This window comes from Vipera berus, assembly GCF_964194415.1.
Source record: "Vipera berus genome assembly, chromosome: 9".
Lineage (NCBI taxonomy): Eukaryota > Metazoa > Chordata > Lepidosauria > Squamata > Viperidae > Vipera > Vipera berus.
The window spans coordinates 10,706,601-10,850,779 of record NC_138212.1 but is presented as its reverse complement, the minus strand read 5'-3'; the positions used below and the strand labels follow the sequence as shown (position 1 = coordinate 10,850,779).

Here is a 144,179-nt window from a genome sequence, read left to right as displayed (position 1 = left end):
AGATAGATAGATAGATAGATAGATAGATAGATGATAGATAGATAGATAGATAGATAGATAGATAGATAGATAGATAGATAGATAGATAGATAGATAGATAGATAGATAGATAGATAGATAGATAGATAGATGGATGGATGGATGGATGGATGGATGGATGGATGGATGGATGGATGGATGGATAGATAGATAGATAGACAGACAGACAGACAGACAGACAGACAGACAGACAGACAGACAGACAGACAGATACAGATAGCCTTTCATGGATTTTTTTTTACTCTGAGCACACTGGCACACATTAAAAATGAAATTTTGTTGCCCACTCTCAAAAAAATAATAATTCCAACTACAGAAAAGGTGGTAAGAATTTGGTTACCTTCAGGGGATACGTAAAAAGGGAGACAAAACCAGACACTTATATTACAGGGTAGGAATCCATACCAGGATTAACAGAGAAACAGCAACACAGGGATGTTGTTGGGAAAATATCTTCCCAAACATGATTGCCATATGCCTGGTCTCTCCATAAAGACAGTTGGACAGGGGGTCTTACCTCTGAATGCTAAAAAGATTTGGGGGAAAGCATTTTTTTCTCATCCCATGGAATTAGGATAGTTTATTTGCTTGATATTGCTCTGATGCATGACATGGATCTTCTTTCATATTGGGGTTTTTTATCTTCTTTATTATTCAAACCATGTTTACCTTGTTTTGCAGTCCCAACGGCTCTAAAAGTGGTGTATGAATATTGCAGATCTAAAAGACATGATATTGTCTGGTGCAAACAATCAGGACCACCAGTTAGGCTGCAGCATAGATTTAGTCAAGCCTCTAGACAAAAATCTGATCAACTGAAACTTCAACACTAAACTGGAGCCCAATAAGGGTCAATGGACTTCAGGAGGGATTGGACTGAGAGCGCTTGTGGGAATGCAATGACTCTTAAGCTGATGGTGCGTTTAACTCCACTCGCGCACTTGTGCCTGCTCCTCTCCTTCCGATATGCAGAGAAAAGGTATGAGAAAGAAGAAAGGAATAATTGTATCCCTACAACTTCTGCCTGAGTTAGCAGGCAGTTGGAAATTAGCAGGAAATCCTCAGGCTGGATGCTAATAGAAGGACATGTTTTCCCTAAACAGAAAAAGATTATTTCTCAGCACTAACCAATTAAACTTCAGGGTATATATCTTTGCCTAAGTACAAGTAAAATCCTTGCAATGTTATACAATATGATCGCATTGTTCTGGGTTTTTGCCAAAGATTTCCTTAAAATCACCAATGGGTGCCACTTATCTTTCCCTAGATTGCAGGATATATTAAAGCTGCAAAGACTGTACATAAAAGCCTGATTTTCAATCTGTAAATAGCTTGTAATTTGGGATAAAGCATGTTATTACCTACATCAAAGCTTCTGCTTAGTTGCCCGCTTGAGATATCAATTAAGGAAAATGTCTGGTGGAGGCACATGAAACAAATAGAAACTAAACTCATAACTCAGATCACCTGTAGTTTTCACAGACACCATCAATGAAACTATAATATGCTACTACATCTCCCACCATACCCCATGATCTCTGTTTTTGCTGTGGCCAAACAGAAAAGATTAGCATTTTCATCAATTGCTATAGCATCCCTTTTGCAGATTATGTGCCATCAAGTCAGTGTTCACATATAATTTCATCCTGGTTAGTTGTGCCTCTAGTGTTAGGTACAAAAGACTAGGTCCATACATGAAAGTTCAGTTAGGATGATTCATTGCTAAAAGTCTATGCACAGGATCTTCTCAATTAACTGCCAGCACCCAGTTAGAGTTATATAAGGGTCAACGGCACTCAACAACAGCTGGACTTAGTTCACTTGTGACTATGTATGAATTCTAGGCTAATCCCCCTTTTTACCCCACCCCCAAGTTCTGCCATTCCTGCTCCTGCATCAAATGAAAACTGTTCAGCCATCCATCTTGGCTCTCCAACATTAAAGTTCAAAAAATTTCTATCCTGCTATAGACAAGTAGATAGATGGATAAATATTTCTAATAGCTTCCATATTAAAAAAAAAAAAGATTGGGTTTCATAACATTCTTTACCAGACCATTTGTGGCAAGACTGATGCCGTACTCTTCTTTATCTGACTAAATCCTCATCACCATAGACTGCAGCACGAGAGCATAAAAAGTTTCTCTTCATGCTTTGTAAGCACCTTCCAGCTTTCATTTTCAAAGCATCCAAGGGTTTGTTTTTTTTAAAAAAAGATAGTTGTAAAATAAAGCTGGGCAAGAAAATGAAAAGGCACTTAGAAGCAGCCCAATTGTATTTCATCGTAGCAAACTATCCTGTTTGTTCTTTTCCCCCAACTACAAATACATATCAGAGGATTGATTTGTGGTGGTGATGTTGACTTTTATAGAATCCAAGGTTTTGTAGCTGTGGGTGTGAGTGAATATAAGAGAGGTCTGTCTAACCATTGTGACAACAAAGATGGGAACGTTTGCCTCAGAAGCGAATTTTGAAAATTCCACAAAAAGGCATATCTCAAATGAGCTGCATGAGTCAGGCAGTTTGGCCCAAAAGAAAAGACTGTAATTCCTGTCACAACAAAAGAACTTATTTCTGTTAGCAATAATACTTCATAAAGGAGCAAAGCATACAACGTGGAAAGACTGAAGACCCTAGAGATATTTTTCTGTGATTGGTCAATAATATTGACTTTGTTCTCTTTCTTCTAAAGAGAAAAGTGAAGAAAAAAAAATTTTTATCTGTTCAAACAAGTCCAATTCTTGGAGACTGACTGGACAAGGGCCTGAGAATTTCTCCGCAATGATTTTCATAAGTGGTTTGCCACTTTGCCTCCTGCCTAGGGCAGAGAGGGAAGATCTTGCCCAAGGTCACCCAGCTGGCTTTGAGCCTAAGGCAAGACTAGAACTCATGGTCTCCCAGTTTCTGCCCTGATGACTTAAACACTACACCAAAACTGACTCTGAAGGCGGGGGGGAAGAGGAAGCAAATTTAATAACTGGCTTTCAAGCAAAACGAAGCTGTCTCTCAATCAAAACTAGAAGAAAACCAATGCCCCATAAGCAACTTTGAGAAGGCAATTAAATTAGTTAAGTGGTGCTAAACAAATCTTTTTCTTCAAGCAGGGGTCCTCTTGATCTTGCATTGAAACCGAGTCACATTTTCCAACCAGGCTGCTCGCCAGATGTGTTAGAATACGCTAAATCTACATTACACTTACAGTTGTGTGAGAAGCAGTAGGCATCATAGCCCAGCTTTCCTTGTGAGCACCAGGTGGAAGAAGGAAGGAAGGAAGGAAGGAAGGAAGGAAGGAAGGAAGGAAGGAAGGAAGGAAGGAAGGAAGGAAGGAAGGAAGGAAGGATGTTTTTCACACGTTTTAAGAAGGAGGGACAAATCTAACATAGTAGAAAGAGGCTGCCTCTTGCCTCCAAGATAAGCTAACATACAGATTAAATTTCCTTTAAATTGAACTTGGCCCCTAGTGGCTTCAGGGACATACCCTGCCATTTTCTTGGCAAGAGTAGAAAGACTTGCTAGTGACTTTTTCTGGGATGTATTCTGACTCCCCAACCCAGCCTACAGCCTGGAATTCCTGGATAATGTCCCATCCAATAACAAACCAGGCACAGCCCTGCTTAGTGTCTGAAGTCAGATAAAGTCAGCCATACTGCTGATCAAATACATAAGACTTTAAAAACAAATATGGAAGACAGCCATCTCTCTTGTGCCAAGAGCCCCCCTCAAGACAGGATTTTGCTAAGCAGTCCTTCACAGCCCAGCTCTGAAATCTTCCTTGATTTTCACTCTCATTCGAGCCATGCAACCATAGTCGCCTTGGTCTCATCACTTCCTGTCTTCTTCTGACTGGCAGCCATTCAAGCAAAGCTTGGGGCTTGCTGTTTGCAACGCGCCAGGCGTGTTGCTGCTTACAAATGTGATTTGCGCATCCTTTCATGTGCAACTGCCGCATTCTTGGCAACATGTTCTTTCATTGTGATTGTTAATAGGAAGACGTGAATACAATAGCGCTGCCTGACCCTTCCTGGGTCTGCCTGCAAATTGGTGGCTCAGATAAGGAAATTTCTACCAGGGACCTTAAACCATTTCCTCGTGTGTCTGGTTATATTTATTCATCCTGAGCTACCCTAAGCCAAACAAACATGCTAAAATAGCTCTCAGCAGGCTTGGTTTCAAAAATATCCACACGTGGCAAAGATGGTGATGGATGCAGACTAAAGAAGCATCCTGGGTAGAGAAATGTAAATAAAACATTGATTGGCAAGGCAAATACTTCCTAGCTTCACCGCACGTAGGATTAAAATTGGAAATGAGTCTAAGGCGTCCATTGCATCTTCCCGGGCTCTCCTTCCATTCAGGGTCTAGAGAGCCAACATTAAAATGCTGTCGGAAGCTAAAAGATGTCAAGCTGTCAAGAGAGAAAGAAGGGAATGGAGAAACAAGTCAGATGGTTGGACCTCACCTGAAGAAAGGTCTTTATAGTTGGTCCTCGACTTACGACCACAATTGAGCCCAACATTTCTGGGGCTAAGTAAGACGGTTGTTAAATGAATGTTGTGACCTTTCTTGCCACACTCACTGCAGCTTTTAAGTTAGCAACGTGGTTAAGTGAATCCGGCTTCCCCATTGACTTGGCTTGTCAGAAGGTTGCCAAGGGTGATCACACATGACTCAGGGACATTGCAACCGTCACAAATATGAATCAGTTGCCAAGGACCTGAATTTTGATCACGTGCCCATCGGAAGACTGTAATAACGGATGTGTGTGTGGGGGGGGGAAACGGTCGTAAGTCCCTTTTTTCAGTGTTGTAACTTCAAACGGTCACTAAATGATCTGTTGTAAGTCCAGGACTAACTGCAATGGAAAAGAAAGAAAAGAAAGATGAATGGGAAAATTCTGAAAGAATTATTTGAGAGAGTTGAACGGGGCTGAGGAAGCTCATCACCAACCCTCCTTTTCAATAAATAAATAAATAAATAAATAAATAAATAAATAAATAAATAAATAAATAAATAAATAAATAAATAAATAAATAAATAAACCCAAGTCAAAAGTAAGACAATATGAATGGTAAACTGTATCAAAACTGAAGAGACATTAGTCAGGCACGGAACACAAGGTCCACACATGAAGATTCAATTAAAATGATTTATTTCTAAAAGCCTCTGCAGAGGAAACTTCTCCACTATCAATCGTCCCTTGCTTAGAGTTACGTAACATCGCCAAAGAATTGAGGCCTTTGAACTACGGTCCTGGAGAAGACTCCTGCGAGTCCCTTGGACTGCAAGGCGATCAAACCAGTCAGTCCTAGAGGAGATCAACCCTGACTGCTCTTTAGAAGGCCAGATCCTGAAGCTAAAACTCAAATACTTTGGCCACCTAATGAGAAGGAAGGACTCACTGGAGAAGAGCCTAATGCTGGGAAAGATTGAGGGCAATAGAAGAAGGGGACGACAGAGAATGAGGTGGCTGGATGGAGTCACTGAAGCAGTAGGTGTGAGTTTAAATGGATTCCAGAAGATGGTAGAGGACAGGAAGGCCTGGAGGAACATTGTCCATAGGGTCGCGATGGGTCGGACACGACTTCGCAGCTAAGAACAACATCAGCAGCACTCAAGGGGAGATGGATTCAGTTCTCTTGTGGCTACATAGGGATTCTAGGCTGATCCCCCTTTTCACTCCGCCCCCAGGTTCTGCCATCCCTTCTCCTACATCAGGGGTTCCCAACTGGGGTTGCAAAATGATATTCCAGGGGGTGCGAAAACTTGGGTTTTCAAAAATTATAGTGTATATGCATCATTTGTTGCCATTATTTCGAACTTTTGTAAGAGGTGCGAGAATATATCAGAAGCGTTCTAGGGGTGCAGGTTATAGAAAAGGTTGGGAACCACTGTCCTACATCAAGGGAAATTGGATGGCAGAGAAGCAGAGAAGATCAAGTAGAATATAGTGAGTGAAAGGTGTAATTCAAGATTTTGAAAAAAGGCAAAAGGAAATATCTAAACTGGAAAAAGATAATTTCCTCAGATCTTTCTGCAGATGAAAAAGAGATGGCACTGTGTTTCATACTGAGCCCATAGATGCCAGCTTGATTTACAAGTGATCGACTGAAGTGTAATATTACAAAAGGAGCCGGCCCACTTTAATAATAGTCGAACTGATATAACAAGCGAATGAAGCTGGACTTTATATGTGTAATATGCAGTTGAGCCCTGGGCTTTGCAGAACAGAGATAGAAAGAGAAATGAAACCTCTTAATAAAACAAAACTAAGCACCAACCAGAGATTGCCAGAAATCAAGGGGCACTCTCCATACACATTTGGGAGTCCCAAGTACCTCAAGAAACCAAGAAGGTAATGTTCCCTGGACCTCTGATGGAGTATATTGCTTGTATGTTCCTGAGGCTCTCACATCCTTCGCTCTGATTCAGTGCAACTGGGAAAATTTTCTTTCAGCAGAGCAAGGAAACATGTTGAAAGATGCAAGAAGCAGAAAATGGAGACACGTATGATGCCCAGGTTCACATGCACACAAACGTACCAAAAAAACCCACCTTTATTGATTCCACGCAAATCACAGAAGGCTAAATAGTATTATTCTCAATTATTATCAATGTCAGGGGGGAAAAATCATTATGACAAAAAAGAAACAGGAAATTGAAGCCTGCTTATCTAAACTGGGGGGGGGGAGAAAGAGATAAATAGTACCAGCTTTAAGTACATTCCAAGAGTACCATCTAGTGGTTAGTGTGAAACAGAAGATATTGGTTGAGGAGGAAAGTGATCTGCAAAGCTTTTTGTAAAAGTAACCTGTAAACATTTGCTTGTTTGTTTGTTTGTTTATGTTAATGTTCTTGGGAAGAATTGTTTGCAAACCCAGTCTTGGTGATCTTGCAGAATGTGTTGCATTTTATTTTTCTATATCAGCAGAATTCTGGCTGGGTTTAAACGTTTTTCTTGCATGCAAAATTTATTGAAAGCAGGAAGGCTGGCATGAACGTGCCTCTGGGGATATAATGGTAAAAGAGAATGGAGTTGGGATGCTGTGGAAGGAGAAACAAAGGCAGCTAGGCCAGACTCAATAAATGGCCTGGCCTGGCTATCTAACCTCTTGATTTCTGGGGAAAATATTTTAATGAAGACAAGACAACAAATGAAAGGTCCACCTCTGAGGCCTTTAAAGGCAGCAATATCTAAGTGAAAAGACCTGAAGTAGTTGTTCTGCCAACTGTTTATTGGATGTGAAAAACAAATTAGGAGAAGATGGTCCTGGAGATATTCAGATCCTTTGTCAATGAAATGATAATCAGCTATCTGGTCCAGCCAAGTCACATCCTGGATCAGCTGTAGCTTTCAGGTAAGTCTTCAAGGACATCTTCATGCAGATATATTTGACTTGTCTTCTATTTTGTTGGTAAATTCCTTATGAAATAAAAACTAGCGCAGTCAATTTACATGATTTCTTCAGAAACCAGCACCCAGTGTATTGGTTGTCTTTCAAACTGCAAGTTCTGCATTATAGAGGGGCATTTATAACTTAGAAAATGCCTAATACTTGGTAAGAGATGCATATTCTCCAAGTATTTTAAATCAATGTCCTTTAGAATGCAGCATACAGTTAAATTCAACATTGCAACTTTATTACACCACCTTTATTTCTACTATAATTAATGCGGATCATGTAATTAAAAGATTAAGAATGTGTCTAGAATGAAGGGTGTACCTCTTTGCAGTTGGCTTCAGAAGCTGGTTTGAATCTTTTCATAAAGTCTAATTACATTGCCAAACATTGTTGCCTGTCTAATGTCTAATTAACATTGGAGCCAAGAGTGCAAGTTTTCATATTTTAAAGTGGTACAAGAAGAGAAAAGAGAATTAATTCATGTTTCTGTCTATTCAATTGACCCAAAACAAAGCAGAAAGTAGTTTTCTGACTGCTAATATATTCTAGCCATAGGGATGTAATAAAATAGCTGGAGTATCCATATATTGACACTGAATTTGGCTCACGAAATTATGATGTTGTATTCTGCTTGGGTCCTTAAAGGCTGTAAATATCCCTTGCCATATATATGAGAAGCTGGACAGATATTTATATTCATGACAGATTATCTAAATTGTATACATCACTAAGTCTCACTTTCCAACGAAAATCGCACAGATTTCAGCTCTGCTTTTATAACTTTCTCATAAGCAAATGCTTATGTCATCTTAGACTCATTTATTTCCATTGTTACTGGATTCATGTTCTACATAAGCATGAGACTAGGAGACAAAAATCCTGACCATAAAGTTGATAAAATGTTGATGTATTAATCTGTAGACTAGCAGATCCCCAAAACTACCATATTTTCCCCAAAATAAGACTGTGTTTTATATTAATTTTTGCTCCAAAAGATGCATTAGGGCTTATTTTCAGGTGACGTCTTATTTTGGGGGAAGTACGGTACTAAAATGCATCCGTCTGGCTGACGATCTTAACTGGGGCTTGGGGTAGGCTTATACTACAAGCATCCTAAAAAAATCATGCTAGGCCTTTTTTTCTGGTTAGGTCTTATTTTCAGGGGAATACAGTATATGGATGGAATGGGGGGGGGGGGAAATCAAAACCAATCAGACAGAAACCTTTTCATCTTTTCCTATTTTAAGAGTTCAATGCTTTTTTCAAGTCATTTCCAAATGTATGCCTTTTGGTGGTTATAGTGGGAGTTGCTCTTGAAAATGTAGAACTCTAAAATTGATTTGATGGGAATTTAACAGATGTTTAATTGAGTTAATATAGCTATATGATTATACTCAGTATTTCATTTGTGTTTTCTATTACATTTAATAGAAAATGTAAGTGGCCGGAGAGCTCCAGAGAATGCCTGAGGCATATATGATCCTTGAAGCTTATGTTCTGGATTCCTGTCCCAATTCATCTACCATATAAACAAAAATGTTATAAATTGCACCTGGCATCTTCTGCAACTCACTGCTGACATTTTACTTTTTTAGATTTGCAAATATACAGGTATGGATCGATTTTTTGTCGTTCTTTTACTTTGGAATCCTTTTAAATTTTTAATCAGAAAAATAAGATTAAGATATGAACAAGAGAGAGACGATCAGCAAAAGCCACAAAAGTTAGTTGTTAACTCTTCAGTGACTTTTATTTTCTCACACAAAACAACATTCATTTAGCATGATATTTCTGAAAAGACCATTTCTGTATCCTCAAGTATAAATATTTTGATACAAACTCTTTGAAAGAAAAAAAAAACTGAACTCAAGTTCAACCACTTGTGCTCACACTGGAAAGGGTGCAGTGGTGATAAACAGATGCAAGATAGATAGCAGAGCTTGGGACTTGATTTTTAGTCTTCTAAAGGCAACAGGAATGATCATATCCCTGGGTGGGCTTAGACTGGCCTGTAGATACAGTACCATCTAAATCAGGGGTCTTCAAACTTGGCCTTTTTATGATTCGTGGACTTCAACTCCCAGAATTCCTCAGCCAGGCATGCCTGGCTGAGGAATTCTGGGAGTTGAAGTCCACAAGTCATAAAAGGGCCAAGTTTGAAGACCCCTGATCTAAATAGAGATAATATTCATCTAGCATGTAATCAGTAATAATATTCAGGAATATCTGCAGGCTATGGTCAATAAAAAGTCAAGATAATAGCCCAGCCATGTAATTGAAGATACATCATATTTCATGTGTATCACACATAAAAAAGTGCTTCAATCACACCATACTGGCTACTGTCTTCACTTTTAATTACACCCTATGAATTTGCTTGGTACATTAGAAGCTATCCCTCTAGAAGCTAATGATAGTAGCATAACTGATGACATTGTCATTACATTCATAGATGAATTCACTATAGAAAATTTCAGATGTGACCTTTTAAAACCAGGGGTTATGCTGCTAGGAATAGGAAAGTCAGCCTTTATTATTATTGTTCTTGTTACTATTGTTATTAGATATCAAAACTCACCTTTTTCCAGATGTGTAGCAAATGCATCGTATTCTAACGTGTCCGAACAAGTGTTATATATTTCTTTCATCTACTTGTAGGTAATTCATAGATATTTACCATTAAAAAAAAGCCCCATAATATTCAAAATCACATAAATCAAATTAAGTTCCTTAAAAAATAAGCACACAATGGACACCGCCTTCCCCCAGAAAATCCCAATTAGCATCGACAGAACTTGCAAAATGATGCATTAAAATCTAATAAATGTATATATTAAGGTTTGGTTAAAACAATTCTCCAGGTAATTAATGCATGCATATTCTGTGAGGTAAGGAAAGTTTAGTGACATTCAATAAACAAGAACATATAAGCTTTTGCTATGGCTTATATACCAAAGATTCAACATTTGGGGTATCATCAGAAAGACATATCCAACTGCATCCGCAGAAGTCATCCGGTACATTCATTTTAAGTTGGGAGGAGCCACAGTATCCAACTTTTTAAACAGTGATCTTGTTTTCTAGAATGGCAAGCTTTTTTGATACAGCTTCCAGTGAGCAAGACTTAAGGAATAACATACATAGAAAGAAGATGAATATATTTTCAGTGGTTTTAATTGAATGAGATGGACTGAATCAAATTCATTGAAATACTGTACAAAGAACAAAAATAAGCAAAAACAAAGTTGTTCTGGCTACAGTTATGAATCAACCTCAGCAATTTTAAGAGGTACAGACTTCACCTCCCAGAATGCATTGGCCAGCATGGGAGTTGAAGTCCACACATCTGAAAGTTGCTGAGGTTGAGAAACACTGTTCTAAGCAAAATAGAAACATCAGTTCTCCAGAAAATGTTTTGCTCACTTGTATCTCCATCACCATCAAGATTCTGATGCTGATCCCAGAGATTTTAAATATCCCTGAATATAATCCAAGGATGAACATTCAATCTCTGTTGAAAGTCACATTCTTTTAAGAATGATTTGTTCATGGTTCTAAAGGCTGCCAAGAGTAGAAGTCACTTAAGCAAAAAATGGGAAAGGCCTTTTTGACCTCCCCATTCTCCAGTATCATTTTCCCCCAAACCACACCACACCACACCACATCTATCTATCTATCTATCTATCTATCTATCTATCTATCTATCTATCTATCTATCTATCATCTATCATCTATCATCTGTCTACATATCCATCCATATAGAATAGAATAGAATAGAATAGAATAGAATAGAATAGAATAGAATAGAATAGAATAGAATAGAATAGAATAGAATGGAATGGAATGGAATGGAATGGAATGGAATGGAATGGAATGGAATGGAATAGAATAGAATAGAATAGAATAGAATAGAATAGAATAGAATAGAATAGAATAGAATAGAATAGAATAGAATAGAATAGAATAGAATAGAATAGAATAGAATAGAATAGAATAGAATAGAATAGAATAGAATAATCTCAATCTATCTCTACTTACCTATCCATCCATCCATCCATCTCTATCTATCTTTCTATCTATCTATCTATCTATCTATCTATCTATCTATCTATCTATCTATCTACCTATCTATCTATCTATCCCAGCAGAAGATATGAGGAATATTATGTGCATTGTGGGTAGAGAGTTACTTTTGAAGTAAGATCAGTAGCTACATAAAATAATCCCAGACGACACATGCAGCATTAGCTCATTTTTCATTGCTTAGGAGGAACCATAAATATCCTCCTCTTCAAATCTCAAGCATGGTGGACAAGTGCATCACCTAGTATAAATCAGGTCTGTGCTTTCCATAATCACCTCAAGCCAAAAAGGTGCCCTAAAGCACTCTATTCCAATTGGCCCCCAAAGGATATGTTTTCGTGTCAATGCCTTTATGAGACTGTCTACCTTTCTCTGGAATTTGACAATAGCTTCGCATTCACATGGATCTTCCTCTGAAGAGACAAGACAAAGTGGTTCAGTAAATAAAATATCGGGAGAAGGTCTTCCTGGTTGAGTATTTTGAAATGATGAAAGCTTATGAAACATATTTTATCTAGTCCACAGACAGGCAACCTGTGATTGTACACCACAAGCAGTTTCAGAGCTCTCTATTTTTGGCCCTAAGATTGCAACGTTGCATCACTGAAATTCAGCAATAACTAATTCTCAGCAGCACAGTTTGTGTATCTTAGTTCTTCAAAAGGAAAGGTGCAATAGGATCAAGAAGCCTATTCAAACCAATTTTCTTTCAAAGAGTCCCAAATGGTATTGCTGAAATTCTGTCATTTGGCAACTAAATTTCAGGAGTACAATTTTGGATCATTTGGAAGAAGTGTGTGTGTGTGTCTGTGTGTCTGTGTGACTGTGTGACTGTGTGTCTGTGTGTGTGTGTGTGTGTCTGTGTCTGTGTCTGTATCTGTGTCTGTGTGTCTGTTTGTGTGTGTGAAGGAAACAATTTGACTTCCAGAGATTTCTCATACTAACTTCTACCCCTAACCCCTTTTTAAAACAATGAAAAGTATATCTAGTTCAATGAAGAGAAGGACGAGGGGTGATATGATAGCAGCGTTCCAATATCTAAGGGGCTGCCACAAAGAAGAGGGAGTCAAACTATTCTCCAAAGTGCCCAAAGGCAGGACAAGAAGCAATGGATGGAAACTAGTCAAGGAGAGAACCAGCCTAGAACTAAGGAGAAATTTCCTAACATTTAGGACAATCAGTGGAACAACTTGCCTCCAGAAATTGTAGGTGCTCCATCACTAGAAGCTTTTAAGAAGAGACTGGACAACCATTTTCTGAAATGGTATAGGGCCTCCTGCTTGAGCAGGGCATTGGATGAGATGCCCTCCAAGGAACTTCCAACTCTGTCTTTCTGTTATTCTGTTAAAAGTTCCCAACCTCTTCCTTTGACACACTGATTAATCTGGTATCTTACTGGTGGACCTGCAATGGGTTGAAAAAGGCAGTTGCAGCCATCACTTTGGGGAATGTGTTCCCCATGTTCTAGCCCCTACTTAGAGGGGAAAAAAACCAAAACACTGTTTTACAGAAGAGACTGTAAGCATTTGATGCATTTTAACTCAAGATGAACGGGCAGGCTAATCCTTGCTGTGAAAATGAATTGAGCTCTTTGAGCATTCAACTGATTGCTGGACCACCCTCAAGAAGGTTAATTGAGCATTTCAAATAATAGCTTTCAAGTAACTCTTGAAGGGATTGATTCTTTCCACCATCTGCTCAGAGTCAGACTGAAGCACTTTGCAATGTGAGACACAACAAGGGATGAGACTCTCCACCAACATCACTTTCATGGAGAAGTTCACCAGCATAGCAACTTAATCTTACTTCAGTGTTGATCATGACAAAGTTCTCTGCCTTCCTTGAGGGAAAAAAGGTTTGAAAGATATTAGAGAGACTGTATGACGTGAGTTGCTATGTCTTCCAACAGGTTGCCTTCCCTTTGCTGGAAATCAGCGATTAATTTTACCTAATGGTAGGGCCAGCTTTCTGTCTATTTGACAATCTTCATCTTTAAGAATGGGATAAAACTCGCATTGATGGCAGGATGGGATGATAAGCAGCGAAGACTGCTTCCTCAAATAGATATAAAACCTCTGGGTTTCTAACTCCTTCCCCCAATTGTTGATACAGTAAAGGCATTGGCAGAAGGTCTTCCATGCAGGCAACATGAGAGATGAGTTGTACACATATGATCCTCAGTGGGATATGGTACTATCAGTCCAGTGAGAGCTATAGTAATTGTGGACCAGCAGGAAGCCTCTGCTTGAAGATCTTAATGCACAGATGGGTCCACAAGGAGCGAGAGTGATAAAATAATAAGGATCATGTGAAGCACTTTGGAATGGGTATTCAACCATGAAGGCCCACCACTAAGAAACCCTTTCTGTAATAGCCACCCATCAGGTGATGGAGAACCCACAGGAGGCATAATCATTGAAGATACTAATTTACAAACTTGTGGAGACAATGGTATCGATAATGCCAGATACTATCGTGATCATAATCATTCCTAGAAAAATCAAGACTAAATAGCAAAGGAGCCATTATCTTGGTCACCCCAAAGTTGCTTCTTCAAAAGGCAACTGGACTTCGTTTTTCCTTGAAGATGTTTCCCTTCTCATCCAAGAAGCTCCCTCAGTTCTGAAGAAGCTTCTTGGATGAGAAGCGAAACATCTTCAAGCAAAAAACAAAGTCCAGTTGCCTTTAGAAAAAGCACCTTTGGGGCAACCATGACCTGGACAACTTTCTGTAGACATTACCATGGTCATTATATAAATGGAATCTGCAATTATCTGTCAAACCCCCAAATTCCATTGTCACATTATTAATAACCTGTGCACAACTTCACCTACCCACACATATTTTAGTCTGCAGCTTCTTTCCAATTTGATTGATGGTTCGGAAATCAGCTGTATAGAAGTAGTGCTCTGCCACTGGTTCAGAGGCAATTGCCTTGAGTTCGTCTTCAATGGCATTGCCCACTCCAACAGCAAACATCTTGTATCCTGAAACAAATAAGAGCTAATCGCTTGGGTCTTGAGCCATCTTCATGAAAGCACAATAAAAGCATTATTGATCAAAAGGCATTGTGTGGGTGTGTACTGTATGTAAAGATTTTTTTAAAAGCCTGGAAAACATAGAGGGATTACAAATAAAAAACCTTCCTCTGGATTGTTCCTCTCCAGGGGCCATCACCTTATCTTCTGACAATGATTTTCCAGTATTGCATCAGGCAAATGACTTTGTTATGTATCTCCTGGCTTTGTTGAGTTCACATCTAGCTTTGTAAACATTATGAAATCATAGTTGCATGAGTTGGATGCAACGGAAGAGCGTGGGTTGATAAACCTCAGAAGAGAAAATGGAATGTACTACTGTGGAAAGATAATCCTCGTTGATATAATACAATGTACCAATAAAGGAGAATATTTGCAGCTCAGGGTTGAAATGAGGGGCCCTTGGCGCTCTCTGAGCTTGGTTGTTTTCTTGCAGATGTTTCATTATCCAAACTAGGTAACATCATCAGTGCCACAAACAACCAAGCTCAGAGAGCACCAAGGTCCCCTCATAATACAATGTTATCGATTTATGAGATTAAGCAATCAGGTTAACTGAGCTCTCATCCAACTATGGTCCTAATTTCCAAATGCTTACCTAATTCTTTAGCTTTCTTGGCTGCATCGTTAATGTAATCTTGGGAACGCCCATCAGTAAATACGATGGCCACCTTAGGGACACCTGGCCTTGCTCCACTAGAGATGGCAAAGGAATTGTCTATGAGGTATTTCAAAGCCTGGCCAGTCATGGTGCCTTTTTCCATATATGTCATCTTTCTCACTGCTGCTTTGATATCCTTCTTGTTCTTGTATTGCCCCAGTGGGAACTCCTGGTTGATTGAACTGGAGTACTGGACCAGGCCCACCTGAGTCTTTTTATCTGACACTTCCATAGAATCCACAATCTGGTTAATGAATCTCTTCACCAACTCAAAGTTCTCAGGCCTAATGCTCTTTGACCCATCTATCAGAAAGACGAGATCCGTGGCAGCTCCTCCATTACACACTGTAGGAAAATGAAAAACAGAAAACGGAAAGAAAGCCACTGTTGTGGGGGGGGGAAATCACTTCTTCCATTTAAATGGCAACACTTCATTAAAAACTTTAAAAACTATTTTGAGCCAGATCGGTATGTTTGGAGTGGGATGTCCTCACTACAAGCAGCAAAATAAGTCCTTATGTTTAAGCACTATAATTTCTGCTTTGGCCTCTATTTTCAAGAATGGCTTACTCTACTGTACATTGTACACTACTGTACTATATACTAAACTAGACAAGAGAAATTTAGAAGCTAAGATTCATGTCTGAAAATGTGTTCTTTGTTCTCCTTGGCTGTTTTTCAGAGTGGCGGTTTATTCTCAAAAGAATGAGATATTTCACACATTGTGAATTGGGCATGGATTTCCATGACTTTGAATGAACTTTGGTTCCCTTTACAAAATTTTAAATGGAAGTTATTTACCACTGCAGGTCTTCCCATCACTGTTAAGAGTGAAACCCACTTCACAAGCACAGGCATACGAGGTTCCTGTACTGACACAAATCTGCTGGCAATCATGGTCTCTGGTGGCACACAAATCTGACACAACTGTAAAGTAATAAACACAGTAAACAAACAGCTTTGATTTTAGCTTATGGTATCATTCTTCTTGAGCAGATCACCTAGAAACATTAGCAGTTCAGATCTCCTGGAATCAACATTTGAGCTTATAAACTATCTGAATGTTCCTTTCTTCATAGGCTTTTTAGCCAGGATCACATATGCATCCTTGGAGACTCCTGAACAAAAAAAGGTGCATTAGCCTCCAGTAACTAGGCAAAAGGCACTTCACAGTATACTTCGGTATTTCATTAGGCTTACAGGTGATAGAACTGGGCTGATCTCCAAAGCTAAGTAGGATCAGATATTGTGAGTATTTGGATGGGACACCCAAAGAATATCAGGACTGGGCAAAGACAAGCATGTTCTCTACAGATGCCAAGAATGCTGCATGTATTTCAGGATAATATCACCCACAATTTTTGACCATAATACAGTATTAGGGATGGGTGAGCTACTATAAACTTATAAAATGCCCCATGAGAATTCTCTTTGCTTCCTAGTTATTTCTAACCATATGCTTATTTTTAACAATGAAATACACAGGAACATCTTGTAGTTGGGAAAGGACAATTTCTTGTAGGTGTTTCCTTCAGGAAAGTTTCAGACTTACCACAGAAAGCTTCCTGAAACTTTTTGGTCAGCTTCTCAATGACACTATAACTTTCAACATAATCCACATGGTCATCCAAGGGCTGACTGGCTATCTGTCGCAACGTATGCATGTCGACACGGCCCACACCAATGGCAAAGATTTCAATGCCAAGAGCTCTTGCCCTGGCTGATACATCTTTCACCCCATCCTGGGGGTGACCGTCAGTCACTACGATAGCCACCTGGGAATGAGACAATGAAGACTTCATTGATTTTTCCAACTGGTCCAGCAAAAGGTGGGATGGGGGAATGTGTATCCTCCTCCAATGGTGTTTATTGCACCAAGTGAGATTAACAACTCATCTTCAGCTATCTCAACCACAAAGAGAAACAAAGGATCCTATTCCCTAGATATTGTAATAATCTTTTACTCCTTCATTAAAAGGCACTTTGGCAAGGGGAAGGGTCCCCAGAGTACATTGTAAAAGGAGAGAATGTATCTGGGCCTTCAAAGTGATGAGCAATAACACAAAACAGTGCTACATGATTGCCAGGAGAGAGAGCCATATACATGAATGAATGAATGAATGAATGAATGAATGAATGAATGAATGAATGACAGAATAACAGAGTTGGAAGGGTAACAGAGTAGTTTTTTGTGTCTTAATTTCTTTTCTCTTAAAGACTCATAATTTAATTTTTCTGGTCAGAATCAGGTACAATTATTCCTCATCTTAAAATTCCTTTCTGTCTTTTCTCTTCTGTTCTTTAAACATTTCATTTTCACCTGGATAAATTTCATCTAGGTATCTGAATCCCCAAATGAAGGATTGTTTCCTAATATTTCACAATTACTGCAAAAGGTGAGAAGGGATTAAGATGCTGTCTGCAAGGCTCCACCCCTGTTTAATGTGATTCATATATAAAAAGGAGTAGGGCATCAATCAGGCTGTTGACCCACTCTTGACAGATGTCCCCTTATATAAACATTTGTCATGCAACTCTAAAAGGCCATAGGCAGATCTGACTCCGCCACCCCCCCTTCAGCCTATTCTATGCCTCTTCTCTGAATCTTCAAGTACTGTATCCTCTATTAATAGGGTTGCAACCTGTTGAAGCCTCATTATGTTCAGAGTTAAATGCAGCTACAGCTGTTCAAAATGCTGGACATCTGCCTGGCTAAGTTAGGTGAATAAAAGGTGAGGCATCCTAATAATTAAATCAACTGAAGAAAAATAAGAGGGGGAGAAAGAGATCTGAAAGGGGAGTGATCCAAATTTCTTTTATTCCATGCGAGTGTTGGGCTGCCCCGTTCAGTTTCACCGTATCCTTTGCTTTGAAGATGTATCTTCATTGCTTCAGTTGTAGAAGTATCAGATGATAGAATGCACCTGAATCATAGGCTCAGTTACAGCCAGGATTTTTATTTTATTTTTTGAAAGCTCAGTGGCAAAAAACGCAAGAGTAGCACGAACGATTTTGAAAGTAGGGCAACCAGCCAGCATATTTTTTTGAATCACATCCGGCTGCCGAAGAAATGAGCTAGCAAAGGATATCTCTATTGGCTTGCAAAGGACACGGATCTCACTGTTCGCCCTTCAAGGTAATCTGGACAAGAAGCAAAGCCAGGAATACTAACTCTGTTGTAAGGTTATATTAACAGAATCTTGCAAGACTGAAAGCATTTCTCCCCTTTCCTCAAAGGTGCTTTTTTTTTTTGAAAAGGTAACTGGATTATGTTCTTTCTTGAGGGAGATTTTTTTTTCCTTTGAAGAAGACGTTTTGCTTCCAAGTTCAGTTGCGTTTTGACAAAAACACCCTTGAAGCAACCATGACCTGGATGATTGAGAATCTCCCTAGACATTTCTCCCCTTCTTTCCTTTTATTTTTTTTATTTTATTATTTAAATTTGTATACCGCCCTATTCCCGTAGGACTCAGGGCGGTTTACAGGGAAAAATTAAAAATACATCACATACAAAGTTAAAATCGATTAAAACTAAGATTAAATTAAGTCCCTGAATTTAAACTAAAACCCCATTAATAAATAATTAAAACCCCTCAATCTGGGCCAGACAGCTCAAAAAACCAGGTTTTCTTTTTTATTATTATTATTATTAAAGAGTTTTACAAAAACAAGATTTTACAAAATATCCCCAAATCCCCCCACCCCAAACCCGCCCACTTCCCCCCCCCCACTTCCCAGAGCTAAATACAGGATTATAGTTATAATAATCATATTCTAAATAAAAATTATGCATAATATACAATTAACCAAATTCATAATGTGCTTTAACTCTCCTTTAACATAAATACATACAAAGTACCAACACTAAGATCAATAACAATATCCCTCTAAAATCTACTCATAAGCTAAATGGAACTTTTTAGTCCCATATTTATTCTGAATATAATCTATCCATCTCCTCCAAACTGAAATATATCTTTCCTGTGAATGATCTTTCAAATAAGCAGAAATCTTAGACCTTTCTGCAAGATTCGAAACTTTAAACACCCATTCTTCTATAGTAGGCAAACTATCTTGAAAACCAGGTTTTCAAGTCCCTGCAAAATGAGCGAAGGTCGGGGGCAGTCCTAAGCTCCATGGGAAGCTGGTTCCAAAGGGCCGGCGCGCCCACAGAGAACGCCCTTCCCCTGGGAATAACCCGCCGGCATTCCTTGACCGGCGGTACCCTAAGAAGGCCCTCCCTGTGGGAGCGCACAGGACGATGGGAAGTTGATGCCGGCAGCAGGTGTTCCCTTAGATAATCCGGACCCAAGCCATTTAGAGCTTTATAGGTCATTACTCTTTGGAAACTGGGCTGGGTCCTTTCTGAAATGCATCCCATACCTGCTCTCCTTCTGTAGGCTGAGAATTTTTATTTTATTTTTTTACATTCCTATTGTGCCATCTGAGGTTCTTCCTCCCGTTCCCCAAGGTCCTTCCCACATACCATTACACTAATTCTTTCTGTCTAATGTTAACTTTTAAAGCCCAGACAGACTCCTTTTAAGTTCCTTATGCATCGGTGTCAATAAGCTGAACGCTACTGAAACAAATAAAGAAAATTGAGAAATGAAATGTCCACACAGAATTCGGTCTTAACTGGATTGTTACACAAATACCACTTAGACCAGGGGTAGGCAATCTTGGCTCTTTTATGACTCATGGACTTCAACTCCCAGAATTCCTGAGCCAGCATGGACAAACCGAATTAGACTGGTGGTGTGTTCCAAACGGTGTAACATGCCCATCTCAGCAATAGGTGGCGCTGTAAAATCTCTTATACCTTCCTCTTATTTTAAGAAATCAAGACTGATATTTGCAACTTCGGAGCTTCACTACCAAATCCTTTGTGTCTTCAGCAATTCATTTATATAGTCCAAGAAATGTTGCGGAGAAAAAAATCTCCCTAGGAAGCACTTTGCACTGCTGTGAACATGCAGGAGATCAAAGAAGCATGAACAGATTTCTTGGCCACGTCATATGTTGAGAAAAGCAAATGAAAATTCCTATCCATTTTTTTTTTTAAAAAAAAGTAAGAAGATTCTGAACCTGCCAAACCTGGACTGCCAAAGCAGAGGATCAGATTTTGAGTGATTTGCTCATTCTAAACAGGCCAGAGTTTCTGAACTTTGATCCCAAATGAAAAGAATGACTTCATCAGGAACTGGAGAATTAAAACATAGAACCTAAAGGAACTGTGGTTATCCAAGACAAGCAAAAGAAAAGAGAGTCTGCCCCAGATAAACAAATATTTAGTCTTGATCGCCACACACAGAATGAAGACAGATGGGCAACTGCGATAATCAGCTCCCATCTTTAGGCATTCCTAGTCAAACACCATAAAAAGGCTTCACACATACAACTTTATGTACAAATGTTTCTTACAAGTGTTGAATGAACATCTATAGTCAGGAATCAGAGTGTGACATCCAATTCCCCAAGCACATTGATTTGACATGAATCAATATTTGGAAAGAGAAACAGTAGATCATGTTGCACAAACTGTTCTTTTATGAGAAAAAGAGAATAAACAAAATTGTTCCCTTCACCTTGTGAAACTGAAACTCAGTTTGGTTAAAAACAATGAGAAGCCAGCTAAGTTGTGATCTACGAGTTCTGTCCTTAAGGCCAAAGGTCTTCATGATCCATAAGGTTCCTTTAATGAAAATGAAAGGGCCTTCTGTTTGAGCTCACTTTTTTTCCTGCACCAGAAACAGTCATAACAAAACAAAACAAAAACAAAACAATAGCAATAACAGGTATCTTTGTGAAAATGTTAAGGATCTGAAAGGAACCTTTAATTTAGTATTTCAAGCTCTTTCCCACAAGGCAGATTTTTATTTTATTTTAATTCCATTTATATCCCGCCCTTCTCCGAAGACTCAGGGCGGCTTACAAGCTTAGCAGTAGCCTTCCTTCTATGTATATGCCTGCTTATTAGGGCTTTCACACACACCCCAAGTGGCATTATTACGAAGTCAGCTTAATTGCCCCCAACAATCTGGGTCCTCATTTTACCTACCTCGGAAGGATGGAAGGCTGAGTCAACCTTGAGCCTGGTGGGATGCGAACCTGCACTAATTGCAGGCAGCTGGTGTTACTTAAGGAGGCATTAGCCCACTGCTCCACCAAGGCTTTTCCCCTCTATCATTGACTTACGGCTCTCCCCAAAGAATATCTGACTTTAGCAACTGGTATATTTAGCTTCTAGCCCACCTGTGAGTGAAATTCGAGGTGGTGAAGTTCAACTATATTTAGCTAATTTTAAATCTGCCCCAAGAATGAAATGCTCACAGAAAGGGGCATTTGTGCCTAAAACCTAAACGCTCTGAAGGCTCCTCATTTTCAGCCAACTCCCTTCTTCAAAGAATCACATTGTTATAGCCTATCTTAACCAGGAGAGTATCACAGCTTGATGAAGTTATTGACAGCATCCCAGAAAGCTGAGGCGTACCAATTCCCCAAACTGTATGAAGGCTTTGTGGCTGGGTGCCTTGTTCTGTGAGGTCAGAGGATCTGAAGTGGTGTCTTAGAAAAGGACCAAGACAAGCAGGAAGAAACATATGGATGACCCCAGACCTCCGGTCCTTTCATCGTGACCTTAAGACATTTCTTTTCCAACAGGCCAACGTGGACTGATGATAATGGGGTTTTTAATCTGGTTTTAAGGTTTTATTAATTGGGGCTATAGATATAGTTTAATTTTAATTTTAATATTTGTACTCTCTTGTATTTTATTGTTGTTAGCCGCCCTGAGTCCTTTGGGAGATAGGGCGGCATATAAGTCCCAATAAATAAATAAATAAATAAATAAATAAATAAATAAATAAATAAATAAATAAATAAATAAATAAATAAGGAAGGAAGGAAGGAAGGAAGGAAGGAAGGAAGGAAGGAAGGAAGGAAGGAAGGAAGGAAGGAAGGAAAAGAAGGTAATCTTTGTTCTTCCTGAAGCACTTCATGAGGAGACATTTCCTCAAAAGCTTGTTACCCTAAATTGTAACTAAGCATCAGTTAGGTACCTGAGAAGCAGAAGAGCAGTTGGGGGAAGAGAGGGATGTTATGAAATTAAACAGGCAAAAGAAAAGGAAGGAAAGCATTTGTTCAAGGATAAACCTATATTCCTCTTGGCTGTTAGTGCTCAACTGCAGGCCTGCAGGCCTCAGGCTTGTTAGATGTGGTGCACATAAAGCTGGGAAACTCTATCCATTTTTCCTAGTAGCTAATAAGAGTGGGAAAGCATCTATCTCATTAACTTGCTGAGAGGAGAGGAGGCCCCTAGGATGGGAGAACAGGTCCTTTGGAGACCACAGTTAGTTGCCATCAGACATGCCAGGAGCATTAAGTTTCCACACTTCTCATTTGCCCTGCAGTTAAATGGTTGAAATCTTGTATGACGACATGAGATGTTATTATGGTTCTTTGCACAGTCGGTCAGATGTTCAGATTTGGCATTTTTCTCCACCCACTGAGTCCTTCTCAAGGACCTGGGATAAGTGGAAGTGGATGTTTAATGGTGTTACAGAAATCATCACAGGATATAAACTGTTTCGAGTAAAGCTGCCTTTTGCAATTGACTGACGGTGAATGTGTCAATGCCAATGGTGTTCAAGTGGTGCTATTTGAACTATTAGATTTCTAATAACTGTGCCAAATCTCATTAGACTTGAACCATTTTTTTAAAAAAATCATCTAAGTACAAAATGTACTTTGAGGATCACCAGTGCTCCTGAAAACACAGGTTGCAAATAAGAGAGACAGAAAGAGCTACATTCATGTAATGACTGCAACAAGCACAAGACGAGAAGAAAATAAAATCAAGTTTCTTGATAATCTCACCTTGTTGATCTCTGGGGATTGCACCCTGGCTCCTTCCCCTTCACTGAATGCTCTGTTGATGGCAAACTGTATAGCCAGGCCTGTCATGGTCCCAGTGGACAGAGGCTCGATCTTGCGAACTGCTTGTAATAGGCTGGTCTTTGTTTGATGCGTTCTTAGGGACAATTCATTCTTGACCGCACTGGCATAGTTGATGACTCCAACCCGGGTTGTATTAGGACCTACATCAAGTGCCTCAATGACCTGAGACACAAAAACCTTGACTTTGTCAAATTCATTGGGGCGCACACTTCGGGAGCTGTCAACAATGAACACCAGATCTGTAGGTCTCATCCTGCACTGGGCACCTATTTTGGGAGAAGGGAACAGCTTGCTTTTTTTTTCAAAAATTAGAAATATGACAGTAGTAGTTCCCACTGAATTCATTTGGAATTACTCTCAGCTAGGTGGAGATAGAATTCCAGCCTTATGACCATTCCAAAGGAGCTTTTTTCCAAAAGGCAACTTGACTTTCTTGAGGGTTTTATTATTATTATTATTTTGCCTTTGAAAATGTTTCCCTTCTCATCCAAGATGTTTCTTCAGTTCTTCAGAAACACTTTCACAGGAAAAAAAACCCCAAGAAAGTCCAGTTGCCTTTTGGAAAAGCACCTTTAGGACAACCATAACCTGGATGATTGAGAAACTCCATAAACATTCATCCTTAATGATCTTTTCCCAAAACCACGCAGTTTCTTCTCCTTTTATGCAACAATCTTATGACCTCTAGTGTAGACTATTCCATACATTGTATTTTCCCGTGTGAAGTTAGTACTGGAATCCTCTTGGAGGGACAAATCCTGGAATTCATTTCTCCTCCTCGTTCCTCATCAGTCTCTATTGCTGACTTTGGTCAATAGTGGGAAATTCAGACACTGAAACATCTTAAAATGAGGTGTGTGAACATGGAGCTGTTGGCAGAACAAGAGGTGGTTTTATCCCAAACTATCCAAGATTCCTACCATACCCCAAATAGGGAAGATATATGTAAACCCTCAATCTAACCTAATTCCCCCTTCCCATTTTTCTTGTCAGATGATGTCAATAATAGAATGTTTTTCTTTAGGACAATATTCTCTCCAAAATAACAAAATTACTGGGGTAAATATTTTAATCCTTTTTGAATATTCAGCATTCAACACTGTTAACACATAAACCCTTGACCAAGTTTTAGGATGGGTTGAAGTTTTTTTGGCTTATCTGGAAGCATTTCACTCTAATATGACTTGAAATGTTAAATAGGATTACTTTTCTGGGATTTACATTAAGGATGGAGGCTCTACCTTTGTTCTGATTCGCCTTCGGGCCTGATCAGCAGTCATTATGAATAAAGCCAAAAGGAAATAATGACACAATCTTTGTCCTGACATTGGCAACTTGCAGAGAAAAACAAAACAAAACTAACATTGTATCTTTGCCTCTTGCACACCCATTCTCCAAAAATCCCAGAAATTTACACCCAGCAGGCCAAACAGTCAAGGATGAGCCAATGGGTGGGGGCTATTTTGGCCCAGAGATTGCTTATTTATTTATCTATCAAATTTATAGAGCCATCCATCTCACAAGAAACGAGCCTTTACAAAAACCAAAGAGCAAAAAGAGGTATAAATAAATATATCAAATGCAGTCTTATTACATATATACACACACATTTTGTGTGTGTGTGTGTGTGTGTGTATAGTGTGTGTGTGTGTGTGTGTGTGTTTGTGTGTGTGTGTGTGTGTGTGTAAAAGGTTTATATTGAATCCTCTTGGAAACCAAGGGAAATGTTGAAATATTGAGAAATCCATCATGTCACATTGCAGTAAAATATTTTTACTACCCATCACACATTTTTGCTCCATCCTTTGATTTCCTGGAGAGTGTAAGCAAATACAGTGACTGCCTGAAATCCTCTGCCAAAAGAGTGTGGTAGAATAGCTAACTTCAAGGTCAAAAGAAAATTTGATCTTAAGAAGCAAGAAAAGTGTGACAGTCAAAGTAATTCCATTATGTCTTCTGAAAAACCAAAGCTCCCTTTGCTTTTCCTCCAACTGTCACTGAACTGACTATTTTCATTTCAGCAAGACATAACAAAAACTATCATTTTAACCAGCGGTGTCTGAATTTGTCTGGTTTCTTCTTTTCTTTCAGTCTCTTTTTCTTCCGTATCCAGAATTTGAGATTGCAAGCCCAAGAGCTGGAAAATATTCAGGGCTGTAACGGATGAATATGGTAACCCTGAAAAGAGAGAAATAACTGCTGTGCCTAATAGCTATTGATGGATCTTTAAGTTTATGACTTGCTTCTGCATTTGTAAAAACGGGGAACTAAAAATGCATCCGTATGTAAAGAAATACTTTTGTCTGTTGTAGCTTGATCTGCACTGAGACCTTCAAATCTTATCACTTTGTTGTTTGTACGTACACTGTTGTTTGTATGTACACTAAGACTTATCACTTTGTTGTTTGTATGTACACTGAGGGCTTATGCACCAGAGACAAATTCCTTGTGTATCTAATCACACTTGGCCAATAAACAATTCTGTTCTGTTCTGTTCTGTTCTGTTCTGTTCTGTTCTATTCTGAATCTTCAATCAGACCTTGGATCAGCTACCCTCAAAAAGAATCTATCCAACCTGTTTTGCAAGAAAGGCTTCCTAGTGCAAGGAGTTCCACAGATTAAATAATGACATAGTTTTCTATTCCCCTGACTCTCTCCTTCTTATTCCATTGATAAAACTTTTGATTATATCTCCTTATGTGCAATCTTTGAAAGCAGATTTTATTTGAGAAGACAGGCAGCTATCCCCTACTCACAGGAGCAAAGAGACAGTTGAGAAGACTAAATGGGACCTTAGTAGCTTGGGCAGAGTCCTAGCAAACCCATTTCACTGACCTCCACCATGACATTATACATTCTCTCCCAATTGCCCTATGGAAATCTCAAGTTGCCACTTGCGTTCCAGAAGCAGAGTAAGGTTGCAGTCCCCCCCAGCCAGAAAAGACTCCAGGATCAAATGTGAAATCCCAGGGTTTCATGAGATTATTTCTTTCCAAAGGAAGCTCTGCAGCCAAGTTACTGGAGACTGGAGAGAGTGTAGCGCATGTTCAGTTTCTAAGTAGTCTACTTGGGCACCCAGCTCCTTCCTGAACTCAAAGAACTGACTGAGAACAGAAGCTCTTGGACCGGGATTATAAAGCTGTCATTCAAGTTAATGTTGCAGCACTCAAGCAAAGATAATCTTGATGCTAGGTTAGTGGTGAAGGTGGGGAATCCAAAATTAAGACCAAAGCATCAGCTGGGAAGAAAACTTTACAGTGTGATAGCCTCGGGAAAGGGAAAGGATCCGTCATATAAATATTTAAGCCACAAAAATTCACACTGCTGCCTCTTTCTGGGTGTCCTTTCTGCATGACTGCTCTAACCTGGCAAAGTGTTGCAAAAGCTAAAACCAAGATCGTCTATGACTCACCTCTCCGCTGAGGAGGGTCCCCATCAACAGAACCCTGGTTCTGGAAAAGAAGCAGAAGCCAGAATAGGGAGGCAGAACGGAGCACCATTATGGCTGCTAGGATGGAAGCAAAATGGGGTTGTCTCAAGTGGTGGCTTTGAGGTGCTGTATTAAGGGGCCTTTCCCCAGGAAGGCAGGGGGCCAACCTCTAAGATGCACGAATGATGGGGAGTGGGAGGGAGGAGATGGAAAGGATGTGTGGAAGGATGGCAATTGACAAGGAAAGGTCCCAAGGCCTTTCCCGGTACCTGAAATTGCCACAACGGCTTCATTGCTAAGCTAGGAAGTGGGAGGTTATAAAAGAGACCAGCGACAGGCTCGGAATGCAGGGAATTTGAGTCCTGAACAGTGAAAGCAGTCAACTAAGGCTGAAGAAAAGGGTTTATCTGCCAATCACCAACTTTAATCTGGCCTGGGGTCTGCCGCAGTTAAGTAAACTGCTTCTACTGTCTTGGGCTGGAACACTGAGGACCAAGGCAGGACTCCATAAATAACTACATAAGCACATGGAACATTTCTCAAAAAGTTATTAGGAAACAGTAACACTCCTATTCATTTTTGTTAATATGCCTGGTGGGTGTTTTTTTTTTCTTTAGCGTTGATTTGAAAGGTAGAGTACTGAGAGTCACAGAGGAGATGTAAAACTGAAAACTCAAAACTAAACGATGAGTTTTACATTTTAATGCAGTTCTCAATCAGAACATTTTTCCTGATGGTTAGTGAATAAATACAGCAATAGAAAATGAGAAAGAAAATGCACTGGCTAGAGAGGTGCCTTTTTATTCCATAGTAATATCAACAAAATTTCTCTTGGTTGATGACTTTCTAAGGTGAATCAGCACAGGATGAGCAGCTGAGTTAAATACTTGCCAATAATTCTGATGATTTAGAATAGTTCTGTGCGTGTCCACTTTTTAAAAATTGCTTTGGAAAAAAAGAATTTTGGGGACATATCAAATTTAATATTTCAAACCAAGTTAATTATTTGAACCTAGGTCGATCCTTTTCATTGCGGATATCAAACTTTTTACAGTTTAGGATATGACACCCTTCAGAAATATTATGCATGGAAATATGTAGAATATGTAACCCAAGAAATAGTTCTGTGTGAGGAGGCCACAATTTTTCTCACACACATGCATACATATATACACATATCCCTATGTTAATTGCAGGCTGGGGTCTCCAGACTTTTTCAAGGTTCAGACTCTCTCTTGGTGTTAACACCAGCACTATGCTGAAAATGTCCTGAAAAGGTTTCCACTTAATATCTCTTTTGGGGATTGAGCAGAAGCATGAGAAGTCAGAGTCTATAAGCCACTCAAACACCATTTTTCAACCTTGCCAACTTGAAGATGTGTGGAAATAATAATAATAATAATAATAATAATAATAATAATAATAATAATAATAATAATAATAATAATAATAATAATAACAACAACAACAACAACAATAATAATAATAATAATAATAATAATAATAATAATAATAATAATAATAATAATAAAGTTGGAAGGGACTTCAACATTCCAACATGGGGATTCTGGAAGCTGAAGTCCACATGTCTTAAAACTGTGAATTGTGAGAAGCACTGCTTGGATGTCCCTACCCTTGAGAAAAGGATGGAGGCTCTACAATTTCTTTGTAAATTTTAGCAAAATCATCTAACCTTCTATCTTTGCCCACAGATTTGCCCAACCCCTCCCAAAAAAACCTTCCAACCTGTATGTAATATATATAGATACATCCTATGTGCAGATCTCTATATTTTATAGGAAAATGTATATTTGAACTACCTCTAGATAATACAAATTTTATTCCAATTAATTTAAAATAGCCCTCATCCCTATGTAAACATCACACAGCAATATTATTAGGGAACAAAATGAACTTTAAACATCCCAGTGCCTCTCTCCCAAAACTGTATTTTTTTTCCACGCATTGCCCTGTACACAAAGCTCTTTTGGTATAGACAAGCCCATATAGTCATGAATGGGATTCATTCAGCCTCCAGTAAATGAACTCTCTATGGCCGTTCTTACTGTGAAAAAAAAAAGTCTGAATTTTCTCTCTGTCATTTTTCTGTTAATGGCCATAGAAAGATAAATACATTGCTGGGAATTTCTTTTAGAAACTGTGGTATACGAGGAACATTAACGTTCTAAAAACACAGCAAGGCAGCTTCACATTTTGTGCATCAGTATTTATAGATATCTGCAAGGTAAAGAGGCAGCAAGCATGTTTAGTATCAAAACATAAATCATTTTCCTCTGAACTTTAAAGAGCAAGATCCTAGCATCTGATTTACCCAAAGGAAAAAATGAATTCCTGGATTCTTCTCATGTCCATTTATAAACAAATGTATGAACTTTGAAGACAGCCTTTAAAAAGTACAAGTCACAACATTAATTTATAATTTAAAAGCAACCTCCTATGCTTCTTCAGTTGACTTAGCACCTGCATTCATTGGAGTTTGTTGTTCTGCCAGTGAACTAAAGTTTGCTTTTAGAGGCCTGGAACCTTCTGTTCTTGACTTCTGAGCCTAACCAGCTGGCTTAATAGACAGAAGGCCTTTTCTGCAATGACATCAAATTGTGGAGCTACAAAAAGTGTGTGGTTGTCCACAGGAAAAAGAAGATTGCCCTAGCAGTTGCTTAGACATACATACTGCTTTTTTCTACCAACACATGGCAGTGATCAGATCTTCCTACTGCATAGAAAGCTACACATCAACTGTTGGGGGAAGCATCGACAGGGAAGAAGCAAAAAAATGTAGTCTTAATAGGTAAAGAAAGGTGAGTGAGCAAGAGACTCAAAAATAAAGAGAAGACACACAAGATTAGGTAAAATCTAGTACAGTGTTCAAAATAGCAGAGGAAGAAACACAGACCTAGAAAAGCAAGCACAGAGCTTAGTCAAAGAAAGAATGAGATCTAGAAGTTCAAGGGAACAAGCAATTCTGGATGCACAAGTGATAGGTTTAATGTGTACCAATACATCAACACTTGGGTTTGTTAAGTGTGTTTTGCAAACAGAACTAAAAAGTAGCAATTATGGGAAACCTTTTCCTGGTATAATTTATATTCCAAGAATGTCAAGTACTTATTATAACATACAAGTCTTTATTGTAATGCACTGGTTGTTGGGGCTTAATAGAGAACTGCAAATATGTGGCCTTGAAATCCTGCTTAGTGAAGTAGAATGGTTCCACCATTTTGAATACCAGAATCCAAGGAGTGACAAATAGTGGCAAAGTATGGGAGGCCTTAATTATGTGCACCGAATGGCCCTAAGTCATCAATATTGTCTTGGAGATTGTGCTGTCTATAGAAGCAATGTTTCAGGTTCCAAAAGCATCAGTCATAAAAAGGTGTCACCCTTGCTTGATGGATTCTGAATCCAGCATGAGAAAAGAGAGTCAGTTCAGGTCTTCATAATATATCCTTTGGTTGAGTTTGGGGGAAAAATAATAATCAGGAACTAACTCACATTGCAAATGAATTGCCCTCACAATGTGGCTAAGTCTTTATCAGAAACACCTTCTCCTCCCAAATATAATCAGATCTTTGTGGTTTCGTGAATTAGACAAGCAATTACTTGGGGCTATGCCAGACCACAACGCCAGTTTTCACGCCAGAATGCCAATGAAGTTTGACACCTGGCCTCAGGGGGTATAAAACCTACAATCCCAACCTCTTTGAGGATCTCAACCACAGCTATGTGGAAATATTTAAAATATATCATCCCCCCTCCCTTCTCCCCTCTGTAAGACAAGTTTCTATAGACAGTGTTTCTTCCACTGAATTAAGGCTTATTTTACAGGAAATCTTAAATAAAAATGAGGCAGTGGGCAAAAATCAAATAATCTTTTTTTTAATAAAACCAACAGCATCTGGGTGGGCCCTAATTGCTTGAATTGCATTGGTTCCCCAAAACTGGAATACAAGAGTTATAAGAAATATTCCAAAAATTGTTCAGGGTGGGTTATTTGAATTTCTTTCTTAAGGAAAAAAAATTACACTGTTATTGTTTCCTCACTTGCTGACATTGCTGCTCTTCCAAAGTAATGGGTGGGACCCCCCACATCTCGCACCGAGATACAACATCCGTGGTATCAAATTTGGGGACATAAAATGATAGACAATAGAAGACTTTCCGTAGAAGACATTTTTCTTTCTTTAGAGGTAATAAGAGAAAAATTGTGGAACTTAATTTTGAAAGAGAATAATGGGAACTTTTCTTTTCTTTTTTTCATCATCTCCTGTAATGGGTCACTTATTTTGAGAACCCTGCATGTGTTCTGCTGAAGCAAACAAGCAGGAATCAGAAGAAAACTTAGGATTCTCTGTTTCATTCACATTTATTATTCCCCTGTTTGGGAACACTGAAGATTGAACCTGTGGCCTTAGACCTGTTTTCTGACAGGGAGGAATGGGTCCTCAGCTCAAGGTATTTCATGAAGCCAATGGACAAGGATAGAGTACCAGATTCTGCTCTGTGAATTTGCTATATGATAGCAGTACCAAATTATGCTATATGATAACAGTCTTTAAAGGTCTGAAGGACTGTCATATAGAAGAGGGAGTGGATTTTATTGCTCCAGATGACAGGACGAGAACCAATAGATTAAAAACACAATTCAGCCCAGACATCAACTGGGAATTGAATAACAGAATAACAGAATAGCAGAATTGGACAGGACCTTGGCAGGCTTCTAGTCCAGCCCCCTGCACAGGTAGGAGACCCTACACCATTTCAGACAAATGGTTGTCCAATTTCTTCTTAAAAACTTCCAGTGTTGGAGCACCCTCAACTTCTGGAGGCAAGCCGTTCTACTGATTATTTGTCCTAACTGTCAGGAATTTTCTCCTTAGTTCTAGGTTGCTTCTCTCCTTGATTAGTTCCCATCCATTGCTTCTTGTTCTGCCTTCAGGTGCTTGGGAGAATAGATTGACCCCTTTGTCTTTGTAGGAATCCCTTAAATATTGGAACGCTGCTATCATGTCTCTCCTAGTCCTTTTTTTCATTAATCTAGACATACCCAATTCCAGCAACCGTTCTTTATATGTTTTAGCATCCAGTCCAGGAATCAGCTAGGAAGCCAATGGAAAAGGCCAATACATAAGCTGATAAATTCTTCACTAGAGATTTTCATACAGGATTGAAAGCTTATCTTTCAGAGATGTTCCAGTGAGCAGGAAGTTGGAGTAGAGACCTCCAAGGTCCCGTCCAACTCTGCTATTCTGTTATTCTGATTCAATCTCTAGGTTGAACCTTGTGTTTTTAATCTACTGGTTCTAGTCCTGTGTATGATTCTGTAATAAAAAAAAATCAAATTTCCTCAGGAATGAAGGCTGTAGGTTGCACCACATTCCATAATGAGTGATAAAGGCCTTAAAAATATAAAAGGAGTTACTGCTCTAAAATTCCCAGCATCTTTTGCCATAATAAGCCATGTTGCCTAGAGCTTCTACAGGTATACAGTAACCCTGGTTTTCCTCTCCTAAAATAAACAATGAATGAAAATAGAAACACAATTATAATAAGCAGATGTTGCAGAAAAGACAGGAATGTTGCAGATGGTGAAAAGGACAGCTCTATGAAAGGGCAGCAATTAATGCAGCTTTGGGGGTACCCCAAATGCAGTTTTTTTTTTCAAAAGACATCTGAAACTTCCTTTGTTTTTTCTTTGAAGACATTTTGCTTCTCATCCAAGAAGCTTCTTCAGTTCTGACTGAAGTCTGACTGAGGAACTAAGAAGCTTCTTGTTCTGTACCGGCCTGCTACCGGCCCTGCAGAAAAGGCAGGGACAACCCCTTTTACAAGAAGGCAAGAGGCTGGAATTACGCCTGCCAAATTTATTGATACAAAAACAAACAGAACAAGACAAACCAAGAAACAGGAGCTTCAAGAAACAGGAACTATCCAAGCGGTTGCCTTCAGCAAACCAGCCCTCCCACACATTCCCCTTATATAGAGTTCAGGGCGTGGCTTCTCTCTGCCTCCTTCCGAGGAGCCCCATTGCCTTCCTCTGTTTACTCCTGATTGACTGCCTCCTGCGTCGGGCATCCTTGAACAGGGCCAGCTGTGGGTCATCTTCATCCACGCTGTCAGGCTCACACAGCTGGGTCTCCGTGGTGACCAAGTGGGAGGGGCCTGGCTGAGGGCTCTCATCAGCAAGATCTTCAACCCCCTCAGCAAGTTCTTCAACACCCCCCTCCTCCTCTGAGTCGTCCGACCCAACTACCGAACCCACAGGCTGACCCTGAATCACAACACTTCTCGGATGAGAAGCGAAACATCTTCAAGGAAAAAAAAAACGAAAAAAGTCCAATTGCCTTTTGAAAAAGCACCTTTGGGACAACCGTGACCTGGATGACTGAGAATATCCATAGACTTTTAGCTTGGGGGGGGGGCAGCAAACTTTTTTCAAACACCATCAGCATGAAGAGACCTGTGATTAGCCCCTGATTTAACTAAGACATCCTTTCTTCTCACCATATAAGCAATGAACCAGGTTCTATGATTGGCATTTCCCAAGGATATCATGCTACCTTGGATCACAATGTTCATGTGCCTTTACCTCATCCCTGGCAATTCCAGCCTATTTGTTCTGTACCAGCCTGCTACCGGCCCTGCAGAAAAGGCAGGGACAACCCCTTTACAAGAAGGCAAGAGGCTGGAACTAAGCCTGCCAAATTTATTAACATAAAACAGAGCAAAACAAGACACGAACCATGAAACAGGAGCTATTCAAGCGGTTGCCTTCAGCAAACCAGCCCTCCCACGCATTCCCCTTTTAAACAGTTCAGGGTGTGGCTTCTCTCTGCCTCCTTCCAAGGTGCCCCATTGCCTTCCTCTGTTTACTCCTGATTGACTGCCTCCTGCGTCGGGCGTCCTTGAACAGGGCCAGCTGTGGGTCATCTTCATCCACGCTGTCAGGCTCACACAGCTGGGTCTCCGTCGTGACCAGGTGGGAGGGGCCTGGCTGAGGGCTCTCATCAGCAAGCTCTCCAACCCCCTCAGCAAGCTCTCCAACCCCCTCAGCAAGCTCTTCAACACCCCCCTCCTCCTCTGAGTCGACCGACCCAACTGCCGAACCCACAGGCTGACCCTGAATCACAAAACTATTGAGAAACAGAAGTATAGATTGTTCTTTTACAATAATTTATCACTTCTGGTTTAGAAGTCTGCAGCTGAATGAGAGAACAAGGAAGTAGCTCATAAACAGATTTTTATGCATGTACAAATATTGGAAAGATCAGTCAGGCAATGATACATTATGTTCTGCCAACTGTTTTGGATAAGGTGTTCCCCCCCCCTCTCTCACCTTTTTCAGCATCTCCTAGTAAACTTAGGAGAACTCGAAGTACATCTGCTGCCAGATTTCCCTTACCACCCCACCCCACTTTGTAGCTAAATAAAAATATTGCATCAAATAAACATAGCACATAGAAGGTACAAGATCACCCTTTGACTTCATTTTTAGAAGATTGACAGTAATGCAGCCCGGTGCAAAAGCCCACCTAACTTGCTCCTCCTTTGATGAAATGTTTTCCAAGAAGCAGTATATCCAATCTGAAACCCATCAGTGCTTCCCACCAGTAAATTAGAATGAGAACATTTTGGCAATCACATTATTTCCAAACCCCTTGAAACACAGGATTCCAACCTCATTGTGCAAGTAATGCACCCAGGAATTGTTCTGAAAACTTTGTGGGACAGGATTTGACCCATCTCTGCTTCTCAGAAACCACTGCTCAATAGTCCAGGTCTATTTGAGATGATGGATACTGTATAGTTCTCCAATTTATAGTTCTCTGTTGTTTTTTAAAAACTTCAACAAGTGTAGAAATGTGAAAACTGGTGTCCCAGAGACGCACATTTATCCTGCACTTGAATTATTTCTGGGGTGGGGGTGGTGGATGGAGTGGGGGTGAAGGCAAAATTAAGTAGGCCAAGCCTCCTCTTTGTTCTTCCAGCTACCTTTTCAATCAGCTATGTGGAAATATAAGTTGGCTTGGTCTAGTCTAGTGGTTAAGGCATCGGGGTACAAAATAGGAGATGGTGAGTTCTAGTCCTGCCTTAACCATGAAAGCCAGCTAGCTGAGCTTGGGCCAGTCCCCCTCTCTCAGCCCAATCCACCTCACAGGCTTGTCTTATTCTTTTTCCCTTTGAGCTTCATCACTAATAAAAGAGAAGATGAGGGATCTGAAAGCCTGCAAGATCGTTTGGACTCTAAGATGCTTGTTTGCTTTCCATAAAAAGTATTGTTGTCCCCAATTCAGGCCTGAGCCTAGTGCTGAGGCCAAAGAAGAACACCAGACATGGGGTGCAGATTTTGTTGTCTTTTATTGAAGCACTCAAAGAAAAGGGATCCTGGCCAAAATGCCAAGGAACCTCGAATCTCAGAATTAATAAAGCTTTATACGTTTTCTCTAAAGCAGAAGGCGGGCTAAGGTGGGATATATAAGAAATATCATCTAATAAACATTTCAATAGTGAACCTACAATTATTCTATTGGTCTCTAGCCATCCCTATTCCTAAGCCTTGGCTAATGAACGCTTCAGGAGTTATCTAATACACATCTTATTTCCTCCAGGCCATCCTTATTCCTAACTTTTAGCTGAGTCTGCAAAATGCCTAACTCTTCATTACTTTTATTAGCTCTCTAACCACCCAGAATTGTTACAAGCTTCACACATGCATATTTCTTGTGAATAAGCATTCTTTGTTCTTGCCACACAAACTCCCCAATTCCTGGACTCCTAATGCCTAATCTTGCTTTGTTTTGGCATCCAGCCCATCAGTATTGATCCTTCAGAATAATTCCAGAGACTGATCCCAGCTTAGGACAATAATTCCTTTCACAGAGGAGACCTTGCACAAAGCTCTTTCAATATTGGCAGTGTTTTGAAGGCTGGGAGGCTAAGAAATGGTCCCTCGTTAAAGGGGTAGGCCTAGGAGAAACTTATGCATCAAAAGTCAACCCTCCATAGCTTTGGAACTGCTGCTTAACTAAAATGCACACACTGTTCGTCTTTGGAGTATTGACAACACAGTAAATTTCCAGTCTTAAATAAGCATGTACAGGTAGTCCTCGACTTACGATCACAACTGACCCCAGAATTTCTGTTGCTAAGTGAAACATTTGTTAAGTGAATTTTGTCTCACTTTACAACCTTTCTTGCCATAGATGTTAAGTGAATCACTGTACCTGTTAAGTTACTAACACAATTGTCCTAACGATTGTTAAGTGAAAGAGACAAGATAGATAGGTGGGATTCAATACCTGAGCAACCAGTTCTCTGCGTGGATGCAGACCTGGGCCTCCAAGGCCTAAATGGACTTCCAGAAGTGACATCCACACACTTCCTATGGGCCGTTCTAGGCCTGGGGGGCCTCCTCCAGGACTCCGAGACCTAGAATGGACTTCCAGAAGTGACATACACTTCCCGTGGGCCGTTCTAGACCTGCAAGGCCTCCTCCAGGCCTCCAAGGCCTAGAACAGACTTCCAGAAGCAACATGGGTTCAGCCGGTTCTCTGAACTCAACAACATTTAGCTACCAGTTCTCCCGAACTGGTCCAAACCAGCTGAATCCCATCACTGTAGATAGTCCTCGATTTATGACCACAGTTGAGCCCAACACTTCTGTTACTAAGTGAGATAGTTGTTAAGTGAGTTTTACCCCATTTGCAACCTTTCTTGCCACAACTGTTTAAAGAATCAATGCAGTTGTTAAGTTAGTAACACGGTTGTAAAGTGAGTCTGGCTTCCCCATTGATGCTGCTTGTCAGAAGGTCATAAAAGGGGAATCACACGACCCTGGGTCACTGCAACTGTCATAAATATGAATCAGTTCCCAAATGTCTGAATTTTGATCATGTGACCACGGGGACACTGCAAGGATTGTAAGTGTGAAAAATGGTCATAGGTCACTTTTTTTTAGTCCCGTTGTACCTTTAAGTGGTCAGTAAATGAATGGTTGTAAGTCAAAGACTACCTGTACAAGAAATCAGCAGAAAGTTACAGGGAGAAGATCATATCACAGCTGTGTATGCTATCTGGGGAAACATTACAACCTTTCATCTCATACTTGTAGCGTGGTAGTGGTTGTTTAAAACATACATTTCCATATGATTGATTGAATAATGGAGCAAGCAACTTTCAGAGCAAAATCTACCAGCAATTTCTGGTTTGTAATCAAAACATTTACAGCCTATGATTGACACCAACTGCTCTGTCTTCTTTCTTTGAGGATTTTGCAACAATCCTAAATGCACTTGCTCACACATATTTGAACTGCCAATTATTTCTACATCGCCTGTCACTCCTCAGAGGACAAATTTCCACTTTTCCTTCAGCGATAGCACTCCAAGCATTTACATTTCAAAGAATCAACTGAATTAATTTCAGACAAAATGTAAATAAGGCACCTGGATTCTAATCAAGGGAATAAGCAGCAATCCTTTTTGCATGAATAAAAGAACATGTAAAGTTGGGGAGATCGTGGTGGTGCTTCTCTGAATATGAGCTACCTCACAAACTTCTTTCATTAAGTCCTTCATGCCGTGGGACTAGATTATCTGACAAGTCAAGGAGCACGGTGGCTTGTATGGTTAAGACGCTGGGTTGGAAGTTAGCAAGCCCACTTTTGAGACCCAAGTGCTGCCAAGGGATCGGGTGAGCTCCCGTCCTTGGCTCCAGCTCCTTCTGAGGACATGAAAGGATCCCCCAGCTGGGTGTCCCCCAGGCAATGGTGATGTCATTGGCTAATCTTTTCAACAAGGAAGTGCCTCGTTGCTTCCAACATAAGTGTGATGCAATCCCTATGGAATGGGCTCACCCCATTCATTCTAGCAGAGGTATGCTGCAGACTCCATAGGTCAAGGAGTTTGGGCTGATGGGGTCAATAGAACAGCCTTTTCTGCTATTCCCCCTCTTTTTGGAACATCTTGCCACTGTAAGTGAGGTCTACCCCACCTTCTGGCTTTCTGGAAGGACCTTAAAACTTAGCTCTGCCGGTTGATTTGGTGCCCCTGGCAAAATTTGGGGCGAAGGGTTAATTTCCTGAGAGCAAACTATCCTGGACTTAGCCATTCCACTGCTCAGTGCATTTATCACTAAATTTTGTTACACCTGTGGAATGAAATGAAAACAACTGTCCCCTTATCCCTATAAGATGAAATATAGACATATGAGTTCAATGGCAGAGAAACTTCTCAAACTAAGCCTGAGTTCACACAGTAGAGTGATCATAAACCATGCTTAAAACCACAGTGGCTAAACAAAACTAATCACGATAGGTCTTAAGTTCTGTGAAATGATGTTTCTCAATCTTAGTAACTTTAAGAAGGGTGGACTGAGGAATTCTGGAAGTTGAAGTCCACAAGTCTTAAAGTTGCCAAGGTTGGACACCCCAGACATAAAACAGTCATCATATGATTTGCCTGCTTTGGCTTAATGGTGCCAAATAAACACAGCCACTGGTTTGGCACCATGGCTGATATATTAATTGCAATTATTTTACATTGCAAATCACTGATGGTTTGGGAACTGGAATATGCTACTTCTGTCCCCATAGCGATCTTTCATGTTGGAAAGTCCAGCATTCCAACCTGCAGAAGGATTTGAAGGGGCACAATCATGCTAAGTTATTCTACTTAGTTACAATCAGTGGTGGGATTCAGCCAGTTCGCACCAGTTTGGCAGAACCGGTAGCTAATTCTTTGTTGCCCAGGCCCAGAATGGACATCCGGAAGTGGCATCCACACAGAGAACTGGTTGTTCACATATTTGAATCCCACCACTGGTTACAATGTGCTACTATGCCATCTAAAAATGAGATAGGATATCCTAACCATAAAATCCAGAGCGCATACCAAGGGAACCAATAAAGAGAATTAGCTTTCTGCAGGAGGACTACACTTCTAAGAGCAATTCATCCGGGACCGAAGCTTGATTTGATTTGATTTGATTTGATTTGATGAATTTCAACAAAATTGAATGCAACTAAAAGGTTCACACACATGCATTGGTAGCATTGCATCTCAGGTCTAAAATTATTATCAAGTGCATTAGAGCTATTGAGCAATGACCATTTCGAAATACTAAAGAACGCTTAAAAATATTTAACTTTTGGAATTCAAAAAAGAAACCTAAATGTATAGTGGCTCTATTTTTCCCAGTTTGGGGCCCTTCCTCCTTCTCCTTTTCCTTCCTTCACCATCTCTCTTAAGACTCCTTTAGGATTGTCAATTGCTGTCCTTGGCTCAGTTGCCCCCTCTACTGAAAGAAGCTAACAGCAGAAATATTTTGAGTACAGTACATTTGAGGTTAATTTTGCAGGCTCAAAAATAGGTTGCTTCATAAAGGTCTGTCCCAGGTGGTCTTGCTTTTTGAGATCTGAATAGCGGAACCAAAAGTGCACATTTGCATTTGATACAAGGCAAGCTTTATGAATTAAAAGTAAAAGGTAAAGGTTCCCCCGCACATGCGTGCTAGTCGTTTCTGACTCTAGGGGCCGGTGCTCATCTCCGTTTCAAAGCCAAAGAGCCAGCGCTTGTCCGAGGACGTCTCCGTGGTCATGTGGCCGGTATGACTAGACGCCAAAGGGGCACGGAACGCTGTTACCTTCCCACCGTAGTGGTCCCTATTTTTCTACTTGCATTTTTTACGTGCTTTCGAACTGCTAGGTTGGCAGAAGCTGGGACGAGTAACAGGCGCTCACTCTGTTACGCAGCACTCGGGATTCGACCCGCCAAACTGCCGACCTTCTGATCGACAAGCTCAGCGTCCTAACCCACTGAAACAAAAGTAAATAAGTGCATTATTCTGTATCCCTTTCTTGAGTATCTGCTGATCTTTACTCCTGGATTAAGAGGCAGATCGTGTTTATTCTATCCCATTCATAACACTGGAAAGGTTGGAAATAAATCCATTTCTGATGTGTTGCAAAAAGGAGGCTACACATAACTGGCTCTTTCAAAGCTGTATTCTTCAGAGGACTTGGTTTTATTAATTAGGGGTCTCCAAATTTGGCAACTTTTAAGACTTGTGGACTTCAGCTTCCAGAATTCAGCCGGCCAGCATGACTGGCTGAGAAATCCTGGGAACTGAAGTCCACAACCCTTAAAGTTGCCAAGTTTGGAGACCCGTTTTACACTTTCCCCCAGTCCCGATTCACATTATCTGAATATAATCCTGTTGCTAAAATCTTAATTAAAATTTGAAATTCAGATTTTGACACAAGAAGCCGTAATCTGAACATCACAGAACAGAACCAAACAGAAAATTCTGTTTTCTGTGATCTAGGCCTTACGCAGTTCTAAGGTAGTCTAAGATTGCACTAGATACTACAACAGAATCAAACTCAAACATGATTACTGTTCTTGGATTATATCTTTCCCCTCAATATACTCCTTTTGATATTTAATTTGAACTCATTTATTGAATTTTATATTCATGTTGTGAGCTGGGCATTTTAGCCCAACATTCTTTCTCTATCTTGACCAGCGGTCTTCACGGTGGCTGAGGAATTCTGAGAGTTGAAGTCCACAAGTCATAAAAGGGCCAAGTTTGAAGACCCCTGATCTCGACTGTGAATGAGTTCACACATTTGTTTAACCTTGTGTGATTGAATAAACCAGTTATAGGGACTTATATATAAGTGATAAACTATGGTTTATAAAACAACAGTGGCTGGATTAACACATCATGCTGAACCCCAAATCAAATAAAGATAGAGGTGTGTGTTTGTGTGAATACAGTCAGTCTTCCCGATGATAGCTATGCCTCCTTGCTTCGTGTCATCTGCAAATTTTACAACATCCCCTCTGTACTTTCTCCCAAGTCATTTATTAAAAATGTTGGTGAATGCAGGGCAAGTTCTCCAAGTAGGTGCAGCTGTGGGTCCATTCACATTTTTCCAACCTGTCAAAAACAATGTGCAACTATAATAAAGGCTTTGCTTAAATTACATTGTATGGTTTTGACACAATTCTCACTTAGGTTGGCTCTGCTGAGTAATGTATCAGGTTCTACATGTTCATAATCCTTTCCTCTTAATAATCTCTTCCAGAATTTTACCTGGTATGGAAATCAGATGGCTTGATTTGCAGGTTGAGGGATCCTTGGCGCTCTCTGAACTTGGTTGTTTTCTTGCGGACGTTTCATTACCCAAACTAGGTAACATTATCAGTGTTAGCACTGATGATGACTAACACCAATGATGTTATACTTGGTTTGGGTAATGAAACATCTGCAAAAAAACAAGCAAGCTCAGAGAGCAGCAAGGATCCCTCATTTCAACCCTGACCTACAAATATTCTCCTTTATTGATTTGCAGCTTGTATCTCTTCTTGAAGATGGCAATATTTATCTCGGCTCTCCTGGAGTTCATTTGTTCTCTAAGAGTTTTCAAAGGCTACAGGTTCAGCTGTTCCAAAGTCAAATCCTCAACACCCTGGAGCATTACTTATCTGCCCCTGGAGTCCTACAGTCTAAACAACCTGGACTTAAATTCTTAGCATTGTCCCCAGCTGGAAACAACTGCTCTGGTAAGAGAATATTATGGCAAATGACATGTTGATTCCTTCCATGGCTGGTTAACTTATTGCATTTTCACATCTGAGTATTTGAACTCTAAAACATTAACCTTCAGGGCACAGTGGCTTTATTAATCCTGAGAAATCCTCCTGGTAAATTAATTTGCAAGTTTATACATTTTTACCTGGAATCAAGTCTCAAATCAGTCTTTTTTTTCCCCAAGCCAATGGCTGCAAACTGATTAAGCTGTGAACCTAGAATTCTGAACAAATGTTGGCATTATTGCTGGAACAAATTCATCTTAATAATGACTGATTCTCCAACAGAGGGTTCTATCAAACCTTCAATTTGCTTCTTCCCAAAGCATTAAAAAAAAGTACAAACCAAAAACTTCAAGTCAGCATTTGTGTTTTATTTTGGCTCCTTTTTATAAATGGGCACAACACAGGAGTAATTAAAAAAAATAGACATTACCATTACAGTGTTACATTGGCAAAAAAAAATATTTTTTAATAATTTTTAAAACTTTTGGCCATAGACTCTGGTCAAAAACAATTAAACATGTGTGGTTCTTTTTAAAAGAAATTTGTCATCCATCCTCCATTTTTTTAAAACAGACACTAAATAGCCATTTTGATACTAATCTCTAGAAGTTATATACATTCTTGTTTTATTTTAAGACATTTTACCCTTTAAAATATTTACATGCTTTGCTCCCCGAAGTTAATAGCACAGAATATCATTTGGGCTATTTTCTCTAAATTCTGCTGAAATTATTCACTGCCATTTCAATTCTTTTTGAGAGTTAATTGGGAGATACGACGTCTCAATGCTTTGTTTCTGAAATTTTATACACGTTTTGTTTCCTATTTACAAAACTGGTTGATTGGATTTTTGTCTTGAGAGACACAAACAAAGGTGAAGTCTCTGCAGCAAGCAAGCTGTTTTACTGATAAAAGGATTTTTTTTTAGAAAAAGTTGTATAAAACAGTGTATGAATATGGTATTGGGCGTTGTTTTTTTTTGCTCTTATTCTGATTGTCAGTTTTAAAGAAGGTATGTCTGATTTCTCACTCTCACAAAACACACATATAGATGGATCACAGAAAATTATCTGCATCTAAACACCCCATAGTGGAGTACAAGAATGCTTTTCCTACAGCCACTTACCTCAGACTTCTAATCTGATTAGCAGCAATTGTCCAAGTAGGTATGTTTTTTTCAGTCCTACCTTGGAGATATTAATCCAGTGCTTTTTTTCTAAAAGAAAAAGGTGCCGGAACTCACACATGTCATACAACCCGCCTTGCCTACCCTACAAGGTTCCATCCAAAAAAGGTGCCGGAACTCCGTTCTGAGCGTTCAATGACAAAAAAAGCCCTGTATTAATCATTAAACTTGAAGCTTTTTCTCTGAAAGGCAGGGGTTTGTTGTGATTCAGGGTCAGCCTGTGGGTTCAGCAGTTGGGTCGGACGATTCAGAGGAGGAGGAGGGGAGTGTTGGAGAGGTTGCTGAGGGTGTTGGAGAGCTTGCTGATGAGAGCCCTCAGCCAGGCCCCTCCCACCTGGTTACGACGTAGACCCAGCTGTGTGAGCCTGACAGTGTGGATGAAGATGACCCACAGCTGGCCCTGTTCAAGGACGCCCGATGCAGGAGGCAGTCCATCAGGAGTAAACAGAGGAAGGCAATGGGGCACCTCGGAAGGAGGCAGAGAGAAGCCACGCCCTGAACTTTTTAAAAGGGGAATGCGTGGGAGCGCTGGTTTGCTGAAGGCAACCGTTTGAATAGCTCCTGTTTCATGGTTCATGTCTTGTTTTTGCTCTGTTTGCTTTTGTGTCCATAAATTTGGCAGGCTTAGTTCCAGCCTCTTGCCTTCTTGTAAAAGGGGTTGTCCCTGCCTTATCTGCAGGGCCGGTAGTAGGCTGGTACAGAACAGGGTTCTGCAACTGAGCTATGATTCTTTCCAAGCACAGTCCTCAGACTGGTCTAGAATGCTGAACATAATTTAGAAAAGAACTAAACTCACACACATAGCATTGAACTTGAAGACACTAACGAACAAAAATGGCAATTTGTTCAAAGGTGAGACTTCATAAGGCTTTCTCTTCAAAATAAATCTTTTACCAGGGTGATTGGCTGTCCTTTGTGCTGGTCCTGACATGAGTTAAGATTTAAGGCAGTTCTTGCTGAAAGATTTCTCAGTTCAAAGCAAGAGATGATGGCAAGAGAGCTCCCTTTGAAGAGCTCTGGGAAGGAGGAAAGGACATTTTTGTTATTTCTGCAGGAGGATATCATTTCTTTCCTGGTTAGTTGCACCTTCCAAAATAGCTTCACCTTCAAGGCACAAATTAAGCCTCAACACAGTTGAACGTTTGATTGCTCAAGCCCAGAGGCAAAGAACTGGTGCTTTCCAGATGTTATTCCCAGCATCTCACATTATTCCCCATGCTAGATGTGGCTGGTGAGATGTAGCAACATCTGGAGGACCATAAGGTTCGCATCTCTTACCTGGTTCGTCATCACCTCTTAGAATTGCCAGTTGTTGACTATCTTTGTTGAAAACTTTGGGAGCTGTATTCTGGTCCACATCTAGAAGGTACCAGACTACAGAAAGCGTTCTAGAATTTAAGAGCCTCAATCCTAGATTTCTTTTGCCTGGTGATACCATAGATTGGTGTTTCTCAATCTCAGCAACTGTTGAAATGTGGACTTCAAAAGCTATGCTGACTGGGGAATTGTGGGAGTCAAAGTTCCCACATCTTACAATTGCTGAGATTGAGAAACACTGTCATCAAAAATCTTCAAGGAAAACATAGAAGCTTTTTGAGGTTGAGAAGCAAAGACAGCCAGAAACATTACTGTTTGATAGGATGTCTGGAATTGGAAATGTGTGGTTTAATCCCAATATAAGTGGGAGGCTTCAGACAACCACAGTTTGCTCACTGCAAAGCTTGAAATCAAGGACAGCCCTCCCCAGCTTGGCGACTACACTTGTATTGGAATGTGAACACCATCATTTACAGTCATGCAGTGTCCCTACCTGGGAATGATGGGAAATATTATCCAACACAAGTATAGAGTGCTGATTGAAGAATGTTTATGCAGCATAGCATAACACCAAACTCAACAGCTCATGAGCAGTATATTCAAAGTTGACGAGGAAGATTAGCTCTCTTTCTATCATTAAAAGGAACTAAGTTAGAGCTAACTAGTTAACTATAGTTAACTAGTTAACTATAGCTAGAGCTAACTAGTTAACTAAGCTCTTTTAAGAAGAGATTGTAAAAGCAGACTACTCGATTTCTTCAGCTGAAGCCTTTTGGTTACAATTGCTAATTCCATCTCCCACTGAGTCAGGCAATAACAAGAATCCAACAGATTTCTGTTTTCTTTGGGATAACCACATTTATCTCTGTGTCTGGAGGGGAATTTAAGCATAACATTTTGTTCTGTTTTTCCTTCCCTTTCTCCCTGTTGATTTACCTTCCTTCCTGGTGAGACTAAAGACATTAAATCAAACCTGTTTGTTCTCCCTCTCAACTGTTATGACTAAAGAATGGGAGTTTTCTGCTCACCGCTGTTAAGAAAGGCTCATAAAATCTCCTTCAAAAACCTCTAGAGGCAATTTTCCATGTCCTGACATCAAACCCTTCTTAAAATGAAGCCTATTTCTTCTTGCTATCTACAGCTGCAATTCTTTGCATATTTTCTGTGGAATAAATCTCTCTCAACCCACTGGAACAGACCAAAAAAAAAGTCTCTTGAATCAACTGAAATCTTTATGGAGTGCCATAAACGGATTCAGACATTGCTGAGTCATTTAAATCATAGTTTGCTGAACAATCCAAATGACTGCTAAGCTTAGCAACCTTTTCAGGGCTCAGGGACCACCGTTCTGTACCTTCACACAAGATCTGGTGTAGAGAGATGGGGGGTGGGGTGAGAGTGGGATAAGAGATCAACAGCAAGCCCACCGGTATTGTGTATAGGGTGATTAAAAAGCTGGACTAAGGAAGAGAGAGAACCAGCTTCTAGTCCTCCCTTAGGCACCCAGCCAGCTGGGTCAGTTTGGGCCAGCAACTTTCTCTCAGTCCTAGAGAGGTCAAACAAAAAAAAATCTTTCTAACAACCTGCACTGCACTGATAGAAGATGGAATTGTCCTTCGGTGGATTAATATGGGCTGAGAATGAAAATATGCATATGCCCTCACGTATCTTAAGTTTGAACATACAGTGTGCACGGGGACACACACACACACACACACACACACACACACATGTAATTTCAACATTTTTCCTTTTGCCAGGTTTTTTTTTCAATTCAACAAATTTAAGTGTCTCTCAAGTCAGGCTCCCCTCCTGATGACTGTCTGAATTTGGCAATGATTCAGAAGTTGGTTTTCCCATTCTGGTCTTCTTCTCAGATGTTTTTCGACTGGATTCCCATTTTAAATGCTAACCAGGCCTAATCCTTCTTAGCTCATTCAAGGCCAAAGCTGGCAAACGCTGAATGTTTATATGTATAGTGAGAGAGTTCACTGGGTGCCATCTTGCACAATGGGCCCATCAGACCAGTGGTGGGATTCAAATATGTGAACAACCAGTTCTAGGTTTGGATGCCACTTCCAGAAGTCCATTCTGGGCCTGGGCAACAAAAAATTAGCTACCAGTTCTATCGAACTGGTGCGAACTGGCTGAATCCCACCACTGCATCAGACCAATAAAATTTAGTTCAAACATCCGCCCACTGAGACATGCTCAATAATAATTGCATGAAGGAAAAATGGGGAATGAATGTATTACTCCCACTCCATCTGTTGGTCTTTGCCCTCTGTATATTAGAGGATACCTAACTAACAAATTCATTTTCACTTTACTCATTTGGGCTGCCCGATCAACTGAAAGTCTTGATTTTTCAGATTCTTCTAAACCACATATTGGAGAACATGTAGGCAAATCAACATGTAGGTGCTGAATGGGTAGAAGGAATGGATTTTTTTTTCCATTTCTCCATTCAAATGATTGTAATATTATGTGATAGGATTTTACCTAAAACATTGATGTTTTAATTTCTTTCATTTTGTTTTGAACAGCTAATATTTTTTTTTTGCTCCTTAAGCAGAGGAACGTTAATAAGTTACAGGTAGCCCTTGACTTACCGCAGTTCATTTAGTAACCTTTCAAAGTTACAATAGCACTGAAAAAAGTGATTTGAGACCATTTTTCACACTAATGGCCATTGCAGCATCCTCATGGTCACATGAACAAAACTCAGATGCTTGGCAACTGGCACGTACTTATGACAGTTTAGTGTCCCAGAGTCAACCTTCTGACAAGCAAAGTCAATGGGAAAGCCAGAATCACTTAATAACCATGTTACTAACTTAACAAGCACCGTGATTCCTTTAACCACTGTGGCAAGAAAAGTTGTAAAATGGAGCAAAACTCATTTAACAAATGTTTCACTTAGCAACAGAAATTTGGCCTCAATTGTGACTGTAAATCGAGGACTACCTGTACTTTCTAAAAGTTTGAACAGTGTGGATCTGTAAAAAGGTTTGGATATATCAAATCTGAACTGTTGTCTTTTTCTTTTTAAGTAATTCTGATATATTACTAGAGGGAGACATCCTTAAGATTCCACAGCACGGCTTAATGAAATTTGTGAGTTCTCCAACTTTGCAGCAATCAAGAGGCAATATTGGACGATATGATTCTGAGTGCTTCAGGTTGAACACGAAGTTTAAAAACTAATTTGTAACTATTCGAATAAACATCATACAATACTATTACTTTAACATAATAGAAAAGTACTAATTTTTCACAATGTTTAGTGTTTTTTATATTTTTTCATTCTTTTTTTTCTTTTGTGCTGTTTAATTTTTTTAGATATATAATTTACTCAGGATGGTTGAAATGAAATGAAATGAAATGAAATGAAATGAAATGTATTAATTTGGTTCTTAACTGTTATTACTTGTATTATTACTAGAAGTACTACTATAATTAACTGTATTGGTTTGAAAATTCAATAAAAATTACTATCGTTCAAAAAACAACACTCTTTTTTTCCCCCTTCAATGGCTTTGACAAACTTTTAGATGCTGGAAGTTACTTATCTGGACCTTTGATATTTTTTCCATTTTCGCTACTTTTTAAAAGTGAAACATAATTCCCAGCTTTTCTCCATATGCATTTGTCGGGAGTGTGTTAATGTACAACTCTACATCCTTTCTACTTTCTTCACAACCACGAATAATATGATCACAGCTTTTGGTCATTGCACTCTACTCAAGGTGCATGTGTACAACATTCAGTTAACGCAACAGGAATTATCAATTACCAAGAGCAACAAGCTTCTTGTAACAACATTCTATCACTGACATAATTACAGCACATTTATCATTCATATGTCTTTTTTCAAACAATTACTACATATTTGTTATTCTGACTTCACCTTCCAATAGGTTAAACACTGGTTCTTTCTTTCCATTGCTTGATTTTATTGCATGGTTTCCAACATTCCAATTATCTGGATCATTTACCATTTTATTCTTGTTCTTTGTTCAGACTGGGGTTTATAACATCCTTATAACTCTTTGGGGTCAGCACAGTCACCTCTTCTACATTGTTATGAAACATGAACTTGCTTAACAAACTTGACCGAAATGTTTCTCTTGTATGCTTACTGTTACTCTACAACTTACTGCTTCAGAAGAATCAGGATTCTCCCCCCCCCACTCAATTCCTCTATATACTTATTTCATTTTTTTTTAAATCCATCTATTTACAGAGTTCCATGGAATCAAAGATCTAGGCTCACACCACTCTACTCTTGGTTTCCCCAATAAACCTCCCACCAGTCCCCCGCCAATGAAGAAATGACCACACCATTCATCAAGATGTGTGAAATATCATCTATTTCCTACAGGATTTTAGAAGATAGCTTGACTTTTTTTTAAAAAAAAAGGGTATTGCCATCTCCTCCTCATGATCAGTATCTTAGAAAAATGCTCTTCAGCCTCTTGCCTAGACTTGCAATACTGTGCTAATCAAGATTTAACGTCACCGTGAATCCCAATAAATCCGGGCACAAGCTTCAGCTGGAAACAAAGGCAAGCTTAGGGCGGGTTTGCAAGAGAAAGGTAGCATCTGATGTCTTTTGGCTGTGAACAGTGATGAGATGAAGGGAGAAAGGAAGCAAGATACAAAGAGTGGGCCTGCAGACCAGGTGATATCTTCAAGGACGCAATCCCAAAGGTCAACTCCAGCACAGTTGCTCAGTCAGAACAGGTGATGGCCTATGAGCAGCCTGGTCTATCAAATATTGCATCTTCTACCCCATGAAGTGAAACCCTTGTCTTGAATAGTATCAGAAAGTATCGACAACCAAAAGTGTCCGCTTAATTTTAAAAAAAGATCAGTGCTCTAGTCCTGAGTTAGGTATGAGACCAGGACTTCCTGTTAATTCCAGAAGATCTTCTAGGAGACAGCCGAAAGGTCTACCTCTTGGGTCCCCCACATCGGCACTCCTTTCAGGACCTTCCGTGCTACAATGCGAGTCAGCTCTGTTGCCTTCTAAAAATGCGCAACCCTTTTTAAAATGGTTGGTTTCTTCAAACTTTCAGGTTAAACTTGATAGACTTGATTAGAAAGAGTCAAGTTGAATCAGAGATGGGTTTGTAGTGTTGTTGTTGTTGTTGTTGTTTAAAAAAGGACAGCATTGAGACTGAAAAGAGATGGTGAGGCACTCGAGGTTCCAGTCTATGCATAAAATTCCTCCTGCTTGTCAGGTTTTTGGTATGTGACACTTGCCTGTTTGGGCTCTTCCAGTGTGTAGCTTCCTTCATCTTTCTTCTTCATCCGGTAGATCAAGAGCATCACCAGGAAAGCGGCAAAGAGGGCCCCGACGACCCCTCCCACAATCACAGCTGCAAAGGGACCAGAGAGGAAAGTTAAAGACATCTTTATCTGCTTACCTTTTGTATAAAAACAAAAATTTAGAAAATTGAATATTAAAATCCTAGGGAGGGACGGAGGGATGGACAGGTGGATGCATGGATGCATGGATGCAGGGATGGATGGATGGATGGATAGACTGATGGATGGACTGATAGAGGGGTGGATGGACCAATGGATGGGTGGATGGATGGATGAATGGATGGGTGGATGGATGGATTTCAGAAGTGTCTACAGAGGGAGAATCAAAATAGTCAAGAGTGTGGCTGCAACTGCACTACTGAAGCCTCATCCCCTTTTTAACTACCTCTGACATATTTTATATTTCACTGGGTTTTCATGCTCCCAAAATTGTTAGCTTTCCATAAAGCTTTGAAAAATTGAGTTCCCCCCCCCTCAAGTACTGGATCAAGGAATTAGATGAGCCTATTCTGTAAGGGTTATGAGAATGATTGTGGTTGACTTCAAATGTACATAAGAACCTAAGCGGGGCCCTGTTGGATTGGACCCCTGACGCATTCCGGCCTAGCAGCCTTTGGAAAGGTGAAAATTGAAATTTATTTCTATTTATTTATGGTCAGTGGCCAAAGAGGTCGCTGCAACAATAAAAACAGCACATAAAAGCAGGCTCAGATAGAATAAGATTGAGTTGTTGCACAATCAGTTTAAGTTCAAATCACTGAAATGAATGTTCAGAGTCGATTCTGAATCAGACTGGACCAAAAGTAATCTTCACACCCCAGTAAAAATGGCATGACATGGGACATTTATGCTAAATATTATGCACACATAGGGAAATTGCAAAGGAAAGCTTTGAGTTAGGGCAGGTTGAAAATGGCAAGTGATGTGGATGTTTACGATATATATTTTTTTTAAAAAAAAAACCACTAGAAAGTTAGGAAATGATGGCTCACAACAGTGCAAATTTAGGTATATGAACGTTTCTCTGTCTCCTTCCTCTGCCTTGTTTCTCCCACGCTATAGTCCAGCTTGCAGTGTCAGATAAGTCTGGCAGCTGCCTCGGTTAGAAGTAATGCCTTCCAAGCAAGATTCGCAGTGTCTTCTTTAACATTTATTGAGATTAGAGGGATGGGATGCGTTTACAAAAAATTCTAGCTGTGGAGCTATTTCCTTTTAGTATTGTATCCCCACATAGGTTAGGCTGGAGACTTTCTGAACTTCTTTCAAACCACCGTTCCAGTGATCCAGCAAGGTTCGCCGTGTCTTTTCATGGATTATGGAGAAGCTTGCAGCTAGCTCTCTACACAACGTGTTTTGAATCCTGATCAGTCTGACAACTAACCGACGCAATATAGTAAATTCCTCGAGGCAACATTTTGAAAAGCCACCTCACGCGCTCTGAGGCACGGAAGCCAGTCCTCTGGCTCTCGAGGCATTTGAAGTTGCTTTCCACAAAGACCATTCCATTCTCTCCCCTCAAACATGCCCACGGAGCCCGACTGGCCATCTGTAATACATCTTACCTATGAGCACTTCTTTCCTTTCCAGTATGTTTTTCTGGGGCAGCTGTGCTGCTGAATTTCCTGACTCTATTGTATTGTCAAGGAGCCCTGGTTCCATTTCCTTTTTCAACCCTGGCCCGGCTGCAGGGGTGACCAGGGGCACCACTTCGTTGCCAAGTTCGGTCTGAGCTACCTCTTCCTCCTCGTGAATTTCAAAGTCCCCGCTGATGGGAACTTCAAGTTCGTTCACCGTAACTGTGGAAAGGGACGTTTCCATGGGTTCTGCCTGGAAGAGAGAGAGAGGGGGGGGAGAGAAAGAGCATACAGAAAGCAGGAAAGTTAAATAATAACCCCCCCCCCTCTCTTTTCAGTGCATTTCTCTGCAGCACTTAGCCCAGCTGATGAGCAAGATGTTACTTGCCCACTACCTGGGTTGGCCTGAGATCCAGGACAACAGACATAGATGACCCAGAGCTTACGGCTCAAGAGCATCCAGGAGTAGGTGGAACAAAAGTTTCAACCCCAGGCTGTTTCACCTCTTTTGGGGATGAAAGAGAAGGCTTGAAAGAGGCCCCTTCAAATCTCAAAATGAGCATTGACTGTTAAGCATTCGTCGTCGTTTACATAGGAAGCTATAGGGAGAGGAAAACAAGGCAAAATATTCATCCAAGAAAAGAACAGTGTATTCCTCCAGCTGCCATGAGCCTAAATGAGCTTTAATTTGGCTATTCTTCTATTCTTTTCTTTCTCTCTCCCTCCCTCCCTCCCTCTCACCCACACTCACCCACACACACACAACCTGTCCAAAGATTCCACTGCCCACGGTTACTTGAGAGTTTCATCAATACTTTTTTTCCCTGTATCAAGCTTTGTACTTTTGATAAAACAAACTGCCTTCCTTGTACAATTTATCTCCGCTGGGATGGCAGTGAGACATAGACCGGACCGGTTTTGGTGTGTGTCTATGTGGGTAGAATCAGCTCTGCTGCCTTTATGGATGCTGGCCAGGAGGGGGAGTTAGAGATTCATCCCTTTTGAACTAGCCCCCACCTCCCCACCCGTATTTAGTCATGCCTGTCACAAATTGAGTCTTCAAGATGCCAAAAAAGAAAAAGGAAAAAAAAAACAGTCTCCTGTGAGTTTGCTTGGGAAAGCAGGGAGATCAGCAGACTGAAATGTCCAGTGGATAAGAGGAAGAAATCTGCTCGGATGGATGGCAGCTTCAGGATAGAAGATATAATGCAAAAAAGAGCAAATGTGGGCAAATATCATCTTGAAACATTCAAGGGGAGATAGCCAGGGTTAGGATATACGATTCCAGACCGAGTGTGGTCTTCATGTCCCAAAATTCTCAGCAATGATGGCTATGAAATTTTGAGCGTTCCAGTTTGCACATCTGGCATATGCTCAATTTAGTGGTGGAAAATGTAAAGGGCTGAGAGAAATCGAAACATGAATAGGTGATGTATTAATTTCTTTTCATAACAATGCAAAATGTTTAATTCTGTCTCTAGGTTCCTGGTACCAGCATGGGCAACCTTTGTACTGCCCCGATGAAAGAAAGAAAGACAGACAGACAGACAGACAGAGAGAGAGAAAACAAGAATGAATGAGAAAGCTTTTAAAAGAGGGCTCTAAACGAATGCTTAAATGCACAAATTTCTCAGGCACGTTGATGGTAAGGAGGAAAACTCCTCTGCAATCACAGCCAGGATGGTAGAAATAATTATATAATAACAACAGGTCCTTAGGTAAAGGTAAAGGTAAAGGTTCCCCCGCACATGCGTGCTAGTCGTTTCCGACTCTAGGGGCCGGTGCTCATCTCCGTTTCAAAGCCGAAGAGCCAGCGCTTGTCCGAGGACATCTTCGTGGTCATGTGGCCGGCATGACTAGACGCCAAAGGCGCACGGAACGCTGTTACCTTCCCACCGTAGTGGTCCCTATTTTTCTACTTGCATTTTTACGTGCTTTCGAACTGCTAGGTTGGCAGAAGCTGGGACGAGTAACAGGCGCTCACTCTGTTACACGGCACTCGGGATTCGACCTGCCAAACTGCCGACCTTCCGATCGACAAGCTCAGCGTCCTAACCCACTGAGCCACCGCGTCCCTCAACAGGTCCTTAGGTCCTTTTTTTTTTAAAAAAAAAAAATAATTTAATTTAATTTTAATCCCATTTATATCCCGCCCTTCTCCGAAGAGTGAAATGTAGTGACCATGTAATACTTTGCCTTGCTATGCCTCTCTTCTTCATTTGATGTTTCTTATAGATCAGTTCGGTCTCTCTGGTATTCAGTAAACCTTCATGGTGTACTAGCCTCAGTTCCTCCTTGTTAAATGTCCTACAGGTGTTCTTCCAATTCCCCCTTTTTTTTTCTTACGTTGGTTGGTTTCAGAGTTAGCTTTGCTGTCCATTTGTTTGGCCCTCCCTAACAGGTCCTTAGGGAGGGCCAAACAAATGGACAGCAAAGCTAACTCTGAAACCAACCAACGTAAGAAAACAAAGGGGAATTGGAAGAACACCTGTAGGACATTTAACAAGGAGGAACTGAGGCTAGTACACCATGAAGGTTTACTGAATACCAGAGAGACCGAACTGATCTATAAGAAACATCAAATGAAGAAGAGAGGCATAGCAAGGCAAAGTATTACATGGTCACTACATTTCACTCTTCGGAGAAGGGCGGGATATAAATGGGATTAAAATTAAATTAAATTTAAAAAATTTTTTTAAAAAAACACTAGCAGGCAAATCAGATAACAAGAAGACCAGGCAACGGCCAAGAGCAGGAAAGTTGAAGTAAGAGACACAGGGGCTAATTCTGGCTGCAGAAGGCCAAACCTTATGAACAAATCCATATAAAGTCTGAACTGAGAAGACAGTAACAGATAGCAAATGCCATCTCTGCAAAGAAGCTGAAGAAACAGTGAACCGTCTAGTTAGCTGCTGCAAGAAGATCCCAAAGACTGATAATGAACAATGGCACAACAATGTGGTATTCTGGGACTTTAGAATTCAAACAGACAAGCATCTGCCACACAACATTCCAGACCTAACAGTTGATAGAGGAGGAAGAAGAAGATAAAAGATAAAAAGTCTGGCTAGGGAACATTGCAACCCCTGGAGACAGCTGAATAGAAGAGAAAGAACTGGAGAAAATCACAAAATATAAAGACCTGCAAATAGGAGTAGAACAATTGTGATAAAAAGAAAAATCCAAGATAGCGGCAATATTAAGGCCCCTTGGATTAATTCCAACACATCTGGAGCAGCACTTGAACATCAACTGCATTGAGAAAATCCCATCAGTCAATTGCAAAAGGCAGCTTTACTTTGAACAGCTTACATCCTGAGACAATATATTTAATATTATTAAACAACAAGATCCACCTATCCCAGGGCCTCGAGAAGGACTCAACAGGAGGATATAAATGTCAAGTCCAATCTGAACTTCTGGCTGACTGTGCAACCAACCACAATTTATTTTATTTGTAATGCCACCCAACTCCCAGCAACTTTGACCAGTTGGGTAGCAGACTAGACAGAGAAGGCTGGTGATGAAACCAGAGTCCTGGGAAGCAGTTGGGAAAAAAAAACCAAATCTGAGTTTACATCTCAGCTGCAAAGTTTGGGTATGATGTCAGCCTACTGCTGTAGAGTTGTAGAAAGGATAAAATGGAAAGCTTAAAGAAACAAGCCAAATATGCTTTTCCAAAAGGCAACTGGATCTTCTAGATTTTTTTCCTTGCAAATATTTCACTTCTCATCCAAGAAACTTCTGAAGTTCATTCAGAACCGAAGACGTTTCTTGGATGGGAAGCGAAATGTTTTCAAGGAAAAAAGCCCAGTTGCCTTTTGGATGACCTGGATGATCGAGAATCTCCATAGACGTGAAGCCAGAGGAGTAAACCCAGCTCCGATGTATCCTTGGCTTGGTACTTGCACTTGGCTCTTGTACTTCATCCTTCACCTCAACCTATTCCCACCTACGCACAGCTGGTCCCTGTCTTTTCAATGTGTTAACAATAGGGAAGAAATCCCCTTTCCTTCTTTTTCTATTTTCCAAAGAGAGGACAGAGCAAGATCAGATTTCCCAGCAACACCTGTCATATTTACAACCACCAGACTGTTAAAAAGGATGCCCTATATAGCTGTGACTGAAACAATTCATTCAGGGATGTGCAGCATCTAGCGGCTGATGTGATTCCCCCCTCCCCCTCTTTGTCTTCCTCTTAGAAAATGTCATAGCCACAATGCGTAACGGAGTCAGGAAAAACCATTTTCCCCCATAGGAAAGGCAATGAGAGTCTCCTGGAAGGAACTTTGGAGCTAATATCGGAGCTCCTGATGTGCTGCAGAATTGACTAACCAAAGATTGGGGTGATACATTTTCTGGGCTAAAAGTTCAGCATCCCTTTTCCATTGATACAAGGGCCCTAGAAATGTTCCATCCTGATGGCTGGGTCGGGAAGCCCCCATTTTACATTTCCCACAAAGTTCCTCGTGCGCATCACCTTGAGGAAACCCTACATTTTATTTTTCTCATTAATAAAGGAGAATATTTGTAGCTCAGGGTTGAAATAAGGGGTCCTTGGTGTTCTCTGGGCTTGGCTGTTTTCTTGCAAGCATTTCATTACCCAAACTAGGTAACATCATCGGTGCTAGTCTAACCCTGATGGTGTTACTTAGTTTGAGTAATGACACCTTTTGGTTTCCCAAACTGTAGCACTATGAAATCTAGATCTGTTCATAGCTTAATTTTGTTTAAATCTGTGTCATTCCTTTTTAGCGATACAGTTCATTCAATTGTTTTATATTTAAATTCCTGTTCTAAGTTGCCATGGAGACCACACACAAAGGAATAAAACATTAAAGTATTATCTACTCATGTAAATAACTAAAATTTTAGTCAGGTTAATTACAGATTTCATTGATGGTGCTCCTGGATATTCAGCCAAATTCTCTCTCTCTCTCTCTCTCTCTCTCTCTCTCTCTCTCTCTCTCTCTCTCTCTCTCTCTCTCTCTCTCTCTGTGTGTGTGTGTGTGTGAGTGAGTGTACACAATAACAGAAGTGGGATTTCTACAATTAGTTTAATCAATTTGAAAAGTCTGTTTCCTAGTAGGAAGGTAACTTAGGCATTTTTAGATGCATAATTTAATTCTATGTTATGTTTCTTCTCCATGCTAATGAGTGGTGTATTTTACAGACTCACAGAGGAAACACAAGTCGTTAAATACCAGGGATCTAATTCAAAGCATTCCGAAAGATGTCTCTTTGAGCCCATCTAGTGAGGATGAGCTAATTATCCTCATACAGTATTAGTTCCTCTGCTGAAGTGATTTTTATGATTAGACGTTTCCTAACATTCAAGTGGAAGCAGACTTCCCGTTGCCTGTTTTGTTTCTGGCAGTCTGGCGCAGTAAAAAAAAAACAACCTAGTCTTTGCCTTCTTCTTCACAACTTATTTTGTAAGTCCCAAAGGTGATTTTCCAAAAGGCAACTGGACTTTCTCGTGTTTTTTTTTCTTGAAAACCTTTCCCTTGTCATCCAAGAAGCTTCTTTAGTTCTCATCCTTCTTGGATGAGAAGCGAAACATTTTCAAGGAAAAACAAAGAAAGTCCAGATGCCTTTTGGAATAATACCTTTGGGACAACCATGACTTGGATGATTGAGAATCTCCATAGACAGTTTTTGGAAATCATTCTCATATTCTTCCCACTGATAGCATCTTCCTTTAAAATAACATCCCCACCCCTGGGTTTCTCCTTGCAAGCCTCAAGGTCCAGACCTCTGTGTATTCTTGTGGCCATTCTTGATATCTCTTCCACTCTCCCTGAAATTTTTTGAACGTGTCGTGCTTAGGTCTAGACATACTACTCAAGGCAGAACTTGTCTAATGAAGAACAATGACATACACACCCTGATTTGAAAACTATAACCTCTGCATTTGACTGTTTCAGCAAACTGAAACACATTTCACTGGTGATTAAAGTTTCCAGTTCCTTTTCACTGGACCCAGTCTGGTATCTCTCATTTTGTAGTATTGCAACATCTTTCTCCTAAGTGAAGAACTTTGCATCCATCTCTGCTAAATTTCAAGCTGTCACTTTCAGCCCACGTCTCAAACCATCCATCTGAACTTCTGTCTTCTAGGGTAATCGTAGTAGCAAATCCCTCCCGGTGGGATGTCATCTGGAAATCTGATCGTCATTCCCTCAACTTCTTCATACAAGTCATCTAGGGAAATCCTGAAACTATTGGAAATTAGGAGCAAAGGCTGTAGCCTTCCTTGATGACTCCCAGTTTCACTATTTATTTTCCCTTCTTTGCATACGCAGACTCCACCCCCGAATCCTTTTTCTCAGGTGAAGAGCTCAACAGAGAAGAAACAAAGAAGTGATGAACATTTGCGCTGAAAAGGCACCGCCAGTGCTAAAGCTACTGCTCCAAAACCAATTGGGCCAACAATATTGAACTGTTTCTAAGCAAAAGAAGACAGAAAGAAAGGGAAAATGGAAAAAAGGGAGGAAACTAATGATTGGCTGACATTGATGTCGAGACTCTAGAAAGGGTACAGAGAAGAGCAACAAAGATGATTGGGGGACTGGAGGCTAAAACATATAGGGAACGGTTGCTGGAATTGGGTATGTGTAGTTTAATGAAGAGAAGGGCAAGGGGTGGCATGATAGCAGTGTTCCAATATCTCAGGGTCTGCCCCAAAGAAGAGGGAGTCAAGCTATTCTCCAAAGCACCTGAAGGCAGGACAAGAAGCAACGGATGGAGACTAGTCAAGGAGAGAAGCAACCTAGAACTAAGGAGAAACTTCCTGACAGTTAGAACAATTAACCAGTGGAACAACCTGCCTCCAGAGGTGGTGAATGCTCCAACACTGGAGGTTTTTAAGAAGAGACTGGACAGCCATTTGTCTGAAATGGTATAGGGTTTCCTGCCTTAGCAGGGGGTTGGACTAGATGACCTCCAAGGTCCCTTCCAACTTATTATTATTATTATTATTATTGATTCATTGATTGATAAACAGGCAGAAGGACCAGGACTGTTATCGTGAGCTTGTACCTTATCTTTAGTTAGACCTGAAAGACTATGAGATGAGAAACTGTGGCCCTTTATGACTGGGAGTTGAAGTCCACAAGTCATAGGCCATAGTTCCCCACCTTGGGTTTAGCGCATGCAGAAATCACCATACTGAGACAAAGAGCCTCTCTTTAAACTCTTTCCTAGCTTCAGGTCTACCTGAGCAGCATCCGTTGGTGTTGCTGTAGGAGGCTGGGGCTTTGTCGTAACATCTGGTTCCTGTGAAGTGCTGAGCTGTGCTGTATCTCTGACCTTTGTCCCAATGGTCGTCCCTGGGGAAGAAGCTGGAATTTCCGTTCTGGCTACAGTAGCAGTCGTTGGGGTTTCAAGCATTGTTGACTGTGTCACAGCAACAATTGTGATCACAGGCAGCAGGTCCCTCAGGGCAGTGGTTGGTTTAGAGGTAACTGTTGTGGTGGAGGCTGTCGTAGCCATGCTGGAAGCAGTAGTAGTTGTAGTAGTAGTAGTAGTAGCCACATCGCGGGCTGCAGTAGTTGCAGTAACACCTACTGCTTTCCAGACGGTGACTGCTGGTGCTTCTGAAATTCTGGGGAGGTACAGACCGTTGGTAGCTGAATTAGAAATACTTTCCTCTGTAGGGAGTGGTGCCAAAGGGGTGGCAACTGGTTGCACAGATGTGACAGGCAACACAGCTGAGGTGGTAGCAAGAAGGACGGGTGAATCTGTGGTGAGTCGCACAACTGTCTTGGATCCAGGGTCCTGCTTGAAATCTGCAAGAGAGAACAGGAACATCATCTAGAACAGGGGTGTCAAACTCAATTTCATTGAGGGCCGCATCAGCATTGTGGTTGCCCTCAGGGGGCCGGGTGGGTATGGCCTGGGTGGGCGTGGCCTACTGGGTGGGCGTGGCTAAAGTGCGTATGGCCTACTGGGTGGGCATGGCCAGCTCTACATCGTTCGCATCAAGGGTGCCTATGGGGGCCTGGGCAGGAGTGAGACAGATCTGAGGGTCTCTGGCAGAAGGAGGGTCTCTGGGCCAGGGCCAAGGCAGTGGGGGCCGTTCCCTCACTTTTTCCAGGATGGCTTCATGGGCCACATGAAACCACTTCACGGGCCAGATCCGGCCCCCGGGCCTTGTGTTTGACATGTCTGATCTAGAAAATAACAATACTCTAGATTACCCTACGGCAGGAAACGAACAGGAATACAGGTAGTCCCCCAACTTATGACCACAATTGAGCCCAACATTTCCATTGCTAAGCGAGACAGTTAAGTGACTTTTGCCCCATTTTACAACCTTTCTTGCCACAGTTGCTAAGTGAATCACTGCAGTTGTTAAGTTAGTGACACGGTTGTTAAGTGAATCTGGTCTCCCCATTGACTTTGCTTGTCAGAAGGTTACAAAAAGTGATCACATCCCCACAGGACGCTGCAACCATCATAAATATGCAAAGCATCCAAATTTTGATCACATGACCAAGGGGATGCTATAACGGTCCTAAGTGTGAAAAACGGTCATAAGTCTTTTTTTTTTCAGCAGTAGATTATTCACGCTGACTAATATTATTAGTTGTCATAATGCTGCAAGCGAAACAAGATACAACAAACAGCCTATTTTATAATACGAATTGGGAAAGCTGTAGTCCTCCAGATTTTACTAAGCCACAGTTGCCTAGAGAAGAGGGGTGCTGGGAGCTGTAGCTCAGAAGAATCTGGAAGCTATGCCAGTTTTCTGGATTCTGATTATTGGAAAGTGCACGCCCAACCAACGAGGGATCTGCCTTCCTATCTATGGCACCCAGATCTGCCGTTGGATTTGCTTCCGCAGAAAACTCCCTCTTTTTGAAATAATTAAAGTCAATGAATGAATCAAAACAACGCACTGTGAACTGAATGAAAATTAAACTATGGATATTAGCTGGCAAATTAAAGAGCATGGCAACTGCTGCAATTTGCTTTTTTAATGGGCATTCCTGCTATTTTAGTTAGCGTTAAAAACCCGCTTTGATTTTCCATGTTTTTACAACCAGAGCTGAACAACAGCACTGCGATTATCTACATGTTTCCTCAGAAGTCATTCTTTTCGATTCTGTGGAATTTGCCACTTGTTAATCCTTAAGAAATTTATACTCTTGCAACCTTCGCTTTTTTCCTCCTCGAAAAGATGCAAATCTCCATGAATCCTAAGGCAGCATTCAACGTTCTTTTCATCTGTTGAATTCAGTGAGAATTGCAAAGGACTTCGGTGGGTGATAGGAACTCCACCGTACAATATTTGGACCCAAAGAATGCAAAGATACATCAGATCCAGCATCAACACCTTCCCAGGGGTCTTTGACGGACACGGCCAGGCGGGAGCTCATCATTATGGGATTGAAGCAATAAAAGAAGTCAGTTAAGCTTCCAAGAGATCTCGCATACCTACCACCCTGCCCCTTATATTGTCGATTAAAAACAGGACTGTTGACCCTTATCTCAGTAGGCTTTGGGGAGCACAAAAATTGGGAAAGGGGTTTTCTACAGGTTGCCTCTTTACACATATTGTATTAAAATTCACACATTCTCAAAAGTTTGTTTCCTCTGAAATAAGAGTCTCCTTTTCTGGAGAACTTTTTCCAGTGAGGCAATAGGGGTGACCAGAGACTTGAATGTTGTGAGAGAAGAGGGAGAGAGAGAGAAGAGGGAGAAGGAAAGAGGGAGGGAGGGAGAGAGAGAGGGGGAGAGAGAGAGAGGAGAGGGAGAAGGAAAGAGGGAGGGAGGGTGAGAGAGAAAGATGGAGGGAGGGAGAGGAATCTTTTCATTATTCTACAGATATCTGAAAAAATGAGCACACCATGAAAGATAAGGCACTGGTCAGGTTTGCAGACTGCATTAAACCATGATATGAAGTAGCTTTGCCCATTGCATGAAACATGAGCAGTTTGCTGAGTTCACATCACATCCAAAAGAAAAATCATGATAGCAGTCTTCCAATATTTGAGGGGCTGCCACAAAGAAGAGGGAGTCAAAGCGCCAAAGGCAGGACAAGAAGCTACGGATGGAAACTAGTCAAGGAGAGAAGCAACCTAGAACTAAGGAGAAACTTCCTGACAGTTAGAACAATTAACCAGTGGAACAACCTGCCTCCAGAAGTGGTGGATGCTCCAACACTGGAAGTTTTTAAGAAGAGACTGGACAGCCATTTGTCTGAAATGGTATAGGGTTTCCTGCCTGAGCAGAGGGTTGGGCTAGATCAGCGATGGCGAACCTTTTAGACACCGAGTGCCCAAACTGCAACCCAAAACCCACTTATTTATCGCAAAGTGCCAGGGCCGCATCAGCATTGTGGTGCCCTCAGGGGTGGGGAGCAGGGAGGCACCTGTGAGTGCCGCCTCTGGCACGCCAAAAACGGGGGTGCAAAAACGGGGCACCGTGCTGCAAGGCGCAAAAACGGCCGCCGCTGCGCCGCAGGGTGCAGATACGAGGCGCTGCACCATGCAAGAACAGGGCAGGGCTAGTATCACGCAGGCACTGGCCCCACCCCATTTGCAGCACGTGCGTGCTCGCGGCCCCGTGTGCGCATGCACTCATGTAAAATGCTTCCCCCTCCCTTTTCTTCCAGTCCGCCAATCGACAATGGTTGGTGACCTCCGCTCTACCACCTCTACTCGAGCTTGATAGTCGGCCGCTTCGCCTTTTTTGTACTGGGTGGGGCTCTTGCTCCGGGCGGCGGTGGCAGCCTGATGGACTTGCTGCTGGCAGCAGTGGCACACGTGCCCACAGACAGGGCTCTGAGTGCCGTCTCTGGCATGCGTGCCATAGGTTTGCCACCACTGGACTAGATGACCTTCAAGGTCCCTTCCAACATCATCATCATCATCATCATCATCATCATCATCATCATTATTATTATTATTATTATTATTATTATTATTATTATTATTATTATCATCATCATCATCATCGAAAGCCTATTGCTGGCTTAGCACAATATATGAATCACACCTATTTCACATCCACCTCATATCCAAAGAAAGTGCCACCACCCTTTAGAATTTTCCTAAAACTTTCTTCCTGAAAGAAAAGGCAATTGATTTCCCCTCAAAGGAACGCTGACTATCCAAGTCAACACACACAGATCTATGGAGAATAAAAATTCAACCCAAAAAGGACTTCTGCCTTTCCATCTGTTCTATTAATCGGACCATCAAAGCCACAACGGGCATGATGTATTCCTTCCTGGAATGACGTAATTCTTGCCACTTTAATTCCATACAGTACTCACATCCCGAGCCAGATCCCGAATAGAAGTCCTCCATTTCCTCTAGTTCTTCATCTTCAAAGGAGTAATCGTCCCCAGAGCCTTCCATGTCAATAGGACGTTCAAAATTTTCATTCCGCCACTGTTGAGCCTAGAGGATCAAAAGGGCCGACAAACAAACGCATTATTCACATGGATCCAATAGTATAAATTTTCTACAGAGCAGCCTAAATAGTTTGAAGCCTACATGAAGAGCCACTATAGGCCCCCTGAGCTACAGATCGCTTTGTCCAGAACTGTATTACTTTTTCTCTGGGGAACCAAAGAGTCTTTCCCTTGCCTTGCTCCCAAATTACTAGATTGCAACATTCATAAATCCTTCCAAGGCAACACAACTTTCTTTGGCAAGGAAGGATAATTAGACAGACTCGAACACTGGGCACAAAATGAAATTCAATTGTGAAAAAAGTAAGGTTCTACATTTAGGCAGGAAAAATCAAATGCACAGGTATAGTATAGGTAGTAACTTGCTCGATAGTAGTAACTGTGAGAGAGATCTCGGAGTCCTAGTAGACAATCACTTAAATATGAGCCAGCAGTGTGCTGCAGCTGCCAAAAAAGCCAACACAGTGCTAGGCTGCATTAACAGAGGGATAGAATCAAGATCACGTGAAGTACTAATACCACTTTACAATGCCTTGGTAAGGCCACACCTGGAATACTGCATCCAGTTTTGGTCACCACGATGTAAAAAAGATGTTGAGACTCTAGAAAGAGTACAGAGAATAGCAACAAAGATGATTGGGGGACTGGAGGCTAAAACATATAGGGAACGGTTGCTGGAATTGGGTATGTGTAGTTTAATGAAGAGAAGGGTGAGGGGTGACATGATAGCAGTGTTCCAATATCTCAGGGGCTGCCACAAAGAAGAGGGAGCCAAGCTATTCTCCAAAGCACCTGAAAGCAGGACAAGAAGCAACGGATGGAAACTAGTCAAGGAGAGAAGCATGTAATCCTGAAGAAATGTTCAAAATGCACAAGCATGAAATACATTCCTAAATTGTGAAAATGTTGAGAGTCACCCAGAAGTGTTTGAGTGCTGATGTATTCTTGGTATCTCCCATTTCAAAGCTGGGACTCATTTACCAGCAAATGCAGCTGTAATTTTACTAAGCCACAACAGCCAACCACCCATGGAATTGGGTCTCTGACTTATCCCTATTTGAACTTAAATGGCATTGGGATTTTGCCACTAAATGATTCAAAGGGAAAATGAAAAGCTACAGTCCACCAGTGCCAAGAAGTCAGTCCAGTGTCCGATCATCCTTCTAACCATCTCACCTGGCCATCAACCAGGAAAACTGGTTGGGCTGGCAGACACTGTGTAGCCCAATCAGGCTGAAATATTTATGGTTTGCAGGCTTACGATCAGGAAGACGCCGATGTTGCACTGTTCAAAGCGAAGGAAAGACAAAGTTTGCTCTTACAGATTCTCTAGAGCTGTGTTTTTGAAACTTGGCAACCTTAAGATGCGTGGGCTTCAACTCGGCATGCTGGATGGGGGATTCTGGGAATTGAAGTCCACATATCACAAAGTTGCAAAGTTTCAAAAAGACTGCACTAGAGCCTATGAGAAACCACTGCCTATTTCAAACAGGCCCTCTGGGATACCATGTAAGAGATTATAAATTCACCCAGTGAAAAGCTACCAAGCGTTCTTCCTTTTTATTCACTGGAGCAATGCAGGTTTTTTTTTTTAATGAATTGCACAGCTTCAACCATCAGGCATACCAAGAAGCCATCCTTCATATCAAATGATGTGTTTAGCCTTCAGATACTCAATAAATAATCACAGGGTGAGACATTACACAATTCTGTCTCTTTTCCCTTTCCTGCTGAATCCTGACATCACTTTGTATTTATAATGCAGTTTCCTGGCAAGAGTTTTTCAAAATTTCAAGCTGATTCGGGGGGAGCTCTTATTGGAGATGTCAGGCCCTGAATGCGCACACCAAACTCCAGCTTCACTTCTCAAAACAGTGGTGGGCAATTTTCCAAAGGTCATTTACCAAAGCTATTGTGGACAATTTTCTGGTCCGTACCCACAATTTCTATTAGGTGGGTTTTCAGCAATAAGTAGGAATGAAAAGCAAAGCCTGGAATGAGTTTGAGAGTTGGCAAAATGCATACACCCATCTAACCATCTATCAAAACATCCACTAACCCTGTCATTGTGGCTGGTTTTCCACTGGCTAGTAACTTCTGGCAAATGGAAATATATCAGTTGTTTTGGGACTATTTATGGAAGTTAGTGAGGTTCAGGACATTTTTTTCATTATTTTTCCTCTCAGACTTTTCAAGATGGAAATCTTTTTTTTTTAGATGGCATGAGAAAGGCTAGAGATAGCTAATCTATTGCTAGTATGGATAAAAATAAGCCTAAGTCAAGATCATATGACAGAGGTAACATAAAATGATAGAGGTGTATCACTTTCACCTGTAGCCTCAACAAAATTGTTGGTTTTCTTCTCAAAGATCACACAGGCCTTTTTAGCACTTTACAGGGTTACAGTACCCCAAACTTTGCAAAATTCTGTTCTAAGTAGACATTGATCTGTGGAGAAGACCGTGAAATCACCAGCAAGGTGTTTAGCCAATATTTTCAGCATTTTTGATTTTGGAAAGTTGGGGTTGTCTCGTAATTTATTTAATTGATTTGCATAGCTGCTCATCTCACAATTGGGACTCCAGAGGGTAAACACTGGATTAAAAGCAATAAAAGCAACAAGTAATAAAAATAATAACATAATAATAATCTAACGGCACTCAAGGACAATCTGATCTAGACTATGAACATACAACTCATATAAAAGAAATCACACTGACGGAAACATCCAGTTTTTCAAAGATTTACAAATTGTCAGCAGAATTGGGGCCAAGTGAAACTTAGAACGTATGGTGTTCAGTGAACAGGCACTGCAACAGAGGTATCTTTAATTCCAAAGAAATGTATTTGGCTACCTAGAGTATTCATTATGTATTTGACATAATGAAAAATATCTATCTATTCTATGGGGTAGGAGAGATATGGTGTTTTTTTTCTCATTTCAGTATATTTCTGGATCAGAGTGAGCTACTCCTAATATTTCTCTGGGCATTCAAGAATCACCAGCTGCCAGCGTTCCGTAATCTGGTTCTCTAAAGGTCTGTTGAATGACAGCTTCCATCACTCTTAATTGACCATGCTGAATGGGAATGAAAGGCTTATAGCCAAACTCATTTGGAGTGAACTAATTTGAGAAATGATGGGATAAGGACGTGATATACTTTTCTAAGAACTGGTTCTGGATGGATCCATCTTGACCCAGGTTTACCGCAGACCTGTTGAAATGAACGTTAAATTCCATAGGGTGGTTTCTCCACTTAAGAACAACTAAGCCTATATCCAGCTCCCAATAGTTTTGCAAAGGAAAAAAAATGTAATCCTTATTACACTTTATAAGAAACCAAACCAATCTTAGCAGAGTTTTATTTTATTTGCTAATGTAACAAAACACAGAAAAGGCTGGTGAGGATATATTGATAAAAGTAGAGTATAAAACCCAGTTCAGAATTGAGGAATCCTACTGGGATGCTATCCTAACAGTCATTGACATGACAACAGTTACCATAGTAACTGCTTCCTCCATCATAATGGCTGTGCTCTCGTATCTCTTTCTAGGCTTCAGAAGAAGGCAAGGAGATTGAGATGAAGGAACACCTTTTGGAAGTCAAAGATACTCTGTGTGATGTCAACTGTGTGATCTTAGCTATCCTACTTAAGTTCTTTCAAGTGGCCAGCTCTGGCTGGTTTCACTTGGATGGAAAAGAAATGCCTCCAAGGGAAGTTAGATTTTAAATAGCAACAGTGCAGTCAAATGAATGTTTGAAAAACAAAATGAAATGGTAGCCCTCATAGCTTAAAAACCTGACAGTGATTCAATCCAGATCCTTCTATATTTTGCCAACACAGACTGTATATTCTGGGTTTCTCTCTTCCACGCCTTCCTAGCTTCTAGCTATGTTAAGGAAATATGGTATCCCAACATCCTATGTGTTAGAGTGCTTCCCAGATCCCGAACATCCTACATAAGAACAAGTGTTCTGCTTTGTGAGCTGAATCTATTGTGTCTAATTTGCTAGACATGTTTATGTCGTCTTCTCAGTCATTGTTTTCAGTTGTTAAGACTTTCAATAAGACACACGTGGTTTTTCATAAGAGAACAATTACTATTTTAAGAAAAGAAAATTCTCCCTGCAAAAACTATGCAAATCTCAGTTGCAAAAAAAAAAATAGGAGAAAAGACACATACAAAATTCTCCCCATCCAAAATTCTCCCCATCCAAAATTCTCCGAGATTTAGGAGTTCAGATCTTATACCTTAGGGAGCCCCTTTACTGGCATAACCTCATTTTGTTAGTGTTGGACTTGAAAAACACACACTTGAAAGTAGACCAGATTAAGAGGGGGTCAAACTATTCTACAAAGCACCAGAGGGCAGGACAAGAAACAATGGTTGGAAACTGATCAAAGAGAGAAGCAGCCTGGAATTAAGGAGAACTTCCTAGAAGCGAGGACAATTAACCAGTGGAACAACTTGCCTTCAGAAATTGTGGGAACTCCATCACTGGAGATCTTTAAGAAGAGACTGGACAGTCACTTGTCTGAAATGATTTAGATTTTCCTGCTTGAGCAGGGGGCTGGAATAGAAGACCTCCAAGGTCCCTTACAGCTCTATTTCTATTCTATTCTATTCTATTCTATTCTATTCTATTCTATTCTATTCTATTCTATTCTATTCTATTCTATTCTATTCTATTCTGTGCGGGTGTAAGGCTATATGAAAGATTAATTGAAATTAAATTAAATTAATTAATTTTCTTAATTAAATTTTGCCTATAATTAAATATATAAAGATCAAACCAACAAAAAATATTTACTTTTTGTCTATGTGTGTTGTGACTGCAAATCTAACTGTTTAAGCAAACAAATTATGTTTCAATATGTTGTATGCACTCAAAAATCACAGATATTAAGAACTTCACATAGGACAAAAATAATTTCATTAATTCCCCATCAAGGGCATTGGAAGGAGAGTTGTTTTAAAAGTGCCAACATAGTGGCCCTTACCCCATAATCACAAACACACTCAATTTATACGTGTTTTACCAATTGGCAAACCTGGTGCGTTAATCACAAGCAAGCCAGGATTTGTAAACTAGCATCACATCCAAGCTTGTGTTTCTAGTTCATAAATGAAGCGAAAAGCCAAAGTCCTCCCTTCAGTTTGCAAGCTAACCAAATCAATCTTGATTTGTTGAGCTCTGCTGCTAGGGAAGGAATGAAATGATTTTCTACCAGCAGAACCAAAGCAGAAATTCAACAGCAAAAAAAAGTTATATTCAGGGGTCTGCATGGGGCTATTTTTTTTTAATGAAATAGACTCAAACTGGCATGTTAAATCTCTGTTAAGCTTAACATCTCATTTCCATCAATTCCCCAAGCCCACCACACTGCAAAATGCTTCTATGACATCATTGCTTTAGAGTAAAAAAAAACACTAATTGTTATCAGCCCTTATCATGTGATGAAAGCAATTGGTCTAAAAAGAGCATCTTTTTTAAAAAAAAGAGAGAGAGAGAAAAGCTGGGGAAAAACAAGTTATTAGAAAAGCAGGTTTTAAACCGAGATATAAATAAAATGGATATAAATAGACAGAACGTGTTCATATGCTTAAACTTCTCGGGATTTATTCAGGCGAAATATAAAATGCTCATCACATGCCTCTTAGCCACATGCTATTTCCAAACTGGCTCAGCTCTGTCTTCAGGGAAGAGATGTAAAAACACCCTTCCCTTGCCCTCCCCTCCCCTTCCCTCCCCTCCTCTCCCAGCTTTAAAGTTGGACAGGGCATTGGAAGTAAAGCTCTCGGCTCTTGGCATAAATTGCATCAGTCTGTCTGAGATTTATTCTCAGCTCTGAGATTGGAATGCTGGATAACCAGCAACAATTCATTTCCCCAGAGATTTCATTTTGTGTCTGCCGTTTCTAAAAAAGACCCCAAATAATTAATAATAATAATAATAATAATAATAATAATAATAATAATAATAATAATAATAATAATAATAATAATAATAATAATAATATAGCCCTTCACCCTGCCAATATTTACACTAAGAATTCTACTTTCAAAAACCCCATCCTGCTAGTTGGCCGTAGATGTTTGCGCAAAAACACTGAGCTATTTATTTTAACAAGCTATGCCCCACCTTTTGATTGAAGCCATTACCACAGCTAATTGCAATCAATTAAAAGAAAATGAGAATCAAAAGGATTTTCGTTTGAATAAGCACTGATCCTCTGCAGATAAACTGATGAACTTTCATTTTTCTCTGTTTCCATTCATTCTATTGTCTTCTGTCTGGCTGACAAGACCTGCCTTCGTTTCAGGACTTCTGAAGCGAGGAGAATTGAGCATAGCCCGATCTCACGTTGATGATTGCTCTTGAAATTACCCTGTGCTGTGACTGTTAACCAACTTGCAAGGGCAAGCACACAATTGTGAGAGCAGTGATCTTACGAGATGGTGTGTTTACTCACAGAGAGCAATAGGGACTCTTGGCAGAGAATGTTCACACCAGACAATTAACGTCCTTGTCCAAGAAAGAGGTTGACTTCCGTCACCATACCCTGCTAACATTGCACACAAAGAGTTCCTTTGAAGTGGATACCATAGATTTCATCACCAATTCAAGGAGATATATCAAAGCCATCAGACAAAGAAAACGCCATCATTCTGTATGTATGAGTAAGGCTCAGTGTGTCGGGACAAAACTTAACTTCTTAGAAGCCGCCAAGAACTCGCTTTCCCATTATGATATTTTTACAAAGTGGGAATAACATGGCCTCATTATTTAATGTTCAAGGCATCGGCAGGGTTTAATTCATCCAACAAAAGGCCCAAAAATATATGTACCTGCTTATCACCAAAGTACATCTTTTCATGGTCATATATTAGGCAGACTTCTCAGCCTTAAGAAAGCTGGGGATTGTTCTCAACAACGGGGGTGGGGGGCGGGGGTGGGGAGGGTGTGACTTGCAGACAGCTAGAAAGCCGCAAAAAGTCCCGCTGAATCCTGCATGTTTCTGAGACTCAGTATCAAAAGCTTTATCCTGATTCTTCGTGATGTAAAGGAGCATGGAATCAGAACAGACTGTGGGGTTTTTGCAAATATGGGGTATAAAGGATGGGCACCAGGGACTTTTAAAAAGTTTCTTCTGAAGAAAAATCTGAACTAGCCTCTTCCATTGCTCACAACTTCTATTGTTAGGAGCCTTCTCCTCCTATTAAGCTGAAATCTCTTTCCTTACTGATTCTCGATCTGTCTCCAACCCCAGATCCGTGGACCAGTACCAGGCCACGGCATGCCAGTAACCGGTCCGTACAAACAAGCAAAACCCCATCCGCGAGATGCAGGCAGCACACAAGACCACGGACCTTCCAGTCCACAGAAAAACCTCTCTCCACAGAACCGGTCCCTGGTGCCCAAAAGTTTGGGGACCTCTGTTCTAAAATAAACCAACAGAGAACAGCACACTTCCTCTGCAAACATGGCAAGAAATCTGGCTAAACCAAATTTGGGGTTGTGGGTGCTTCATCGCTGGAGACTTTCAAGAAGAGACTGGCCAGTCATCTGACTGGGATGATCTCCTACCTTGAGCAGGAGGTTGGACAAGAGGACCTCTGAGGGACTCTCCGTAGACTCCCTTGATTGATAGTAGAAAGAAGGCAGAGTCTAACTATAGCTACATGCGGCAACCAGAATCTGGTTGCTGTATTTAGCTATAGTTAGACTCTGCCTTCTTTCTACTATCAGTCAAGGGAGTCTATGGAGAGTCCCTCTGTTTCTCTCATCCGGGTAAATATCTGACTAGCTAAATATCTGATCAGCTTCAAGAAGTCACGTAACACCATGCCTTCAAATCCCTTGTAGGGATATCTATTATTTATCAGTGCAGGAGAAGAATGTCTAATCTGTAACCCTAGAGTGATTTATGATCTTTGCCTTGATTTTACGTAACCTTTGACCTAATATTATGCAGACTTTGGCCTAATATATGCCTTTTCTGTAAACAAACAGCTCTAACCTCTGAGAAGAGGTTCTTGTTTAAAAGGAAAGCCTTTGCTGTGAAAACGGTGTATTCTATCGCGGAATTAAGGTTATTTCTGAGGAATCCAGCATATTGGTTTACTGGCTGCGTTCACACAACTTGCATTTTCTGGTCCCTACAGTTAGTCGCTAGCTGGGATTGCACTGGTTCATAAATTAAGCCAGTTCTGCGAATGCAGCCATTAAGCTTTAAACCAAGAACTGACCTAATGAAGCAGGGACTCCTGGCTTCATTTATTACTGTGCTTGTTAATTGAAACAAGCTTCTTTCTTCCAAGAACCTTGGACTACTTTACATCATTTAGTCCCCTCTTCATTTAAATCCCTATAAAAATCCTCAGAGGTAGCTTCATTTCAGAAAGAATCACCCAGAATATCCATCATGAATAATGACAATTGCATCCCAGAAAGCTTTATGCCAATACGCTAACCATTATACCGTCTCAACCTTATAAATGCACAAAGCAGATTGATTTTCAGCAGTAGCCACTATTAGAAATTGACATTCCATTTTCAGTGGCTGGGCTCCGTTCTTTTTTCAAACTTTGCTTTTCGATAACATTTGTACCTACTTAAGCTCTTTTCCAAGAAGTTCCACAGAAAGCTAAAAGAAAGTACAGTGTTTGGTATCCTGAATGCTGCGAATGCATTTGTGGTTTTAGATGCAATGCACTGAAATTGACTGCAATGGCCTTAGATTTAATTTTGCAGAGCTTTGACCAAAAAGACAAGTACTGCAGTTGATAATATCTGCTTTTTTTCTTTCTTTTTTTTTGAAAGTGCAGCTGAGCGGGGGAAGTGGGGATTATCAGAATCAAACCCATGATGTATAGAAAAATGACTGATGGACAGCAACTGCTTCCCTGCATTCTACAATTCAGCAGACCGTCACCTGGAATGTAGGAAAGACAATTTAGACAAGACAAAGACGTTTGCCTGTTGGAGATAGAGGATGCTGCAGAAGGCAGCCATGTTGTCAAAAGACTAAAATCAGCATCACAATGGGTGTGTCATATACTCAGTCCCTGTTCTACATGCAGGCAATATCACAACCTGCATACTAAAGGAGTGCAGTTTGCGTCATGCCTTCATGATATTTGCCTCATCATTTGTCCCAGTTCTTCCCCCTGCACCCCTCTGCTTGGGGGCAGAATTAAACATTCATTCCTTGTGTGACTTGATCCAGCTCTCTCTCCAGCCCACAGTAACTCTACTTTTCAAAAGATGCAATACAACAGGAAAGTGAAAGGAATCCTCTTCGCTGCAAGATGTAAGATTTGGACTTTATGTTGAGGTTTCGTAAAGAAATTAAGGCTTTTTTTTCTTTAGTTCTATTTAACTGCAGTACGATCCTCTATATGTCTAGATCAGGGTAAGCAGATTTTCAAGGGCTGGTGGGCACTCTGGAGATTTTGAAAGCACAGTGTGAATACTCATAAACTGTGAGTATTATCACAAAAAAGATGTTGAGAGCTTGGAAAAAATTCAGAGAAGAGCAACTAAGATGATCAAAGGCGTGGAGACCAAAACATAGGAAGAACGGCTGCGGGATTTGGGTTTGGCTAGTCTAAAGAAAAGAAGAAATAGGGGAGACATGATAGCAGTGTTCCAGTATCTGAGGGGCTGCCACAAGGCAGAGGGGGCCAGGTTGTTCACCAAAGCACCAGAGGGAAGGACGAGAAACAATGGTTGGAAACTGATCAAAGAGAGAATTAACCTGGAATTAAGGAGAAACTTTCTGACAGTGAGGATAATCAACCAGTGGAACAGCTTACCCCCAGAAATCGTGGGCGCTCCATCACTGGAAATTTTCAAGAAGAGACTGGACAATCACCAGTCTGAGATGGTATACGCCAGTGATGGCAAAGCTTTAAGAGACCAAGTGCCCAAACTGCAACCCAAAACCCACTTATGTATCATCGGGTGCCGAGTGGGTGTGGCCCTTTGAGTGGGTGTGGCCAACTGGGTGGGCGTGGTCCATCGGGTGCACGTGGCTGCAGTGGTAAAGGCAGACTGGGTGGGACTAAAAAGTTCAATCAATCAATTCCAACTTTGCGAGAACTTTTTTTTTCCCGCGAGAAGTTGAAATTGATTGATTGATTGAACCTTTTTTTTTTTGCACACAGCGGCGGAGGCCTAAAGCGAAAAGATTTTATAAAACCCAGCTGAAGGTCTAGGACTGGGGCGACGGCGCATGTGCCCACAGAGAAGGCTCTGGGTGCCACCTGTGGCACTCGTGCCATAGGTTCACCACCACAGGTATAGGCTCTCCTGCTTGAGAAGGGGGCTGGACTAAAAGACCTCCAATGTCCCTTCCAGCTCTATTCTATTCTAAACGATTGGGGGGGGGGAAACGGCCAGTTTCCAAAATTGCTGTAATGTAGGTGAAGCATCTCAGAAGGCTACCTGGAGGGGATATAACTTATTATCCTCTCTAGCCCTAAGCCAGTCTGATTAGAGAGTCAAGGTGGGAATCCATGGGTATGTTATTCATGGCACAATATTCCACCCCTAGATTAGATATAGGAGGGGAGGCTTAGACTAAACGTGGTTTATGGCAAACATCTTGAAGTCTGAGCATAGGTTACGGCTGTCTAAAAAGCTGTGTAAAGTTACAGGAGAAACAGATTTGCTACTTCTGGACCTCTTCGGGCAGAAACCGGCCAGCTCTCTCTCGGCTGCATCTGCTCCGAATCCTGCACACCAGTCATCAACAGGAAAGTTGATTCCATACAAGGCTGCCAATTCTCAGGTTCCAAAACTATATTAAGCAAACTCTTTAGAAAAATATCCACCACAGCTGTGGGAAAGCATTCATGTAAGCTGGAAGCTGAGGGCAGATGTCTTGGGTGGCAAGGAGGCCTACAGCAGTTTTGGCACGTCAGATATATGGACTTGAGGGGAAAAAAATCAGCCTTAGATCCACCTCAAACCTAAACCCAGGTGAGCATGCTCGCCAATAAATGCAGCAGGAGAAGAAGACGGGGGAGCCATCTGAAACTGCCTTTGAGCTATTCAAACAAAATACTCCAGCAAAATTACCACATCTGGCACTAACGAAAGGTCTCTTAGCCAGGGAGAATGGCTTCTTGGAGAACAAGAGGTGGGTGGCGGGGTGGTGTTCGTGCACGCGCATGTTTAAGACAGGAACATTTTCCATTTGACAACAAAGTTGCCTTTCTTTTAAACATATGCTGTTCCCTTCCAAGTGCAGTCCATTAACATTCTCCCAAGCAAACACAAACTTTTCCAGTGAGACAAAACATCGCCAAGAAGAAATCCAAAACCCTTCCCCCCCCTTTTTTTTTTCCTTTTCCCCCCTCCTTCTTTATTGCACAAAAAAGCATCCCGCCAGCCCCAGCCCCTAAAAAGGTCCTGGAATTGGAAAAGTGTTTTCTGCTCATTTAATCTCTGGATTGAGGCCATTTTTGCACAAAGGAAACCCAGCCTGAGTGCAACCCATTGCATTGACACATCTCTGTCATCCATTATCTGATTTGCGTTCATCTTCACGTGATGTATCAACAGGTGGGTGTCTTAAGAAATGGCCGATGGTTAGCTTGGAAGCCGTGCATCATCATTTCAAGTCATGGTTTACTGTTGGTAGCAACTGTGATTTACTCCGCTGTACAATTCAGAACTTAAGATTGATCTATGGTTCTTGGTTTCTTCCTGGTTTGAGTACCCCATCCAGGCCTCCAATTAATTCAGGAAAAAATTGAACATCAGCAGTTGTAAAAAAAGAGAGAGAAAAATACAACATGAATTGGCAGTGCAAGCTATGGGGAGGTTTATTAGCCATAAGATCGAGATTTATAATACCGTTATGTAAGCCATTATCCAAGTAAACAATAGATGGTGGGCTCTCACCAAACATGAAGCCCAAAACCCTATATTACAAGGCACAGTGATAGCGTCACCCACTTTCTTAAGCCAAAGGCAACATTGGTTCTCATGAGATGTCAGTCAGAACTATCCTGCCTCATTCAATAGTCATGGCTGTTGGGTCAATGCTATTAATGTCATGGAAGCAACTCGCTTGTTTCAAGCATTCTGCCAGGAAGAAACTGAATAAAATCGTCAAGAGGAACAAACAGATCCAAAGCCACGATCTAAAATTCTAAGGACTGAACCTGCAATTTACTCAGGAATGGTTCGTTCGGCCAGCCATCTCCATGTGCCACTCAAGGTCTGAGGCCAAAATTACAAGAGTTTGAATTAGTGGTCTTCCCTTCAGTGTTCAAAACTCCCTTCAAACTCTGCAATTCTGATATAGTCTTCCGTTTCTGAGTACGCAAGCCCTTTCCCTCAACCTTCCTTCATGGCTATAAATAGAGAGGTAAACAAGAGTTTGCTATCCTGCCATGCAATTATGGGGAGAAGCTTAGCAACAGCCAAGAATATGCCATTTAAGAACGTAAGAGCACAGATCCTCGGAGTCCAACTTCTGTTCCTTACAGATGGTCAACCAGAATTGTTTGGGGTGTGCTTAAGCAAAGTAGAATGCAGATACTTTTAGGGGGCCCAACTTGTTATTGAAGGGAAGGACAGAATGTAGAATTAGCACCATGCCAAAAAGCGGGGAGGAGGAACCCATCCACTTCCAGCATTTTGTCCTGCTCAATCTAATAAAAAAAGAATTTGCCACTGAAAAGTTTTTTCAAAGGAAAAGCAAATGTGGGGAAATTCTCATAAAAATAATATTATGTTCTGGCATTGAGCAGGTGACAAGTGAAGATGTTGTGAGTGAAGGCTCCTTCATGGGCAACCCTCTCCTTGCAGTTGACTGGAGCCTCCCTGGTTTCCACCCTGCTATTTGATCCATACAATTATGTTGATTTTCCGACCCCATTGCCCATTGTTCCAGAGAATTATTGGTATTGATTTTGGCCATACCATGCGTGCCTTTTTATCCAAACTAAAAATATCCAAATTCTTTTCATCTATGCTAACCAGGAAGATGAGGGATGCGGTGGCTCAGTGGGTTAAGACGCTGAGCTTGTCGAATCCCGAGTGCCGCATAACAGAGTGAGCGCCTGTTATGCGTCCCAGCTTCTGCCAACCTAGCAGTTCGAAAGGACATAAAAATGCAAGTAGAAAAATAGGGACCACTATGGTGGGAAGGTAACAGCGTTCTGTGCGCCTTTGGCGTCTAGTCATGCCGGCCACATGACCACAGAGACGTCCTCGGACAAGCGCTGGCTCTTTGGCTTTGAAATGGAGATGAGCACCGGCCCCTAGAGTTGGAAACGACTAGCACGCATGTGCGGGGGAACCTTTACCTTTACCTTTTAACCAGGAGGATAACTCAAGCCCTTTGCTTTTGGGGGAAGAAGGAAGGAAAGAAGGAAAAAGGGAGGAAAAAGGGAGGGAGGGAGGGAGGGGAAGGGGGAAGGGAAAGGGGAGATCAGTACAGACTTGGGTCATAGTTTCTATCCAGAAAATCTCTGGGCAATTCCATGCCAAGCAAACTCCCAACGGCCCAGAACAAAGGCCTCTTCACCTCCACTGCCTAACACTCTCAAACATTTCTCCCAGAGTACATAATATTAAGATAAAGCCAAGAAAAGGCCAAGCCAGCCTGAGAAAGAGCCACATCACATTTGAGACAAGACTGGAGCATCAATGAGGAAACTGTCCCCGTTGTGGGGCAAAAATCACAGGGCAGCAGTTACATGGGAAAGGAAAGGAACATTGGCAATGCCTTCTTGATTTATTTGCACTGAAACATTGGCTGTATTGTAGTCAGTTGGGAAGTGATGCAAGCAAAGAACACTAAGCCATCTATGACTTCTTTTCTTCTCCCCCAGTATCCATCCATCCATCTCTTTCTTTTTCTTTCTTTTTCTTTTTTTCTTTCTTTCTTTCTTTCTTTCTTTCTTTCTTTCTTTCTTTCTTTCTTTCTTCTTTCTTTCTTGTTTAACATTGGCTGTATTGTAGTCAGTTGGGAAATGATGCAAGCAAAGAACACTAAGCCATCTATGACTCCTTTTCTTCTCTCCTAGTATATTTTTTTTTCTCTTCTTTCTTTTTCTTTCTTTTCTCTCTCTCTCTCTCTCTCTCTCTCTCTCTCTCTCTCTCTCTCTCTCTCTCTCTCTCTCCCTCCCTCTCTCTCTCTCTCTCTCTCTCTCTTTAACATTGGCTGTATTGTAGTCAGTTGGGAAATGATGCAAGCAAAGAACACTAAGCCATCTATGACTCCTTCTCCCCCAGTATCTATCTCTCCCTCCCTCCCCCCTCTCTCTCTCTCTCTCTTTCTTTCTTTCTTTCTTTCTTTCTTTCTTTCTTTCTGTCTGTCTGTCTTTCTTTCTTTCTTTCTTTCTTTCTTTCTTTCTTTCTTTCTTTCTTTCTTCTTTCTTTCTTTCTTTCTTTCTTTCTTTCTTCTTTCTTTCTTTCTTTCTTTCTTTCTTTCTTTCTTTCTTTCTTTCTTTCCCTTTCATGTTAAGACACCATAAAAAGCTTCTGGCACTACTGCAGATGTAACTTTTCAGACTATTTGCCTCCCTGAGAACAAGCTCAGAAATATAAGCAACTCTTTGGCTGGACAAATTTTTCACATAGATTGGGAAGCAGATGCCTTTCAGAACGGAGAGCACCATTCACCTCAAAAACAAGTGTGAGAATAATGCCTCATTTTAAAACGGATCCATTGAGAGAAAAGCACAACTCCTTGCGGGGTAATCAGCATGAAGAGGAAACATGGAGAGAAGAGAATTGCAAAGACATAACTTGGGACCCCTAACTGATAAACCGTGCTTCTTCCTGCCTTGTGCCATCCTGACTCCCAAGAGGAGGAGGCATCCGTGTACAGAGGCATCCGTGGAGCAGAATCAAAAAGGCAGTGGTACCCATTCCTTTCTTACATGTGCCACGCCTCTGATCCACATAAAAAAGCTGCCCTCTTGACTTTTTTTGCCCCCCCCCAACAACCTTTTGGGGTACAGTCCCATGTGTAACTCTGGGTCAAGCTCAAAATCCTTATGATTGTCACATTATAAATAATGCTTCCCTGCTTCGTAGCCCATCTAGCTTGCTTTCTGTGCATCAGAACTAATCAGCCCCTCCATATGATAATGCTCAAGCCACAGTTGCTGATGAGGAAGCCGAAGGAAATTATGATGAGTGTTGATCTTCCTTATGGATTTTGGTCCACACAGCGGGGAGGAAGCATCCAGTGCAATGTTAAATGAAGCTGACAACTGCAATGCAATTAAGGCGGTGCCACAGCTTAATTATATTGTTGTAAATAAAGACTTTAGTATTACTGGCTCAGTAACAAACCACGTTGGTACAAAGCCCAGGATATAAAGAGCTAGCATAGCCAAGCCAATGGGTTTGAATCTAAACAGTGGGATCTTGGCATACTGATTCTCTGAACGACAGATCTGTGTGTGATGACCCAAAAGTTCTGAAACCTTTGGCTTTAGAAAGGCCATTTGGCACCAGGGAGCAATCTGCCCACAAATTCAAATCCACAGCTTCAGTGGTGGGATTCAGCCAGTTCACACCAGTTCGGCAGAACCAGTAGCTAATTTTTTGTTGCCCAGGCCCAGAATGGACTTCCAGAAGTGGCATCCACACAGAGAACCGGTTGTTCACATATTTGAATCCCACCACTGCACAGCTTCCTTAGGGGCCTGCTACTTTGAACTGAATGGTCCACGTTATGGATCTCTTTGGAACCTCCATGCTTTGTCCAGATTGGCCCCAATGAAAAGTTGTGTAACTGGCATTATGAACCCATCCTAAAATCACAAGCTGATATGTCTTAAAGTGGACAGCTGTTGTCTGTGGCCAGCAGTGTGTGTGTGTTTCACTTAGAACTAGTTTTAGCAGCCAGGATAATGGCAAGGCTGATGTACAAATTTAATAACTAATTAATAAAATAAAATGCCACCTGTTATGGGAATGGTGCCAGGGCATCCACTAAAGGAAGAGAGATTTAAAAAGTAGATGGTAAAAGGAGGCTTAGATCATCAGGTTGTGGCCAGTATTTTGACTTCTTTACTGAGATTCTTTAAAACATGTGAAAAATAATAAATAAATAACTACCTAAGAAGAAAGAAGAAAACAATAAAAGGCATAATGGCTGGATAACAAAATATCAGTAAATAAGAATTTACAAGTGTCGTAACATGTAAAATTCACTACTTCATTATTCCATTGATCAAATGATCAATTGAATATATACTACAAAACTCTAGACTGTCATTTTATATTGAAATCACCACAATTTATTGTTATCTAAAATAAATACGCATGATCTTATGAAAAGAAAAAAAGAAAAGCTTTTTAACATACACCTCTCCAAGAATGTTCTGGGAGACCAATTATTTAAAAAAACGGGAGGGGTGTTGTTGTTGTTGTTGTTGTTTGGGGGGGTGTTTTTCTGGAATCTTAAGAGCTGCAAAGTACCACTGAATGTCAAATATGTTTTTTCCTTGTTCGTTAGTTCATAAAGTCCTTCATTAAAAAAAAAGCCTTCCTGTCTTCTTAGGTTTTTTTTATATATAAATCTATAAATATTTGTACTGCTCACCCTGAGTGTAGTCTGGAGAAGAAACAGGAGTAAACAAGATTTCACTTCCTCTTCGTGCCAGCCATCACCATTAAGAAAAGATCTTCCATAAAATAAATAGATAATATAGAAATGGGTGACCCTTGACCAAAAGTGTCACACTGGATGTTTGCACAACCATCTTTGCAAGCTGAGGACGGCCAATCAGACATTTTTCTCTTTCTTGTTTAGCACACAATTTTCATAATTTTAGGAAACAGCCGGATTTGCGGAGGGACAGGTATCCACATAAAATAATCTCCATTGTTATGGTTTTAAGATGGATAAGTCTCTCCTCTTTTTTGGTTTGGAGGCTGGAAAGTCTTTCAGAGTCTGGGAATCTACAGGACACCCTACTCAAAAATGCTGAAATAATATTGGGGAGCTGAGAAGGATCCATGGGGGAAAGCCTCCTCTCTTTTCTCATGCATGTGTTTTGGACTTTTATGGGAGGGAGGGAGGGAGGGAGGGAGGGAGGGAGGGAGGGAGGGAGGGAAGGAAGGAAGGAAGGAAGGAAGGAAGGAAGGAAGGAAGGAAGGAAGGAAGGAAGGAAGGAAGGAAGGAAGGAAGGAAGGAAGGAAGTTGAACCAATGATCTGACATAAACCAGCCTTCCATATTTCTATATTAGTTGAAATAAAACTGCATGCAGATAAAGCCTGCAAAAAGGTGGGACATCGTGAATTTGGTAGCACAAGCAATGCCGGTGCTGTGACATGTCTCCTTGCTTGCAAAATCAAGGCACCATACGACTGATCCTGTCACCTATCCTGCCTCCCCGAGCAGCTTCCCAGTTCAGATGTTCAGGCATGACCTCTCCCAGAGGCATCACCTCGTAGGGTTTGAGTTCAGCCACACCTTGAGCTGCTCGGCCAGCAAACCAAAGGCAGAGAGCTCTTCCAAACACCCAGCATGCAAAGGGCATTTCAAGACACCGGGCTTCCTGCAGCTTATGCATGAGCATCGATGGAGCACTGCCTGTTAACCAGGAAACTGTTCCCATGGCAACCCATCTCTTGCATTTGAAGAAAACAGGGATGAGAAGGCAAGGAGACAAGAGGGACAAAAGAAGATACAGTTTCAATACGAAATGGACACCAGGGTGAGAAGGGTGAGAAGCTGTGATGTTCTATTGGTGCTTAAAGCAACACTTTAAGGCAGGGAGAGTCAACCTTTTTGTAACCCATAGCCCTATTTTGTTCTCCTTCTTTTGGCTACCAAAGGTCACAGGGGTGTGGCAGCAACGTGACAACATCTCCAGGAGCCACAGGGCTGAATGGTGTATTGATTTTTATTATTTATAGTATGGTTGTTTGGTCTTAATCTTGGGTCACCTTGGTGGGATGATAGATAGGGAGAGAGAGAGAGAGAGAGAGAGAGAGAGAGAGAGAGAATAGATATATAGATAGATATAGATATAGATATAGATATAGATATAGATATAGATATAGATATAGATATAGATATAGATATAGATATAGATATAGATATAGATATAGATATAGATATAGATATAGATATAGATATAGATATAGATATAGATATAGATATAGACAGTGCTTTTTTTGTAAAAGAAAAAGGTGCCGGAACTCACACATGTCATACAAGCTGCCTTGCCTACCCTACAAGGTTCCATCCAAAAAAGGTGCCGGAACTCTGTTCTGAGCGTTCTATGAGAAAAAAAGCCCTGGATATAGAGATAGAGATAGAGATAGAGGTAGAGGTAGAGGTAGAGGTAGAGGTAGAGGTAGAGGTAGAGGTAGAGGTAGAGGTAGAGATAGAGAGATAGAGGTAGAGGTAGAGGTAGAGGTAGACGTAGAGGTAGAGGTAGAGATAGAGATAGAGATAGAGATAGAGATAGAGATAGAGATAGAGATAGAGATAGAGATAGAGATAGAGATAGAGATAGAGATAGAGATAGAGATAGAGATAGAGATAGAGATAGAGATAGAGATAGAGATAGAGAGATAGAGATTAGATAGAGATATAGATGTAGATATACATATACATATAGATATACATATATAGATATATAGATTTCCCTTATCTTAAAAACAGAGAAGGGGACCTTAAAAAGATAACATCTCCCTCAAGTGCAGTTTACAGGTACCACATCTGTCTGTCTGTCTGCCTGCCTGCCTATCTATCTATCTATCTATCTATCTATCTATCTATCTATCTATCTATCTATCTATCTATCTATCTATCTATCTATCTATCTATCTATTTTATATGGCTACCCATCTTAACAGAATAACAGAGCTAGAAGGGACCTTGAAAGTTTTCTAGAACCATTTAAAAAAATTAAAAAAAAACATAAAAAGTACAAACATTAATATTAACATGAAAAGAGAGAGCATCAGATTATCAACAGTGGAGCCATCTCATCAGATCACAGTTCCCTTGCAAACCCCAGATCTGACGACACAACCAGGTGTTGAGGGACTTCCAGAAGGACAGGAAAAATGGGGCCAAAATGGGGCCAACCTCACTTTAATGATTTCACAGGGCGGAGGCCACTGCAGAAAAGGCTTGTATACTGAACTGATACAACTCAGTTCTGGGAGCTGAAGTTCACACAACTTCAGTGTTTCTCAAGTTTCTCACAACTTGAGAAACACTGGTCTACAGGAATGAGCTGCCAAGCTCACTTTAAGGGCTTCAACTATTACAGACCTAAGTTCACTTTTTCCTCTTTCCCAAGTTGTCTTAATGCTCTTTTGACCTATTATATAAACTGTCAATCATGTTCTCCTTTTGATAGGCACCAAGCCCTATTACTGCCAGAGACACGAGATTCTACTCCCTATTATCAGGGACTAGGGTTATGCAATACTGGGGATTTGATTGAGAAGACCTTCTTTGAAACATGCAAGACTATAAGTGCAATAATAATGTGATTTATTAAAGCAGCAGTATTCATTTCCAGAATTGTGTGACTGTGATGGGTAGGATACAACTTATTCTATATTGAACAGCTAGGAACATTTTTCTCTTTTAGCATTCATCAGGAATTCGCCTTCCTGTAACTTAAATCCATTATTTTATGTGCTCACTCTGAAGTGACATACTTCAGATCTTGACCCTCAGTGTGACATCATTTCAGGTACTTGAGAAGAACCAGACTCCTGCCCTCCCTCCCCTCTTCCCAAGGTTGAGCTTCTTCAAGATGCATCCTTGAGGATGTCAAGCTTGATTAATTCCACCACCACTCCATACCATCGTGAACACTGAATGTTTTACTTATGACCCAAGCAGACATTATTCTCCCTGGGTTCAGTATGTGCTACAGTATGCAAATTTCCAACACAATTCCACATCTGTAAATGCCAGGAAACCCCTTTACAATGGGAAAAAATGAAGGGGTTGGAAGGAAAGGACAAGATAAAAAGGGGAGGGAGGGAGGGAGGGAGGAAGGAAGGAGAGGGAGGGGAGGAAGGAAGGAAGGAAGGAAGGAGGAGGGGAGGGGGAGGGAGGAAGGGAGGGAAGGAGCAGGAAGGAGGAAGGAGGAAGGAAGGAAGGAAGGAAGGAAGGAAGGAAGGAAGGAAGGAAGGAAGGAAGGAAGGAAGGAAGGAAGGAAGGAAGGAAGGAAGGAAGGAGAAAGGGAGGAAGAAAGGAAGGAGGGGGGAAGGGGAGGAAGGGAGGAAGGGAGGGAAGGAGGAGGAAGGAGGAAGGGAGGAAAGAGGGAGGGAGGGAGGAAGGAGGGGGAGGAAGGGAGGGAAGGAGGAGGAAGAGGGAAGGAAGGAAGAAGGGAGGGAGGGAGGAAGGAAGGGAGGGAGGGAGGAGGAAGGGAGGGAGGAAGGAAGGAAGGAGGGGGAGGGAGGGAGGAGGAAGGATAAAGGAAGGAAGGAAGGAAGGAAGGAAGGAAGGAAGGAAGGAAGGAAGGAAGGAACTATTGCGAAATACATGCCAATTGCTAATCACCTGCATTATGATCACATGACCCTGGGGATGCTGTGATGGTTGTTAAGCGTGAGTATCAGTTGTAAGTCATTTTTTCAGTGCCATTGTAACTTCAGACGGTTGCTAAACGAATGGTTGTAAATTGAGGACTATCCTGAATCCTGCATCTCTCCAGATTCCTTCCACGTGCACATGGCTCTTGTCCGACTTCTTCTGTCCAGATTTGATAGCCAGGCACAGCAACACTGCTGCCAATAAATACTGGTAAATTTCCGCTGGCGGTGGAAGGGAGCATTGGCCTCTTGCCAGTCTAAGAGGAGATGCTAGCCAGCCAGCAATACTGATAATCACTGCATCACCAGCCTCCATGAAGCCTTCTCCCAGCCTCCTAATTGCTGCTTAGCAAACAACTGAATTACTACTCTGAACCCAAAACAATTATCTTTGGATAAATGGAAAGCAGGCGCTCCTTTCAGTTCTACACCAACAACAAAAACAACCAATTAAAGAGGCAGGGGCAATAGCACAGCGTGATATCAAGAAGGCAATGAGAGTAGGAGTGTCGGTCAATATATAGGACAGGTAGGTGGAATTCAGAGAAGACTATTGCAATTCTCTATACGTGGGACGTCCCTTGAAGACCAACTGGAAAGTCCAGTTGGGTCAGCATTCAGCAGCTCAGGGAACAATGGATACACCAAGATTTGCTCATGTACCATCACTAGGAGATGTACTAGTTCTTAGTTACCTTCCAGACACAATTCAAGGTGTTAGTCGTCCCCCTTAAAACCCTACTGCTCAGGGGCTGGATATCTCCAAGACCACCTGGAGATTTAATCTGCCACCAAGAAAGATCTGGGAGAGAAGGTAAGTGAAGTAGCCGAAGGACCACTCGGGACGACAGGCTAGTAACAACAGGTTTATTAAGAGCAAGGCAAACATAGAATAACTTGTCCGGCTTTTATAGCCGGCAGCTGGTAGCGAGGACCAATCCGCGGTGTTTAATTTGGCGCCGTGTCAGGCAGGGACCAATCCGCGTCGTCTTCTGTTGACAGCTCCGGCTTCCGCGTGGCTTGGTGTTTTGACAGCCGCGAGCTGTCAGTGGTCGCGCCTGCGCTGTGCGGTGGGCGCTTTGACAGCTCAGGCTTCCTCGTAGTCCGGAGTTTGACAGCCGCGAGCTGTCAGTGGTGGCGCCTGCGCTGTGCGGGGAACTTTGACAGCTGTCAAAGTTCCCGCGTGTTTTTCTGTCAGGAGGCTTTTAGTTTAAACACTTTGCTGCTGCCGTATTATTTGAACTGTTAACATATATACATATCTATTAAAGGATTGTTTACATATATAACACACCCCTTACCCCTCCCCTGGCGCGTTTCCTTCCCCTTGGATGTTTGAACCTGCCCACTGATAGTCTTTTAGGTAGGTGGGTGGTCTACGATTCCTGGTTGAGCGGCGAAGGGGTGGAGGGTGGTCTGGTCCGGGATCTTCGTTTTGGTGTTCTTCTTCCTGGTTTGGGATAGGCAGCATTTCCGGTGGGGGTTGTATGCTGGCATTGGTTGGTTGCTCAGAATTGTGTGGTGGTTGTCTGGGTCTGAGCTGATCAATATGGCGGCGTATGTTGCCCTGTGCTTGCGTAGCTATAAGGTATGAGATGGGCCCTGTTTGTTTTATTACTGTCCCTTGGACGCACTTGTTTTTATCTGTGTATGATCGTGCCCAAATCAATTGACCTGGGTTGAGTGTGCGGGCGGGGTGGGGGTGCTGTTTTTCTTCTGGATATGTGTCGGGGTGCAGTCTGTCCAGACGTGTTATTAGCCTTCTCCCCCATCTTAATTCCGCCGGTGATTTGCCGGTCGTTGAGCATGGTGTTGTGTGTTGTGCTAAGAGGAACTGGCTGAGGCGCCTCTGCCAGTTTCCTTTAACGAATTTTTTTAACGCTTCTTTTGTGGATCGTACCATAATTTCAGCCATTCCGTTCGACGATGGGTGGAACGGCGCCGACGTGACCAGCCTAATACAATTCTTCATAGCGAAGATCTGAAATTCACGAGAGGTGAATTGAGGTCCGTTGTCAGAAACCATGGTGTCAGGTAGGCCGTGTGTAGCGAATATTTTTCGTAAAGCTTGAATAGTGGCCTGGGACGTTGTTTTTCTAAGGGGCGTGACTTCCAGCCATTTAGAGTGGCTGTCTACTACAATTAAGAAACTTTGGCCCTGGATGGGTCCTGCAAAATCTATATGTATACGTGACCAAGGGTTCCTTGTAGTCTCCCATTTATGGACCGGTGCCTGGGGTGGGTCATTCCTGGTCTCTTGACAGGTATAGCACCCACCCACATACTTTTCTATTTGTTTATCTATGCCTGGCCACCACACATAACTTCTAGCCATCGCCTTCATTTTTACAATTCCTGGGTGTCCTTCGTGTAAAATTTGTAATGTTTGGTCAATGTTTTTCTCTGGTATGATGACCCTATTTCCCCATAGCAGGCAACCTCTATGTGTTGAGATCTCATTTTTCCTGTTATAATAAGGTTGGAATTGAGGTTGTGGATTTTGAGCTGGCCATCCTGTTGTGGCCCATTTGAGGATTCTGGCAAGTATTTTATCTTTGGCTGAATTATTAGCTATAATGTTTGCAGTCAGGGGGCATTCAGGAAGTTGGGAGATTGCTAAAATCTGGCTGGCTGGGGCTGGGTCTGAGTCCCTGGTTTGTATGGGCAGTCTGCTGAGGCAGTCAGCATGTCCCAATTCTTTACCTGGTTTATGTATTAGTTGATAGGAATAGGCTGCTAAGAATGTTGACCATCTTAAAATTCTCGGAGAGAGAATTTGTGGAGTAGTTTTGTTCCAAGTGAATATGCCTAGGAGGGGTTTGTGATCCGTAAATATAGTAAATGGTCTCCCATACAGGTAATCATGAAATTTTTTGACCCCTGCTACTATTGCTAGGGCTTCCCTGTCAATTTGTGCATAGTTTCTTTCGGCTTTGGACAGAGTGCGTGAATAGAAGGCTATGGGTCTGTGTGTACCGTCCTTAAATATGTGACTTAAGACAGCCCCGATTCCATAGGGAGAGGCATCGCAAGCGATGCATATTGGGGTGTCTTCTCTGAAAAGGGTGATAGTTGAACTGTGACAGATAATCTTTTTTAACGATTGGAAGCTATTCTCATGTTCTTTGGTCCAGGACCAAGTTGTACCCTTGTCTAGGAGTCTATGCAGAGGCTCTGCAATAGTGGCTTTATGGGGAATGAAGGCGTGGTAAAAGTTTAACAGTCCTAAAAAGGATTGAAGTTCTTGTTTATTCCTAGGGCTGGGTGCGGTCTGAATAGCCTGAAGTTTTTCTGAGGTGGGGTGAATGCCCTGGCTATCTATTTTGTACCCTAGGAATTCCGTGGATGTGACTCCAATAGAGCACTTTTCCCGCTTCAGTTTGAGGCCGGCTTCTCTGAGCCGGCTCAGCACAGCTGACAGCCTGTCAGCTAAGTTTGCTTCGTTTTCTCCGGCGATGAGAACATCGTCGAAATAGGGGCAGACCCCGGGTATTCCTTTCAGGGTCTTCTCCATGATACCCTGAAATATACCCGGGGCCGCCGATATGCCAAATTGGAGCCTCTTAACTTTAAAGGCACCGCGGTGGGTGACAATAGTCTGGGCCTCCGCAGTGTCCTCAGTGACAGGCAGTTGCAAATACGCCTGTGTGAGATCGAGCTTGGCGAAAAGGGCGCCAGAGCGGATGGAAGCAAATACGTCCCTTACTGCTGGCACCGGGTAGGCATGGGGGCTGAGGGCTAGGTTGACTGTCGCCTTATAATCAGCGCACACTCTCACTTCACCATTAGGTTTGATTGGGGTGACAATAGGGGTCTCCCAGGTTCCCCCTTCTGTTGGCTCAAGCACCCCTAGTCCTACGAGGCGATCAAGTTCGTTTTCGATTTTTTCTTTAAGGGCAAAAGGTACCCTCCTGGCTCTTATCCTAATTGGTTGGATTGCAGGGTTTAGCTGTAAGGAGATGGGGGGACCCGTATATTTCCCTAAAGTGCCATCGAAAACGTCGGCGTACTTATCGCAAACGGCTTCTAGGCTGGGTGTTTGAATGGTGTTAACCCCCGTTAAGGCGATGCCTAGTGGGCTGAACCAGTTTAGTCCTATCAAGTTGGTACGGTTCCCTGGTGTAACTAAAACCTCCAGGGGACCCTTGAACCCCTTGTACTGCACTACGACCTTAGCTTTTCCTTCCAACGGAATGGGGGTTTTCTGGAAGTCAGCTAGGTGTACCTGAGTTTGTTTCAGGGGAATTTGCCCTCGGCCTTTCTGACAGATCTCCCGATAGGTTGTCAGCGAAATTAAGGAGACTGCTGACCCTGAATCTACTTCCATATGGCAGGGCACCCCCTGAATTCTGACCCAGATCTTAACCTTGGAGCTTATGCTGTTTACCCTGTCAATTGTCTCTACCAGGGGGCCTGGGTGGGTTTCTCTGCTGGCCTGGGCAGCCGGCCTACCTGGGGGGTTTGCCTCCACCTCATTGATGTTGTCCCGGCCCTTGCTGCGGCACACCGGCTTGATGTGGCCAGTCTTCCCGCAATTGTGGCATTTCGCGTTCCTAAAGCGGCAGCTTCCTCGGGCATGGTTGCCCCCGCAGCTGGCACAGGCGGCTCGTTGCTCGTAACGCGGTGGTGGCGGTGGAGGGTTCCTGGACCCCCGGCGGTCCGACGTTTTGCTCCTTCTCGGCTGCCGGTGCTCCATTCTGCGCTGTAGGGCTTCTCCATCGGTGAAATCTACCGACTCTCCGCTGTCGCTGAAGGCTGCGCTTTCCTGGTAGACGGTCGCGGGGGTCTCTGGGGTCGTGTTAGTCGGCTTCTTCTTGTGGCTGTGTTCGTATGCCATGATCTCCCTGGTCAGCTCAGCCAGGTTCATGTCGGGTTTGGACGTCAGTTTCTTCTGTAGCTTCTCGTCCCTCAGACCGATCACCACCTGGTCTCTGATGCGGTCTTCCAGGTCGGGGAAGCAGCAGTTCCTTGCGGCGTGTCTGACCCCGGCGATGAACTCGTTGGCGGGCTCGTCCTGCCGTTGTTTCTTTTGTGCAAATTGCACCCGCCAGTACAGTTCTGATCGAGCCGGCATGTAGTATTTGTTCAGCTGGTCCACCAAGTCCGCGTAGGAGACTTCAGTGAAGGGCACTGGGCTGAACAACCCGACGGCTGCATCGTACACCGGGGGCCCGCTGATGTACAGCAGAGCCGCGGCCTTTGCTCGGTCGTCAGTGATTTTACTGACGAGGAGGAATCCCTCGACTTGGCCGAGGTGTGATTGCCATCTCTCGGGATGGCGGGTATCAAACTCCCTCACACGGCCGAAGTTTGCCATGTCGTCCGGTCCTGGGTTGCTCCGATGGAAGTTAAAACTTCCGTGACAGCTCTTGCCGGGAACTTCCTTCCTCGGCCGTGACTTCAGCTCCGGAGCGATCCCACCTTCGTCGCCAGTGAAGTAGCCGAAGGACCACTCGGGACGACAGGCTAGTAACAACAGGTTTATTAAGAGCAAGGCAAACATAGAATAACTTGTCCGGCTTTTATAGCCGGCAGCTGGTAGCGAGGACCAATCCGCGGTGTTTAATTTGGCGCCGTGTCAGGCAGGGACCAATCCGCGTCGTCTTCTGTTGACAGCTCCGGCTTCCGCGTGGCTTGGTGTTTTGACAGCCGCGAGCTGTCAGTGGTCGCGCCTGCGCTGTGCGGTGGACGCTTTGACAGCTCAGGCTTCCTCGTAGTCCGGAGTTTGACAGCCGCGAGCTGTCAGTGGTGGCGCCTGCGCTGTGCGGGGAACTTTGACAGCTGTCAAAGTTCCCGCGTGTTTTTCTGTCAGGAGGCTTTTAGTTTAAACACTTTGCTGCTGCCGTATTATTTGAACTGTTAACATATATACATATCTATTAAAGGATTGTTTACATATATAACACAGTAAGCTGAAGGTCTACCACCACGGGAACGCCATTCTCAGGGAGCCCATAGTGAGGATTTCTCAGCCATGCCCCCCCTCCTTTGCAACAGCCTCTAAATAGTGTGACAACCGCCTTCCTCTGTATATTTTAGAAAGGTTAAAAACTTGGCTTTTCAGAAAAGCACTTGAGACAACTGAAGTTACACCCCACCAAATATTGCAAGTTAGCTGATGATTTGTTCTTTTGTTTTTTAATCCTGTTCTATACAATGCGTAAGCAGCTTTGAATTTCTGGACATGGAGCAGAGGAAGGAAGGAAGGAAGGAAGGAAGGAAGGAAGGAAGGAAGGAAGGAAGGAAGGAAGGAGGGAGGGAGGGAGGGAGGGAGGGAGGGAGGGAGGAAGGAAGGAAGGAAGGAAGGAAGGAAGGAAGGAAGGAAGGAAGGAAGGAAGGAACCTACATATCTTTATCACAGTCAAAGACCAAATTGATCTTTGCTCATCCATTTAGCCAACCTCATCTAAAAATGGGCATCCAGTGATGAATGAAAGAATTAACTCAAAAGGGTGAAATCTGAGCCCCTGGGAACACACAGCTCCTAACACCTTTGGTGCAGAAGTCATCACTGAATTCTAATTCTGAATGCAGCTGAAGAAAACAAATGTTAAGACATATGACTAAAGAATCATCTTTTTAACTATATTTAGCCAGTGGAGTGTAATGGTTAAGGTGCTGGATTAGGAGAAATGAAGCTCACGTTCTGGTACCCCCCCTCAACCAAAGAAAATCAATGCAAAATTTTGGGCCACTATGCTGCTCTAGCCAACCTACCGCCTATGTTTGATATTGTGAAGGGGGGAAAAAACCTGAAAGTTTTTGGTATGCCACCTTGCATTCCTGAATGAAAGGAACGGTGCAAATCTAACAAACGCATATGTTTAATTTTAATTTTGTTAAACCTAAATCCAGCTTAGTGTTTGACCTGGACCCTACCTATTTTTGTAGAGTACAAAAGCCAAAGTATACTCCTTCAACTTCAACTCCAACAATATAAACGCCAGCTTCAAAAATTAAAGCCCCGGGCCACCAAGTCACCCATTCTCACCTGTCACAAATTGCCATATGCCAATTTGCAGAGAAGCATAGACCAGAGCTTGATTACAACAGGAAAAGCACATGAAAAGAGGCAAGAAGAATCGGGAACAAACGAGGTCAGGGTTAATTCTCAAAGATCCATTCTATAATCTGGAGAACTGTCTCCACTGAGGTCCATTGAGAAGCTGTGGCTTAGGAGAAATGGCTATATTCAGATTTGGAGCCATAATTTAAAGCTTCTTTGCCACAGGACACTATGGGGAAATGGTGATGTGCTACAGCTGTATCTGAACTGACAAACTGAAGCTTGAAAAGTGGCTTCATTCATAGATAGCATTCGCTGAGGTGGCATCTACATATGTTCAGGAACAGCAGGATTGCTACTTCTACCCTAAGAGACAGACTTTTCTCTCTTGTAAAAATATTCTGACTTCTATCTCTTTTGGCTCATTCTCTTATTTCCTAACCTCTCTCCTTCCACCTCACCTGGCTGCCTTGCCAAGTCAACTGTGTCAAGGATCTTGACAGACTTGAACATTGGGTGCTATCTAACAAAATGAAATTCAATGGTGAAAAAAGTAAGGTTCTATATTTAGGCAACAAAAACTAAATGCACAAGTATAGTATGGTACCTTGCTCAATAGTAGTAACTGTGAGTCCTAGTGGACAATCACTTAAATATGAGCAAGCAGTGTGCTGCAGCTGCCAAAAAAGCCAACACAGTGCTAGGCTGCATTAACAGAGGAATAGAATCAAGATCATGTGAAGTATCAAGACCACTTTATAACACCTTGGTAAGGCCACACTTGGAATACTGCATCCAGTTTTGGTCACCACGATGTAAAAAAGATGTTGAGACTCTAGAAAGAGTACAGAGAAGAGCAACAAAGATGATCAGGGGACTGGGGGCTAAAACATATAAGGAACAGTTGCTGGAATTGGGTATGTGTAGTTTAATGAAGAGAAGGACATGATAACAGTGTTCCAATTTCTCAGGGGGTGCCACATAGACGAGGGAATCAAGCTATTCTCCAAAGCACCTGAAGGTAGGACAAGAAGCAATGGATGGAAACCAACCAAAGAGAGAAGCAACCTAGAACTAAGGAGAAATTTCCTGACAGAACAATTAACCAGTGGAACAACCTGCCTCCAGAAGCTGTGAATGCTCCAACACTGGAAGTTTTTAAGAAGAGACTGGACAGCCACTTGTCTGAAATGGTATAGAGTTTCCTGCCTGAGTAGGGGGGTGGACTAGATTTCCTCCACGGTCCCTTCCAGCCTTATTAATATTACCTGCCACCACCCTGTCTCTTTTGCTCCCCCTCTTTTCTTGATCTTCTCCCACACTCCTCTACTCATAACTCTCTTCTTTCAGCCCATTGTAACCTTGAACGGTCATTAAATGAACTGTTTAAGTGAAGGACCACCTGTAGCTCTACACTAGTCTAGAGATAGGTGCCTCCTACTCTAGCTGTTGCCAACTTGGTCACACCCTCCAGATGTACTATGCCTCAAGTCCAAGAATTCCCTATCCAGCTGGCCATTGTTGAATTCTGGGAGTTGAAATCCATGTTTCTGGAAGATGTCCAGGTTCAAGAAGGCAACCTTACAGCTGCCTACAGCTGTTCAGTGCACAGTTGTATTCTAACGGCCATTCCTCACAAATATTGGCCAACTTTAAAAGGATAAGATTCACCCATCCATTCCTCAGGAAAAAAAAGATTATAGTCTGCTCTTCCATATGTGATGCAGTGAGGTAGTGCATGAGGGAAAGTCTTAGCGCAGTGTTTCTCAATCTTGGCAATTTTAAGATGTGTAGGCTTCAAGTCCCAGAATTTGCCAGCCAGAATTCTGGGAGTTAAAGCTCACAAAAAGTCTCCAAGGTTAAGAAACACTGACCTAGAGCAGGAGTCTTCAAACTGGGCAACTTTAAGACTTGTGGACTTCAACTCCCTGGCGGACTGAGGAATTCTGGGAGTTGAAGTCCACAAGTTGTCAAGTTTGAAGACCCCTGCTTTAAAGGAATATCTGCTTCTAATTCACAGAAGGGCTTTGCAATCATGTAACTATGTCACAGCAATTTTGAGACCCAATTCTCATTGTTTTTAAGGCCAGAATGGTGGAACAGTGACTGGTGGAACGGATTCTAGAATCTAAGAGGAAGTAACCCATCACTAGTGAACCTAATTGCTTCTCCATTCTTCTTACAGCTGTAAGTTTCTTCTTACAAATTTTAAGTGGGTTGATGGAGCTCATCCTTGGAAGAAAAGACCGTTTGAAGACACACACACACCCCGGCCTACAGAATCAACTCCATGCTGAAGTCACCTATCCCAAATCCCCCAAGAAATAAGCAGGTCCTGAACAAGAGCATATCTCACTTAGATAACCAAAATTGGCACCAGCTAGCCAAGAGCTCTCTCTGCTCGCTAGATATGATGGTTTTAGCTCTAAAACAGAGAATGGCAAGTTTTCTGCAGCTGGGGAGAAAGGTGTGTTTTTCAAAATAAATATTTTTTACAGTGGCCAAGAGACACAGAAGAGTATCAGGGTGATAATAGATAAACATCTTTCCAGGGAGCAAGTCCAGAATTTTCAGCACCATTTTCCCCAATGGGAGGGCTTGCTTTTAAAAAAAAGACTAGAACACAATTGGTCTCTTGAGCATATGGGAGGCTTTATACACCTAGATTATGTCTTGTTTTGAAAGAAAAAAAAAGGAAAGAAAAATGCAAAAATAGCTCTGCCAAATGCTAGCAGAACAATAGGAAGGAGGCCCTGGAAATAAAGGAAAACAGGCTAGGGAGCCAAAGACATTCACTGAATTGCCCACACAATCCATAGGAAAGAAATGAATTGCGTTGCAATGGCCTTATTCCTTCCCCCCCCCCAACTGAATTCAACAATGCATAAGATCAGTTGCAATGAATTATGGACCTTCTTGTTTTGTTTATGTAAATCATCATGCTCATTATCTTCGTGGCAGCTTTGCAAGAGAAAACAAGAAATATGTTTAGTATTGAAAAAGAGTTAACTTAAGCATGAATGAAAACGTCCATGCAGTGGCAGGAATTCATTTGTACATCAGGGTTCTGAGTGCGGTAGGAAGCTTTTAAAATAAAATGAATTCAGAGACAGGCATGTAAAAAAAAGCCTGCATTTTAAGTACCTGGCAGCCGATGAAGAGAGATGATAAGCTCCGCTAATTTTAATTTTGTTAAAGGCTATCCATTTGCAAATGCAAAGGACTAGCCAAGATGTTCTCTCTCAACCTCCTTTTCCTCTCCCTTATTCCATCACCAGCACATGCTAAGAAGTGACCGCATGATATTCATTATGCTTAATTGTTTTTCCTTTGGTTATGGATGGGGTTTTTAAAACCTGAGCCAAGCCAAGTATTTCTATACTGCCAAACCAATAGCAATAGCACCTAGACTTATATACCGCTTCATAGTGCTTTATACAGCCCTCTCTAAGCGGTTTACAGAGTCAGCATATTGCCCCCCAATAATCTGGGCCCTCATTTTATCAACCTCGGAAGGATGGAAAGCTGAGTCAAAGGCTTGAGGTGGTCAGGATCGAACTCCTGGCAGTGGGCAGCGAGTTAAGTCTGCAATACTGCTTTCCAACCAGCCACCATAACCACCAATCTCATCCTCCCTGTTCAGGTTTGTTCAATTTAATCTTCAATGCAGTGTTTCTCAACCTTGGCATCTTGAAGACATGTGGATTTCAACTTCCAGAATTCCCCAGCTACCAATAGCGTGCTGGCTGGGGGATCCTGGTAGTTTAAATCTGCATGTCTTCAAGTTAATGAATGGAACTGGAGCTAGTTCTCTGTTGCAAACTCATAATAACCATCCTTGGATGAGAGGGAAGGCTACCCTGTTGCACACTGTTAGGAAGGTAGTGCATATTCCTTCAATTACCTGCACCCTGTTAAGCACTTACTGATACCATCCATAGGGCTAAAGTGATCACTTCCAAGTACCAAACTGTTTCTCCCTGAGCTGTGACTTGATAGGAGGATAACAGAAGCAACATTTACTTCTTAACTGCCAAGCTTGGTGGCAAATGGTGGCCTGGCACATGGAAACATTCAGATGAGGTCACCAGGTACAACCTTTCCTTCCAAAGGCAGCATAAGTGTTTTTCCATCATTCTTACCCGAATCGCTATCCCATACCCCATATCCAGATCCCGAATTTCTATAAAGAGACAAAAGGCTTGCAAACAATACCGTTTCTATTTATACTCCTTTGATTCTTCTTAGCTGCTTCCCAACCCCAAATGGCTCTCAAGAAATGTTTATTTTGGAAGGAAGAGAACTCAGACAAAGTCAAAGCCGGAAACCAGACTAGCCCCTTTACAGAGCAAATAGACGCAGGGAGGCGATCTTGAAAATGCTTCGGGATGCAAGAGGAATTGGAGAGAAGGATGCAATGGGAGAGAGCCATGATAAATAAAGGGTGGGGGAATAGGGAGAGGGGAAAAAGAGAGTCAACCTAAACAACCCAGTAAACACTTGTGTCTGGAATGAGAGTGGGAAGGTGTCCAAAGTTGACAGAGTTGACAATGACTATTCTTACTAGACAATTGAATCTTGGCTAAAGAAGCAATTAAGGGGTGGCTATTCTTGGATCAGAAGAAGATGCAAGCTTTGGAGCAAATCAGGGTGTTAAATCATGATTTAAGCTTGTTTAATATCCCAGATTCATCTTTCCAGGTTGGATGGAATGGGAAATGGGGATTCCACAGAAGTTGCCTGATATAGCTTACAGCTAAGGGAGATGAGTTTGGTGTCAAGTAAAATATTTATTTGTATATGCCACCTGGCCTACACTGGAGTCCTAGCTGTATGGAACACACACAAACACACACACACACACATGCTTGTGCTCCATCTCATTCTGCTGGATGGATAAGTGTCACGGCTCAGCTGCCAAAGGGGATCAAAAACTGTGACAGCAAAATCAAACTCCTATCCCTTGTGAACGCTGTGCATCCCATTTGTCCAGTATAGGCGCAAATACATGAATAGGACTTTGCATCTGTGGGGTCCTTGGTGCTTTCTGAGGTTTGGGGTTTTCTTGCAGATGTTTCATTACCAAACTAGGTAACATCATCAGTGTATAATTATTCAATGGTAATGAAACGCCTGCAAGGAAACAACCAAGCACAGAGAGGACCCTACGGTTTATTTATTTATTTATTTATTTATTTATTTATTTATTTATTTATTTATTTATTTATTTATTTATTTATTTTATTTTATTTTATTTTATTTTATTTGTATACCGCCCTTCTCCCGAAGGACTCAGGGCGGTGAACAGGGCAATAAATGCCAAAAATACAAAATACAAAAATTAAAAACAGATTAAACCATAGTGCCCAAATACAATAAATAAATTACTTAAAAACAATAATTAAAACCCCAAACCCATCAGACTAGGCCGGCTTGTTCAAACAAATACGGTAGGTTTTTAGATCACGTCGGAAGGAGCGAAGGTCGGGAGCCATCCGGAGCTCAACTGGTAAACGGTTCCAAAGGTCAGGCGCACCCACAGAGAACGCCCTCCCCCTGGGGGCCATCAGTCGGCATTCTCTGACCGGTGGCACCCTGAGGAGGCCCTCTCTGTGGGAGCGCACTGGGCGGAGGGAAGTTGACGCCGGCCGCAGGTGCTCCCTAAGGGACTCCGGACCCATGCCATGTAGGGCTTTATAGGTCATTACCAGCACCTTGAATCTCACCCGGAAGGCAACTGGAAGCCAATGCAGCTCACGGAGCAGAGGTGTAACATGGGAGTATCGGGAGACCCCCAACACAACTCGCGCGGCTGCATTCTGCACCAGTTGGAGCCTCCGAGTGGTCCTCAAGGGTAGCCCCATGTAGAGAGCGTTGCAGTAGTCTAACCGAGAGGTCACGAGCGCATGAGTGACTGTACGCAAGGCATCCCGGTCTAGATAGGGCCGCAACTGGCGCACCATGAGCTACAAATATTCTGTTCTATCAGTACTTTGCACCTGGCTCACCCATACAAAATATGACCCTTCAGATCTTGTCTACATATTAAGCGTGCACCTTGTTTTTCCTCCAAAAATATAATCTGGAATCTATGGCGCTCCGTCTCCCTATTTCCCCACAAGAACAATCTTTTGAGGTAGGCTGGACTGAGTGAGAAGGACTGGCCCTCTTAGGAGCTTCCATGGCTGAGAATGCATTTGATCACGGATCTCCTAGTCCAAGGGTCTTCCAACTTGGCAACTTTAAGACTTGTGGACTTCAACTCCCAGAATTCCTCAGCTAGCCCTGGCTGGCTGAGGAATTCTGGGAGTTGAAGTCCACAAGTCTTAAAGTTGCCAAGTTGGAAGACCCCTGTCCTAGGCCTAGTTCAAAAGAACCCCAGATCTAAAGCCCCCAAATTACTTGTAATCCGCATACTAGCAGGTAATGTTAATACTTTGAAAAAGGATCTCCAAACCGGCTTCATCGAACTCTGGCTAATTCTGCTGCTAAGGTCACTGGTTCTTTCAATTATTGCTGTCATCAGAGCATTAAGGCAGACAACCAGGGATTGGAAGTTGATCCCCTTGTACAGCTGAGTTCACACATTGCTCCAAGCTGTAATGTAGCTTGTTTGCCTTTGCTTACAATGTTGAACAACCTGATATTATGTCCTGTAAGCTGTTATGACACCGCAATATCCGTGCCTAACCAACTGTAGCTTAGTCAGTAAACCAAGATTTTAAAAAATATGGATTCATATGAAGCCTAAATCAAGCCACTTAAAACAACTTGCCCCTCGAATAAGGAAATGTAGGCTCCAAGAAAATGTACCTTTTCAGATCTATAACACTGAGTTACATGCTGGGATCTAACATTTTCCTCTTCAAAATGGAAACCTAGCAAAGAACACCACTGTGAACAATCCACATTGCAAGCAACAGGTCTGAGCTACAAACATTGCAATCTATTCCTAACCATAATGATGCCATCAGGATGAAAGTAAATTGTGATATCACATGCTCCAGCAGGCATCCACAAGGGGATAAAAAAACAAACCAAGATGCCAGATGTGGCACATATGAGAAAAAAGACAGACCTTGCATCACAACACCACATTCATCATTTGCCTTTTTCTTTTAACCCTTCCCCTTCAGATGTTACTCAGTGGCATTTAACCCAGAGCATTTCTATCAGGCCAAGTCTTTGCACATTTTTTACGACCTAACTGAAGTCCATGTGCTATTACATGGGTCTTCAAACTTGGCTCTCTTATGACTTGTGGACTTCAACTCCCAGAATTCCTCAGCCTGGCATGCTGGCTGAAGAAATCTGGGAGTTGAAGTCCACAAGTCATAAAAGGACCAAGTTTGAAGACCCCTGTTAGTAGAACATGCACCATCCTTACTGCCATTACATCCCCTTCTCCAGTGCCCAACTATTTCTTCTGCAATTAAAAAACTGGGACTCCCAAATTCTGACCAATCCAGTGTAGATCATGTGTTAATGTTGCTAGGAGATATTGTGCTCCTAGACTTTAATCAGGGATGAAATATTTTGACACTTAGGGACTTGTCAGTTCCTGTTTCTGGGTACCCGTCTTAAGGATCTGGGGAACAGGAACACCCTCCAATGGGTCTAGGGCAGGGGTAGGCAACCTTGGCTCTTTTATGACTCAGGAATTCTGGGAGTTGAAGTCATAAAAGAGCCAAGGTTGCCTATCCCTGGTCTAGGGCAACTCAGCATAGCCAACTTGGCACAGCCAACTCACCACAGTCAACTTGCCTGTGGGACAACTCGCCTCAGGACAAGAGTTAGACCAGGGGTCTTTAAACTTGGCAATTTTAAGACTTGTGGACTTCAACTCCTGGCTGGCTGAGGAATTCTGGGAGTTGAAGTCCACAAGTCTTAAAGTTGCCAAGTTTGAAGACCCCTGAGTTAGACTAATATCAAAGAAATGGTAGAATAGAATCATTTAAAAAAGGATGCAAAAGGAGGGACAAAATGAAATGTAAATGACAAAAATTAAAATATTTTTAAATTATTTTAAATACTTAAATTGTTTAATTGTCTCACAGAGAGTTGGCCTTGCCGAGTTGGCTATGGCAAGTTGGCTGTGGTGAGTTGGCTGCACCAAGTTGTCCCATTCCGCCCTCCAACATATAGCTGCCATGGAATCCTAAAGCTTTTATTTAATGATGTAAAATGCCCAGGGTCACAGTGTGTGAGCTGGATGGCCATGTAAAATAAATAAATATCAACTTATAGCAGTTGAGAACTTTAAGATGTATGAACTTCAGTTCCTATAACTCTTCAGCGGGGAATTCTGGGCGTTGAAGTCCACACATTTTACAGTTGTCAAGGTTGAGAAACATTGACCTACAGGATGTGAGTAGGATCACAAAGTCTTCAACAAATCTTAACATTAATGTGGGGGGGGGTAACCATTCAGAGATCAAATACTCTCTGCATTAGGCTCAGAATTTTTGAGATCTTTAAATGAACTGAAGATCTGGCTGAAGTCTTCTCTTGATGTCTTCTCTTTGTATTATTCCCTGCCTGTAATTCTTTAATAACAGTGAATCTCAGATTTATCACATGCTAGCCTATGAAGGCACACACATATACACTGCTGGGCCTGCTGAACCACATGTGGCAACACTTCAAGCTGTTCTCCAGAGTGACCCCCTCCTCCAAGTATCTGGACTATATCCAAGATGAACTGTAATGAATGTAATAGAGAAGTGACTGGAAAACTCTCCTCTGTTTACTTTCACCCCTAAATGCCATGGCACCAGTCCAAGAATTCTGTCTCTTGGCTCTAGCAAGCTCGTCTTTCACCACTTCCTTTCACCTGTGTTTTGCAGCCTGCGTCTCCATAACCAAAATAGAGGGCTTGAAGTTCTTCTTCTTCTTGTGATTGCATGAGGAAATTAACTGCCACTGATATCTGGATCCAACATTCTCATATGAGAATGTGTGGTGAGAGTTGGATAAGGGTTGTTGTTGTTTTTTTGTTCTTTAAACTCTCAAAATCACATCTTCTGAGGAAGTCTTCATGAGGAAATTCCATGGAAGCAAAACTGGGCACCCACTATTGTATTGTGTTTCAACTGCAAAGGGTAAGGAATGGCATTGGGGAGACTCTTCGGTCTCCCCAACTTTTGAAGTTACTGAATGGGAGAATATGGTTTCTTAGCTGCTCCACCTCAGCCAGAAAACTACCTTGGACCAGTCCTGGGACAAAGTCTTCTGAAGCAAATGTTACTCCCAGCTCAAGTCATGCTGTGAAGCCAAATACTCACGGCAGCCAGCTTCATGGTGCAGAGAAGGCTGGCTTAAACAGTGACCAGGAACCACTGCAAAAGTCCTTGTGCCTCCCTCTTTACTAGCTAAAATGAGGAGCTGGTAGCAGTATCCTTTCAAAAATCAGTGTTTCAAGAAGCCCCATCCATCAATGCTGGACTGGAGACAGATTGAGTAAGACTATGCAGAAGGAAATCAATCACAATGGTGATTGTGAAAACTCACTGTACACACACAATCTTTCATTTTTGCTCCTGATCCAATAGTAATGGCATCTCTAACCAAAGGGTATAATGTACTTGAACGTCCTCAGCAGAACAGTCAAAAGGGCGCATGTAAGCACATTTCAGAGCCGTGCAGAAAGTAACAGCTAATCAGCCTCGACAGCTCCAGTGACAAGGTGATTCTTCAACTCCTTCCTAAATGAACCAGTCTTGGAGCAAGAAGTAAGATGGGAAGAATCACAAGAAGTGGTTTTGTGCCATTTCAAGGCATGTCCACAGAGGAGTGAATCCCTAAAGTCCTAACCAGAGGGGGCAAAAAAAACCCCCATTCCCAGGCCAAGGATCAAACTTGCAACCAGTGCTTCTCAACCTCAGCAACTTTAAGATGTGTGGACTTCAAGTCCCAGAATTCTCCAGTCATCATGGAGGACCGTTGAGATAGGTTGTAGATAGTCAATCACCCTAATTGAATAAGTGAGAATTGGTGGCACAATCTTCATGTCTCAGAAACACACTGTGTTAGATCTTTGGCATCAGCCATCAACTATGGTTCTATCCTTCTACTAGTCCTCAAAGAGCCAAAACAGCTTCCTTTGCCACAGGCAGTGAAATAGCCCCCTCTATGATGGCTGTTGGTGTCATTGCTGCTCCTTAGGTTGGCTGGGATTTTTTTTAAACTGCTAGGAAATTTCCCTCTTGAGGTTCTGTCCTTCTTTGGCCCACATTTAAGAACTAAGGGCCCATAATTCTCCTTCCGAGGTAGGTAAAATGAGGACCCAGATTGTTGGGGGCAATAAGCTGACTTTGTAATAATGTCACTTGGGGGGGGGCGAAAGCCCTAATAAGCAGGCATATACATAGAATGAAGGCTATTGCTAAGCACATTGATTTGTGCTTTAGATTGTAAGCCACCCTGAGTCTTCGGAGAAGGGCAGGATATAAATGGGATTAAAAATAAAAATAAATAAATATGAGACGGGCAATCTTTTTAAAGTGGATGGACAACATTAAGAAAGAGTTCCTTCACAAAATGACTGCCAAGAGACCAGGAGTGTCTGCCACAAGTAGGACAAGGTATGATAAGCCACACCCTGCAATGACATCACCGCTCGAGTCCTTCGTTTGCATACGGAACCTGCATCACGACATCACTGCAGGGCGGGGTTTGCATAATGCCGTCACTGGGCACGCTCACATGCTGCAAAAGGATTTCTTCTTTGCTTGTGGGCAAGAAGCACTCAGCAGCTCATCCAGCTCGTTTTCTGCTGATAATTGCCAATTACTGACAGAGAGCAGACACGAAACCGCTAGCCTGTTTTTTGCTAGCAAGGAATAATTAAAGGGCCTTTTTTTTTATTCGCTGCCTTAAGTTTGGATTTTTTTTAAAAAAAATGCGGGGACCATGTTATTTCAATTAGCTTCACTGGCAATAGTGGAGACATCCCCCTGTGAGGCAGGCTTGAATATTCACAAAACAGCTGCCATTGTGAATTTGGCCAGTTGCTAAAGACCCATTTGCCGATTGTTCCTTGCTTAAACCCCTCATTCTGAAATGATGCTAACCCTACTTACTTTTGTTTTTTGAGGAATAAACAATGCCCTAGGCTTCTATCTGCCACCCTCGATTTTTCCCCCCAATTAAAGTATTTATACAGTAGAGACTTTATGGGGCCAGAAAACATCTCTCAAAATGCCAGCAGCCTGTGTTTTGCACAACAGAATGCTACTTTGACCTTTCTTCTTTCTCTCTTTCTCTCTTTCTCTTTTTCTCTCTCTCTCTCACTTTCTCTCTCTCTCTTTCTTTCTTTTTCTCAGCAAAAGATTTTTAAAATTTACACCTAGGCAGGACAAAGAGTGCAGTAGCACCGCAGAACAGTCTGCATTATTGTTCACACTACCCACCGCATAATATTACCACCATCTGGCATTTACGTCTCTGCTGAGCAAGAGATTATTTACCCCCTCCCCCAGGAACAAACAAATCTTTGATGAAAACCAAACTTGACACCCTCCCACTTGATTAACAGATACAATGAACTGTTTGAGAAGCTCGGCAAAACCCTTGGAGATCACAGTTGCCAATTCACTCATATTCCTATTCCTCTAACGCCAAGACGATCAAGGCGGAGAAGAAGTGTCCACAGAAAGCAAAGACAGTTCAGCAGGAAACAACAAGTGGCACGGCACCCCTTGCTGCCATCGCCATAGTCTTGCAAAAGACCCTGATCTTTCCATTCATTAACTCAAAGCAATTTCTGAGCATATGCTTTTAAGAACATACTGGTAAAAAGGATTCAGGAAGAAACAGCTCCTTGCGCTGCAAAAATTGGGAAGGAAGGAAGGAAGGAAGGAAGGAAGGAAGGAAGGAAGGAAGGAAGGAAGGCCTGGTGGTGGGTTTTTCTCAAGTAAGATGTTTCTTTTAGCTTCTTGACTCGAGGGCATATAATCAATGACTCCATTAACCAAAATTTATTGAGGTGGAAAAAAGAAACATCAGAACTGGCAGACAAAAACCGGTAATGTTATTCCCTGCCATTTCCTCTGTGGCAACTAAGAACGTTTAACTGCAATTGTATCTGGAGGGGGGGGAGCAATGATATCCCATGCATCATATTATCACTCAAATGATACAAATGGCATCGAAGACATTTATTTATTTATTTATTTAATTTTATTTATATACCGCCCTTCTCCCGAAGGACTCAGGGCAGTGAACAGGGCAAATGTATAAAATACAAAAAATACAAAAGTTAAAAGGAATTAAACATAATGCCCAAGGTAAAAAACAATAAATACAAATATTAAGTCGGGCGCCATCCGGAGCTCCACCGGTAGCTGATTCCATAGCTCCGGGGCGCCCACAGAGAAGGACCTCCCCCTGGGGGCCACCAATCGACATTCTCTGATCGGTGGCACCCTGATACATGATTGTATCATCATGATGCCCATGTCTTCATCATCATCCTCACTTGTCCTAGATGGCTATGAGACTCTGATTTTTGTTTTCAGATGAACCCATTTTGAAACCAAGCCCCGAGTTAACAGAGGTTTACCATTTTTATTTTCCAGGAGTGCCTATAGGGGGTCTCTATGGGGCCAAGGAGCATTCTTAGATGATGCTTTGTTTTGCAGCACATCCATTTCTGAATCCTTTCCCCCCCCCTTTTTTTTTCTAAAAGCATCTTGAAAATGTAGACACCTGGTCAGGCAAAAGGACTGAGAGGCACCTCTAGAGATTTCTGCACAGTTCAGGGGCACAGGTGTCACAGCAAGTCTCCTGGATCAAGGGGTTGACTGAGAATGAAGCTACTTCTGCTCTCAGTCTCTTGTCAGCACCTGTTGTCTATGAGCAACTGAATCATCTAAGATCCAAGATTAGTCATCAGTTTGATTGGACAAGCTGATTTGAATGAATTCAAATCATCAGCTCAAGAGCTGAATTAGATTGATTTGATAAGAGCCGTATACGTGTAGAGGTTCACGGAACTGCTAAATCGATTGAAATATTTCAAGTCCATTCAATGCACTGAGCTGATTTAACCCTTCAGGTTGATGATTTGGTCTGAAGGGGTTATTCAACTGACTCATGAGTGCATTCAATCTTCAAATCAAACCTTCACATCAAATCTTCAAATGCAAACCCTAAAACTTATGGAACCAGAAATTATCAATCAGTGACTAGGAAGCTCAATGTGAGATTAGCCTGAGAATTCTCTTTGTGTTGGTACTGGATGTGTTGACCAAAGGGATAAAATGTCAACCGAAAACCTTGGATTGAATTCAAGCTTCCCCACCTGTATTTTTTATTCTTCTTGAAAAATGAATGCTACGTGCAAGCCAGTGCAACCTTTAAAATGCTGTTACTGTAGTTTGCAATGAAGCGCTTTGCGCTCCTTCCCAGCATAGATCATAAGCCTAATGTGGATTCATTTGGAATTTGTGCACGCGGTATCATCTGCTCAAACAAGCGAGGTCACGAGACTTGATTCGAGAAATTGCAGAAGATTTGAATGTCATAAATGTGGATTTCAGTGATAAGCACGGAATGTAGCATTAATACAGACGTGGCGGGTTCTTCACCAGCAACTCTGGGCCCTCCACGTTAATAAGGAACTGAGCTAAGCCGGCTTGTTTACAGGCCATTCTATTTGATGAGTTTAATTAAATGTTATCCTATAGAATAAACAAGCTAGGAGACCAAAAGCTATTACAGAGATAACCGTGTCCTGGGATTATGCCCCAAGGGACCATAGAACTGGTGGCTGATCTAGCTAGGGGTAGGGAGGCTTCAAAGCAGTGACCTTTCCAGTTCAATTTACTAAAGGCTCATCCGACAGGAACCATTACTGTTCATAATGGGCAATCTGTGAATTTAAATGGCCGCATAAATGATGCCTCCTGGGCACGGATCTGAGAAACAACTCGCTCCCTCCAGTCCAAGCTTGTGTAAATGAAGAGGCAGAATGCATTAGGGCTGGAGGTGGGGGGTGGGGTGGGTGGAGGGCAGCTATGCTCCAGTGTCACAGTATTGCAGACATACATTCCTTTGAGCTGTGCAGAGCTTTCAAAAGGGAGCTTCATGAAGTGCGTTGATGTCAAGTTTCCGACGTATGGGCTTTTCAAGTGACTCTTCAAGAAGAGCATGAAAGATGCTGCATCCTCCAGAAAGCTCATGGAGTGGTTTCAAAGCCTCTCCCCCAATTATCTGCATCTACACCTGCATGCCCAGAGGAGCAAAATGGCTGTGCGTAGAGGTAGTCCTCAACTTACCACCACAACTGAGCTCAAAAGTTCTGTTGCTAAGCGAGACATTTGCTAAGGGAATTTTGCCCCATTTTGCGACCTTTCTTGCCACAGTGGTTAAGTGAATCGCCGCAGTTGTTAAATCGGTCCTATGGTTGTAAGTGAATCTGACTTCCCCAACTCACCCTGGGACAACTCGCCACAGGACAGTTCAATGTGGTATTAGTTCCTCTTTGCCATTCATCAAAGTATTCCAAAAGCTGGTAGTCATAGGAATGATTTTTTCCCCCCTTATACAAGAGATAAAATAATTTTGACGAAAACTTAGCCAACAAAAATAAAAGGGACGAAGTGAATCCTGTGGCAAGTTGGCTGTGGCGAACTGGCCGCAGTGAATTAGCCACGGTGAGTTAGCCGTGGTGAGTAGGCCGTGGCGAGTTCTTCATTCTGCCTGCACAGTACCTTCTTTGGAAGTCTTGTCTGATCATTCAGGCTTCCCTGGAATAAACAAGGAAGCTTCCAAATGGTGAGCACCAGTCCAAGGCCTCTCAGATCTCCAGCAATTAACCAACCTTCCTTAGCCTGAGAGAAAGATTCCTGACCCAGAGGAGGTTGAAAAATTAAACTGCAATATCAGTTATTAAGGGCCCCCAGAGATCTGGCAAACGTTTTGCTTCATGCTCTAATCAGCACTCCACCTCTTCAGAAACTCCGAACCTCCAACTGGGGATCTCACCATCCTTTAACCTTTCCACCCCAGACTAACACATCACTGATACTTCTTTCCTCTGCTCACCGTGACCCAAAAGAAGGGGAAAAAAGGGGTCAAAGTTCTCTTCCACCATTGCTCTTCACCTACTGGTGTTGAAGACCCAAACGATTGAACTTTGGGTTGCTGAGGTAGGCCTAGCCACCGAATATTCTCTGCAAATGCATGATTTGTTTATTTTACAATATTTCTAGAGTACCAATCATACAGATTCTGGGCAATCTACAAGTAAGGAATCACCAAAACTAAGCAAACATGACATAACAAAGTAATAAAGGCTTTCACACATAATATTAAATCATAAGCTATGATTTACAAACTTCAATGGCTGGACTTAGGTACAACGTTCTAAGCCAAAATCAAACAGGCTCACATCATAGCTTGGTGCTATGAATAAACAAAGGAAGCACATGAGGACTAAGTGCAGAAAAGATAACGGCCAGCGGCTCTTGAACAATGCATATTTTTTTTCAAAACCATACAGTTTGTCATCTTTTCTATCCATTTGCCATGCCTCTAAAGTATTATAATCTAACTCCCTTTTAGAGCCGGTCTGAGAAAGTGCTCTTTTGTCTTGAAGGAGAATGTATAAATATCTAGACTGACTAAAAATACACACTTTGAACTCAACTTAGAAGCCAACCAAGAACCAAGGAGCTGTCCTCAAACTGAAAATTACAGCCTCTGAAAATCCAGCCAAATATCGGATAGGCATACAATGTGCATTCTCACAGCTAGGAAAAGATTATCAGATTTACCAAACGCATAAGATTTTTCTGCCCTCATCACTGCACTTGGCCACATATAAGAATGAAGATATAATGTGGCGCCCCGTGACACCATCACTGCTCTTAACTAAAGTTTCCACACTGTGGGATGTTCATTTCTTAGTTTCATTTATTCATTGTCTCTCCCAGCTGGATCCCCACATTTAGCGAAGCCTTCGTGTCAGTCTTTAATTCTGTCTTGACATGTTGTTTCAACCTAGCCACCAGAATTTGCAAACCATTATTTGTGTCTTGGCATGTTGTATGAATTCAGCTAATTGCTGCTTATTCAATAATATAGCTCAGTGTGATATGTGGATCCAGCCCCCCCCTGTCTCTGTCTCTGTCTCTGTCTCTGTCTCTGTCTCTCTGTCTCTCTGTCTCTCTGTGTCTGTCTTTCTTTCTTTCTTTCTTTCTTTCTTTCTTTCTTTCTTTCTTTCTTTCTTTCTTTCTTTCTTTCTTTCTTTCTTTCTTTCTTTCTTTCTTTCTTTCTTTCTTTCTTTCTTTCTTTCTTAGAACTAAGGAAAAACTTCCTGACAGTTAGAACAATTAACCAGTGGAACAACATGCCTCCAGAAGTGGTGAATGCTCCAACACTGGAAGTTTTTAAGAAGAGACTGGACAGCCATTTGCCTGAAATGGTATAGGGTTTCCTGCCTGAGCAGGGGGTTGGACTAGATGACCTCCAAGGTCCCTTCCAACTTATTATTATTATTATTATCCAGGGAGGGAGAGAAGGAGAGAGGGAGAAAGAAAGAGAAAGAGAGAGATGCAGCCCCAAAGTTATAAGTTGTGCAGATCTTCTTCTATAATGAGATCCAGCAACTGTCTAAGAGTAAACATCATTATTTGCAGCAGGGAAGGGTTACGAGAAGCACTTTTGATCAATATGTTCCATTTAAGTTTCCGGGGTGGGGGCCGGAAGGGGAGAGAGAGTGGAGTGGCCGAGAGTTCAGCCTCTCTGTTTATTTAAGGACTGTGATTTAATGGCTAGTCTTGGAAAGCAGCCCTGTGCTCCCCAACATTTTCACAGGAGGGAGCATAAGACACTCGCCTTTCTTTTGGTTTAAAAAGGAACAATTTAATGGAATATATCAGCATGTGCACTCAGTATTTCCCTTTCATATCCAACCAAGAAAAATAAATAAATCTTGCTCATTTAGCTCCTGATGGTGATAGAGGGTACTAGACTAAGACTCCGTGGTCCAATTGTATCATTTGTCTCCCACTCCTGTCAATGAGCATTCAAGGTGACAGCCCATGTGATGAAGGAGTGATGAAGGAGCTGGACTAGCAATGGGGACACCCTCATTTTAGTCCATCTTCAGCCACAGAAAGTCCCTGATGACTTTGAGCCAGTGACACTCTCAGTCCACAGTTATATTATGCTAAATTACCCAAACTCGAGCCCATGTATAGATCTATCTATCTATCTATCTGTCTGTCTATCTATCTATCCATCCATCTATCTCTGTCTCTGTCTTTCTTTCTCTCTTTCTCATCTATCTCTATCTAGCTATTTCATCACTCTATCTCTATCTATCTATCATCTATCTCTATCTATCTCATCTATCTATCTATCATCTATCTCATCTATCTATCTATCTATCTATCTTTTCAAATGTTGGAGAACATGACCGTGTTCTTTTATGGTTTTACTGTGATTTCCATCACTACTTGGTTTGAATCACAAATCACGTTTGCAAAACATTTACAAAACTGAAAAGCAATGGACCAGGTGTGGAAAACAAGGAAGTGGCTTCAAATACTAAGTATGACAACTGTTAAACCACAAAAGAAAAAAGTCCAAGCTCTGGTGAGGACATCGAGTCCTGAGTTTCGTAACTGAAAGGACTTCTTATGCTCACCTTACACAAAGCTCAAAGAGATGCATTCATTTTAAGAACATGGGTTGGCCAAGGTTAAGCATTTTGTCTCAGTGTGTTTAAAGTGATCTGGAGAGTTAATGGTCCAACGGTGCAATCCAATGAATGGATTCATTTGGATTCATGCTCGGGCAAGCAAATATAGACGTACAGTGAAAGAGTGCAATCCTATAGAAACCAAAATGAATAAACTCCATTGAATTTGTTGTTCACTGCCGTGGTGGCGCAGTGGTTAGAATGCAGTACTGCAGGCTATTTCTGCTGACTGCTGACTGCCAGCAGTTCGGCAGTTTGATTTTTACTAGCTCAAGGTTGACTAAGCCTTCCATCCTTCCGAAGTCAGATTGTTGGGGGCAATATGCTGACTCTGTTAACCACTTAGAAAGGGCTGTGAAACACTGTGAAGCGGTATATAAGTCTAAGTGCTATTGCTATATCTGCATACTGCATTAACCAAAGCATGGTTTGCATATCCATATTTTATTGAACAAACCAAATATCTGTGCTCAATTGATATCTTCAGCCCAAAGCAAAACAAGAAACCAAAAAAAATCCACCCCTACATTATAATTATATAATAATCATATCATTATTTACATGATATGTGAACCCAGACCATGAAATAGACATCTAGGAGGGGAAAGCCACTGTAAATTGAAGAAACAGAATCTCAAAAATGGGACCCTGATTATTGATTATGTGTCAGATTTCAATATATGTCCAACTTCTCATGGAAAGTAGGTACGGGACACTTGGTTCTTGGGAAGCCACACAACCATTTGAACCTTGGAGCTTGGAAACTACAGTTGGGTCTAGGTAGCTCTTAAATGAGGACCCAGATTGTTGGGGGCAATAAGCTGACTTTGTAATAATGCCGCTTGGGGGGGGGGAAGCCCTAATAAGCAGGCATATACATAGAATGAAGGCTATTGCTAAGCACATTGGTTTGTGCTTAAATTGTAAGCCGCCCTGAGTCTTCGGAGAAGGGCGGGATATAAATGGGATTAAAATAAATAAATAAATAAAAATAAAATGAGAAATTGTTTTGGGAATACCAGAGCTATATGGGAAATCAAAACTATATTTCAGGACAAGGCCGTGACAAACCACTTCCTGCTGTTGCCAAGAAATGCATGTATATAATCTAAATCAACCTCTTTGATTAGAGAAAAAACAATATCCGTATTTATGGCTGACTGGAAATCCCTTACAGACTTTTTACATGAAACGGGGAGGGGGGGGCGGTGATGATTAGGGGGGAAAAACTGAGTATCAGAAAAGAGTGAGCTTTCTTTTGTAATCATAAAATAAGAGTTAATGTTGTAATTATGTGTATAATTGATGCAAGGGAAAGTTTTATATTTCTTTTTATTCTTTCTGCATTTTGCTTTTTTCTTTCCTGCTTTTACTCTGTGTTTGTCACAACCGTTGTGACAAATATAAGAAGTTTTTAAACCTTTATATTATTCTTTATATCTTTCTCTTTTTTCTAAGCTTGTTTTCTTTTATTGCACTTTTAGCTTTTTCTGCTATTTTTCTCTTTCTTTTTCGTCTCCTCTCTTCTAGTTTAGCTTACATTCATTCTTATAATTGCTCTTAAAATTTTAATAAACACACACACACACCTACAGTACTATATCCCATTTGACTGCAGCCCTCAATTTTAAAATAACGTATCCATCCATGCAGTACCCCTCAACCCCTCTCACATCACAGTTATGTACACAAATTAAAACATTTGTGCTAATGAGCACATTAGGATCCCAAAATTGTTTTCTTTTGCTTCTGTAAGCCATTAACCTAAGAAGAGAAAGACAGCATGATTGTAAACAAAAAAGGCTATTGGCAAAGCTTGACAAAAATATGGAGGAAGTGAAGACATTCATCTCACCCATTGACATGTTTATTGCTCATTTACCTATGCCCCTGATTGACTGAAACAGTGATATCCATTGGGGACATCCAAAAATGCTACACTCAGCAGTTAAATTATGGAAACCCCTTTTACCAACTCCAGATATAGAGGCTAATATCACAGCTCACAGACAAAAAAGAAAAGAAAAAGGAAAGAATGTTTGCAAACTACTGTATTCCCTTTTCTTATCTTGAATGCTTAAAGAAAGCTTTGGGTTATAGACGCGTGCAAAGGTCTTGCTGAGACATTCAGAACTCATGAAAAGCTTCATGTCTGCATTTAAATGCCAAGAGCTTCCAGCAAACCATTTTTTCTAGTTTAAGTCCCGTAGGAAAGCAGAGTTTCAGCTTTCAGTAGCTGAGAGCAGGCAACTTCTTAACAGGACTGTGCAAGGAATCAGTTAACTCTGGATTGTCCAACTTTGGGAACTTGTAAGATTTCTGGACTTCAACTCCATGGCTGGCTGAGGAATTCTGGGAGTCTTGAAGTTCCCAAAGTTAGAGATCCCCTGAGTTAAGAGATTTGATGGTAATGGGACCCAGATTGTTGGGGGCAATAAGCTGACTTTGTAATAATGCCGCTTGGGGGGGGCGAAAGCCCTAATAAGCAGGCATATATACATAGAATGAAAGCTATTGCTAAGCACATTTGATTTGTGCTTAGATTGTAAGCCGCCCTGAGTCTTCGAAGAAGGGCGGGATATAAATGGGATTAAAATAATAATTAAAAAAAATAAATCAAATGACTGCAACCAAATGAACAGATTGGAAGGAACCTTGGAGATTGCCCAGTATAATACAGCATACCAATAAATAACTCTCGCACCTCTGTTTAAACGGCTCCAGCAAAAGAGAGGCAACCTTGTTCTGTTTTATTGCTCAAATGCTTACGGTTTGGGGGGAGAAAATGTTCCTGGTGTCCAGGGTAAAATCTACTTCCTTGTGTAAAATACGGAATTAAATCATCAGAACAGTTTAAATCATGTGATAACATTTTCACTTTCACACCGATGCAACAGCATTCTTTTTTTTTCCCCTGGCGCAGCTGAGAATTGCAACCAACATTTCAAATGATATCATTTTGATGTTTCAAACTGGAACACCATTTTGAATGGAAAGAATTTGACATTTTGAATGGAACTGAACATTTCAATTGGGTCAGGACTCAGGAGTGTCATACACGCAATTGTCCAAGACCTAAAGTTGAGCAGGACATTAAAATCAGTAATACTAGTTGCTAAGTAGAGGTTAACAAGCCATAGTGGAATTTATTCTTCTCCGACAATCAAAGCAGAAAATTTAGCCTTAAGGGCATGGTGAAAGAGATAGGAAATGGGAAGCTTTTCTTTCTGAATCCTGACTTTTTTTTAAGATTGCCCTGGCTGGCTAGGAACTATGGGAGTTGTAATCCCACACATCTGGAGGTCACCATCTAGAAGAAACAGCTTAAATCTCATCCAGAACAAGCCACGATTCAGCAAGATTCTCTAAAAATATGATTTTCTGTTAAGGTCTAAATGGCTGCCATCTCTTTCTCTCTCATTTATTTCCTTAAAAACCTGAAGCATTTATAACAGTCCCAGTTTAATTTTTTCCCCAAGGAAAGCTTGTTTGAAAATATCTCTTACATTACCAAAAATATGCTGAATTCTGTGGTCCTAATATTGGATCTCTACAAAAGAAACCATGTATGGATACAAATCATAAATGTTACATTTTAGTTTTTTATTATCATCTATTCTAAATATACACCAGAGAGACCTAAAACATCACAAGGCAATCAGTTACCATCCTGAGTAAACTTTAGTGGAAAATTAAAATTGCCACCAAGGACAGGTGCTATCTTAGGATCAGAAAAAAGGAAAGAGGACAAGAAAAAAGAAAGGAAAGCAAAACCTAGATTTGTAAGTGACCAAGACAGAAGCAAGTTAGAGAAACAAGATGCTACATGCTGTATTCTTGAAACTCTGAATTTAAAATTAGCCCTTCCTCTAAGATTTCACTAGGAGGAACAGATTTGTTCAGAATCCTAAAGAAAGGAACTTTCAGAAGAACACTGAGTTTTAATTTTAAAAAGCCAATTGAAGGATGCCGTTCTCCTTTATTTCTGAAAAACAGTCAGCTGAATACTTTTTTTTTTTCATGGTCAAATATGGTTAAACAATCCATGAAACCAATGAAGCTTGAAGAACTGGTTTGATGTTCTTCCGAGCTTGAGATGTTTTTAAAAACTGCCTTTTGTTGCTTCTCTCTCTATTTCTTTTCTTCTTCTTTTTTCTTTTCATTATGTAACTGTAAGCTGAGCCTGGTCTCCTAGGATAAATGACAAAAGTAATTGAAATGGAGATTCTCATTTATGGAATGCATCATTCATATTTATAAAGCAATACTGTTCAGTTGTCATTCATTGCTATCTAGCAAACCTCTGGCTAAAACGGGGTACCAAATGGAGGAGGAGGAGGAGGAGGAGGAGGAGGAGGAGGAGGAGGAGGAGGAGGAGGAATGGAAGAAGAGAAATCTTTAGAGGGAAATATTTTTTTTAAAAAAATACCATGAATTCATTTATTATATGTCTTTTATCCTGATGGGTTTGTAATTCTTAGTGATAAGATACCATTAGGTTGAAGGGAATGGGGTCATCTAAAGGACAGAGATTACATCCCCACTGTAAATTATGGATTAAGTCCTTAGCTTAAACCATCCTTGTAAATAACAAAGCTATCCAGAGCTCAGAAGGGTTTTGCTTTGTTATTGCTGCAGGAAGAATCCTCTTTCAAAACTACCCTGCAAAGCAACACAAAGCATCTCCTATTTCTAAAAAACAAAGCAAACTTGCATATCAACTTGCTCCAGCACATTCAATAGCATCGGGTATGTCTTTTACGGGGTTTCCAGCAAATTAGTGGACATGGCAAAGGATTATCAGGGCATCACAGAAAATGTAAAGCAGGGGTCCCCAACCCCTGAGCTGTGGACCACCAAGAACTGGGCCACACAAGTGACAGAAGCTCCATCCGCATACGTGCAGGATGCAGGCAGTACACAAAACCTATCACAACCCCCCTCCGGTTCGTGGAAAAACTGCTCTCAACAAAACCAGCTCCTGACTCCCCAAAGGTTGGGGGCTGCTGGTGTAAAGAGTGTAGCAGATGACCTTCGGGAGATTTACAGATTCCAATGCCTAGGCAAAGAGGGAGGAAACATTTTGTAAGTCCAGAGCAACAGGATAATATTCAGAAGCAACTCGGGGAGATGCCTCCCTATTTTACGGAACTATAAGGTGGAGGAGCTGCTGCTAGTTCTCACTTAACTAGGGTAATTGAGACTGGCAGTAACTTACTAAGCGACACAGTCATAAAGTGCAATGTCAGTGTCAGGGTTCCGACAGACAGAGACAAATAAAGCAGAACTCCGAGGCTTGAAAATTCCTCAAAGAACAGGTTTATTAGTTACAAAGTATTGGCACAATCAAAAGTGAAACCATGTCTGAAATTCGCACTAAAATTTCCCAGTTACAAAGTATATTGTCCCACCCACAAAATGATGTCATCAGTACGTTCCCCAATGCATTCATTTGGCAGGCTTCCTAATACAACGTTCAATCCCTGATCACGGGAGCAGTAGATGACCTTGGTTCCCACGGGACAGAAGATTATTATGACTAGTGGGCAATCCCCCCCTCCCTCCATCCTGTGTGGCAACCTAGAAGGAAGAGAAAGATGGCTGCAGACAGGCTCACTGTAGAACTGACAATCACATGACTGCTGGTTTACAGCCGCAGTTATGCCAATTCCAGTTGCCATGATTAGGCAAATCCTGAGCAGGTGCAGCATTCTGTGATCCTGTGATCACCATTTGCGACCTTCTACTGGCTTCCCCATTGACTTTTCTCCTCAGAAGCTGGCAATGAAGGTCACAAATGGTGATCTGTGGGGCACTGCCACCATCATAAATGCAAACCAGTTGACAAGTGCCCAAATTGCAATCCCATGAACCATAGGGACACTCCAACAGCCACAACTATGACGATCTGTTATAATTCCCCGTCGTTCAGCACTATCATAAGTTCAGACAGTCACTGAATCAGCGGATGGTAAACAAAGACTGCCTGTACAGAACAATCAGACTTGCAAAATTCTGTTTATGATAGCCAATAAACTCAATAAAATTAGCTCTAGCCTTCCTGTGGATTCCCTACTTTGGTCTAACCTAGCGAGGCTGTTTTGAAGGGCCAAACTGTGCCTGAATATTACAGCTTTAGATGATTTATACATCCCACCAGATGAGCTACAGAACCTCCACTACCAGCCCACTGACTACAAGAAACAGGGTTTCTCTCATGTAAAGCACTTTGCCTCCCAATCACAGTCCGCTTTCTCAATCACCATGGAGTTTCTCTAGCTGTTATAACTAAGCAAACACTTCAGCTAATATTGACACTTCTGTTAAAATGCCTGTCTAGTTTTGAAAGAAATGAGCCTTCAATGGAGTCATAAGTGTTCATTACTCCAAACCAAATTATTAAAACATGCAGTACAGTCTGCATGTGCTCCAGTCCCCTGCTTGATGAGCAATGAATGATTGGTTCACACAACAATATTAAATGCTAATTCCTGGTAACAGAACACAGTAGCCAGGCACACAAAATATTTTGCACTCCAGTTATTATCATTTAACCTGATAGTGTTGTTCTCTCCGCATTTGTAGACAATGACCAAAGTTTGTATAAAACTATAACCAACTCACAAACAACCCACCCCTCCCCTTTAGCCTATATTGGGATGCTGTGTAGACCAGGGATCTTCAAACTTGGCCCTTTTATGACGTGGACTTCAATTCCCAGAATTCCTCAGCCAGGCATGTTGGCTGAGGAATTCTGGGAGTTGAAGTCCACAAGAACCCTGGTGTAGACCCAGTTGCTGTTAAACCCCAATTTTTAAGTCCAATGTAGAAAGCCTGCCAAATGAATGCATTGGGGAACGTACTGATGACATCATTTTATGGGTCAGACATTATACTTTGTAACTGAGAAATTTTAGTGGGAATTTTAGACTTGGTTTCACCTTTGATCGTGCCAATACTTTATAACTAATAAACCTGTTCTTTGAGGAATTTTCAAGCCTCAGAGTTCTGTCTTGATTTGAACATGATGCCAACTAGAAAAGCTGAATTTGTATATCATGTTCAGCTCAAAACAAGCAAATCAATTTTTGGCTTGCTGTGATATGTCCATGGTCAATGTCATTCTACCATATTGCTTATTAACTCATCTTCCAAAAAGATCATGGAGAGGTTATCTAGCAAGAAGTCCAGAAATAATGGGACCCTATATGCTGCTTCAGAAGAGCGTTCCAATCAATCAAAATTATATACACTTAATTCCCAAGAAATGAAATAGGCTATCAGTTGGTCCTCAGAAAATGAGATCAGAACTACAAAGCAATCTATATGGTTCTTATGTTTCTTTCTTACACTTAACAGAAGGGACAGCAGAGACTGAGGTTCAAATAAGCCAATTCCAAGGAATTTAAAATATGAGGTAGCAATTAGCCATACCTTCACCATTTATGCAACTAGAGATTTGTGCTTCCTCTGGACAAAATATTTCACTTCTGTTCAGCTAAACTATATATCTTATAAACGAATGAAAAAGGGAGCATTTGATGCCATGTACAATATATAAGAAGCTATTTAAGGATCCATTAAAAATATCACCCAGGTTTATTTCTTGATATTCAACCTGTTTAGCAGTTGTGGACTAAAGCAGTAGTCATTCACTTCCACAAGACAACCCCTAAAAACATCTGAGTCATTTCACTCCCAACACAATAGTTGTGGTTCAGAAAATTATGCCAAACCTTTAAGTAGTTGTTTGGTTTAACATGTTAGATGGAACTCAAGTTTTTGTGGTTCATTTATTTAGACATTGTTTAAACAAGCCATGGGTTAGCATGAGATGTGAACCCTAGAAATACAATGGTACCTTGGTACTCAACTGGTTTGAAACTCAATGAATTTGGTACTCAATGCATTTTGACTTGAAAAGTTTGTCCTGTTACTCATTGTTTGCTTGGTACTCAACACACACGCTAGAACTTGTTGGCTGCCTTGTGACTCACTACATCATTCTTTATTTGAAAAATGTGTTTGGTATTCATCATTTTGGTACTCATCAAGCTGGAACCAATTAACAATGAGTACCAAGGTACCACTAAACACTGAATTGGCTTTTATGCTGAAGCAGTCTTTGGTGTCCAGATGCTTGGCCTTTGAAAATGATCTTGTGGATAACGAGCAATTTCTGTCACAGCAGGAAAAAATTAAGAGGGAAAATCTGTAGCCTAGATTGTATATGTGCTGGGAAGTATCCCTCGAGAATTTCAATGCAGTAGACATGAGGATGGATTCAGGTGTAACTATGTCTAGAGGGGATAACATTTATGAGAGTTGAGTCAATTCTTTTCTTATTTACACCTACAGATTTTAGTAATGACATTGACATATACTAAGCCTTAATGTGGATTCCTTATTTATGGCTTAGACTAAGATTGTGTTGTAAATGGGATCTATAACATGCATTAACCATGCATGTTTACTGAATAAACCATAGTAATGATGCTGATGCTGATGCTGATGCTGATGCTAATAATAATAATAATAATAATAATAATAATAATAATAATAATAATAATAATAATAATAATTGGAAGGGACCTTGAAGGTCTTCTAGTCCAAACTCCTGCTCAGGCAGAAAACCCTATATCAGGGGTGTCAAACTGCTGTCCTGCAGGCCAGATGCATCACGCTAAACCGTGAAAAAGTCGCGATGGGTCGTGAAACGTCACGTGACATTGCGAGTTTGACACCACTACCCTGTACCATTTCAGACAAATGGTTGTCCAGTCTCTTCTTAAAAACCTCCAGTGTTGGAGCATTGACAACTTCTGGAGGCAGGTTGTTCCACTGATTAATTGTTCTAACTGTCAGAAAACTTCTCCTTAGTTCTGGGTTGCTTCTCTGTTTGATTAGTTTCCATCCATGGCTTCTTGTCCTGCCTTCAGGTGCTTTGGAGAATAGCTTGACTCCCTCTTCTTTGTGGCAGCCCCTGAGAACACTGCTATCATGTCATCCCTAGTCCTTCTCTTCATTAGACTAGACATACCCAATTCCAGCAACCGTTCTTTATATGTTTTAGCCTCCAGTCTCCTAATCATCTTTGTTGCTGTTCTCTGTATGGTTTCAGATATGGCACTAAGTCATAAAGCAAGCTCACTTACTTCTCATGTTTTTAGATCACACTTCATTAATTTAAAGGCAATCTCATAGAGAAATACAAAAGAAAAGAATCCCAAGCCAATAAAATCATACAAAACTCCTAAACAAAAATTAACATCACGACAAGGTGCAAATATTAAACTATATGAAACACCTAAAGCTATAAATTATACAACTCAACCATGGCAAGGACTGAACCAAAACATTATGCTAAGACAGAAAATAAATCCAAACCAACAACTCCCAAAGGTGCTTTTTCAAAAGGCAACTGGACTTGCTTTGTTTTTGCTTGAAGACGTTTTGCTTCTCATCCAAGAAGCTTCTTCAGTTATGAAGAAGAAGCTAAAGAAGCTTCTTGGATGAGAAGTGAAACATCTCCAAGCAAAAACAAAAAAAGTCCAGTTGCCTTTTGAAAAAGCACCTTTGGGACAACCATGACCTGGATTATTGAGACTCTCCATAGACCAGACATGTCAAACACAAGGCCCGGGGGCCGGATCCGGCCCGCGAAGTGGTTTCATGTGGCCCCCGAAGCCATCCTGGAAACAGTGAGGGAACGGCCCCCACTGTCTTGGCCTTGGCCCAGAGACCCTCCTTCTGCCAGAGACCCTCAGATCTGTCCCACTCCTGCCCAGGCCCCCATAGGCACCCTTGATGCGAACGATGTAGAGCTGGCCACGCCCACCCAGTAGGCCATACGCACTCTAGCCACGCCCACCCATTAGGCCACGCCCACCCTGGCCATACCCACCCGGCCCCCTGAGGGCAACTGCAATGCTGATGCGGCCCTCAATGAAATTGAGTTTGACACCCCTGCCATAGACACCAAACCAACAAGCTTCACACCTAGCAAGTGTTCAGCACACACCTGGAGGGACAGTAGAAATTTGACCTAACTCGACCATAGCCATTTTCCCCAGCTGCTGATGGAATAGTTGCCTTTACTCATTCAATCAGGAATTAAACAGTAGATGAATCCTTCCGGGACGTCTTTGCAAACTTGACATGGTGTCCCTAGACACTGGCTTCCAGTTGCTTAACATTTGTCTTTCGTAACCCATCACAGTGACAAGTTTTTTTGTTGTTGTTAATTCTTAGTGCCTTCTGGTAGAGTCAAAACATTTCTTAGCAACTCCAAGTAGTCATTGCAAGAGATGGAGGATTTTAAAAGAAAAAAAAAACAAAAAAACTACAATTTATACTAAGGTCAAAGTTTGTGTTTCTTTCATGATAAACTTTCAGAAAAGTATACTTGGGAAATGGATGGTCTGCTAATTAAGTAAGCTAATTCCTATAAATATTTGTCTCTGTGCATGCTTAAAATCAAACTAAAAGAATTAAATAGATGAAGTTGTTTATACAGAGAGCAGACTGTTTAGGAAATAAGAGCATCGTTTGGATAAACAGGTTATTTTCAGCTATTAAAATAGTTTTTTTTAATCGTCTGCAGCCTATATGCTGAATCTTTTTTCAGTGGCTTCCTGTTATACAGACACAGAATGTTGCAAACAACAATTATCAGAATACATTTACCTAATCACACACCCATTCAAAGATTGTCCTTTTCTTGCTCCAGTTATAAAAATACCATGTTGCAGAATTATTTTCCTTTGAGGTACTTTTTTTTGGAGGGGGTAGGGGTATGTTTTCTTATATTGGCTCAGATGAGTCTAGAGCAGTGTTTTTCAAACTTGTCAACTTTAAGATAGGTGGATTTCAGCTCCCAGAAATTTCCAACCAACATTTGCTGTGGAATTCTGGAAATCCACACAACTTAAAATTGCCAAGAGCACTGAAGAGGACTTCAGACAGTGACTAAACTGGCAGTTCAGAAGACTGTCGTTAATAAGGCTGAGACCCAATTCTGAAAAATCTCTAGAGAAGAGCCAGATTTACAGGTCATACTAAGCCAAAACCAACAAATATATGTTACTTCAGCACCAGTTCTGGGCTGCATAACTCCAGAAGACTTCAAAATGGTAATAAAGAATAAGAATATTTAGTTCCCTGCATTGTTGGTCATCTGGATTCCATGATCCAGATCTAGAAGCCCTTTTACACATGTTGCTTTGAACCCAGCTAGGTAAAGGTAAAGGTTCCCCCGCACATGCGTGCTAGTCGTTTCCGACTCTAGGGGCCGGTGCTCATCTCCGTTTCAAAGCCGAAGAGCCAGCGCTTGTCCGAAGACCTCTCCGTGGTCATGTGGCCGGCATGACTAGACGCCAAAGGCGCACGGAACGCTGTTACCTTCCCACTGTAGTGGTCCCTATTTTTCTACTTGCATTTTTACGTGCTTTCGAACTGCTAGGTTGGCAGAAGCTGGGACGAGTAACAGGCGCTCACTCTGCTACGCGGCACTCGGGATTTGACCCGCCAACCTGCCGACCTTCTGATCGACAAGCTCAGCGTCCTAACACACTGAGCCACTGCGTCCCAGCTAGTATTCCCTTAATCTACAGAAATTCAGTCAAAGGTTTCCCTACCCAATATCTATCTGGTTGACAAAAAGCTCTTTGCTAACTCATAAATACCAAGAGATTGTTTACGAATCAGGGCTTGTTTTTCTGCATTTCAACTCCATCTCGTAATTTTCGGCAATAAGGAGGAATGCAAGACCACATGATTTATAAAGCTCCTTCTATGTGGGAGCACCAGCAAGAAAAGGCAATTAATACAAATCAACCTTGGTCCAAGAAGCAATAAAGCTAGACATACCTACTGTGTTTCCCCCAAAATAAGATCCATCCAGAAAATAAGCCCTAGCATGATTTTTCAGGATGCTCATAATATAAGCACCACCCCAAAAATAAGCCCCAGTTAAGATCTTCAGCCAGACGGACACATTTAGTACCATATTTCCCCAAATATAAGCCCTAACCAGAAAATAAGTCCTAATGCATCTTTTGGAGCAAAAATTAATATAAGACTTGGTCTTATTCTCAGGGAAAACACGAGTAGTTCTCACAACACACTAAACAGTACGCCAGACTAGTTAAAAGAGGATTGTCAGTTTGCACCTCTGTATGCTTTGAAAACTCAGCCGTAGTCTCAGAACATGATATAAAACATGGGCATCCAACCTTCTGGCTTACCTGGGCCACACTGAGTGAAAAGGAATTGTCTTGGCCACATATAAATATATATAACATAGTTAATGTATTTAAAGAACAAACTTCCTTTACTTTTTATGTTTTTATTACAACATTGTGGGGCTACATTACTAGCAGCCTGTAGGGCCGCATGCACATCTGGTATAAAGTATACGAGAGACCGGGGGGGGGGGGAGGGAGGGAAGGACAGAGAGAGGGAAGGAGGGAGAGGGAGGGAGAGGCAGATGATAACTGTTTTATATTAACTCGGAGAAGAAAATGCATTATGTGAATCTGGCCAGTGGGAGCCACAGGAGGAAAGAGCTATCTTATGTGTGCCAGTGAGTTTCACAGCAATTATTTCATTTTAAGATGAGCAATTCAAGCCAGCCACAACCCTCAGTCTAATTTCAAAAACTTGTTGGAAGCGTTCCCTGCCAGTTGCTGGCGAAAGCTCTGCCGCAAGCTACTGTTGTGAAAGAAGAATGGCAGAAAAAAATAAAAGAGGAAAGAAAAATACGAAAAGCGGAAAAAAGGTTATCAGAAAGAAAAGCTGGAGGCCATTCACTTTTGATTTTTTTTCCCCCACCCTTCATTTCTTTTTCTTTTTTTTTCCAGCTCTTAATACCATGTAGACAGGCGGTCTGGTGTAGTGGTTAAAGCAGGAGGCTAGGGACCAGGAGACTGTGAGTTCTAGTCCTGCCTTACGCATGAAGCCAGAGCGGTGTCCTTGGCCTGGGCCTGTCACATATGGCTCTGTACCACATCATACAACATCTTGAATCTCCAAGGACCTATGCAAGGATCCTTTTTGCAGACTTCAGCTCGGTATTCAATACCATCATTCCAGATATGCTTCTATCTAAACCAGGGGTGTCAAACTCAATTTCACTGAGGGCCGCATCAGCATTGCGGTTGCCCTCAGGGGGCCAGGTGGGTATGGCCAGGGTGGGCGTGGCCTACTGGGTGGGCGTGGCTAGAGTGCGTATGGCCTACTGGGTGGGCGTGGCCAGCTTTACATCGTTCGCCTCAAGGCTGCCTATGGGGGCCTGGGCAGGAGTGGGACAGATCTGAGGGTCTCTGGCAGAAGGAGGATCTCTGGGCCAGGGCCAAGGCAGTGGGGGCCGTTCCCTCACTGTTTCCAGGATGGCTTCGCGGGCCACATGAAACCACTTCGCGGGCCGGATCCGGCCCCTGGCCTTGTGTTTGACATGTCTGCTCTAAACTGATTCGCTAGCCGTGCCTGACTACACCTGTAAGTGGATCATAAGCTTTCTAAGATAGGAAGCAGCAGGTGAAGCTAGGCAAAATTACACCAGATACCTGAACAATTAACACAGCCCCCCTCCCCGGGCTGTGAGCTCTCTCCACTACTCTTCTCTCTATATACCAACGACTGCATCTCAAAGGATCCCTCTATAAAAGGACTGAAGTTTGCAGACGATACAACAGTGATTGGTCTCATTCAAGACAGCAGACAAATCTGCATACAGATGGAAAGTTGAACTACTAGCCTTGTGGCGTGGCTGGAACAATCTTGAACTGAACACACTCAAAACTGTAGAGACGAGAGTAGATTTTAGGAGAAGCCCTCCTATTCTACCACCTCTTCCAATGCTAGATGACACAGTATTAACAGTAGAGGCCCCCAAGTTTCTAGGTTCTATAATATCTGAAGACCTCAAATGGACACCTCACATCAAAAATGTCATCAAAAAAGCACAACAAAGAACGTTCTTCCTGCTTTCCATTGAGGAGCTGTATACTTCACGAGTCAGAAAAAGGGCTAAGAAAATATCTACAGACCCCCTCCCATACTGGACATGAACCGTTTCAACTTCTTCCCTCAAGACAATGCTACAGGGCATTGCACGCCAAAACAACTAGACACAAAGACATTATTTCCCCGATGCCATCACTCTGCTAAACAACTAAATCCCACAACAGTCAAAACTACAGTGTATTACTATTATCCTTCTCATCTTTCCTATTACCTATTACCTTATCTTCTTATGACTATAACTTTGTAGCCTGTACCTAACGATTTATATTGTTTTTATTTAGTACCCCAGTATGATTTATGCTGATTGCTTCTTTAGTATCCTCTGATTATCACTGAGTTTTGTATATTATGATTTATGATAATTGTATTTTATAATTATGATCATGATCTATCACTCGTTGCTTGTTTGTGTGTCCAATCACACTTGGCCAATAAAGAATCCCATCCTATTCTATCCCATCCTATATTCCATTCCATTCCACTCCACTCCACTCCACTCTACTCTATACTCTCTCAGCCCTAGGAAAAAGAAGGCAGTGGCCAATCACTTTTGAAAAATCTTGCCAAGAAAACTCCAAACTGACTCCAAGTTACCCCACAGATACACACCAAAAAACCCAAGTAAACCCTCCAATTATCTGCAATGGGTTGTGGGGGGACTTTGCCTATGACTCTCTGTTTAAGATAATCATACATCTGAAATGTTGCAAGGCTGAACTTCATTTATTTAATAATGGAAGCATGCATACTTCTGATGCCCTCAAACCCATTCCTTTGCCTGTTCCTCTCACCCTGCCTTGTGGCACTACAGCAATGGATTTTAACGGAGCTTTACTCTGAGACACAGGAATTAGGAAGTTTCAGGCACAACAGCAGCCAAAGATAGCAATAAAGTAGCTTCAGGAAGTTTAGAGGATTTTTCTCCACTAAATTTCCCATCAGCATCCTGGAGGCATCTGAGAGTGACCTCAGAGGCTGTGAATAAGGCACACGAATCAGGCTCACAGCCACTGAATTTATATTAGGACAGACAGATTCTGCCACAGGACGATCCTTCCCAACATTCAGGTAAGCTGAATGTAGAACATGAAGTCATCTTGGCAACACACTGGCCAACAATTTGAACAATGGCCAACATTATGCAATCAGAGCAGAAGGATGCAGGATAAAGAGGATAGTGCCAGATAGCCCAGATCAGCTTTACACTGGAGTCTTTAGACTCTGGACTTGTTCATTATAGGTTACCAGAGAAACATCTTGAGATCTTCTTCATGGATGTACAGGTAGTCTCTGACTTATAACCACTCTTTTAACAGCCATTTGAAGTTACAACTGCACTGGGGAAAAATGGGACTTATGACTCGCACTTACAACTGTTGCAGCATCCCCAAGTTACAGGATCCAAATTCAGTTGCTTGGCAACCAGCCTGTTTTTACAATGGTTGCAGCATTCTCTCAGCCAGCTTCCAACAAGCAAAGTCAATGGGGAAAGCCAGATTTGCCTTAAGGATCCCATGCTTCACTTAACAACTGCGCTGATCACTTAACAACCACGGCAAAAAAGATGGTCAAATCAAGCACAAGTCACCGGTCCCAATAGTAGTCGTAAGTTGAGGACTACCTATGGTATGCCCTCAATCCCTGAGTCCCAGTCTCTTCCCTAGGCCAGAGGTCTGCAACCTTGACAACTTTGAGACTTGTGGACTTCAGCTGAAGTCCACAAGTCTCAAACCTTGGCAACTTTAAGACTTGTGGAGCTGAAGTCCACAAGTCTTAAAGTTGCCAAGGTTGCAGACCCCTGCCCTAGGCTTTCACAGCCCCAGTGATGTCATACTGCATTTGTCTAGACCCTAGACCAGCATACTGAATGTGCTATTCTGCCAGATGGGCTACTGCTTCTATCCCTCTTAGCCAGCAATGGGGCCCTTGAAAGCCACACATACCCTTGTTAAAAAGTACCTCTTCAATAATGTCACAGCTTCAGAATTCATGATATCCTCAAGTCCCACCTACCCAGGGCAAATACCAAACGTGGGCATCCTCCACACCCCAAGAGGTATGATTGGGGGTTTTTTTACCACTCTTTTCTAGGGCCAGTGAAAACAATAGGCATAACACACCCTTCTTCTATCAAACTTTACCCCTTTCCCAAAGTGTAAAAGGATGGATGCTTTCAGCCACGCCCCATTCTGATGATGTCACCACCACCCCAACACCAGCCACACCCCTTGCAGGCTTCAGAGTCCTAAAAACATAGGAGGGAAAGTAACATGGGACCACCCCCCCTGGCCATGGGATTCATTGAACAGCCCCTATTTCCATTTCCCCCGTCAAGACCCCTCCTTCCCAGCTTTTGCCCATGAAGCAGTCATAGGTCTCTCTAGATAGGGGAGTCGGCAATCCTTTCCCCACTTTGGAAGAGACATTCAAATGGGAGGCACTTTCTCTTTTATTACTTTTACTTTGCTTCTGCTGGACAAGGGAGCTGAACCCGGAAAGACTGAACAGGGAAGCTAAGAGGATTATGGTGCACCCCCACCCCACTCAACCCTCCCTTTATTTCCCTGCAGACCTTGACCCACTGAGCTGACAAGCAAATATCGTTCTACATATAATCCTGTACATAAATCCTTTCCTCCGTCCCCCACCCACCCACACCCACAAGAGACACCAGTGCTACACAGCAAAGCAAGAACGGGAGGGGAGGAAATGCCCCCTCCATGCAAACCCATCGACCTTCAAATGACATCATAGCTCACCTTTCCCCACCCCGCCTCCCACCCTCTCCTATCACCCTCCCAAAAGGGGAGTTTATACAGGCCAGAGGAAAAAGAGCTGAGAGCTGAAGATTTGCAGATGACGTTTGGCGTGGCCGGACCCCCTTGGCGTGGCCGGACCCCCGTTCAAATGACTCAAGCTGTGCAATCAAATTGGGGCAGGGGAGATAACACTTTCTCCTCTCCTCTCCTGTCTATAAAGACTTTTGCAACTAGAGCTACACCTGCCCCAGGGAAGGAAAGGGGAGGGAGGGGTTGTCTTAATTCTCCAGCAAAGCTGCAACCTTCAACGTGCTGACCTGGGAGTATGCAACGACCGGGACCCCTCCCCGCTCCGCTTTCTTTCCAAACCAATTCGGCCAGCATCTAACTAGACCCATTCACTCCGGGAGATGGACACTCCCTTGACTTGCTTCGGAGCGGTTCGATACCCTCCAGCAAGCCGGCCGGCCCGATCCTCTTCTCGGGTTCAGGAGCATGATGCAAACCCCCCCCACACACACACACACACTCCAAAAAAGAGGGGCGTGTGAGGCACTGGCTAATTCCTCCAAACCAGGCGAACCCACCGATCCCCTTCATCGCAAACGGCGGCAGCTGCTGCTCATTCAGACTCCCCTCTTTCTCTCCACCACCAACCCCCCCCCCAACACCAACACCCCACCTCCAAGCCACACACGCCCTCCGCCCCGCTCAGCCAAGGGAGAGAGAGAGATGCTCCTAAAAGCAGAGGAGCCGTCCAGACCCTCCCCTCGGCAGCCAAATGCCTAGAGGGGTCTCGCCCCCACCCACCCCCACCCCACTATTCAGCAGGACTGGTTTACAGCCTTGGGAACCCCTCGCATTCCCTGCATTCGCTTCTTTCCAAAAGCGCCCCCACCCCGCCGCTCAGGGAAGTCCGGAGTCTCGCATTATGGTGAACCCCCCCTTCCCCGCTTCAGCATCCCCCCTCTTTAAAAAAAAAAAAGGCCCGAAGGCAAGAGCAATGCGCCCTCTCCTCTCCTTGCCCGACCACCCACGGCAGACGCCCTCCAGGCGGAACGGAAGCCAGAGGGGAGCCCGGAAGAGAAGACGGGGGGCGCCCCAAAGCTGGCCCAGCCCCGGACGGACGAGAGCCGCCGGCCCGGGATGCCTGGAAGGCGCGGCAGAGGTCACTTACCCGGGCGACGTGGCCTGCCAGGAGCAGGAGGAGCAGGAGCGGCGGCGGCGGCGGCAGCCCTGCCTGGCTGCGGGGCCTCGACGGCAGCAGCCGAGGCATTTCGATTCCGGCTGGACGAGGAAGGCACGGCCGATCCGGCTGCCCGACGCGTCGGGAGCCCAGAGGGACAAGAGAGGGGAGGGGAGGGACGGGGAGGGGGGGAGGCAAGTGCCCTTCCTTTGTTCCCGGTGCAACCAGAAACCCGGAGCAACGCAGCGGCTGGAAGGAGGAGGAGGAGGAGGAAGGCGGCGAGGCTGCGGGAGGTCAACCGCGAAGCTGGGAGCGGGAGATGCAGCAAATTAAGCAGGGCGGAGGCCGGCCCGAGCTTGCAAGGATGGCGGCTGGGACGCCTCCTCCTCCTCCCTCCGGCTCCAGCCCAGAGTCGCCCGCGGCGCCGGGACCGCAACGATCAAGAGCGCGCCCCGCTCCTTCCCCCGCTCAGGAAACCTGCGCTGCCGATCCCTTTCCATTCGCTCAGCGGCTGGGAGGAGGAGGAGGCGGCGGCGGGGGGGGGGGGAGAGAGACGGAGGGGCTGCGGCGCCCTCTAGCGCCCGCTCGGGCTCCCCCACGCCCGTTCCCGCCAACTCGGCGTCTGCCGCTGCGGTGACGAGTCGCAATGCAAAAAAGAAAAAAAAAAGGCTCAGCTCAAGCCTTGCCCGTTCATCCCATTTTTTTAAATGATTTATAAGGAGTCCTCAAGGGACGCGGTGGCTCAGTGGGTTAGGACGCTGAGCTTGTCGATCAGAAGGTCGGCAGTGTGGCGGGTCCGAATCCCGAGCGAGCGCCTGTTACTCGTCCCAGCTTCTGCCAACCTAGCAGTTCGAAAGCACGTAAAAATGCAAGTAGAAAAATAGGGACCGCTACGGTGGGAAGGTAACAGCGTTCCGTGCGCCTTTGGCGTCTAGTCATGCCGGCCACATGACCACGGAGACGTCCTCGGACAAGCGCTGGCTCTTCGGCTTTGAAACGGAGATGAGCACCGGCCCCTAGAGTCGGAAATGACTAGCACGCATGTGCGGGGCAACCTTTACCTTTACCTTAAGGAGTCCTCGACTTACGGCCACAACGGAGCCCAACGTTTCTGTGGCTAAGCGAGTCCGTTGTTAAAGTGAGTTTTGCCCCATTTTACGAGCTGGCTTGCCACAGCTGTTAAGGGAATCACTGCAGTGGCAAAGGTAGTAACACGGCTGTGAAGGGAATCTGGCTTGCCCATTGACTTTGCTTGTGTCAGAAGGGGATCGCATCACCCCGGGACCTTTTAACAGGGCTTTTTTTTTGTCATAGAACGCTCAGAACGGAGTTCCGGCACCTTTTTTGGATGGAACCTTGTAGGGTAGGCAAGGCGGGTTGTATGACATGTATGAGTTCCGGCACCTTTTTCTTTTACAAAAAAAGCACTGGTCATAAATATGAGCCAATTGCCAAGCGTTTGAATTTTGATCACATGACCATGAGGGGGGGGACTGCAATGTTCGTAAGTGTGAAAAATGGTTATAAGGCTTTTTTCCAGTGCTGTTATAACGCTGAACAGTTACTAAATGAATGGTTGTAAGTCAAGGACTACCTATATTGGAATAAATTTAACTCTGTTATATGTATGCATGGGTGCGAGTGGGTCAGTGTGTGTGTGTGTGTGTGTGTGTGTGTGTATCTGCAATTATTTTAAAAATTCGAGTCCCAGGTATATTCATCAGCGTTTTAGCAGTCTTTTAGCAATATACATATATATACCTATACCTATACCTACCTACCTACCTACATGCATACATACGTACATGTGTGTGTGTGTGTGACTGTGTGTACCTACAGAATGCAAACCTGCTTATTTAATTTACCACTGTTATTGGTTTATAGATCTTACCATAGCAATTAAATAAAAAGACATTTAAAAACTTCAGTAGGTTTATTTATGTATTACAAGGACATATACTGCTTCAGTCATGCAAACTGAAATTATACTAAGTTACACAATAGCTCTCAAACGCAGGCGAGTATTTTAGGTACTTAATAATATAAGGTAGTCCTGGGTGTACGGCAGCAATGGAGTCTGCCCATTACAGTCATTTGCCGTAAAGGCCATTAAATGAGATTGCCTCACTTAAACAACCCCCTGCTCTTCCTGATGTGGCCATTAAAATGAACGTGTGGGTCATTAAGTGGAGAATGGGATGAGGGTTTGTGAGGCCCCAGCACAGGCACAGGCCCATCTGCTTGGGGCCTCCCAAGCCTCCCCACCCACACACATACACACCTTGTAAGACACCCTGGGTTCCACCTCAGGGTCCCCACAACCCTTGGGCCTGCTTCCCCACACCACCATTGGGTTTCTGGAGACTGTTTTCCCTTCCACTGGCTTCCCAAAAGGCTCCAGACTCTTCCCTACCCGCCATCACCAATCCCATACTTATCTTTTGAGGCTCTAGACTTCACAGTGGGGAAGAAAGGCAGACCATCTCTGAGTGTGTTCCTGGACTGTGCTGAAATGGCCGACGCTTTTGGAACAATGTCATGCAGCCCAGCGATGGAACAATCCGTTCTGCTTCCTCAAGTGTGGTCCGCAAGGCACTGTGGAAAGCTCTGGCACTTTCCCCAGCACTGTGCAGACTACCTTTAGGGAAGCAGAACTGGCCACCATTGCCGGGCCTATAACTATAACTGGGCCTAAAAATATATGCCTATAGTTCCAAGTGCCAAGTATTCCTTTGGGGAACGCTCCGATTGCCACTGGGGAGTTTAGCACTACAAATGGAACCATGATCAATATCCGGGTTTGATATTTGCCAGGAAAGTAGTGTTTTTCCAACACTGAGGCCTACTTTAAAGCAGGGTCTTCAAACCTGACAACTTTAAGACTCGTGGACTTCAACTCCCAGAATTCCTCAGCCAGCCCTGGCGGGCTGAGGAATTGTGGGAGTTAAAAGTCCACAAGTCTTCAAGTTGCCAAGTTTGAAGACCCCTGGTTTAAAGGAATATCTGCTTCTAATTCACAGAAGGGCTTTGCAGTCATGTAACTATGTCACAGGAATTAGGGATGGTGGAGGAAAGGAGGAAACCAGCGATTTTGAGACCCAATTCTCATTGTTTTTAATGCCAGAGCGGTGGAACGGTGACTGGTGGAACGGATTCTAGAACCTAAGAGGAAGTAACCCATCACTCATGAACCTAATTGCTTCTCCATTCTTCTTATAGCTGTAAGTTTCTTCTTACAACTTTTAAGTGGGTTGACTATTGACGGAGCTCATCCTTGGAAGAAAAAGCTCAGTGGTCTTTATTCCCAAGCAGGTTGATGGAGAGGGACTGGATGTCGGTTCAATCTATACCAGACTGGGGCTTGAAGAGGCCCTAGCTGCTTGTCTTTCTCTTTTGCAGAACTCCCAGGCTTAATGGCTACCGGCAGACTCTGCCTTTTGGGGAAGGAACCTGATGCGTTGAAATGGGTTTCCTGTCTGCCTGTCTTGGTCTGGCAACTGCCAGGCGGAATGGATGCCAAGGGAGTCTTTAGGAGTGGGGTGGAAGTGACTGGTAGTTCCTCCCAGTTAGTCTTATGAAGTGGACCTAAGTATCTCCCTCCATACAGGTGACTGCTGCTGGGTACCTTGGGTGGTAATGGAACTTGCTTTGACTGGGAGGAATGTAAAGATTTCTCAGGGTGAGAGTCCGTCTCATTCATCATGTCATGCGTGGAAGCTGGAATGGCAACAGATGGACTCTGTATCAGAAAGGAAGAGCCCAGTGATGGTTCCAAGACAGGCTGCTCCCAAGTGGGCTCATGAAGGGGGCCTGGATACCTCCCCGTCCCCTTCTTAGAACTTCCAGGTTGATTTATATTTGTGGAGCTTTGTTCTGCAGGGACAGATCCAGAGGTCTGTGGGTTCACATCATAGAATGGTTTGGGCTCCTTCTCCCTTCCTTTTTGAGAGCCAGATGTTGATATAAGCACTGCGGGGAAAGCATCTGGAAGGGGGGTGTTCGATAATGGTTGCTCCCAGACTTGTTCATGGAGAGGGCCTGGATAAATTCCTTTCTTCTTCTTCTTCTTAGAGCTTTCTTCTTTTCCCGAGGGATCTGGTGGCTTTTGACCCAAGCCAGAAGTTACTGACTTTTGCTCCTGTTGACAGATGCAAGGTGGAATAAAAATTGGTGACACCAGTTCTGGAGATAAAAAACCTGATGGTTGATTCCAGACAGGCTCATGAAGAGGGCTTATCTGTTTGTTCATCCAATCTTGACATCTCTGCTGTGCCATGACTCCTGGAGTCCACTCTGGCCTGGAAAAGTCCAAAGAGACTTCAGAAAGTTGCTGTTCCCAAACAGCTTCATGGAGAGGGCCTGGCTCTTTAGCAATCCGGGTTGGATTCCCACGGGGTGGAACAATTACTGAAGGAACATGTTCTAGTGGGGTTGAATCTAACGATGGTTTCTCCCAGACAGGTTCATGAAGAGCTCCTAGATTTCTGTTCATCCCTTGCTGACAGCTTCAAAAAAGAATGACTGCAGATAGTGTCCAGTGAAGACGGGTGAGTCCTCCTAATAATGTATAGCAAGCTCTTCAGCAGCCTTCATCTCTCTTTTTCTCCATTCTGGCAATTTAGCGATGGAAATATCTCAATTGTGGGATAATCTTCCAAGAATCATTGTGTGTCTCATCTTGAAATATTGTGAGCAGTATGATTAGTGCAGTTGGCGCATCTCTAGTTTTTGTTGGCATTGGTTATTGTTGCATGGGAAGGTGTGTCATCTCTGGGATGAAGGCCTTTGTTATGGGTGCAACATGACTAATGAGCAGAAATTACAGTACATATAGTGTTTAAACTAAGAAGCTAATAGATCTTGGATGATCACCATTTTCCTTGGCTTCCTTCGAGAACCATGATAACTAGATCTGATGTGGGGTTTCTGAACCTATTTCATATGGTTGAATTGGTTTGTGATCCACGGTAAGGTGCACTTTCTCCTGTGGAACTGGTAGTATACTGACCCCTTCTGCAAAGCAGTAACTCAGAACAAGGGAAGAAGTACAAAGGTGCTTCTGTTGACAGGGCTCATAGGTGCACGTTAAACATGTGAAGCACACAAGTGCATTTAGTCAAAAGCAATGTTGCACCATTGTACTTTGTATCCTTTCTATTAACTTTACCTTTGAAGCACTTACATAGTTAACGCAATGGCTTCCATCAGAATGGTTTGCAAGCCAATGTTAGGTAATATTAAAAGGAACAGAACCAAGCATTTGAAGAAACAGGCACATTCGGGGCTTGTGAATGCTGGTTTTTAATGAGACCAAGTGGAACCATTACTGACAGAACTTGTTCTAGAAGGGAAGAGACCTCAACACACGTTCTTCTAGCCAGCTAATAAGAAATACCTGTTTCTCCCACTCTCGTCCTTCAGTCTCAATGGAGGCAGTGGACTTCATTCCAGAAAAGAAGGATCTAAGGATTTTAATCCCAGGCAGGCTCATGGAGAGGTACTGGCTGCCTGTTCAGTCTGTACCAGACAGGTGCCTGAAGAGGGTCTGTCTTCATTTCTTTCTGAGAGACGTCATCTTTAACAGCTACAGAAGAATTTTGCTTCAGATAGGAGGAGCCTGGCCCACTCAGAGGGTTTTCCTGCCTCTGCAACTTCTTCTGACAGTGGACAGGTGGAATAGATACTAAAGGAGTTGCAAGGAAGACAGGAGAACCCATAGTTATTTTCCTTAAGGGAGTCTCAGGAAGAGGAGTTATGTGTCTCTCCTTCCTTTTCGGAAAGCTGTTTGATTCCACAGAAGTCTGTTTTGATTGGGAGGAATCCAATGGCTGCCCCCAGAAAGAATCTTTTTCCCCTTCCTTGTGAAAGGTAATGGCCGAAGCCGTCGAAGGTGGGATCTCTACTTGAGAAGAACCTTGTGGTGGTTGCGTCGAAACAGTCTCTTGGAGAAGGACTGGATGACTCTCCTTTTCTTTCACAGATTTTACTGGCGTAAATAAAGTTTGTCCTGAGAAGACAGGGCCCAAAGGTGATTGATCCAAGCCCTGCACAGCATCTGACTCTCTTACCTCCTGAGAGCTACCTGGTGATAAATTCACGGGCGGCTTCAGTTCTGCAGGTTTGGAATCCAGTGTTGGTGGTTTCCAAACAGGTTCAGAGAGAGGGCTTGAAGGCTTCTGTTTATAACTTTCAAGTGCAGTGGCTCTTGAGAACGATTGTCGTGATGAAACATAGCCCTGTGGCTGGCACAAAGCTTCTCCTCGCTTCTCTGTCTCCTTCTGAATGCTACCTGAGGGCACAAACACGTGTTGCTCTTTGACAGGTTCATGTAATGGACTTATCTGCTTGTCCATCCACTTTTGACATCTGTGCTGTGCTACGGCCACTGATGGAGTCTCTTCTGGCTTGGAAGATTCCAAGGTGGTTCCATGAAGCTGTTGCTCCCGACCATCCTCATGAAGAGGGTCTGGTTCTTTATAAAATCCCAGATTGCCATGAGTAGGAATAGTAGTCAGTGTTGGGATCTCCCAGTCAGCTTCATGAAGTGGACCTGACTTTTTGCTCATCCCCTGCTGCCGCCTGTCAGGGAGAGCAACAACTGAGAAAATGTCTTAACTGATGAGGCCCTTCCAGGACTTGTGTAGTAAAACAGCCACTGTCTTTTGAGTTATTGTGACTTCTCATATGACATTTTCATTGATGGCCAACATAGTGGATGTTATATGATTGAAGATAATGTGGGTTGGATTTGGATACCCCAGTTTTTCTTCACATTGGTCATTATTGCATGATAGATGTGTCATCATGGAAGAAGGAGGGCTACTTGGCAGTCCTTTGTTATGATGTAGCATGTCCATCAAGCTTGCAATGGGAAGGCTTGAGTGACATACTCTTTAGGAGACTCTGGAACTATTTATTCTGGGAATTCTGGTAACAGCATCTGAAACTATGGGTGATGTCATAGGGGTGAAAGCCAATCATGTCCAAAGATTGCCAACATCGTTCTTCATAGCAGTTTTAATACTGTTTTAAACTGGGCTAAATATTTAATCGTTTTTTAACTTTTGTATTCCGCTTTTTTATATTTACTGCCCTGTACACCGCCCTGAGTCCTTCGGGAGAAGGGCGGTATAAAAATATAATTAAATAAATAAATAAATAAATAGCCTTGAGAGACTATTGACCAACTGTGCAATGCAATGAACAAACAAGTATATACACGCATGTACACACCGAGAGAAAAGCAGTAATTTCTGTCATTTCACTGATGTTTACAAGTGCTGTTGGCTATAAGATATTCATAGGGTAAAAAGCACCCCTGTATTGCTTGCCTCATTTGCAATAGAATATCCTAGGGCTAGTTCCACACAATACTGTATCTGTTCTTTGACTATGGAGATCTGTTTAACTGGCAACTTACACATAGGTGTCCCTTTAAAGAAACTCACACAAAGCTCATAGACTTTGGATGCCTAGGATGGTCCATGAACGTGAACCAATTTAACCATGACTGCTTAATATTTGGATATGAAAGGCTGGATTGCAGTGGGCTGGGATTCAAATTTTGAAGAAGCTGACTCTGATTTTGAAGAAGAGGCTATAGCAGAACCTGCGGGGTGTCAACCTCAGGAGACACAAAGCCAAGAATCACATGGGGTGATCAAAACTAGGTACCACCTGGACAATTGGAGCCATCAGATGAGGATGACTAAGGCCTCCCCAGCCTTCTCACCTGGTGAGTAGACAGGTGAACAGAGCAGAGATGTTCCATGAGGCTCCTTGCCAAACACAGGAGTACATCGATAGCATGCCCTGCCCAACAGCATCAGATATTAAGAATAAATCTCTTGATTAAAGATTAAAGAAATCAAACTGGCTGCAGTTTGATTTAAGAGGCAGCCTTGGTCCATGTTCCTCTGTTGGAAACAGCCATCTGATCTCCAGTGCTTGCAACATGTTCTTGTAGAGTCTACTGATGAAACTCTGACCACTTTGACATGGCTCTCGGTACCTTGAACATATTTTTGCAGCATTCTTCTGCATATTGCTGTTTAAAAGCTACCCATTCAGGCAAGCATCTGTCAGAGACTCTGTTTTAGCTTGCCTGCTTAAGACTGTTAACCCTTTGACCTTGAGTAAACTGTGAACTACCATACCAACTGTGTGTGAGTTAGTATTCATAACCAGAAGCAGGACACGGGCAACCTGAGAAAAGATTGGTAATCTTTTTCCATCTGGGGAAGAGGCATCCTCTGTCTCTTTGTGAGGGAGTTGTAGTTACTTTGTGATGTCATGGGTGGGTGGAGCCAAATTCTTCAAATCTCTTCTGCTTTTTAGTTGCTATGGGCACCTTTGTTCTTTGAAAAGCTGGTTGGACATTTTGCCTCTTAAAATCTCTACCTTGAATTTTTTTAAAAAAAATAATTGAAGATTATAGCTCTACTCATTTTGGTAGGGCCCACAGATGTCTGGGGGGGGGGGCACATGGCTAGCTATCTGTTGCTCACCAATAGAACATAACTGACAATACAGCTTGTACCACTTTTCCCCAATTCGGTGCCCTCTAATTTTTCAGACTATGCCATCAATTAGGATCATAATAAATGAGATGACAAGAACTGAAGGCCAAAATACAACTACAATTTGGGAAATGTCTTGATGCCTGATGGACATGATTACTACATTACATGTTTTAGATATTTAGGGTTTTCCATTTCATTTGTTTTTGTCTCTGGTTTTGGAATCCTACAGGTGACGTCGAACCATCTGGAACTAAAGGAAGTATTCAGATAAACTACAAGGTCACTAATACCTCTGTTGTTTAGGACTGGTTTGAAGGGAGTCGCTAGTTGGATTATAGGGGTGCGGTGGCTCAGTGGGTTAGGACGCTGAGCTTGTTGATCAGAAGGTTGGCAGTTTGGCGGGTCGAATCCCGAGTGCCACATAACAGAGTGAGCACCTGTTACTCGTCCCAGCTTCTGCCCACCTAGCAGTTCGAAAGCACGTAAAAATGCAAGTAGAAAAATAGGGACCACTACGGTGGGAAGGTAACAGCGTTCCGTGCGCCTTTGGCATCTAGTCATGCCGGCCACATGACCACGGAGACGTCCTCGGACAAGCACTGGCTCTTCGGCTTTGAAACGGAGATGAGCACCGGCCCCTGGAGTTGGAAACAACTAGCACGCATGTGCGGGGGAACCTTTACCTTTACCTTTTTACTAGTTGGATTGTTTCTGCAGGAACTCAGAAGCCCATTCCATCTTATTCCTCCTCTTGATTGGTTCTCCTTTGTATCAGTCCTGGAACACTTAGGTTTATCCAGAAGAAATAATAACAGATAATTGATAAAATCTGGTTACATCTTAATTATCTAAATTAATATTTCATCCATATCAAACACAATTTCCACAATCTTTTTCATATAAAGTATTTGCTTTGTTACTATGTTTATATCTAGTTAGAACCCAGGAAGCTGACTTCTCTTGAAGTGGACAATCAGTCCATTTAGCTGAGTATTGTTCACTATGACTGGAAGAAAGTTCAATTCAATCCAAAGACAATATTCAAAGATGATTTGATCAAAGCTCCACTTTGAACCACATGGTCAGACTGAATTGCAGAATTAATTTGTCATGTCTAGCAAAATCAAGCAACTCTGAATTGATTGGAGGATTTGTCAGGTACTAGCAAAGGCTGGGTTCACTTTTTTCCCCCAATTCCAGTGGCTGATTTGAACACTATTAATTCCATTTGATGATTCAGATTGATTTGAGTCAATTGACTTGACTCAGCGAATAAAATTGACTCCTTGACTTGACTCATTGAATCAACAATATAAATGGAATCTTAAGGAATTGGCACATTTGCACTGTCCAAGTTGATTTTTCAGGATTTCAAAGAGACATCTTTTTTCGGCTCTCTCTGGATATGCTAGATTTGAACCTGGAATCTTCTGAGCTATAGAAATTATCTTGCAGGAGGCATTGGGCACCAAAGATGTCACTTTTCTTAGTGATATTTGCCAGTGAAATAATGCCTGACATTATAATTTGTCTTAGGAGATAATATTAATATTTCATATTCAGTGGTCTGGTCATATTCTTAACACATTGAGGTTTTTTTAAAAAAATCTTTAAAATTATGTTACCTTTTGTATAACACTAAGAAGAATACTTCTCTTCCAATCTATTGAGATCAGCTTTTATAGAATAGAATCAGAGTGTTGGAAAAGACCTTAGAGGTCTTCTAGTCCAACCCCCTACCCATGGCAGGAGACATTATTTCATCCCAGACAAATGGTTGTCCAATGTTTTCTTGAAAACCTCCAGTGATGTTGCACCCATACCTCCAAGAGGCAAGCTGTTCTATTGATTAATTGTTCTTACTGTCAGAAAATTTATCCTTAGTTCCAAGTTGGATTTCTCTTTGACGAGCTTCCACCCATTGCTTCTTGACCTACCCTCAGGTGCTTTGGAGAATAAACTCACCCCCTCTTCTCTGTGAGAGCCCTTCAACTATCAGAAGACAACTCTTATGTCACCTCTAAACCTTCTCTTCATTATTTATTTTATTTATTTATTTATTTTAATTCCATTTATATCCCGCCCTTCTCCGAAGACTCAGGGCGGCTTACAAGCTTAGCAGTAGCCTTCATTCTATGTATATGCCTGATTATTAGGGCTTTCACACCCCCTCCAAGCGGCATTATTACAAAGTCAGCTTATTGCCCCCAACAATCTTAGCTTAGACATACCTAGTTCCCTTAACTGTTCATGATATCATTTAGCCTCCAGACCCCTTATCATTTTTGTTGCTCTTCTCTGCACTCTTTCTGCGGCAGTATGACAGGCAGTGTAGCAGTTTTTAAAAGAAATGTATGCTTAAACTGTCAAATGTGGTCTTCACAAATTGCTTGTAATCTAATGAACATAGCATAGCAAGTAAAGGAGAATGAAAGTGAGGGGAGAACACACAAAAAAGTCAAGTCTCATTTATGGTCTCTCTCTTTTTTTTAATGAAGCCAAATTAAAACAAGAATTGGTGGAATTCTCTGAAGGAGACATATCTCATGGGAAAAGTCTGACTTTTCTCCCCAAAATTTCCAGCAGTTCTCCAAAGGCATAGTCAATGATAGAATTCTTTTAAGTGAGCAGGAGCTCAATGACAATCACACCCTAGAAGATTCATAGAGAGGGATTCAGCCACTCTGAAACAATAGCCAGAAGAAACTCCACTTTCTCCACTTCTCCCGGCTTGGTCAGGAGAAACTTGGCAGATTGAAATGATTTGCCCGCCCGTCTATTGTGTTCCAGCATTTGGCAGAATCACCACTACTGGAGTTTACAGAAGGTGAATGGAGACCAGGGATGATTCCTCAGCCTCCTCCCTTTTTGAGAGCTGCTGGCTGTGACTGGCTGAGAAGAAGGCAATTGCCCCTCATTGTGAGCGTCTTCCTCCCATTCCCTTTGAAAGTTGACAGCTGGGACAGCCACCAATGGATTCTGCACTAGTAGGGAAGAGTCTAAAGGGGGCTGTTCCCAAATGGGCTCATGAAGAGGGCCTAGGCAATGTCCCTTCTTATGACTTTCAGATGCAATGACTCCTGATGACGTTTGATCCGGGAAAACAAGGCCAAAAGGCTTTTGGTTCAAATCATTAATAGATGTTGGTTCTTTCTTCTTCTCTTTCTGACAACATGGCAGTGACATAACTACAGGAAGAACTGGTTTTGAAGATGAAGATTCTAACGGTATATTCCAGATCGGTTCATGGAGAGGACCTAGATAATCCCCTTTCCTATTTTTGGAGCCTCCAAATGAAGTAATCCCTGACAAAGTTTGTCTTGAGTCCACTGATGGTGGTGGTGGTATCAAGCCAACTGTGCAGAACGCATCTGGTTGTTTCTTCTTCTTCTTCTTCTCCTGATTACTGCGTAATGGGATAAACAGTTCTGGAGAAGAGGGATGCAGTGTCGGTGGATCCCAGACCAGCTCAGGCCTAGGATTTTTCATGCTGTCCATCCACCTCTGACATTTGCATTGTGCCTCGGTTACTGGTGGAATCCAATCTCGTTTGGAAGAGTTCAAAGGGAGTCCAGGAGGATGTTGCTCCAAAACAGCTTTGTGAAGGGCACCTGGTTCCTTGTCATTTTGTGTTGGATTGCCATGAGTTGAAAGAATCTCTGGTGAATCACATTCCTGAGAGGAAGAGCTCAGTGACGCTTGCTCCCAGGCCGGCAGAGGAAAGAAAACTGGTTTTCTGCTCATTTCCTGCAGCTAGTTTCCAGAGAGAGTGATAGTTGGTAGTATTTCTCGTGAGTAGGTAATACTCACTGACAATCTCCATCAAGCTTATATGCTGACCTGATCTGCCTCTTTAATTCTTTCAAGAGTGGGTTTTAGAATAGCCACTGCTGGAGAATCTGCTGAGATTTATTGTGGCTTCCTATCCAGGATTTGTATCAATCGCTACCATGTTGATGTTGTAGGAGCGTGGCTGCTAATGAGATAGATTTGGACATCTCAATTTTTGCTGAGTCTGGTCATTGTTGCATGGATATATGTGTTGTCACGGGTGCTGGAGTCATCATCATCATCATCATCATCACCATCATCACTGATGAGCAGGAACCATAGCAATTACAGTGATAATAATTGGTTGCTGATGGGATGATCCCTGTTTTCCCTTGACTTTCTTGTGTTGGGAGCTGTGATAATTATGACTAGAAAAGGGGTTCCTGAATATGTTTACAAATAGTTGCAGAAGGTGATTCCTTCAAGAAACAATATTACTTGTGAAACGGCCTTTTGATTGGTTCACTGAAGAGTGCATTTGATCAAAATAGTGTATGCACAGTATATTTTTCATGCTCTTATGAAATCATAGAGTTGGAAAAAGGCTTTAAATTCAAATATCCACCCAAACAAGAATTCAGTTTAAATCAAACTCAGCAGATAAGCTTACAGCATCTGCTTGAATCGACACGGGAAGTTCATCCCCACTATATACTATTCAACAGTTCTTATACTGTAGTTAGATTTTTTCCCCTAATATTCAACCAGACTCTACCTTCCTGTTATTTGAAATAATGTTCCTGTGTTCTTGAGGCTTTTCTGTGTGACTTCTATTTAGCTTCAGTATTTGGAGAGTGTTATTTTATCCCTATCACAGGGATAAATCTCGCCTCACAATCACGAGTCTGTGAGTTCAATCCTAGGTAGTGGCAGATATTTCTCTCTCTGGGGCAAAGAGAAAATATCTGCTGTGAGCTCCACATAGGGGTCGAGAAGGGCATCCAGCCAGTAAACACTCAGCTCCATTCAGTCACCCCAACTCCACCCCGATTCAAGGCATACAGGGTCGTTAAAAGAAAAACAATTATCCCTGTCACACTCCACCTCCAATCATCATCTTTCAAGACTAAACACTCTTGGATCTTTCAGACTTTCCTTGTTAATTTCACTTTCCATCTCTCTTACAATCTTCATTACTCTTCTTTGCACTTTTCCAGTTTCTCCCCAAATCTCTCTCAAAATGAATGTCCAGAAATGGACATAATATACTAGAGTCTGACCAAAGCAAAATACAGGGGAACTATTAATCCCCACAACTGGGAACCTGTACCTTTATTGACACCATCCTAAATTGCACTTTTCTTTGCCGCTGTGCCTCACGATTCAGTAGTAATCAATTGCAACCATGAGATTCTTTGCATGTTCTTTTCATGTACACCAGGCATCTATACTTGAATGGAAGGTGGAAAAAATGTTCATGTGTAGGCACTGATTTTCAGGAACCCATGCTCAATACCTGGATGTTGGACGACATCTGAAACATGTATGATAAAGCAGAGGTCCCCAAACTTTTGGGCACCAGAGTACTAGTCCACGGACTGGGGGTTGGGGGCCCCTGTGATAAAGAACAGTGGTGCATTTAGTCACTCTTGTATTTCAGACATGAATATTACTGAACCTTTGTAGGATTGCTGAATATTCAACATCTGAAGCACGTGCTCTACAAATGAGGTGCTACCCAGCACATAGGAAACTATGCTCTGACGAGGTAAACTCTTATTAGAGTTCTACATTGATTGGTAAGCCCTTTCCATGTTTTCAGAAGTGTGTTCTCCTGCTATATACAGTATAGAGATGCTGAGGACTGAGATCTCCTAAAGCTGTTGTCTTCAGCTACAAAGAATACATTTCACCACTGAGCTAGAGAGATTGCTTTGGGGGAAAACACTTGATAGCCAGTGAGTATTTGACTCCAAAAAAAGACCCCATTTATTATGTTGTGGTTAGGATGCTGGGTTGGAGGTTAGCAAGCCCAGGTTCGAGATCAGAGTGCTGCCATGGGATGGGATGAGCTCTTGTCCTTCACTTCAGCTCCTGTCAGGGACGTGAAAGGAGCCCCTAACTGGGCATTCCCAGGCAATGGTGATGTCATCAGCTAATCCTTTCAACCTGGAAGTGTCTTAGTACTTCTGACACGAGTGCAATTTACTATGTTCCTTAACTTTGCAAGCTATCTAATCTAATGGGAGAGCGAGAATCCTTAATACTTTTCAAGGCTGTATGATTTTGGAAAAGTCATAGCAAGGTTACACGTTCAATCGCTGTGATCATGCTAACTTTTGTGAGTCTTCTTTACATAGAGCAATCTGCTTCACGCACTACAGTATAGTTCTTATGGGGATTTTAACTGTCAAAATTATAGAAACGCAACTGAAATGAGTTAAAATCTCATAAAAGTGGAACAAAAAGTATGAACGGTGGAGGAAAAATAAGAAAACAAGCTAAGTCACTGCTTGGGTACCTTCATTATTATTATTTTTTACCAAAACAGGCCCAGATGTAATGGCTACTGATGGTATTGGAAGGAATAAGAGAATTCATGGCAAGTGGTGATAACCAGGCTCTCTTTTTGACAGAATTGGCTACCGATGGACACCATTTTAAGGAAAGTGGATTCCAATGGTAATCATTCCCAAAGAGTCTCATGGAGAGGACCTAAGGGTCTTCCCCCTACTTCTTGGCCTTTACCAGGTATGATGCCTACAGATGATGCCCGTTCTAAGCAGGGGGAGCCCAACGGCAGTCGAGCCCATGTAGGCTCATGGAGATTGCCGAGATGACTACTACAATGTGGAATGGTCACTGAAGTAGCGTGTTGAGCTTGGGAGGTATCTGGCACAGGCAATGGATCTAGCTGGTCCTGCCCTTTCTTGTGACCATTATCTAGTTGAATAGGCTCAGGTGGAGTCTGCAGTAGGAGGGAAGAGCCCAATGGTGGTTGATCCCAGAGAGGCTCATGCAGAGGTCCTAAGTGTCTCTTCATCCCTTTCTGGCAACTGTTTGGTGCAATAGTCAATGATGGTGACTGTTCAGGTTGAGAGGAACGTGATGTCTCAATAGGATCCGGTTGCCTTTCTACCCTCTTCTGATAGAGGGGATTTGGAATGTTCAGGGGTGATGGAATCCGTTGCAGGAGATAGGAAACAAATGGCATTCGGCACCATGTAGGCTCGTGGAGAGGGGTAAGATGCTGCCTCTTCCCTTTTTTATGATTGCCAGATGCCACTGGTGGAGTTTGATCTGGGAAGTTGGAGCCCAATGACTTTTGGCTTAAAGTAGGTCCATAAATACGATTCAGCTGACTTGGCATCATCTTCTGGTAGTTGCCAGATTCAATGGGTTCTGGTGGAGTCTGGAATAGAAAGGTCTCCAATGGTGGCTGATTCCAAACAGGTTCATGAAGTGGGCCTAACGATCTCATTACACTCTTCTTAGAGTTCCTAGAATCAGCAACTTCTGTGGGAGTTTTCCCTAGAGAGGAGGTAGCTGATGGCTGTTGCTTCACACTAGGGTCATGAAGATACAACTGTCTGTATTTCTCTTTATGAGAACTGCCAAATTCAATAGGTACTGCAGGAGTCTGCAAGAAGAGAGAGGTGCCCAAGGGTGGTTGTTCCCAGACAGGTTCGTGGAGGGGGCCTAGACATCTATTCATCCATTTTCTACACTTGCATGGAGGAATGACCACAGGTGGAATTGCTTCTGTTTCAATGGAATTCACTGGTGGTTGCTCCGAGATGGGCTCATGGAGAAGACCTGGCTCTTTGTCAATCCCCAGATGATAGCCATGAGGAGGAACAATTACTGATGGCACCTTGTCTACAGAAGGAGAGTCCAATAAGGGTTGTTTCCAGATAGGTTCATGGAGTGGGCTTACTTCATTGGTTATTCCATTTTGATATTTGTCATAGGGATTTGCCATTGATGTTGTCTCTTCTGGGTGGGAGGAGCCCAGCAGCAATTACCCCCAGTTAGGCTCATGAAGAAAGTCCATCTATTTTTCTCTCCATTGTGCTGGATGTGTGGTGGAATAAGCCACTGGTGGAGATGTTTCTTGAGATTTATTGCAGTTTTGTGTTAAAACTTCGCAGCACGTGTCTGCATGGTGATGTTGCATGAATGGGGTTGATGAGTTGATAGATTGGACATCCCAGACTTTGTTGCCATTAATCATTATTGCATGGCGAGATGTGTCATCATGGGGGATGGACAGTAGCCCTTTCCTATGATGCAACATAGAGGATGTTTGGTAGTTGATTATTTTCCCTGGCTTGGCTTGCTTGTAGTAAGAGCGGCAGCTACTGCTGCTTCTTTATATGCGGTTCCTGAAGCTGTTTGTGATGTCATGTGAGTGTGAGATATTTGTACCATGGTAACTGAGCCATTCTTGGTGGCATAATATTCTATAAAAACTAGAGTAAAATACTGTTTCCTCTTGCACTCTGCTTAATATATTTAGATCAGGATAGAAAGGCTTACAAATTTCTGAAGCTAATTAAAGATGCCAGCATGATCACCCTACCAGAGATTTTCAAAAATTTTCCTAGGTAATAAAAACTGGAATCCAAATGGCATTAAGAAATTTCCATCTCATCTGGAAGATGACCCTTGGTCAATGGCTTCTTGCTCGATCTTTCACTGGACTTGTAGACATCATCTTTGATGCTCACTATTAGACATAATTCCTCCCTCCAAGACTGGTCATCTTAAAAGGTCAGGAGCCGATTACAGCCATACCTCAGTACTCCACTGTTTTTAAAACTTGTTGAATTTGGCCCTTGATGCATATTGACGCGAAACTTTTGTCCTGGTTATCCGTTTGTTTGGTACTTGACACACAAGCTAGAGCTTGTCAGTGTTAACTGCCTCATGACTCGTTACCTTTTCCAGCCAAAACAAAGGGTCACATGTTGAGTCATATGGGTTTTTTGGTACTTTTCAGTACTCGTGTCTCCCAGAACCAATTGACGAGGACCGAGATACCACTGTATACAAATAGAGGCAAAGTGTGCAGTAAATGTTATATGCAAAATAGATTCACCTTAAGTCTCAACACTCTTTGAACACTTAAAACTGTAATATTTGTGTTCAAACAAGCCTTGACTCCCATAAGAGTTTTAAATACACCAGGAATGTTTTAACTCTGGTTTGCTCAATAAGCCACAGTAGCTTGAATCAACTATAGCACCATGCCATACACCACAGATTTCCAAATCAATGATTGGCTTAATGTATCACTAAGTCCAAAACAGGTAATGTGATTTATCATGATGTGTCAATCGAATTAGACTATACCTAAGATAAGTCATACATTTCCCTCTTTTTTGGCTGTGTTCACACAGCGTACTTAATCAGGCCATTGCACATTTTCACAAATTTTACGTTGGTTACTTTTAACCTTGGTTACTGTTAAGGATGGCTTAGTACATTGTTTGAACACCATCAATCCATTCCTGAAAAACCAAGCTCTGGTCTATGAAAGCTTAATTGAGAAGGTGCTGTATATTTTACTTGGCTTTTATTGCAGACCCTCTTGGAATTATGAAACAGGTTGCAGCTCCCTCAAGTGGCCTAAATTGGGCACCTAGATTCCACAACTGTGTTTCTCTAAACGCGCACTGAACAAAGTCTAAAATAAAACTATTATGCTGTACTTTAAATAGACTTTTTTTTACAATGACGTAAAAACAAAACACGGTTGAAAAAAGGCTAGATTATTTTGAGCCTACAGGTCAATTAAACACTATTCACTTTTTAAAATATATTAGCTAGCCACTTGAAGTCTTCAAATAAGAACGGATGCCCTCTCCTAGTCACAGGGAATTTTATTTAAGATTGTAAACTTGTATATAAATTTCCTTTTAAAAACATTTCTTCTAGAATGGTTTTATGCATTTCTTAAGAATTCCAACAAACTGGCTTCCATGATGGTTGCAGTCCTACCCTTGTGAGCAAACACCACCGAATTGAAGAGGATTTACTTTTGAATAGATCGAAGTCAGGTTCTCGTAATGTGGTTGGGATTTGACTTAACATTGCTGTTTGTTCAAAAAAAAATCATGGTTTACCATTACCATATTTCAACTATTACTGCCCATATTACTGCCCTAAATGGCATGGGCCCGGATTATCTAAGGGAGCACCTGCTGCCAGCATCAATTTCCCATCGTCCTGTGCGCTCCCACAAGGAGGGCCTCCTCAGGGTACCACTGGTCAAGGATTGCCGACGGGCGATCCCCAGGGGGAGGGCGTTCTCTGTGGGTGCGCCTGCCCTATGGAATCAACTGCCAACGGAACTCCGGACTGCCCCCGACCTTCGTTCATTTCGCCGGGACCTGAAAACCTGGCTCTTTGAGCTATCCGGTCTGGACAGAGGGGTTTTAATGTTTTTAAATTGTGATTTTAATTTTTGGCGGCTAGACTTAATTTAATTTTAATTTTATATTGTATTGTTTTTAAATTTTGCCTTGTAAACCGCCCTGAGTCCTTTGGGAGTAGGGTGGTATATAAACCAAA

The 144,179-nt window shown here is 42.2% G+C and overlaps 2 protein-coding genes across 2 annotated transcripts; both read right to left on the bottom strand.

Moving 5' to 3' along the window:
- Positions 1–11,758: 11,758 nt before the first annotated feature.
- MATN1 (matrilin 1) lies at positions 11,759–26,679 on the bottom strand (the record flags this gene model as incomplete). Its single annotated transcript, XM_081334370.1, has 7 exons — positions 11,759–11,934; positions 14,356–14,508; positions 15,158–15,565; positions 16,022–16,147; positions 16,773–16,995; positions 23,099–23,445; positions 26,592–26,679. The coding sequence occupies 7 exons, from the start codon at positions 26,677–26,679 to the stop codon at positions 11,759–11,761; spliced, it is 1,521 nt and encodes a 506-aa protein (XP_081190496.1).
- Positions 26,680–48,800: 22,121 nt separating this feature from the next.
- On the bottom strand, positions 48,801–125,400 carry SDC3 (syndecan 3; the record flags this gene model as incomplete). The annotated part of the gene is made up of 5 exons (XM_081335404.1): positions 48,801–49,114; positions 50,627–50,891; positions 57,857–58,428; positions 61,923–62,049; positions 125,302–125,400. The coding sequence occupies 5 exons, from the start codon at positions 125,398–125,400 to the stop codon at positions 48,948–48,950; spliced, it is 1,230 nt and encodes a 409-aa protein (XP_081191530.1). The 3' UTR covers positions 48,801–48,947.
- Between the last annotated feature and the right edge of the window lie 18,779 nt (positions 125,401–144,179).